The 144,179-nt window shown below is 41.3% G+C and overlaps 12 protein-coding genes across 15 annotated transcripts in view; 6 read left to right on the plus strand and 6 right to left on the minus strand.

The window, feature by feature from the left end:
* The window catches only part of rims2a (regulating synaptic membrane exocytosis 2a), a gene marked incomplete at its 5' end in the record, with an annotated part of 141,406 nt that extends 114,116 nt beyond the window's left edge, over nt 1-27,290 (minus strand). For 2 of the 4 annotated variants that reach the window (XM_080540274.1, XM_080540273.1), the window contains 4 exons: nt 2,191-2,401; nt 7,648-7,734; nt 8,374-8,406; nt 27,121-27,290. In XM_080540274.1, the coding sequence (XP_080396400.1) occupies nt 2,191-2,401; nt 7,648-7,734; nt 8,374-8,406; nt 27,121-27,290 (501 nt within the window). The remainder of the gene's footprint in view (nt 1-2,190; nt 2,402-7,647; nt 7,735-8,373; nt 8,407-27,120) is intronic. The other 2 variants (XM_080540280.1, XM_080540275.1) reach the window with 1 other exon arrangement.
* Nucleotides 27,291-28,869: 1,579 nt separating this feature from the next.
* Nucleotides 28,870-39,286, minus strand: dcaf13 (ddb1 and cul4 associated factor 13). Its single transcript, XM_080540347.1, has 11 exons — nt 39,179-39,286; nt 38,813-39,012; nt 38,563-38,670; nt 38,202-38,291; nt 37,898-38,053; nt 35,561-35,638; nt 35,368-35,450; nt 34,530-34,694; nt 33,791-33,926; nt 30,383-30,546; nt 28,870-29,527 (listed from the first exon to the last, which is right to left on the minus strand). The coding sequence occupies exons 1-11, from the start codon at nt 39,246-39,248 to the stop codon at nt 29,440-29,442; spliced, it is 1,338 nt and encodes a 445-aa protein (XP_080396473.1). The 5' UTR covers nt 39,249-39,286; the 3' UTR covers nt 28,870-29,439.
* Nucleotides 39,287-39,916: 630 nt separating this feature from the next.
* Nucleotides 39,917-43,171, plus strand: LOC308165902 (solute carrier family 25 member 32-like). The gene is made up of 7 exons (XM_080540086.1): nt 39,917-40,268; nt 40,520-40,670; nt 40,928-41,013; nt 41,569-41,723; nt 42,245-42,358; nt 42,572-42,717; nt 43,013-43,171. The coding sequence occupies exons 1-7, from the start codon at nt 40,067-40,069 to the stop codon at nt 43,137-43,139; spliced, it is 981 nt and encodes a 326-aa protein (XP_080396212.1). The 5' UTR covers nt 39,917-40,066; the 3' UTR covers nt 43,140-43,171.
* Nucleotides 43,172-44,548: 1,377 nt separating this feature from the next.
* On the minus strand, nt 44,549-48,858 carry LOC308165904 (collagen triple helix repeat-containing protein 1-like; the record flags this gene model as incomplete). The annotated part of the gene is made up of 4 exons (XM_080540089.1): nt 44,549-44,715; nt 45,383-45,599; nt 45,959-46,177; nt 48,739-48,858. 4 exons carry the CDS (start codon nt 48,856-48,858, stop codon nt 44,573-44,575), a joined length of 699 nt encoding a protein of 232 aa, XP_080396215.1. The 3' UTR covers nt 44,549-44,572.
* Nucleotides 48,859-50,516: 1,658 nt separating this feature from the next.
* fzd6 (frizzled class receptor 6) lies at nt 50,517-59,173 on the minus strand. The gene is made up of 7 exons (XM_080540015.1): nt 59,055-59,173; nt 57,317-57,727; nt 53,548-53,744; nt 52,184-53,186; nt 51,876-52,024; nt 51,233-51,649; nt 50,517-51,083 (listed from the first exon to the last, which is right to left on the minus strand). Exons 2-7 carry the CDS (start codon nt 57,500-57,502, stop codon nt 50,927-50,929), a joined length of 2,109 nt encoding a protein of 702 aa, XP_080396141.1. The 5' UTR covers nt 57,503-57,727; nt 59,055-59,173; the 3' UTR covers nt 50,517-50,926.
* Nucleotides 59,174-64,602: 5,429 nt separating this feature from the next.
* LOC308166711 (telethonin) lies at nt 64,603-65,418 on the plus strand (the record flags this gene model as incomplete). Its single annotated transcript, XM_080541037.1, has 2 exons — nt 64,603-64,736; nt 65,025-65,418. 2 exons carry the CDS (start codon nt 64,603-64,605, stop codon nt 65,416-65,418), a joined length of 528 nt encoding a protein of 175 aa, XP_080397163.1.
* A 1,016-nt stretch (nt 65,419-66,434) lies between these two features.
* ccdc127a (coiled-coil domain containing 127a) lies at nt 66,435-68,823 on the minus strand. The gene is made up of 3 exons (XM_080540647.1): nt 68,730-68,823; nt 68,144-68,276; nt 66,435-67,962 (listed from the first exon to the last, which is right to left on the minus strand). The coding sequence occupies exons 2-3, from the start codon at nt 68,265-68,267 to the stop codon at nt 67,259-67,261; spliced, it is 828 nt and encodes a 275-aa protein (XP_080396773.1). The 5' UTR covers nt 68,268-68,276; nt 68,730-68,823; the 3' UTR covers nt 66,435-67,258.
* A 1,726-nt stretch (nt 68,824-70,549) lies between these two features.
* LOC308166712 (collagen alpha-2(VI) chain-like) lies at nt 70,550-78,031 on the plus strand (the record flags this gene model as incomplete). Its single annotated transcript, XM_080541038.1, has 15 exons — nt 70,550-70,646; nt 70,879-71,477; nt 73,217-73,270; nt 73,386-73,448; nt 74,701-74,763; nt 75,138-75,188; nt 75,283-75,318; nt 75,407-75,469; nt 75,679-75,741; nt 75,986-76,021; nt 76,138-76,183; nt 76,281-76,433; nt 76,633-77,076; nt 77,163-77,201; nt 77,430-78,031. 15 exons carry the CDS (start codon nt 70,550-70,552, stop codon nt 78,029-78,031), a joined length of 2,409 nt encoding a protein of 802 aa, XP_080397164.1.
* A 172-nt stretch (nt 78,032-78,203) lies between these two features.
* mrpl32 (mitochondrial ribosomal protein L32) lies at nt 78,204-81,446 on the minus strand. The gene is made up of 3 exons (XM_080540352.1): nt 81,312-81,446; nt 79,929-80,104; nt 78,204-78,897 (listed from the first exon to the last, which is right to left on the minus strand). Exons 1-3 carry the CDS (start codon nt 81,421-81,423, stop codon nt 78,643-78,645), a joined length of 543 nt encoding a protein of 180 aa, XP_080396478.1. The 5' UTR covers nt 81,424-81,446; the 3' UTR covers nt 78,204-78,642.
* Nucleotides 81,447-81,611: 165 nt separating this feature from the next.
* Nucleotides 81,612-84,765, plus strand: psma2a (proteasome 20S subunit alpha 2a). The gene is made up of 8 exons (XM_080540385.1): nt 81,612-81,657; nt 82,465-82,541; nt 82,854-82,986; nt 83,150-83,272; nt 83,414-83,495; nt 83,663-83,736; nt 84,155-84,212; nt 84,519-84,765. Exons 1-8 carry the CDS (start codon nt 81,614-81,616, stop codon nt 84,633-84,635), a joined length of 708 nt encoding a protein of 235 aa, XP_080396511.1. The 5' UTR covers nt 81,612-81,613; the 3' UTR covers nt 84,636-84,765.
* A 736-nt stretch (nt 84,766-85,501) lies between these two features.
* atad2 (ATPase family AAA domain containing 2) lies at nt 85,502-96,819 on the plus strand (the record flags this gene model as incomplete). The annotated part of the gene is made up of 27 exons (XM_080541039.1): nt 85,502-85,666; nt 86,396-86,550; nt 86,828-86,929; nt 87,041-87,110; nt 87,469-87,547; nt 87,627-87,818; nt 87,982-88,094; nt 88,513-88,637; nt 88,912-89,020; nt 89,127-89,242; nt 89,325-89,499; nt 89,688-89,776; nt 89,946-90,105; nt 90,182-90,272; nt 91,628-91,945; nt 92,038-92,161; nt 92,258-92,444; nt 92,553-92,738; nt 92,913-93,048; nt 93,170-93,357; nt 93,549-93,708; nt 93,812-93,934; nt 94,646-94,792; nt 95,253-95,810; nt 96,064-96,200; nt 96,306-96,434; nt 96,563-96,819. 27 exons carry the CDS (start codon nt 85,502-85,504, stop codon nt 96,593-96,595), a joined length of 4,167 nt encoding a protein of 1,388 aa, XP_080397165.1. The 3' UTR covers nt 96,596-96,819.
* A 731-nt stretch (nt 96,820-97,550) lies between these two features.
* On the plus strand, nt 97,551-100,901 carry zhx1 (zinc fingers and homeoboxes 1; the record flags this gene model as incomplete). Its single annotated transcript, XM_080540364.1, has 3 exons — nt 97,551-97,582; nt 98,169-98,426; nt 98,569-100,901. Exons 2-3 carry the CDS (start codon nt 98,267-98,269, stop codon nt 100,899-100,901), a joined length of 2,493 nt encoding a protein of 830 aa, XP_080396490.1. The 5' UTR covers nt 97,551-97,582; nt 98,169-98,266.
* Nucleotides 100,902-144,179: the final 43,278 nt, after the last annotated feature.

A 144,179-nucleotide genomic window follows, 5' to 3' on the forward strand; every position in this document is an offset into this window, starting at 1 on the left:
CAGCTGAAGGAACGCCATATTCCAGCACCAATTTAAAATAACTGGTGGCTAAAAAATAAATAAAAATAAACAGCCCAGTCAATTCAAATGTCACCATTCTGTCTTCTTATCACACTGACCTCAGTTACAGCAGGATACGAAACCTGAAAGTAGCCATGAAGAGAGGAGCGTTCACACACACTTTGTATCTCTCTCAGTCTATGAAACAGACGTCAAGAGGCTACAAACAGTATCGCTTCTCCTAACGACCTGAAGGATACCAGCTACGTACGCCACTGAAAAAAATAGCAACCGGATGGAGCCCTGAGGAGTGAGATTCCCATCTCAACTCGGCTACATGGACACACATCAACAAACGAGTGAACCAGGAGTCTTTTCATGGCCAAGACCAGGACAGGCCAACAGTGGGCACATCCCAAGGCAGATCTGCCATCACCGCTGCCCTCATCGCAAACCTGCTGCCACCATCGTTACTCAGCACCATCTGTACTCAGAAACTGATCCTGTACCCCATTATCTATCAACAACAATGGCAGGCCTTGGCAGTGGACGACCGGGTGGATTCTCTGCTGGTTCAGCAGCTCTGTCCGGGGAATTATGACAGGATGGCCAAGCCCCTGGTGCACTGGTCATTCTGTCAGTCGTCTCTACCGTTCTGTTTATCACAGGCCCCAAATTACATTCCATGCAGCGCTTCAGGATGAGGAAGTGACAGCCTGGATATGGATCAAAAGCGATACAGAGGTACTGGTGGATCAATGTCGCCCCTGTGTCGTAACCCTAATTACAATTAGCTAATTGCTCATTGTATTCAGATGTTGTGGCATAGTATTTCAGTAAAATCATCATAATAATACAACACAATTAACTCCATTACAATGCAATATCAGCCTTATTTGATTGTGTTCAGATAGATCAATACAAGGTTTGGTACCAGTGACCATCCCTCTAAGCATTTTCACAACCTGACCTGAATATGAATCTGGCAGTGCAATAAAAACTGCATTTACTGTATATGCTCACATGCATGATCAATGTTGATCTGTCCCTAAACATGACATGATTGACTCACAGACATGATTGATCAAAATTATCTGCAGAACTCCCTATACATTTCTGATTGAGCCACTGTATGTGTATATCGTAGTCTGCAAAGCATTTCATGAGCGAGGTGATGCTTGTGTTCAGACACCAAGATACGTCAGAAGTTGGAAAAGGATTTGCTAACCACTTTGTCCTCCTGTTGCAATTCCATGAGAGCAGGAATGCAGCAGAGAGAGGGGGAAAGGGAATGGGAGACAGGGAGGAAAAAGAGGAGGGAGAAAAATTGTTGTGAGTAACATTAGTATACTTAGACACATTCCAATAGTGAGGATTGGGGCGGAAGTACCAAATAGGAACACTCAAGCTCATCATTTAAAGCTTAGCAATCTAAAAGCTGGAGCCTAGGAGGGATTTAACAAGGTTAGTGAGGCAATGGAATACAATACCACAAAGCTACAGTATTAGATTGGTGGCTTTTTGTGACGAGGGGATATAAAAGCTCCCTCTAGTGGGGAAAATGTTGAACTGAAAGTAAAACCCTCTAAACGGAAATCAAGACCCTCACCGATCAATACATCCTCCGGATACCTCACTGAATGTATTACAGACAGAATCAAGGAAAGCCATGCAGAGAGTGTCTCATTCTTATAGACATTGATTGGAGTTGATACAGACAAGCGGAGAGATGTGTTGTTGTGATGAGCTGTTTCACTGGCTTCATGCCCAGTCTCTGATTTCACCCAAATGTTTCATAAACTAGGATTTCAGATAATAATCGAGGGACAATTCAGGCTATTTTGGGATGTCAAGAAACCCCCCAAAACACTTAAAACAGGTGTGCTAAACCGTTTGTCTCCCATAATCTATCAAGAGGACAATCATTACATACACATTTTTAGTAACTCATGCTAACTCATGGGTTTACAAAAGACATCATATGTTTTGAAATCATGTATCTTTCAATGTCGAGAGGCTTATTTACAATATCAGGAACATGCATGATAGATTCAGCATGTCAAGTTGAAAATAGTTTAAATTATAGATTATAATTATGTACCGTATGTGTGTGTGTGTGTGTGTGTGTGTGTGTGTGTGTGTGTGTGTGAGTGCTTGTGCATGCATGCACACATGTATACGTGTCCTTACCTTATTTGACCGCAGAGATACTCGTCCTCCGCACCGTGCACAGAATTTTGTTTGGCAATATGAACAGAGGTGGCCGCAGCCGTCAGCAAACTTGGTTTTGTGGCAGATTCCGCAGGTGGGGGTGTCGCTCTTCTGCTCCTGAGTCTGCGGAGTTTCATCCCCCATCTTCTTCACCTGGTCCTTATAGGACTCAAACTGCTGGTGCAACTTCCTGTGAGGGTCAGAGAGGATAGAAGTTAGGAACAGTAACCTGGACAAGTACAGGACATGCAGGTGGTTTCCTATGGTGCTGCACCAGCCTTATTAGAAGAACTGTGTGATCCCTTTAAAAAAGAAACATATTCTCATACCATAAGAACCATCCAACAATACCTGTATGTTCATTTGTATAATTGTATCAGCGTTGGTTGGTTTTGGTAAAATAAGACAGATCAATGTGACATGTTAGGAGGTATTCCCCTTCCTTTATACTCTTATTAGTATCCATATTAGTATGTTTTTCTCCAAGATAGTCATTTATATTTAGCATGACAAGATACTGTACAAGTTCCTTTTATTGCCACACAACCTAGGTTGGTGGAATTTGTTTTCAGTACAGCATGGTGGGGAACTCACAACACAATAGTCTAATGCTCTGTAAATTGCACTCACATTGTTCAATGTTACGTGGTCATGTTTTCAGTACAGTCACATGCCTTTGTGACAGTATACGGTTATATAAGCTTCAAATATGTGTTCCTGTCTGTAATCATTTCCCTGTGTGATACCCAGCTCACTGCCACAAAGATTAGTGTAATTATCCATACTAGATTGTGTAAAGGTTTCCTGGCCCTGTTATATCAATCACTGTGTAACAAAGAAGAAACATGGTCTGTAAATATTTCCAGATTTCCCGATCATTGGATAGACGTCACTTCTGTGTCAAGTAGGCTAATAATGTGTAGCCATAGTGTTTATTTGTGTGTCTGTTTCACAATGTCTGATCGTGTTACAATTAGAATATGGATAGGCGTAATATGTGACATGGGTCTGGTGAAAAAGTCCTCAAGTAGGGCAAGGTAATTTTTCTGTTTTTTTCCAGATTATGAAAGTGATTACATATTACAGATTACAGATTGTAAACTTTCAAATGGTGTGTCATACATTGAAATCTGAAAATACATAAAGAATATATGCTTATTTGAATGTTGGTACACCTAAAACCAAATAGCGGAGAAACTTGCTCTGAATCAAAACACACGCAAAAACAGCTGCTAATAGCTATCAGCTAAGAAGAAACATCACTATGAACATCTAACTGCATGTTTAGCACATCACAACATGCTGATAGAACATCAGCATGCTAAAAACACAGAACTACACATAATTAGATGATCATAAAATCCTTGCTTTTGAACACGTCCTAAAAAGTTTGTTTACAAGCCATGTATCACTTACCCAGTAGCCTACGGCAGACTATACAATGAATCCAATTTACAAGTATTTAGTGATCGTAAAACTGTTGTTTGTTATATCGAGTGGGCTCTTTCGTAATATGCAAATTTGGGTAATATGCGTATTTGGTCATTTGCGCGACATGGGAATTTCCGACATCCGGGCCTTTTCACCAGACCGTGTCACATATATAAATAAATGATGTGTGTAAACCAGCGAACATACTGTATACCTGCATCAGTATTTCCTCAGCCTTTTGTCTTAAGCAGGGACACAGGAAGCTCTAAATCAGTGCTGGACTGTCACAACAGACCTATTCAATAGAACACTGACCTCCATATTCTTTTATATGCAGCCTGACCTCTGTGGACTTGTATTATCACTCTGAAGAGTATGAATTGGGTTGTTCGAGAGAAGCGGCTTTGAATCCGAAGGAACCTGCCCAGTGGTGGGTACATATTTGAAGTACAGTAGACCAACATACAGTACTATAGTAAGAACCAAAGCTGTGTGTCCCCAGGCAGTGTCCTATCCCCACGCCACGCCCCTGCACATGCTCTTCCCTGTTTTGTTTGGAACGTCAACAATGGATTCTAACAATCCATTCTATCCACAGGCTGGTTTGTTTTCTTTTCAGGGTTGGTTTGTTTAGATGTGTTTTTCTATATTGCATATTGTACCGTCATATCGCAACTCTCTTGACTTTTCAAACACAGCTGGTACCGAAATAGAATACATTGCCTCGAAATACTGGTAAACACAAAATAGATTAGGGGTGACCATCCTCTTCTAAACCAATATGTTCAGTCACTACGAAAGCCTCATCCTGATTGGTTTGTTGATTAAACACCTTTAGTACAGTACATTATGGACGTTTTGGATTAAAAGGATCAACATTATTCCTGCTTGAAAAGCGTTGAGCTGGAAAGCCTCTGCAGCCTAGCTCTTCCTGGGGTATAGCACCCCTCCTTACTCCAAGGAGGTGCGTATCGAGTTTGCTTTGCAAGTTTAAGAGCTTCACTTAATTCCACTTTCTCAGGTTCCCCAGCGTTTAATGAATCATTTGCACCTGTGTTTCTATTTCAGGGCTGGCCGTAAGCTAATACAGCCCTTCAAATCTCTATTCGCACACACAAAGGAAAAATACGTCATATACTGTACACCTCCTCTACCGCTCCTACCATGACACAGCACAGAAATCATTGTTGAATATTGAACATTGATCTCCCACGCCAGAGATCCTATTCAATACTTGGATGATCCTGTCATGTAATGTACGATCATTAGCATTGGATACAACTTCAGACTGGAAGGTAAATATGTGTAGTCATACATGATGATATATTGTATACTATATACTGTAGGACTACTGCTATCCTGCCAGCCCAGCCCAGACAGGCCACACTGGACCCATCAGCAGGAACCAGAGGAGACCAGAAACGCTACCTCAGACCTGCATGGACCGACATGCATTTTGTATGACACATGTCAATCGGGCATATCCTTGGAAACTAAACACTGGCTGACTTCATAATATGGCGATTAGAATTGGTTTCGGCCCACATATCCCCTGCAACATTCATTAGCCTTCTGAATAATTGAGCGGCGCTATCCTTTTACCGCATGCTTTGGTGTTAGTGATAAACGTGCTTCCTTTCGCCCACAAACAGACCTTTAGATCCCAAATGTAATTGTGGCGTGGCCCTGATGATTATCGCTGTGTCGCGCTGCCATCTTAACATCAGATAGAGCGTCGGCTGGCACCTCTCTCCGCGCGCCGCGCACCGTACCCACAGAGGATTAACGGGCTAATTGTGTCACAGCCCTTCACCATTTACTGAACACAGAGATTAAGCACTGGGACTGCCATAGTCTTGTTTAACAGATCACACACCACCATCTCGTCTACTGATGGAGGACTTGATAACTGTGCTACGCGTGACTCAAAAGCAAAGTAAACCAATGGCTTTGATTTCGGGAAAGGAATAAAAAAAAGAGGAGGAAAAATGACAATGTCACATTTTCTATATTAGTCTTCTGATATCTAGGAAGTACAGAGCATGTGGGGTAACAGTGTCAGCTGTTTAGAGGGCAAATGCTCGGTGGAGAGAGGGTCACGAGAGAGCTGCCATCCAAGATGAACTATGAGGCCCCATCACCTCTGCAGTATCAGGCCACTGCTGCCCTGAGCTGTCCTCACATTGTCCTCACCTTGTCCGCACTCTCTCTCTCTCTCTCTCTCTCTCTCTCTCTCTCTCTCTCTCTCTCTCTCTCTCTCTCTCTCTGTGCGCCTGTTTGCCTTGCAGGCCTCGAAAACAATCAGTCTCATAATTTGACCTACTACACTGCACCGAATCCCAGTGAATTCCTCAATCTACGCCATCCAATCCAACTGGGCCTAGTTGTTCTTGTTACCTGTTTAACCAGGTTGAGATGACTAAACTCACTCCTCAAGTTTAGATAACCCCACCCACGCCATCAAATGGTTCGTTTTTTTCCGGAGTTACAGCTGGTTAACATCGGGTTTTTCGCTGAAGGTCACATGTGTTGGCAGTACAGAGAATGCAGGTTCGAGACTTGTGTGAGGTCAGAGTGCGTGACAGCGTGGTAGCGTGATGCCTGTTACACCACAAACACAATTAATTTTTTAATGAACCTCCTCAATGACTGGGATGACACGGGTGATGAAGTATTCATTTGAAGTCGTATATTTGTTTTCTGCATTCTTCAAAAAAGAATTCAGCCTTGTGTCTGAATAAAGGACAGTGTAGCAATCCATTATATCAAGAGTCTACAAAGCTTCCTGGCTTGCATGCTGTTGTGGTTCAACTTGCCATTAATAGGCCAAACAGAAGTCATACCTCATACCTAGCTCCTGGCATCTACATACAAAACAGAACAGGTAATCCAAACTCCACCTGCGCCCGTGAGATAGGACACGGCAGAGTTGGAAGGCCTCCAGCACTCGGGGCCCAGCCGCTAGGCTAGAGAGAGGGGGCAGGGAGGGCGCAGGGAGGGGGGGGGGGGGGGGGGCAGGGTAGGGGGAAGGAATGGAGAAGGGAGAGGGCACGGAGAGGAGGGCAGAGAGAGGGGTGCAGGGAAAGGGGCAGGGAGGGACGAAGGGAGAGGGGCAGGGAGAGGAGAAAGAAGAGGGAAAGGGAGAGGAGAAGGGAGAGGGGGGCATAGAGGGAGGGAGAGCGAGGGGAAGGGAGAGGAGAAGGGAGAGGGGGCAGGGAGGGGCGAAGGGAGAGGGGGGAAGGCAGGGGGGGAGGGAGAGGGGGGCAGGGAGAGGGGGGAATGGAGAGAGTGGGGAAGGGAGAGGCAGGCAGGGAGGAGAGAAGGGAGAGGGGGGCAGGTGCAGTACTAGAAGGGCAGGCAGGCAGCTGGTAAATGGGCCCCATTCCCCAGCAGGCATCTCCTCTCGATCAAACATGGTCAAACATGGGTGACACAGCTGAGATGTAATCATATGCTGCTCTTTGTTCCACGCCTGCATATCTGAGCCCTCTTACCTCAGGCCACACCAGCACATGCACAAGCAGCCAGAAACATGAACCCCTCTACTCCACTCTACGTCTGACAGACTCCTCATACTGTATCAAGACTGATCGACTGAGACCCTGGACGTCTAATGGTGTCTATTGCCTCTTACGTCATGCATCTCCCAGTCAAATGAAAGCAAAAGGTCCTTAAGATGTCACACTTTTCAATTAAGTAATTACATTTAGTACAGGGCATTAGGCAAATATATTTAATCCCTTTGCAATAATAATGTCCTCCATGTACTGTTTTAGCCCTATCCAAATGTAAGAGGCTATCAGTTGTAATCAAAAAACCCTAACAAAAAAGTTGTTACAGCATGGTAATGTATTTTCATGACAAAATAAATCTTTTTTAAAAATCTGACTGCATTCTGGGTACTGTAGTCCCTGACAGGTCAAACATACGTCACGCTCAGCCACTGGTCAGTATGGTATGTTGAAGCCCACTAGGAAGGGTTAGCAGTTGTCACGTCTTACTTACGCGTCAGGCTCCTTCTCATTTTGGGACTTTTGCTGCGGCTGAAGAACGTTATTTACCAGCTCAGTGATCCCGCTAAAGGGAAACCACCTGTTCAAATAAGCAAACAATGTGACCAAAACACCATAGAAAAGAAATAACGCACAAAAACATGGTCGTGAGACCTTAATTCTTCTAAAGGCAAGAGACCCAGCAAGGGTTAGAAAGAGAGTGGAAGCAGCAGGGACATTCACTGTCATCACAGCAAAGAGTGAGAGGAGACACCAGCGGAGAACGGCGATCAGAGGAACATCCACAGAGAACAACGACAACAACAGAGAACAGAGAAAGGAGAGGAGATAAGCGGGAAAGCTACAGCCAATGGAAATGGGAATTGCATCGAATGTTCAGCCGATAGGAGTGTAGTAGGAATGTTAAGTCATCATGTTTACATTTCATGTAGAGATTAGATCAAAAGTCGCCTCTTTCTTTTTTTTTATTGATAGATTTGATCAAAATGCAGGTAGCAGAATAGATGCATCCAGTCCACATGTGGATGAGGTAAGAAGCTGCGTGAAGCTCTCTTACAAGCAAGTCAATCAGAATGCAGATGACACACCGGGGGCAGCCAGATACCAAGGGAGGAGGGGCAAGGCCCGCTGATAGAGAGAAAGCCACATGAAGCACAGGGTACTAACCAACAGGAAGACGTGTCAAAGCCTAGAGCACTCTGGGTAATGTGTTACTTACTGTGCTGGCTGAGGCTTTTGCTCTTCTTTGACCCTAAAAAGATAAGTGTGCACAGCTCAGTGCAAACACAACACAAGGAGATGGAGAAAGCAATCAAAGGAATACAAACAAGACTGATATACAGTAAATGATAATGACGATTAAAAAAATGATTGATTTAGCTATTAGGTAGGTTATCAAGGCATTCATAGTGATGATGATGATGAGGTTGATGATGATGATGATGATGATGATTAAAAACACAACAATCAAAATCATAACATTTAAAATGACAGAACAAAATTAAGAATGGTTCGGAGGAGTTAAATGAAAACGATTGTAGCTTCATGTCAGCAAAATCATTTACCCCCTGGTTCAGGCAAAACTCACTTAACTGACTTATTCAAAGGAGACTCGAGAATCAGCTAAGAGTCTCATCAAACCACCTCGAACAACCATCTATCAATCATTTCTACACACTGCTACAGCAGACACCATGCTACAATGACTCATTTGGGGAGCATTGACCACTAAAAACACCAACTCAAATAAAGACGAGTAGGTATTGAACAAAAGTCAGTATTGTGACAACACCTTCAACACCAAACAAGATAGCCAGATGTGAAAATACACCCTTACAGCAGTAGTCAAGAGTCAAGAGTCAAGAGTCACTTTATTGTCCCATCACTGGGAAATTTGTATTGGGCTTACACCCCACAGCAGCCAACAAAGAGCAACAGACAATACAGGATATTAGCACACAAACAGAAGGCGGACCTGATTAAAACAAGAGTGGGAATAAAATGATAAGCAAGATAAGTTACATTCATCTGGTGCAGTTTAAAAGTTTAACAGAAACGGGAATAAAATAATTTTTAAATCTATTTAATCTAGCGCGGGGGACACACAGGACACCATCAGAACACACAAGCTCAGACAGTCTTCAACCGTTAACATGACTCACTTCCCCCATCATTTCCAGTGCTAAAAGTGATTGCAGCAACCGCAGCTTGGAATGGATGCTCCATCCCTGCCCTTCCTCCGACCACTGCTGTGCTGACAGGCCCCTGTCCATGTGAACACACACTACTTATCTCCCCAGTCTTTTTCCAGTGAGCCAGTCCATATTTATCTCCCCTGCGCTGCCCCCTGTGACCCCCAGCCCTACTCTTTATTGATCTCATCAGCTCTGTCTCTGTGGTTGCATTACAGCCCGTATATTTATCTGATCAAGCCTGGCTGGGACGACTGTGTGTGTGTGTGTGTGTGTGTGTGTGTGTGTGTGTGTGTGTGTGTGTGTGTGTGCGGTGTGTGTGTGTGTGTGTGTGTGTGTGTGCGTGTGTGCTGATGTACTCTTTCCCATGGAGCAGTTAAATGAATGAGTGTTAAATGTCAGAGCTGACGTATTTCTAAAGCTTCGCTGGCGGCCGGCGCAGCCTGGCGGAGTGAGTGACACCGTCTCTGTTTTACATCTCTTTAACCTGCACTTCGCTGAGCCGGGACCCAAACAGAATGAGGCGACAACACCTGATACATCAGGGGCGATCTCTGCTATTTAGAAACAACCTCTGTGTCTGTCTCTGTCGCCACGTCTATTGATTTTGATATCTTGATCTCTCTCGCTCTTTCAGGGCTTTTTTTGTTTTTTCTCTCCGTTTTTGACCCACTCCGTTTCACTTTGAAAATGGTGAGGAGAAATCCAGGTAGTATCACAATCTCGATGTTACACTGCTCTCTAGTGGACAGAAAAGTAGATGTGGACGTCTATGAGGACCGGATAAACACAAGAAATAAGTGATAAGTCATTTCCAGCACAAAGAGGGAAGGGTAGTACCAAGGTTGACTGGGGGGGATCTGATCTGGGATGTCCCTATCGGTAAATAAAAGACAACTCCAGAGAGACAGCCTAGCTGACACATCGGAGGTACGTGCCGGTGTTATGAGTGCTGGGTTCAGTCTCCCTCCTCTTATCCAGTCAGAGCAGCGCCCTGTGACATCAACACAGAAATGGCCCCCTCCTACCTTGCCGACCTCGTCCCCCTCCACACCCCCTCCCGTTGCCTCAGGTCTGACGACCAAACCACCCTCAAGACCACCAGGACCAATCTCCGGACCTGGGCTGATAGGGCCTTTTCAGCCGCAGCCCCGTCCCTCTGGAACGCCCTCCCCAACCACATCAGACAGGCCAACACCCTCCCAACATTTAAACAGGCCCTCAAAACCCACCTCTTCAAGCTCGCCTTCACCAGTTAACCCTCTCCCCCTCCCCTTCCCTATACTTTCTTTTATTTATTTTTTGTGTCTTTTTATTATTACTACTCGATCTTTTCAGCTTGTAAAGCATCTTTGAGTGTCTAGAAAAGCACTAAATAAGTCTAATGTATTATTATTATTATTATTATTATTATTATTATTAAATGATCAGTCAGCCCAGTGCACCCCAGACCAAGTGCTTCAGCATCTTAGGTGGTTTTCAATGGGAAGCATAGGCCCAGCCCTGACCCAAACCAGCTCAAACAGCGGAGAGAGAGAGAGAGAGAGAGAGAGAGAGAGAGAGAGAGAGAGAGAGAGAGAGAGAGAGAGAGAGAGAGAGAGAGGGAGTGTGGCTCTCTGAAACAGAGTGGAGTAGACCCTGCTGCTCCTCCCATGCAGACAGCATGACCATTCCCCCCAAAAACGGCCTGTCAACGGGAGTTCTGGAATGTTAAGAAGAACCGATAGATAAGAATGAATCTGGGCCTTCTCCGCACAGAAGACTGAGCTCTCTCACCTACAGTCTTGTTCCCAGACACTTCAGCACCCCGATGTGTGAACACGCTTCACACAATAGCTGGGGGGGGGGGACAAGGTTACCTCCAGACAGAGACACAAGAAGAGAACTTCCTCCTAATGCAGTGATGTCTGCAAGGACACTATCAGTACCACGACATTGCATATTATCTACCGTATTCCAGGAGAAGTGCTGTACTCGCAGAGTGTGTGTTCACCGTCTACTACCAGCGGTTAGATGACATTCCCCCCCCCGATCTGGGAATGGTCTCCAGGCTCTCTTCAGCTCCATGGCAGGGCGAGGGTTACGTAATGGAAGGACGTACAGTGGGTAAGTGTCTGTGAGCCCCAGGGCTCAGGGCTTCATGCCACAGGATGCTGTGATGACCACCTGTTCCTACTTCACACCTACAGCAGCCATTCAGCTTTATTCATCTTCAGCACGCCTGTCCAAGTCACACTTAGGTGGTGTGATTCAAACTGGCGAGGCCTGATTCTGACCCGTTGTGCCATTGACGGAAATATCAGGAGAGGTGTGTGGCGAGGGAGACAGCAATTTAGCGAAGCGATGATTCGTTCTAACTGTAAATCATGCTTCATCACAACCAGTTTAGTACAGGTGTAGTGAGCGACCACCTGAAGTCATAAGATAACACACATCCCAGCGCAGTAATCTCCTCCGGCTCTCCTCCTCCTCTGCTCCACTAAGGATCTACCCCTCTCTCTCTCTCTCTCTCTCTCTCTCTCTCTCTCTCTCTCTCTCTCTCTCTCTCTCTCTCTCTCTCTCTCTCTCTCTCTCTCTCTCTCTGTGCCTTCTCTAGGGTTAGAGGATGTCCATTTCTATGGTTTCTTATTATCTTTTACTCTCAACCTGCTCTCTCTCTCTCTCTCTCTCTCTCTCTCTGTGCCTTCTCTCGTGTTAGAAGATGTCCATTTCTATGATTTCTTATGATCTTTTCCTTTCTACCTGCTCTCTTTAACCCCCCCCCTCTCTCTCTCTCTCTCTCTCTCTCTCTCTCTCTCTCAGTGCCTACTCCTGAGCTGGGGTAGAGTTGGAGAAACACATCGATGTGACAGCTATACAGTGAGCCCTGAATCATCACATTCTCACATGCGGGGAACAAGGTTTTCGACATGTCATCGGCGCCTCTGCAGGTCCAACAGCAGCCAATACCCACCTAATAGCTTCTGATGGGCAGAATAAATAGAGCCACAGTCTCACTCTCTGTCATTCACAGGGAGAGGTAGTGTACAGTAGAAATACAGAGTGGCTGATTAATGTCAAGTGAAGGCTCCCAAAGAGAGCACTGTCATTCCTTCAGCTTCAAGTGTCTCTGGGACGTCACAAATAGGGCAAACAAAAGCCAAACAAAATGATTTGGATTCTACACTTGGCCTGAATGTGTTTTAGTTTCCCAAGAGAATAAACACAGACTACAGGTATGAAGTGTTGGATAATACCCACACTACCTCTCTGACATCATTCAACTCCATTGAAATAGGTATGGCCGCCGTAGACGCACAGGGATGGATTGAGTACATGTGACCCCATGTAGTCAAGGTGCATGAAGTGAACATCTGTTCACATGCCTCTTCCAGAATAGACGGGATGTCACAACACAAACAGTGAAGCGATAATGTCATCGTGTAGAGGTGGTGACACTGGTGTGTCTTATTTAGGTCTGGGAAACACGATACATTCACTGTCAGTCAAGCCGGACGTTTGATTCTATGGAGCAACATGACACAGTTCACATCCAGGCCCGGGGAGGTGTACTGTACACCGTTGGTCTGAGTACCTCGGTCTTAATCTAAATCGCAAGGAAGAATCATCGTCTGTTGCTGTGATTCTACTCTGTCCAACACTCCAGCTAAAAAGCTACCCACGTTAGATACTCTCTGTCCCTCACGTGCCTCAAATCGAGAGAAAACTGAAAAAGGTCAAAACAAGTAAGTCAGGTCAAACTCTCAAAATCCTTGAGATTTCAGAGAAAGAATACATTTACATTTACATTTTTGGCATTTAGCAGACGCCTTATTCCAAAGCGACTTACAAACGATACATCAGACTAAGCAAGTAAATCATCAATTCACCAGTCGTAGCAGGAAGAGTAATCGAGCTCAGGCCAAGGGCCATTGAGAGTCGTCGTGATAGAAGAAGACAGTACAAGGGAGGGAAGTAGACATTTTAGGAAACACAGTATAGGGGGAAGCAGGTGTCTCAGGAGACACAGTGCTGGGGGGTAGTAGATGTCTCAGGGGGAGCAGTTAAGATGTAACCTGAAGAGATGGGTCTTCAGTCTCCGACGGAAGATTGGGAGTGACTCTGCAGTTCTGACAGCCTCCCCGCTGGTGGAAGCTCATTCCACCAGCGGGGAGAGGTAAACAAACGGTAACAAACCAGACAAAAGATCCCCTAAACTTCATTCACATCCTCTTCATCACATAGTGGGTTGCTACACTGAGTCTTCCCACCAGCGGGCGCCCCACTGCCTGAGCTGACGCAGGCACAGACAGCTTCTCCCTGTTACTGAGCTGCTACCACATGCCACCCAGGGCATCATTACTTCCCAATTACACCTCCTCCCCGGCCCAAAGTGTGCTGGGCCAGCCCAGCCAGTCAATCTAGCATGTCTTAATTCCACCCTTCTTTCTATTCCTCTTTCTCTCTCTCTCTCTCTCTCTGTCTCTCTCTCTCTCTCTCTCTGTCTCTCTCTCTCTCTCTCTGTCTCTCTCTCTCACTCTCTCTCTGTCTCTCTCTCTCTCTCTCTCTCTCTCTCTCTCTCTCTCTCTCTCTCTCTGTCCCCCCCCCCTCTCTCTCTCTCTCTCTCTGTCCCCCCCCCCTCTCTGTCTCTCTCTCATCCTATGTGTGAGAGATCTGCTCAGAAGCACTTATACTTTTCCCTTCCTTTCTCAAGTCCACACAGAGGGTGGTGGCGCAGCAGAGAGGATTGTGGGATACAGTCAGATGCAGCGTCCTCGGGGCGAGTGTGACTTTACACTGGTTATCAACAGTAAATGAAACAGACCTCTCAACATGGGTTCCAAGTTCCAACTTTAACCGTTCACATCGTCATTACAGCGCAAGTCTATATCCATACAGTAGACTGGTTATGTTCCAGCTTTATGTAACACACCCTTCCACATGGAAGTTACAGCTTGTGATGGGACCCTGAAACATTTCTCATTTTGAGCATAATTCACTTATATTAAATCTTTATTTCATTCCATTTATAATAGTAATTGTTTGTCCCACCGCACAGAGCATTGCTTCTGGAATTAGCCTTGAACATTCATTCTGTCACATTCTAAACCCGAGTAAGGCTAGCATCCCACTTCATTGTTTTAGACAGAGACAGATAATGTAGTCTTGGCACCACTACTATGGAGGTGCTCATGACTAGCAGCTCAGGCGCTTCTGATAATTGGATCAAGGGTATAATCAGGATCAACATGTAAATGCCATACATTGATAATGAACTCTAACACACAAGTAGGTATGACTGCCAAGAGCCGAAGTCAATACATACCATCAGCCACTTTACAGGCATCTTCAACCTGGGGTTGGAGTTTGAGTTGAATAACCGACTGACTTGTGTGATAACACTTCATTCACGATAACTTTTAAACACATTATGTTGTACAATATATGTCTAACAAGTAGTGTGTCAACAGCTACTACTGTAGGATGATTTATTTGAGTTATTTACTTTACTTTACTATTATTATTGTGATGTTGTATCTGAATGCTGCAATGCCAAAGTTGAGGAACCAAAGCCAAAGAGTTTTACTCTTGTGTTCTTGTAGAACAAGACGTAATACAAGCGATTCTGGTTCTGATTCTGATCTAATACCAGGGGCTTATGCGTCACACACAGAGTGTAAGTGAGAGAGACTGGTGGCTGAGCTATGGGTCTTAAGGGTCTCAGGTGCCAGTTTACTAGTGGGTGGACAGAACAAACCTTTACGGACCTAGCGACGGCACAGTGAAAGCAACGACAACAAACAACAAAACGTCACCCCAAAACCCTGTGTGGACCCATGCCTCCTTTTCACTCCTCCAACCAGTCCAATCTCTCTCCACTGGAGCCTGCAGAGTGTACACCCAGCTGGAATGAGCGTGACCGGGGCAGTGCTATCTCTCTGGGTAAAAAAAAAGAAATCCCACATGGTACTATGCAGTACCTGGAGAAGTCTGAGAGGAAAGGCTTTCTAAAAATAGAATCTCATTTAAAGACAGCAGATTAAGTCCCGGGACACCTGTTCATTATGGCTTTTTTGTGAGAAGGTTTTTGGGAAGTACTACTTAACACTTCCCCCCCCCCTTAAAGAGGATTATGGGTAGGGGGTAGAGAGAGCTGATAACTTCTCCTGGCACTCTGCACTGGCACATTGTGATGGGTAGCAGAGAGGGGGGGGGGGATGGGGGTGGTGAGTACTTCCTGGTCTATAGGGGGCACAGCATCAGCTGCGCCTTACATTGTTAGTGATAACGCAGCACATTTATCCGAATGAACAATCCATCACTGATTCTACACATCCTGACCGTCGACTCCTAATCATATGTGATTGTCAGACAGAGTTGGCAGAAGGATTTCGTGAGCAGCGGGGGAACTGGCTAATCTGTGGCCAAATATAACTAAAAATCCATCTGTGTGCACAGATTACCTGCCAGGATTCAATTGAGCTGCCCCATATCTCCCCTCCTGAGATATTTCCAAGTGGCAAGGAGTCAGCTAATCAGCTAGCAGGCCCACACATTCACAAGTTCCTATTCACACTGAGCCCCGACATCGCCTCCTCCACCAGACTAGCATGAAGACACAACAGGGCCTACTGTACACAACAGTCTGGAATGAGGAAGTTAGAACACAAGGGAAACACAGTTTCTACAGTACCTTAGTGTTGGAGAGGGTTTGATAAACACTGTGTAGTGTAGGTCAACATCTACTGTATGGGAAGGCTATGTGTGGTCGTGTGTGTGTGTGTGTGTGTGTGTGTGTGTGTGTGTGTGTGTGAGTGTGTGAGTGTGTGTGCGCATGTGTGTGTGTGTGTGTGTGTGTGTGTGTGTGTGTGTGTGTGTGTGTGTGTGTGCGCGCACGTATGTGTGTGTGCGCGCGTGAGCTAGCTGGCCTGCCTGCCTGCCTGCCTGCCTACATTATTCAACCTGACACAGATACATTTCATTGTGGCTGCGATCAGCAATTTCTTGGCAACTGACATTGTCCCATGTTGATGTTACATCTCTGCACACACACACACACACACACACACACACACACACACACACACACACACACACACACACACACACACACACATATAGGCCTACAGCTGAACAGCCCTAGTGGGAATAGCAACCAGGCCCTGAACTCCAGCCCAGGGAAAACATATTTAGGCTGGCTCATTGTTGTTGTGCCTGAGAGGCCACAGGAGCGTCTAGTGCAGGAGGAGGTGGGCAGTGCTGGAGCAGCACTGGAGCGGCTGTGTCTCACAGCAGGTTATAATAATAGCCTGCATGGCTAACAATAGAGGTAATGGATACCCTGGCTCTTGTTGTGCTGGACAATTTCCTGTCCCAATTCATTGCTAGCACGTCACTATGGGCTTGCTTAACTAAATTGCAAACATACACACACCCATACACACACACACACACACACACACACACACACACACACACACAGGGACAGGGCTACCCGATACCTCCCCTCAGGACTTGACCCGCCCTCATCATGGTTCAAAAGTCCTGCTGCACCTACTGTAGCCTATATATAATGCACACAGACAGATGCACGCCACCGGGAGTCCAACTCATAAAAGAACCCGTTGACATTGTATTACTGTACTAGAACAAGATCCCATCTGTCCCGTGGTGTTACGTCCTTATAGGACAAAAGAAATCACGGCATTCCCCTGCATTAGTTGGTCCCTTGCATTAGTCGGCCATTAGTGCCCCCCCCCCCCCCCCCCACACACACACACACACACACACACACACACACACACACACACACACACACACACACACACACACACACACACACACACACACACACACAGAGGGATAACATAACCACATTAAAGTTGCCCTGCCTGGATGTAAACAACACAGCCCTGCAATGCCCAGGACATATACAGAATGCCTTCCATCCCTGATCTCACTGGGTGGAACTAAAACACGTCTATGTTTCACAGGGGACTATTCTAAAATGTAACTCGCTTCATGTTCCCTCTACCAACCCCTCCAGCCCATCTTAGTGTATTCATGGTTAAGGTGGGGCGAGATTAAAAACACACACACACACACACACACACACACACCCTAAGTACTGTAGTACTGTAGTACTGTTTGCACTGTGTACAGTAATGTACTGTATGTTCCAGTGTAGGTTACATAAGGGGCATAAATTCATTAGTAGTTCAGAACATAATAACGATTCTTCTCCATCCTCTCTGTTTCTGTCAATCAGTGTCCATTGTAATCTACCTTAACACCAGCAATCCACTAAATGTGAGGCCTCATCATCCCTAAAGCATCACTGATATCTACCAACATGACCGGACTATAACAACAATAAATGTTGATGAAAATAGGATCGGATACCATAGGATTTATTCAAGGGTTAGGGTTACGAGAAAACCTTCCTGTGCTCATATCGGTGAGCATTTGAAAAGTGTTCAGTAAACGTGATAATATCAGGTCATGGAATTGTGCACAGTATCAAGTGCTAATGGTGCACCATAGACCTAACTTACGGTGTGCTACACATCTCTGTGCCGTGCGATAAGTTCTCTGTTGATATCTGTGTCTTGTTCTGTGCGATCATGAAACAGACATGCAGAGAGCCACAGATTCCCTAACAAGGGTAACGTCGTTTCTAAAGAATGTGATTAGTCATTGCATGAGCACATGTACGTTTTTTCAACGTTACATAACAGCCTCTTTGGTCAGGCCTCTGTACAGCTAATGGCCATTATTTACCAGAGATAGTACTGTATATAGTACGTAGGGTGTGTGTGGTGTGTGTGTGTGTGTGTGTGTGTGTGTGTGTGTGTGTGTGTGTGTGTGTGTGATATGGGAAAGGGAGGGGCACAATTGCTTATTGAAAGCGTTGGGTGTTTTCGTGGGGGCCTGCCACACAAAAGAGTGATAGGAAGCACAAGCAGACAGCACATGTTTTGTTGAGTCACCAGCTAGCACCTGCTCCAACCAGCTGAGTCCTGAATGAGCAGCATGTGCACACAAACACACACACACACACATGGACACACGCGCACGCACACATACACACAGACACACACACCGCAAGGTCGTGCGCAAGAGAAAACATACCCACATCCGTTGTAATCATGTTCTCTCCGTTGTGATTCTGCTTCAGACCTCAACATGCATACAGTGTACTAATAACTGTTCACTCAAGCCGTATCAATGTAAAAAATAAAAAAAGATGGTATGGTATCATGTATTGAGGTCTAATATCAACCTGGTTACGGTTGAACTCAGTGGCTGAAAGTCCCATTCCCCTGGGTCACGTGACCATGCAGAGGCCTGATGAAATTATGACTCAGAAGCTGATTAATCTCCAACAAGCTCAATGTTCAGAGGGCTGTAGTAGTTCATTGACTTTGGCCCGTACCTTTATTCCTCCGTCTATTTGCAGTAGCTAGAGACACGTTTCCATTAGTCTGTTATAATATGAGCCATGTGTTTGCACAGTAGAAAGAAAGACCTGAAGGTAGAGACTGGGACTCGACTCGAACATTTTCTCCGGGATGTCAGTTAGCTCTCTTGACGGCGCAGTGTGGAACGAAAGTCTTGTGTCTGACAGCATTCTGGGCTTCTCAAAGAAACAGGAAGTGTTCTGCGAAGCAGCCCCAGAGTTGGAGGTAGCCCAGCGTATTGTTAAGCAGCCTGTCAGCTCTCCTGCCTGCCACTGGAGAACGCCGAACGTGTCCCGTGCTATTTATAGTCCCAATAACAGCATGAGGGTTCTCACTCTTTGTGTGCAATCAGCTTGAGATGAACTGGTGCCACTAACCACCTTCACTCACACACGTCTATACAGGCTCTAAAAATAGCCCATCTCTCTGGCCACATTCACACACGCACACACACTCACACATGCACACACACTCACGCACACACACACACACACACACACACATGCATGCACGCATGCATGCACGCACGCACACTCACACACGCGCACACACTCACTCACGCACTCACGCACACACACACACACACACACACACACACACACACACACACACACACACACACATACACATACACACACTCAAGACGCCCTTGCTGTATTGTACATAATAGAGAGATGCCTTTTCCCTGACCTTTCAGAGTTCAGAAATCATAAAACAAGCCCTGGGGGAATCTCAACAGTGAAAAAAATGGGAACATAGGAATCTCTGACTCTGGACATCTGCAATGACAAAACTAAATGACTTTTAAATGATGTCACCACCTCCATAGTATCCTTTAAATCACCATAGGACACTGTGGGATCACAATGACACACTCCACACACTACAACACGGCTTTTGGTTTGTATAAAACTAGCATCTTCATTTTGGACGGAAAACTACTACTGCAAAAATGAGCATACTGATGTGATTGACCTTATTGATGGGACATATAGGATTATATACAGTTATTGTATATGGTCCTGGCTACTGGATAGATGCACATGTTCTTCTCAGTGGCTTGGGTTTCACTGGCCCGGTCTGCAGCCATGTTTCTTCTGTTAGTAACTGCTAGTAACTCTACTACTCCGAGGTGATGGAGACTGGGGATAGGCAATAAAAGTGATAAACAGCGTGTCTCTCCCGCTTTCTCCTTCACTCTCACTCTCTCTTTCTCTCACTGTTCCCTCCCTCTCTTTCTCTCTCCATTCTTCCCCCACCCCCACCCCGTCTCTCTCTCTCCCCCACAGCCCCTTCACAGTAGTGCTGACTGCCTGCTCTCCAGCCGCCCAGGCTGCCCTCTCCCAGCATGCTCTCCTCTCAGAGAGAGGCTTATGTAAGAGTGTTACGCCAGGAGCTGCTGTGTGAGCTGTGCTCTGCTTGGGCCCGGGCCTCGCTTGCCTCTGCCTGGTTCTCTGGCTCTGGTTCTGTCAGCCACACGTAGTACATGTGCATACAGCACTCTGGTCCCCACCTCCCACTGAGAGACAGTGTCTGACCCGTCTGACGAAAAAGGCTACATTTGACTTCACCCAAATCTTTCCAGCAGGGGAAAAGGGAGCTTATCACTTAACACTTTTGGGGCGAGATGTGGACTCTTTTTGTCTTGTTTATAGCAGGACTTCCAGGTGTCCATAGAAAAGAATTGTACTCGGGGCACACTCTTGTGTTTCAATATTTGAAAACTGTAACACAAAACCAACCATGTCCATTAAGCGTTATGAGGAGGAGGAGAAACTGTTTACAATAGAACAACAAAGACTCCACGCAGATGCAGTCAAAAAAAACGGTTCAATCCCACATGCATAGTCAACGTTTTTTTCATCGTTCGTCAACAAGGGCAATTGAATTCACAATCGGGACAGGAAAATCCCTTGAAACTTTCCCAGTAGAGAAGAGAACGGAATATATGCATAATGTGGACAATGCTGACTAATGCAGATATGTTGTTAGAACAAAGCGTTGGGAGACAATGGGCTCGTGGGCCTGTTAGCTGGGGCCCAGCGGAGCCTGTGTTGTAGATGACGAGCTGATTTCCCTGTCAATGGGACTCCTGTCTGTCATATTATCAGCAGCAGCAGCCCGGCCTCCAGATAGCATCTCAGACGTCAATGCCTCCCTCTACACACTGACATTCAGCCAGCTCACTAAACGACACAGGCCATGGCCGCTCCAGTGTGGAGCTACATGGGCTTGAATACACCATAGCGGTGATATATATGAATGAAACACCTACAAATAACCAATTAGGGGTTGTCAGGTCAATTCTTACAAAGGTGACATGTACTTAGGAAGTTTGCTTTCAATAGATGAGGACAGAATCTATTTTCACATTAAGACATCCACCCAGTGTAAATCCTCTCGTATTGTCCGTAAAAGAATTTGCTTTCGTTTATAGCGAGTCCATTCAATGACAATTGAATGAGAATTACCTTAAAGCACTAAAGTTAGTGTGGAAGAAAATCGGAGAATATAGTGAAATGGAGAGAGAGCTATAAGGAGAGAGATGAGTAGAAATGCTGCATTATAATGAAGTAAATTATTAGAAATGCTGTATTATAATGAAGTAATGATGACAGACCACACTGCCAGATTTGGTATTCCAGTGCAGCTGAGCCAACCTATCAGCATGCCAACCTTGCCTTAACCAAAACGCATTGTTACTTTAATTAGCATGCTGTATTCATTTGGCGTGCATTCTGCTTTATGGAGTCAAGACAGCATCCTCTCTCTCTCTCTCTCTCTCTCTCTCTCTCTCTCTCTCTCTCTCTCTCTCTCTCTCTCTCTCTCTCTCTCTCTCTCTCTCTCTCCCCCTCTCTCTCTCTCTCTCTCTCTCTCTCGCGCTCTCTCTCCCCCTGGGGGAAAGTGGTGGGGGATGGGGAGTCTCTGGAAGGCTCATGACAGAATCTGCTCATCGCATGGTAAAGCGAACCGAGCGAGCGCATGTCTACATTGTCCAGTGGGAAGCTTTGGAGCGATGCACACGCGCCTTCCTCGCCTCACTAAACAACCATACAGCAGATCTCTTCTTCTTCTGTAGAGGAGGAGCCTCCGCGGCTTCCTGGAGCTGCTGTGAGCTCATGCCCTCTGGGGACTCTCCTACTCCCCTCAACACAGCCCCACTCTCCCCCCTGACCTCAGCTGGTGCTCTGCTCTCACTACTCTCTACTCTCTCTCTACTCTCTACTCTCTACTCTCACTCTACTCTCTACTCTCTACTCTCTACTCTCTACTCTCTACTCTCTACTCTCTACTCTCTACTCTCTACTCTCTACTCTCTACTCTCTCCTCTCTACTCTCTACTCTCTACTCTCTACTCTCTACTCTCTACTACTCTCTACTCTCTACTCTCTACTCTCTACTCTCTACTCTCTACTACTCTCTACTCTCTACTCTCTACTCTCTACTCTCTACTCTCTACTACTCTCTACTCTACTCTCTACTCTCTACTCTCTCTCTCCTCTGTGGCCCTGTGAGATGAATGGCCAGCCGGGACAGAGGTCTGGGAAATCAATGACATTGCTGTACTAAAAATACTGACACAAAAGAAAGCTAATTCTAGGTCAAACCTCTTCATGAGATCACAACCCCACCCCACCCCTCCCCCACCCCCCAACCCCCGGTCCCCAAAATCCACACATCATGAACAGATCACACATCAGGGTTTACAGAAGTAGTGTGTTTTTCTTCACATCGAGTAGCAAAGGCTGACAACCAAACACACACTGTGTTCTGACCAATATCTGAAACAAGGATTTCTCAGGCCCAGGGAGTATAGTATTACTTCACTGTAATGTGTAGGTTGTGAAGACAAGCAGGGGGGATGGGAGTATGGGCTTGGGTTCATGCAGAAGGATCAGTCGACGTAGCCTAGCATTTGACTGCAAATTACAGTCGGCATGCTAACATGAATCATTAACAACTCTGCACAGGAGGGCCTCGCCACGCTGGGTCCTTGGTGGAGGGAGATAGAGAGAGGAGGCACCAGGGGCATCATCAATGGCCCCGCTATCTGGGTAAAGATCGGGCAGGTAGGGGGGTGGGGGAATGGGGGCCCAGTGGTAGACGGCTTAGCCCCAGAATAGCGCTGGCTCGGTGGGAGTCTCTCACATGAGGCAGGCGGTGTAATTAGGGCTGTCAGAGGAGGCCCCGTGCTGGGCCAGGGGACACCTTAATGAGTCACCCCACAAGACGAATGGCAGAGGAGGGGGGCGCAGCCAGGAAGACAGGGGTCTCTGGCACTCATGGATGGAGCGAACAGGAACTCTCTGGGGAACATGGACCCTCTGACGCCCTCTGGATCAAGGTCTGACACCCTCTGCATCAGGGTCTGACACCCTCTGGATCAGGGTCTGACACCTTCTGGATCAGGGTCTGACACCCTCTGCATCAGGGTCTGACACCCTCTGGATCAGGGTCTGATACCCTCTGGATGTGGGATCTGACCATTGGATCTGTCTGTCTGTGGGATACAGAATGTTAGGCTGAGAAGGGGTCCCAGATATGTCATTACTGGAATACTCAGAGGTTCACTGGTGCATGGAAAGCTGACCGACTACCACGGTACATTCTGTTTGAAGTTACAATGCACCTGGAGCGATGGTTAATTGGAGTAGTGTGCACTATAATAATTCCATATTGCATCACTTCGTTTTGGCGGTGTACTTTAATTAGCCTCTCAGTACATTTACGGATATTTCCGTGAACAAAAGAAGCTAGGGAGTTAGTGATTGCTATAATAAGAGCTAATGCCTTTTAGCTGTAATGAATTACATTGCAAACAAATTAAGAATCTAGCTATAAGGAAGTGTACAGTATTGGTCAATGTAGGAAATTAAAGTTACATCAAGTGTGTAAATCACTAAAACCTGACCATTAATGGGCTCTTAATTCAAATGGTACATTGTCTGAAAATATCAATATGCAAGTCCTGTTTCACTAAAAGCCTCCTCTCACCCTTCAAAGTGGGATTGCTCTTTGTCTTAATACAAAAATATATATGTTAAATATATATGTTCTTATTATAGAGGGAAGAAAAGGTGACTCCTGACTCCTGGGACATGGAATCCATCCATGCATTGCAGTGCAATTTAGCAGCATGGAAAGGAAATGACATAGAGGTCTGTTCTATCTACACACTGTTGGGATGTGTAAGACATAGCAGTGATAATATGTAGACAGACAAGGAACAACACACACACACACACACACACACACACACACACACTCAGTCCATAGCCTCAGTAAGAGATGCTCGCAGAAGAAGTGGGGAAGACTGGAAAATGACATGCGAGTCAGCAGTGCTCTCTCCCTTCCTCTGGATTTTCTGCCATTCTCTTTGTAGCACCTCCAGTGAGATGACAGCGAGTTGGCAAGCCCTCCAGCTGGAGGCTTCTCTCCCTTCCATTCTCCCAGGATTCCCTGTATTAGATTACAGCCTCCGACGTGTGCTTTCAAACCCCCTCTTTCCAGAAAAGCATTCCAGCCCCAGGGTGCCATAGTAACAATAAAACTGCAGAGGCTAGGGGGATCGTGTGGTGCGTCCGCCAGTGCTAAAAATCTCATTAGACATCAGTTAAGCAATTAACCCATGTGCTCCTGACCATGGCTGCCCAGACTACGCCTGGTCACAAATAAAACTGCTGAGGACTGTACATCTTGTTCTAGACAGACATTTAGAAGGGCTCAAATTATCGCTATTCAGGTAAAATGACACAGCCATTTTAAGGAATACCGTCAAAATACAGTAGCTTTGTAGCCAACCCTGCAAAATCCACTTCCTATTTTGCTTAGGCTACATATTATCTTAATAATAATAATAATAATAATAATAATAATAATAATAACTTGGATTCGTATAGCGCCTTTCATAAAACCCAAGGACGCTTAGGGACACTTATCTTAATGCATATGACTCCGTTGTTCAGCAATAAGGGGTTCACATTTGATGGTATGCAGTATAAGATCATAATACTCTATTTCATTTTTTGATGTGTTTAAAAAGGTAGTTTGATATCTTCACTCAACATGCTTGGTGACAGCCCTAAAGCGAATAGCTGCTGCATACAGCATCCCATCCTTTGGTACTTCTGAGATAAGATCCTAGGTAACTGAGGCATGCGAAAGAACAAGGCGAAACAGGAAACATGATACACCGATACAAACAGACTACATGTTTCAGCATTAGACACAAAAGATCTGCTTATCACTCCGAAGCATTGCATATTTACTACGTGTGTGTCTGTACATGGTTAACAGTAGACACAGCGACAATGTTCTTATAAGGAGCCATTCCTACTGCACATGCTCAGTCATGCTAGGCTTTGACATCACTGCCAGCCTGCGAGTGACTAAAGCTGACAATCTCTTTACCTCAGAGAGGGAGAAATACAAAAAGCACTCAGCTATGGGAAAAAATAGGCATGATTCACACACGCTACCCAACTGAGGTGGCCATTTCTTCGAGTCCATGAGTCATATTTACCACAGTATTGCTCCACTTCCTTTCCATTAGAAAACCCAACTGCTAATATTTACCTGATGATGGAAAACAACAGCTTTAATGCCCCTAAAAAGCCTCCATGAGTCTCTGGCACATGGCCATGACAGTCTTTCAGTGTATTTTAGACAAGGCTTGCCAGCTGGAGCACCAAAAGGCTCTCTTGATAAACGTGCCTGTTAACACCTGAACCACTGCACAAGGTCCCAAAGGAAACACTTCCTATAAAACAGTGTTTTAGGGAGAGGAAAGGATACTAAATAAGAAGTCTCAACATGCTCCGTTTATTACTTATTGGCAGACATGTAATGTACGAAACTGTCATTCTTGTTTAATTAGAACATTGTCTATGATGCTACGGTCTGACATTGTAGGCCTTAAGGTAATAAGATATGACTTGTAAATCCTTTATCTATAAGTAGTAGACTTAAACAGCGCGTCTCTATCACACTCTCACTTTTGAGGTACAGGATGCTATGCTTAGGTACAGGCTTCCATCAATGGTTATATTAGCAAAACTAAAATGTGTCTGAGAGACCACATGAGCATATCAAGAATATAATTAAGTCAATCAATTAAGTCACTTACTGGATCATCAACTCAGGATGCTACACCTTAGAACAGCGAATCAGGGTTATTACCAGTAATAATAGATAAACTAATTAAAAACAATATCCTCAAAACGTCAACGAACCAGATGAGTCAAGGCTTACTGTTACCTAAATGGTTACTTCTAATTGTATAAATCTATACAATAAATAACTATGCGAAACACGAGGACATGGTTGTAAAGTTTCAGGATGGGGATGCTATATTGTATAAACTAATACGATAATATTTGCTAATACAGGGGAAAGCGTTGTCAAAAGTATGTCAATAATCATACACAAGCATTCGGGTAATAGCAACATTCATTCTACACGCGTGGTCGAAAACTCCGCTCCACCTTAAACCACGGGTGCGTTCGTAAATTCGCTCTGGAAATCTGATTAGCACTCATGGAATGCCTCTCGTCCAATCATATTACTCGGTCGCTCTATGACGTCGTATCCAGTGTGCGCTCCCGCGCTCTCATAGCAAATGTACGAACGCAGCCCACATTGGACAGCGCAGTGGTGCTGAAACGCTCCAAGCGACATCTGCACACAAGTGAGGGAAATGCTACAGCGTAGCCCTAGAAATAACGTTGGATTCATATTCGCCATGTGCAATTATTACACTGAACACATCAAACGATCTCCTGAAACCACGTTCTTCCATCATTGAGGGATACATGTGATAGAAAAAAAGGAGTTGGTATGATTTTTACGCGAAGATGGCGCCCGCGTTGCTAACGTACCCAACCCAAAGCCAACAGAGTGAGCAGGCCGCTTTGCATACTAGGATTTAAATGCATAGCTTATATACTGTCGAAAGACATTAAAGGATGCCCAGCACCAAATCCTATGACAGCTCACCAGAGAGCATCGACCAGGATATCAGTCAACCAAAAGATTTATCACCGTACACTGTGTATATTATCCCTAACATTAATTAATAGAAATCAGACAATTCTTAAACGCTATTAGATTTTAAGGGACAGTGCAGTGGTGACAGTCATAAACATCCTTTCTCAGTGGCCTATTATTACACAATTGAATAGAAATGTAGCCCAGTATTCGCTCGACGTAACCCTGCAATGTGATCATCATCATCAGCTCGCAACAACCAGTTACAACAGGGTTACCCCTGCACAGCTGACAGGTCTGTCCACTCTCTCACGTCCAAAAACATTTGGGCGATTCATAATGGCTTACTTTAGCATTGACTGTTCCTTCTCCTCTTCCTTTTTCTGTCGGTCCATGACGCCGAGGATGATCTTCCTCTCCTCCTCGGTGAGGTGGCTGAGGTCCGGCAGCTCCGGTGGGTCGCCCGCCGCCGCTGGAGGAACGGCAGGGCCGCCCCGGGGCCCGAGTGGAGCAGACATCTTTAGACACAATTGCTAAAAAAAAAAGATCAACAACCAGTGACAGAAATAGACTTAATTTTAAACAGAATAGAGAGCTGCCAAATTGCAAAACATGTTGATTGTTACTTTCTCCGATATTCCATTCTCAATATTCATCATGGATAGGAGTGTTCATCATAACCATAGCCTGCAAGACATTTCCATTGGATTTCTTACACATTATTCTCACGCATGCTGCATGCAGTTATATTAAGACAAAACGTGAATTTGTATATACTTAAAAGCCTGAATGCTTTCCATGTATCTATATAGAAAGCCCTAAGAAATGTTGGTTGGCATTATGATGTACAAATAGAGGCAAATGGAATTGGTGATCATCAGCCACGGGGAAGACAACAAGACATCAGAGAATCGCCTATTACACACACAGGTTTTCAAAAGCTCCCCGATTCCAATATGAAAAATAAACTGGAGATGGTAGATAGAGACCCTTGTTTGAAGAAACAAATACGGTCCTCTGGAGCCAAGTATTCCAAACACAATTATCTCCCTCCATCCATGGATGCACTGTAGTGAAATATAGAATAAGCTCTCTTGCCTTTTATTTTGCAATCATGTTAAATCCTGTCTAACCCATCGCTGTCATCCTCTAGAAATGGGTTACTCGCATATTGAAATAAAGACGTCTGGTCCTCCCTTGTTTGTTTTCTTTCGAGTCCTTCCCCCACACTCTCTTTCTCGCTTTCCTCCAGGTTGTTAATTCTTGGAGATTTCTTAAATGCACAAAAATGGATGCAATGAAAAAATCCCGATAGAAGAGTAGGCGGAGCGATGGAAACACGTAGAACAAAGCTGAGCGGCTCCATAAAAAAGGAACGGGAGAGGGGGCGCCGACGTATGTTCATTGACAACAGGCAGAGAGCACTTTGCAAAACGTGGACTGGAAACCCATCCAGCTGGACCAGATGATGATGATAAGTAGCCTACTATAGGCCTGCACTATAACACATCATATTCCAGTGGATAATGAGTGAGAATATCAAGCATACCATGACCTCCCCTGAAGATGTATTTCTGTCTTATTACTCATTTGACCATGTATTATTTGGGTTTGTCCTTATGCAAACCCAAAGCGTGTCTGCTTTTTAAAACCCCTGTCAAAGACCCATGCCCTCTCACTCCCACCCATAACCCCTTCCAAATTGACACCCCTCCCCTCCCACTCCCTAAGCATTACCTAATACCCCTCCTCTCTCTTCAGTCCCAGCCCTTACCCCTTCCAGACATCCTTCCTCTCCTCTAGTCCCAAACACTAACCTCCTTTAAACACCCCTGCTCTCCTCTCCAGAGCCTAACCCCTCCCAAACATCATTCTCCACTCACTCTCCAACACTATAACCCATCACACACCTCTCCCCTCTCCCTCTCATCAGGATTAACAGTTGATAGGATTGTGAAATAAGGCCTGCGTGTGGATGGCTAAGTCCTGCAGCAATTAAGTGGATAGAAATCATACCTTATTAAGACTAAGTCAATTAGTATCAATATACTGACTATACCCTCTCTCTCTCTCACACACACATACAACCTTGAGACGTCTTTATTTGCAGTTGTTCAATAATAAATACAAAACAGTCCAAAAGCAATCAAAGCCTTTGCATCAAGACAATCTTATATTGTATATACTGAATAAACATAATGTATATAGGTCATGTATGTGGTGTAAAGAGATCCAGATATCTGAAATATATTTTCTCCAAATCTTAAGATAAAAAAAAAGAAAAAAAGATTTATGATGTCAGTAGCGAACATACAAGCAAAGTCCATCTTTTCATAACGATCAAAAACAAACACAATCATACAAATACATTGTTCTGCTGATCTTCTGATCTTTGTATATCACATTTTATGTACTGTCTGAAAGTTAAAAATTCTATTTCAATACAGAAGTATTGACGAAAATAACTAGCTCCATAGCATTCATGGAATCATCATCATTTTCATTGGCAGCAATGACTTAAATAATGTCAACATCAACGATCTTCAAAACATTGTCCCATATTGCTCTTCTGCAAACAGCCTTGGAGAGGAGGAATGAAAGTCCATTCGGGTGTGTAGAGTCAACAGAGTGGCTTACTACGGTACTCATGCCGGTGTCCATTTCCCTCTATTTCACGACGGCCACCACGTGTTTCTCCTTCTCCGTCAGCACTGGGGCTGAGCCTGGCTTGCTGTGCTTGCGTACGTTCCTCTCCCTGGAAAGCACACACAACGAGGACCATGAATAACTCAATACTCAAACTCAAGAGATCGACTCATGAGAATATTCAGGGAGACAAGCATTAGCAGTGTAAACAAAGCAGGTCGTTATGGCCCCCGGACTCACGTCATCGACTGACGTACTCCACGGACGTAAAAAAGAGCATGTATATTGCAATCCACATAAGTGTGCTATTATCTTTTAAAAAAACAACAACAATAAAAAAACAGACTAATCCATTAACCCGTCACATTTGCAGTGATGCAGGCAGAGCTGGAACGATCGCCGTTACACGTTAGCGTAGATAAGCAGCAGCCCAGGCCTAAGTCATAAGGGCACATCACAGCAGTCATATTTTCCATTAGGCGAGTGTGCCTCGGTAGGGCAGCCCTATTCTGGCAGCCGGCCATGGCAGTGTAACCGCTACATGGACACTAGGAGGACCTTCTGCCATAGTTGGAGCGAGGCCAGGACAGGTCCGATCCTCCGGTGTAAACAGAGACCGAGACTTTCCTTTTGCGGTAGCAGCCAAAGACCAGGCCGACCGCCCCCCCCCGGATCACACCTCAACCTACGGAGTGCCAAATAACCTCCAGAGTAACACGATTTTACAAGCCCCCCGGTTGAGCTGATAAACATCTTCGTTGAGGATAGACACGACTCGTTCTGTGGCATTACAGCTACTAAAAAGTCTATCGGAAGTAGTGAATCAGTCTGGTTTTTTAAATGTCCCAGGCCTCGTGTTTGGAGAGTCTTGATTACCGCCCCTAACCCAGAGTGGCTGGTCCTCTACTCGTATGCAGGGAGGGAGGGGAGGGGGAGTGGGGGGAAAGAAAGAAAGAGCACTTACTTCCTGCGGCGTGCCTCCTTCATGACGCGCAGCTCCTTGCTCTGGCTGTAGATGACCTTGGGCAGGTGGCGGTGGCGCGCGATGCGGCGGACCTGCGGGTGGTGCTGGAACTTCTCCTTCAGCTTCTGGCTGTAGTTCAGAGCCGCCTTCTGCCTGGGAGCCAGCTACAGGAGGGCACGGGGGGGGGGGGGGGGGAGAAGAGAGAAGGAAAGAGGAGAGGAGGGCAGGGTGGGGTGGGGTTGGTTAGAGAGGGAATCATACTACAGCTTTTGTTTGAAGCTCAGCGAGGCGTGGCTAAACTGATCAGGTCACATGAACACTCAACCGACTCACGACTCCAACCTCAACATTTCGCCAAATTGCTTCTACCTTTTAAATCCCACCTCAAAACCTACCTGTTCTCCCATGCCTACAGCCTCCCCTACCCCTAGCCATCTCCCCCATCCCGGCCCCCCCGCCCCCCCCCCCCCTTGACACGCATACAACCTCCCCTACCCCTACCCATCTCCCCTAATCCTGCCACCCCCCTGATATGCATACAGCCTCCCCTACCCCTAACCACCTCCGCTGTCCCTACCACCCTCCCCCCCCCTCCCGGTTCGCTGACTCTGTGTTCCATGTTACTTGTTGTTTTTGTGTTTTCCGTATCCCCTATACTGTCAGCGTCTTTGAGCCTCGGAAAAGCGCTATATAAATTCAATGAATTACTATTATTATTATTATTTACCTGTCCAATCCTCTCAGATCTCTAATAGTGTATAGACGCTAGGGGTGGACTCTGACTCCCCACTTCATTACATCATGGCCTGTATGAGATTACACCTCCACTCCTCCCTCCAAAACATGCCCCTCTCCACCGCCTTGCCTCAATGATGGAGCTCCACACCTCCCAAGGTTACTGCAGCAGAGGTAAGTTAGTAGACAAGAAAACTCCTGTGTAGATGTGAAGATGGAATACTAAACAGGAGGGGGAAATTCCCTTCAAAGGGAATCAATCTAGTGAGATTCACACGGACGCCTCGTTCGGATACGCTTATCAACCGGAGCACCGTAATGAGGACATGGAGGACATTTGCCAGAGAGGAAAAAAGAAAAAAAAAGAATCAGAAAATAAAAATGTTATCAATCAGTTAAACACATCAGTGTATCTCTCACAGAATTAAACCGTGGAAAAAGGATGTGTGTTCAGCATGGGATAGACAGATGTATTTTTAACATCGACATCTGCTCACTCAACCACACACGTTCACAAGTACTTCACGTGTCTTTGTGACTTCGATACTTATCCATAACTGAGCATTTTGGTTACTGGTAAGCATTGTGGGCCGCATGTTGGCCCGTATGTACAATAAGCAGTAAATAAAGGTTGAAACCTTCACATTCACGTCGAAATCAATGACGGTGTTAAGAGTAGACGACAGGGCCAACACACCCTTCACTCTCTATCACCCCCCCACCGCCTCCCCCCCATAAAAACCTCGAGACTCTGATTCTCTTAGGCGGAGGCTCTCTAAGTGTGCGTTCTTCAAGGGCTTTTATTCTAATTAAAAGCAATGATTTTTTTCCCCCTCAAATTCAATTTGTTTGGAGAAAAGCGAATAGCTGCTGATCCTGTTGAAGCACACTGCCTCCCTGGGCAGAGCAGACAGGACAGCCTGCTAAACGCTATTTAGGAAATTCTGAACAAGAGTGAGATACAAGGAGGAGCGCCGGGTGGGGCAACACTGATGCTGCATTATCTAACATAACATAACCAACATATTGGGTTTACAATATCCACCATTTCTGGAGGGAATGAGTGTGTCTGGAGATAATTGTGATTGATAATTGAGTCAAATTTTGTGTCATATATGAATTACAGAGTCATTACAGTATAATATGGGAATGGATTTACAACATGCAACAATGTGTTACTGGTGCATAGAAACCTATATGACTCCATCTCCCAGTAGGAGTGTAAATGTTACTCCACGCAATATCATAAAGACTATAGTTGCCTTTCCATCCCTGTGTGTGTGTGTAGTTCATACTTGTGGGGGGGTAAAGGTCATCCTATAGGAAGTCACCAGAAATTAGCAAGATGCTATACTGTAGATAGAAACTCAAAGACTTCGCCAGTCTGAAGACTTTCTCCTCCTGAGATTAGACATATCCTTGATTCAGCATTTCTTTTTAATTAAATACCCTTCCAGTACAACTGGATTGTTAATTCTTCATTATTTCCAGAGTGCCCGCTTTAAGTGATTGGACGATTCAAACTGCTGATAGGAGCAAGGCTCGTCTGATCTGTTTAAGTGCAAAGCTTACGAATAAATCTTGTCTTACATACTGACAGTAAAACAAGTGCCAAAAGTTTGCCAATTCTCCAATGTTAAGCTGCATTAAGGGAATAAGGAAGAGTGAAGCCGATCGGGAACGAAGGGCGGATATTGGAGATGGCACAGCAAAATGCCTTCAATCTCTTTAATTCATCCTTAAATGGACATTTTGGCATCGGGTCAGAGCAGCTGGCCGTTCAGTCTATTTTTCATGAAACCTGAAAAGAAGAGTTGAGTAAATCATAAGACACTGTTTCAGGAAATATCAACTCAAGAACTTGTCACTCTCAATGACGCAAGAACCTCAATAAGTGAATGTTCAGCATTAAAGAGAAGAGCATAACTGATCTCAGATCCAGCCTTTGGAGCTGCATCGTTACTTCCCGCACGGGACAGGCCGTCATTTTTCGAAAAACACATTGCTCCAATCTGCCCCTGGCGTCCCTGTACATTATTGTTATTGAAAGTGATTCTGCTGTAAGTTAGCATCCATCAGAGCACTTGGCAGTGGCGTGGTAGTTGCTCCTGGCACATCTGCCCCACTCTCACCCCACTGAGAGGGTGGGCACCGGGCCATAGCAGGTCATAGAGGAATCCAACAAACTCTCACGCGGTCAAAAAGCAGCTCCACTGAGGGAGGACAGAGCCCTGCAGCAGCCCAAACAAGCATCAGAAGAACATAATGATACTCGGTAAAAAACTAAAGGTGTCATTCACTCCATGTAAGTCGTTGCAAGGCGTGAGCTTAGAATTATAAGGTTCTAAATCTCCGTTTAGGGTTGTTCAGAGATATTGAGCGTCAAAGTTTTTACATTCCATTATGTTTTGTGAGATGGAACCTTTGTATTTTATTAATTACTAACTAAAAAATGTCAACATTTTAAAAAATAACACCACACAGGCATTAAGACATTTTGACCAAAAAACCTTATAATTCTAACGTCACGAAGAGCAAAACAATTGACTGGGAGAAAGCAAACTGCATTCAACAACACTGCATACAGTAGGTGTGGCTGTTGTTTTCAAGATTGTTCTGGCTGCTAAAGAAGTCGGATGCCAAGGTGAAAAAGGAGAGGGGCGGGACTCTTACCATGCCCAGTGCGTCTGCGGCGTTGGCCTTCCACAGACGGATGTTCATCTCGTCTGAGCCACTCAGGACGTACTTGTTGTCCGCCGACCACTTGATGCATATGACGTGCTGCATGCGTTTGGTGTGGTAGACCTCCCTGTTGACGTGGAAACAGACAGACACACACACACCCGCAGTCAGATGATGCCAACTGTAGTTCAATGTCCTCTTGGTCTAAAAGTGTACTTTGAGAATCAAGAGGTGGCTCTCAATTAGTATTTCATTCCATCATGCACCACTAATAAAACCAGGGGGTAAGTCTGCTGTCACATTACTTCTCAAGACCCTTATTTACGCTGATCCACATATCAAAGTGCTTAGCAGACTGCAGAATGTTCAGCTAAATCACAAGCTAGGCCATTTAGATGCTGTATCAAAATCAATAGCAAGCCATGAAACACAGGCAATAGGTTCAATAGCCCCACAAACAAAAATCAATACAGTCCTGCATTAAAGAATTATTCTAATTTGACTTTGTTAGAGATGGTGTAAATCTAAGTGCCATTTTATTGTGCAGCGCTATGAAGTCTACTAAACAACCACTACAGTACACTCCGTTTTGTTTTTAGAAAAGTGTCGGCTACACAAACTTGTTAGAAACACGTCACGAACAATTGATGTGAACAATGAACAGGTATCACGTGGAAGAGAAACAGTTATCCTGGTTATTCCACAGCACGTTACGTTCGCTCACACTGACCTGCTGTGGCCGTTGTCTTTAGGGAAGATTCGGATGGTCTTATCAAAACTAGCAGAGACAAACTCCTTCCCGGTGGGAGAGTAGTCTACGTCCAGCACAGCGGAGACATGGTCCATGTGCACCATGACCGGCTTCTCCAGGTACCTCATGTCGTATGTGTACAGACTGGAAGGTGGAGAGAGAGAGAGGCACATCACCGTGGGTGGACAGGGCTTTAGATCACACCTTAATGGACACACTCTCACTCACAATACATTGTAATACATCTGAAATTCATTGTAATAATTAGAAATAACTACAATACTTACAAAGTAATAACAAATATCTCTCTCTATATATATTCAATCAACAGATCAGGGTTATGGTTAGAGTTAGGGCTGGAAAACATTTCTCTATGAGTTCCTTCTATGCACTACAGCAGGGTTCGACAGTAACGCTGTTTTACTTGCCCGGAGCAAAGCATTCGCCGGGTTTGTTTGTGCGAGCACGACGACGCTGCTAGATCCCGGATAGTTTTACCTGTGTGCAGGAAGAGACGGCGCGAGACTAGACTAGATGATCGTGAGTGAAGATATTACCAAAGTGTACGGGTGATCCGACAGGCGCGTACACTTTGATAATATCTTCACTCACGATCATCTAGTCTAGTCTCGCGCCTGCGCCGTCTGTTGTTCTTCCTGCACACAGGTAAAAATATCCAGGATCTAGCAGCGTCGTCGTGCTCGCGCAAACAAACACGGCGAATGTTTTACTTGCTCCGGGCAAGTAAAACAGCGTTACTGTCGAACCCTGTATACAGGAACACATATTCTACATCATGTGGAATGTTCTAACTCACTTGTAATCCTCGTTTGAGCATGTAAAGTTATACGCTTCCATGGGATTCCAGCACATTGTGTTGCTCCTCATACTCATGATCACCTAGAAGAAATTGAAACACCACCAACTTCAATATACGTATAATAATATATGTACTGTGGACGTCAAAGGAGATGGGAGAGAAGGGCACATGTATGGAGATAGAAGTGTACCTTTTTAAGAGGTGCAGATTCCCTCATGTCATACAACACAATGCTTCTGTCAGAGGCACAGCTTGCAAGAAGGTCAGTCTGAGAACAGAGGGGGGGGGGAAGGTTTTCATTCAGCTTTTGATTCGTTTCCAAAACATAACAGACATCAAACCCACGTTGGCTAACACTCTCCTTAACTGTGTGACATACCAATTAGGGCTGCACGATAAATCGATTTTAAATCGAAATCGCGATTTGAAATGATGCGATTAGCTAATCGCAAAGCCTGCGATTTGCCTGCGTTTTTTTTTTTTTTTTAAACTTTTATTTTACCAGGAAGTCACATTGAGATTAAAACCTCTTTTGGAAATTTGATCAGCACTCATGGAATGCCTCTTGTCCAATCAAATTACTTGGTCTCTTTATGACTTTGAACCCGGCGCTCTCAGAGCGAATTTACGAACGCAGGCATAGGTTGTGTCACGACAGTCAGTCCAATTATTATGAGACTTTGGGCTAACGTAACGGAGACAATTAGACACCACATGGCTTACTGGACGTATGATAAACGTTAGTATGTTATAATTGCGACAGGTAAGTGTACAATTTCACTATACTAACTGTACCAGCCAAGTGCATGTTGGTGCTGTTAGTCCAGCCTTAAACTTAGCTTAGCTAACTTGTAGTCTTTGAGACGGTAGCTTAGCTTAGCTACTCATGCTAACCCGGCGTTAAAGTACAGACACAGAGTTGACAGTCTCAGCAACCTGCGGGTTGGTGTTTATATAGTATAGCAGGCTTATGGATACATGGAAGTTAACTGTTCTGTTGTCAAACATGAATGTGTCCTGTATGCATAACCTCATACCATTCGTTCATACCAGCCGGCTTTAAAGACGCAGAGGTTAGCCTAGCCTAGCCTTGGGCTGAAGTATGTCACAGATTCCTAAGTCAAGGTGACGTGTGTCTGTGCTCCATAGTCAGAGACCACCATTCTATCATTCATCAGTTCGACTGTTGACCGAGTCATCTAGATGTGGTCCTTTCAGTTATAGTCACAGTGTATCCCCAAATGATCATTTTAATAGCTGGATCATCTTAGAAAGTAGCCACCTGTCTAGATGAGATGAGGTTATCATATATACAATTCATATCTTTTAAGTTCTCATCCTTGCATTAGAATTAGAGCAGTTAATAGTTTGATGGTATCATGTGGTAATGCTATCTGAAAATAGGTGATATTCATCCAATCACCTGCCAAGTATTTTTTGAAAGTACCTGCCCTTTTCCAAACAGCTTCCAATTAAGCTTTCCTAGATGGTTGTGTGAAACAAACCACCTGAGTCAGGTTAGTAATGCTCCATCACATGTTTTAATCTGAAGCTTGATTTTAAAGCAACCCAACTTTAAAGCAACCCAATGTAAGTTTAGTTCTTTCACTCGTAGCTCGGGCTGTGGGGGTGCTAGAGGAGGGAGCCTCTAAGTCCCCTGAAGACGTACAAACAAACTGCACGTTGATACGACCTTCCTAGCCGGAGATATGGCCACACTTTACAAAAACTCCCTTTTTTTTTTTTTTGCTATTTAAAAAAAAAAAAAACGCTAATTAATCGCAATCGTACGGAGCCCCCCTGGGGTCACCTAGGAGATTTTTTTTTTAAAAGAGTAAACTGTGCGCACAGTTTAGTAAACTGTGGCCTCAGATTCATAAACTGTGCGCACAGTTTAGTAAACTGTGGCCTCAGATTCATAAACTGTGCGCACAGTTTAGTAAACTGTGGCCTCAGATTCATAAACTGTGCGCACAGTTTAGTAAACTGTGGCCTCAGATTCATAAACTGTGCGCACAGTTTAGTAAACTGTGGCCTCAGATTCATAAACTGTGCGCACAGTTTAGTAAACTGTGGCCTCAGATTCATAAACCGTGCCCTGCCCTCAGTTTCATAATCACTCCGCACTTGCGTAAACCGCGCGGTCTCGCCTTCATTTCCCTGTATTCAACTGCAGCTGATAGCCTGGATCGCAATGGGTAAGCCAACTTCTTTGATAGTGATATAAGTTAGATATTAAGCTTTGTGCTTTTATAATTTCCACATTTTACTGTGCATTGTTTGTGTTTTTCATGCAAAAAAAAACATGTGCGCACAGTTTATGAATCTGAGGCCACAGTTTACTAAACTGTGCGCACAGTTTACTCTTTTTTTTTTCTTTTCTCCTAGGTGACCCCAGGGGGGCTCCGTACAATCGCGATATCTGTCCAAATAATCGCAATTCGATTTTTTCCCCCAAATCGTGCAGCCCTAATACCAATCCACACAAATTATGACTGAGAAACCAATAGAGAGAGAGAGAGTTCACCTCCACAGGGTTGAAGCGGACACAACTGAAGCTGTCCACTCCCCAGGAGAAGGAGCGGATTGGGGTGCTCCTCTGCTCATCCCAGATGTCCACCTGCTGCCCACAGGTCACAAACACACCGTCCTTCTGGTGGTGGTCCATACCGGTGAACACAGACTGGAGGGAATACAAAAACAAAACACCATCATCATCATCATCAAAGTGATGGGGCAACAACACCAAATCTGTCTACATCATCATATGTTCTTGTTCAATTTGACAGTACTTAACAGAGACAACAGCTGAGCAGAAGACACTACAATACCTTTCCGAGAATAGTGAGAAGAGGTTCCTCTTCTTCTCCGTAGCCAGGAGCCTCCATGTTCCACTTTTTGATCGTTTTGTCATCACCAACCTGTTATGTCATAGACGAGAGGGAGAATTATTTTGATGGACATTAAATGCTTTTCGATTTGAGATGCAATCTCACAAGACTGCATTTCAGGTGAAATGTTGACCTCTTTGAGATAATTTGGTATTTGATTTGACCTTTATTTAACCAGATCAAATCAATTGAGAACAAATTCTCATTTTCAATGAGGATCTGGCCAAGAATTAAAACAAACATATAGCAGGGGATGATGAATAAGAAAGAAGACGGGGATGATGAACAGAAAATCAAATACCGTAAAAAAGGAGGTGCCACAGAAACGGACACACATCCCCCGGACAAAGCCTTCATGCGCCTGAAGTGTCCGGACGCACTCTCGTTTGGTCAGGTTCCACACCTTCACCTGAGGATTACAACAGGGTCAGAGAGTTACACGTTTAGAAGAACAATTAGTCAACTATTGAGCCTGTTGCGATGAAGCACTTGTTGCCAGGGACCAACCCATCATGTCTTTATTAGAATGTGTTTAGAAGCTGTTACATTACCTCTCCGTCGCAGGAGCCGGACAGCACCGTGGAGAGGCTCTTGGCGTGCTTGGCCATGCAGTTCACCCCGTCTCTGTGTCCGTCCAGGGAGGCCACGAAGGGCTTGGCGAACACCCGCTCCAGTTTCGTGGCATTCAGAGCCCGTTGGTATTCTCTGGGCACCTCGAACGGGTTGAGGGACGGGTCGTAATTTCTAGGAACTGTACAACAAACAAAATGTAATCAAACGTTAGCACCTAAGTTACTATGCAGATCACGATCAGTAGCCAATAACCAGTATCGGCCAGGCGACACCGACACACAGGGAGGACCAGTCCCACTGATGAAGCCCTCCAGAGGGGTGCGGGTCTAGAGAGCAGGACTCACCACGCTGGATGTCCATCTTCGTCTCGCGGACATAATCGTCCGGATTCCTACAGAGAACTTTCACTTTCATTGCGTGTTGTTCAGAATCCCGTATAATGTTTTCGCAAAGGTTTTTATTTCTCTAGTTTAAAAAAAAAAAAAACTCAACGTGCGGCCATGTGTTTATGTCAGGGTGTACGACGTCACGTGGCGCTTCTTCTTCTTCTTCTTCTTCTTTGACTACAGCTGATACTGGGAGGAGAGGTCGAAGCGTTTGAGTATACACTGCCATCTAGTGGTGATGTGGAATAGTTTACAGTTGAGTATAGGCTGCCATCTAGTGGTGATGTGGAATAGTTTACAGTTGAGTATAGGCTGCCATCTAGTGGTGATGTGGAATAGTTTCAGTTGAGTATAGACTGCCATCTAGTGGTGATGTGGAATAGTTTTCAGTTGAGTATAGACTGCCATCTAGTGGTGATGTGGAATAGTTTACAGTTGAGTATAGACTGCCATCTAGTGGTGATGTGGAATAGTTTTCAGTTGAGTATAGACTGCCATCTAGTGGTGATGTGGAATAGTTTACAGTTGAGTATAGACTGCCATCTAGTGGTGATGTGGAATAGTTTACAGTTGCATTGTGGGACACACAGTCTTCCGAATTGCGTCATACCGGTATTTCCTCAAATGTATTGGGACTGAACTAGTGTCAACTGGAAAGGTCGCGCAGGGCTGGACATGACAAAAACGTGCTGCACTGAAAATGTCTGAACATGAGGAGGTCAAACGTGCCTGTCGGATTACGGAATGACGTTTTAACAGTTAATACCGTCTGAATGCTGTTGTTGGTGTTGAATAAGACCTTTGGTACTGGGTAAACACATTTGACAACAGCCCAGCCAGGTAAACATGAGTCCTGCTCCAGACCAGGGTTCAGACCAGGGACCCCCAGCCCCCTCGGACCCCCGCACACCTGGGGTCTCTATAGCGGGACACATCCAGAAGGTCTTCAGCCATGTCAAATTTGAGAATCTGGCCGCAGGGCTCAGTGGAGGAGTGGTGTCAACATTGGTTTTACACCCTCTTGATCTTGTCAAAATCAGGCTTGCAGGTAGGTGGCTATTTGATCCTGAAATTATAAATATGTAAAGTTTTAAGTTAGCCATTGCAATTTGATGATGATGGTGATGGTGATGCTATGGAGGGCTGATTACACTAAGTAGTTGCTGCTAACCTGTCTTGGAACAGGTGGGACATGTGCTACTACTAGGCACATGGGTTAAAGCACAAGCACATGGTGACAGAGGTGTAATTTGAGGTGACATTATGGTGACTGACAGTGTTCTCCCTTTTTGGTTGCAGTAAGTGATGGACTGGAGTTGAGGCCCAAATACAACGGAATGCTCCATTGTTTGAGAAGCATCTGGCGCCAGGAAGGTGTCCGTGGACTCTACCAAGGAGTGACCCCCAACATCTGGGGCGCAGGAGCATCATGGGGCCTCTATTTCTTCTTGTATGTATATGACATATGACTGCATGTATATGACAGCATGTATAGGACACAGCATGATGCATAAGTTGATTTGGTCTGAAGTCTGTATATCAACCAGAAGCCTGTAGAACCCTTTGGCTACAACTGTCCTTTATTTGCATTCTATAGGTGTTAATGAATGAAGTCATCAGTAACACTCGTACATTATAATATTCCCAATCAGAGCCCTCGTGTGTGTCCTATGACGTGTATAATGTGCTGTTTCATCTCGCCCACAGCTACAATGCAATCAAGGAATACACTAAGGAAGGTCGTGAGACTGAACTAACTGCAACAGAACACCTGTTTTCCGCAGCCGAAGCAGGTTAGTTCTGCCTCTATCCGGAGCTCATGGACACACTGATGGAGGTTGGGCACCTCAAGGACACACTAATGCAATGTCCACAACAACCACTTGGAGAGTCAAAACACTCCTTTCATGAAGTTGGCTCATGATATATTTTCGGACTTTTTCTTTATTGTTATCTTTATACATTCATATGATAAAATATTTGTCTTAAATCATGCTAGAGAGTCCAATGGAAACCTATAAGTCACAACATTGATAAAGAATGGTAAAGGAAATAGGAACACTGACTGCATAATTTACCTCAGCTGACATCAATAAAGCTTAACAAGATAAGGCTCTTGTGACCAACACCAAACTTGTGACCAACACCAAACCCTCCATTTAGTGATGTGAGCGGCTTCTTTGTCAACTGAACTCAAATCTCTCAAGTAGTCCTCCCTTTCACTTTGCAGTAGTGTTTTCAAAGTTATTATCGGTTTAAGTGTTCCCACAATGTTAGCAACAGGCTTAAAGAGATTGTATGTCACACAAATTGCTGCCTCAGTAACGTACCTCTGTTTGTTTCTTAAGGTATATTGACGCTCACCTTAACAAACCCAATCTGGGTTACCAAGACTCAGCTGGTCCTGCAGTACAATGCTGATCCCACCAGGAAGCACTATAAGGGAATGGTGGATGCACTCGTGAAGATCTACCGCTATGAGGGAGTACCAGGGTTATACCGGGTGAGGCTTAGTATACAACAACGTCTGTCATCTGGATGCAGGATAGTTACAGTTTGATGGGAGCTTGGGGCCTCTGCTACCAAGTCACAGCCATATGTCGGTGAATAAACAAAGGCTTGAATCCTGGTTTAATGTTCCAAGTACGCCCACAAACATTGAAGCAATGTAGAAATGCTGTTGTGACATTATTGTTACATTTACTGGCCAATTGTATATCACATACACATGAATAAACATGATAATCTCTCTACCCAATGTGTTTGTGAGGAAAAACCTATAAGGTTCCTCAGGGTCTTAAATGAGTTAATGGTATTAGATTGTATGGTTCTTAATGCATGTTTTGTGGACCACCACTAGGGGGATTCATTTCTCCCTCTCATTGATTTCAGTAAAGCATACTGTGCAAGTAACAAAGATTTCCCTTGGTCGTGTAAACATATTCATGGCCGTACCATTGATATTGGAACTAAATGAAGGCGTTGGTCAGATACACATAAATAACACAGTCCATAATCCTCTAGGGGTTTGTTCCTGGCCTGTTTGGCACGTCTCACGGGGCGCTGCAGTTTATGGCCTATGAGGAGCTCAAGAGGGACTACAACAAATACAAGAAAATGCCTTCAGAAGCGAAACTGGTGAGTGCTGAGTGAAGAAAAATTACCCTCTAATTCGGCGGGAATACTGTAAATGTGTTCCTAGTTTTATTAACTCAAACCATATGCATATCACATCTTAAAACCACTCATAAACACAAGCCACAATTGAGAGTTTGTACTGACAGAGCTACGTCAGACTCGTGAAAAAGTAACTAAATGAATTAACCTCTTCCTCTCTCCCTCTCCCAACAGAACACATTTGAGTACATCACCATGGCAGCTTTATCCAAAACATTTGCCGTGGCTACAACATACCCGTACCAGGTAGTCCGCGCCCGCCTGCAGGACCAGCACAATAAGTACAATGGCGTGGTGGATGTTGTCAGGAGGACATGGAGGTAAACCCATGTTGTTCATTTCCATACAGAGATTCTGAAAATATTTGACCGAAACTTCTTTTGTTAATCATTAACCTAACCCTAACCTTTTATAGTTTATAGTTTACAGCTAAACAACATCACCAGTCATTACTGTTATCTGGAGGTGTTCAGTGGGTCAGCTCAGTTACATAATATTACAAGCCACAAAGATGTTGGCCGTCATTTTCAATTTCTCTTTAGGATTAGGGGAAAGGGGAAGATGACTTCACTCTGTAAAAAGTGACGAGCAGTGTTTCTGTCCACTCTTTCCCAGGAACGAGGGTGTGTTTGGGTTCTACAAAGGCATGGTGCCCAACCTGGTCCGTGTCACCCCGGCCTGCTGCATCACCTTCGTGGTGTACGAGAACGTCTCCCGCTGTCTGCTCGGGCAAAACCAATGAAGGCTGGAGGGACGACCATGGCAGGAGAACAGAGAAGGGAGGTGGGGGACGGTGTGTGTGTGTGGCCCCGAGAGAGCCAACTGTCCCAGGAGAGGAGATCCAACATGACACCTGCACCTCTGGTGCCAGAAGAGACAACAGAACTGGGACTCCAAAAGAACGTAGTGGAAGAAGATGTTACTACCAACGTGTAGGACCGGGAGTCCTCGATACAGTGCTTATGCATTGAGGTTCGGGATTCTCAGTGAGATGTGTTGCTGATGACAGTGTGCAGATCGCTATTGAAAAAGGTATTTCTGTCTCTTTCCTGGATCACGCATCACAGTCGTCTCTGAGGACACAGGATGTGGTGTGAAACATCAAAGCAAAACGGAACAATTCTTGGAGGCTGCTGCTGTGGTTGTAGTCATTCTTAAATGCTGTGATAGGAATACTGACTTGTGGACAACACATCTGTTTCATGTTGACATGAAAAGAGTCAGATATTTATCTGTTTTTGCTTTGACAATCATCTATGAGTTGGCTGACGGCTGTTCTTCCGGTGCAGAATGTTCCCTCTCATGTAATGACTAAGATGCATCAGCATTCATTTTGTTCTCAGGGGGACTGAACATGTGCATGTGTGATGGCTGCAGATTGAGGGTGTTTTAGTTATTTTATTTGTAATTTATTGCTATGGTGCATGTCAACCTTTATGTGGATGAACATGTATGAATTGAGAAGACAAAGGACCGATTGCACTGACTGTTCAACATGCTGTGGCCTTAATTTCAATAGAGAAACTTCAATGCATTGTCAATGTAATTGTCATTGTCTAAGTAATAATATCATTTCACTTCATGTACGCATAATTGTCTGTAAAATAATCTCTTCTGCAACAGTTCTTTTGAATATTTACTTTGTTTTTAACTACCGATTCAAGTTATCTGCTGTACTGTATTTCTGTCATTTCTTCTTCTTCTTATGTCCAACATAGGGTTTTCTTTTTTTTCTTTTATCATGTGACGCAAAAATCTTGTTCTCTGACGAAATGTACAACATAGTGGAGAGAATACGGTTTTACAGTGTGCACAATGAATAACACAATGCTGAATGATATTGTATTTGTACAAAATATTACTTTATTGACAGTAATCCATAAAAAAGGTTATATGCACAGCAAAGTAGAAGTGTGGGCAGAATCTCATTGCATTACTAGAGTTGGACATTATCCACGGCTGGACCAACAGGCAACCCTTCATAGGGCAGAAATACAGTCTATAGAATCTCAGGTTGCCAGAGTACCAATCCTGTACACAGTAGTTTGACCTTTCTGTTTTACAGTACAAACATTAGTCAACATTAATGATACTGTTCTCTGCTTTAGATAGCTATCCTAAGTGATAACCAGAGCCCAGTGTCAGATGTGGGTCCTACCACTTAAAGAGAGGGCTTCATTTAGGCAGCTCTTCTATGATCACCCTGGAGACAGAGTTCCACCCAGTGGAGGCGTCCCCTTTTGGGTAGTCAGCACAGGTCCCCACCCAAATAGCCACGTCCACCAACCCCGCCTTGATCCCTTCACAGAGGCCTTCAACTGGTCCAATAAGAGAGGAGAAAATAGGTCAAAGTTATTTTTAACAACACAGCTCAAAGTGATCACCCACTGCGTGGCAAGGAACAGGCAGTTTATTGCATTGTTTTGTTATACCACGCTGATGAACTGCCCAGATTCAGACAAATATCATTCTCAAATGTTTTTCACCACTGTATATATACGACAATGTCAAGAGTTCAATAATAATAATAATTGTGGGGGATGAAAAGGTTTAATGTTTAAAATCTCTTAATTTCAGCCCAAAACTGTATTATATAAAAGTTATATATAAAACAGTTTATTGTTGCTCAAATTTTGTTTACAAGCAGTGAAGACACCTGTTGTTGTCCATAATGCTTAGTGATAAAATGGAGGATCAAGTTTCAGCTCGGGAAGGGTTCGTTGAACATGCATGCTTTTCAAGTTTCTCTGTGTTAATGCTGCAGTACATTAAACACATTGAAAACCAAGATAGATCATTGGGAAATCATTCTTGTCTTTTTATTCAGAGCAAACACCAACCGCCTACAACAAATGCCAACAGTATGACTAAAAGCAGACTTGGGATTACATAAATCTGACCAATGCTGAAACCAACCCACCAATTACAACAAAGACCACTAGCCAGAGTGTCTTCACTCGGTTACTCTGTCTGTGTTGGGCTTACCAGATGATGTTCTGTGTATGTTAATGGTTGAGTTGAGCTCGGGGCTGCCTTGGTCCAGGTAGATGATAGACTCGACTGGGAGGGGTCCTGTACACTCAGCTCCGTTAAAGGTGAAGTACCAGCGCTGGCAGCAGGCCGTCTTACACTTCAGCCTGAGTGAGCCACTGAACAGCACACGCAGGGCACTGTCAGAACGCAGCTTGGTGAATGTGCAGTCCTATGGTGGAAGACAGGAGAGGGGGGTAAACAACATGGCACTGTGAAGATTATGTGATGCTTCTTTCCAAATCTAACCAGCTACATAGAGTGGTATGGCTTCAATGTAGTTTGTTTGATCGTCTGTGCAAAATTGGTGGTCAGTGGGATTGTTTCAATGTACTGCAATGTACTCCAATAAAGAAAGAACAGCCTGCAACAAAACGGAAAGAAAAGCCCTCACACAGTAATTGCTTTCAAGTGCTTTAATTAATGAACTTCTTCCACTATATTCATTGCATTGCATTACAATGACATTTATTTGAAAGACACTTTCAGTACCTCAGATTGTGTCAGTTGAACAGAATCAGGGTCACTTACAGCGATTTTGCCCAAGTCGATTCCATAGTTCAGGGAGTTCCAGGCACACTGCTTGTAATTCGGTCTCCATGGCTCCTCAAAGATCTCACTCACGCACTCGCCTTTCTCCCCCCTTTGGCCATCGCGTCCCGGGATGCCAGGTGTGCCAGGGATGCCGTTGCTGCCAGGGTTGCCCTCTCTGCCAGGCGTGCCGGCCGGACCCTGTGGGCAGCTGTTGTACTGGAAAACAAGAGACACAGAGTGAGAACGGTCCAACCATACCCACAGGCTCTCCAAAGTGGAAAATTATTCACTTTACATCCTACTTCAGATTCTTCGACAGCTCATTGGAATAATCAGGTCTTATTGGGTTCATTCTGCAGAGAATATTCAGGAGAAATCCACCTTTCACTCAATGATTATTTTGATATGAAATCATGATTCTAACTACCAACTCTCCATCTAACCATGACAGGGACTCGTGCATATACATATCCTCTAAGACAAATAGGTAGTTAGATGTAAAGACTTCCAGTGCTGTGGACTCAATTGACTAGGTGCAAAACCAGATGCTGAGTAAAACACACTGATTTAGAGCGTGTCTAACAGCATGTGACCAGTCAAGTGAGACAGGCCAAGTGAGCATGAACTAATCAGGAATCCACAGTCTAAATGTGTTAAGTCTGTCTCTGTAGTCACACAGCACTCACAGACAGTTCCACATGATTCACTGTCCAACTGTCCAAGTGTCCAACGTTGTTTAAACAGATGCTGCCTCTTACTCAGAGTGACTCAAGCATAGGCTACCATGCCAAAGGAACCATGCCACACACTTAGTAGGAAAAAAATGTTGATCCAAAATAACTACTGACTAGTCAAAAAAATGACTCACTTGACCCTCATGCTTAGATACAGTGTAAGAATGTGCAACTTTATGATAACACTTGCTGCATGTATAGTAGCATGGGGGGCTAATTGTAAGGACATCAATTAATTGTAAAGAATGAGTTTGCTGCACTGTGTATAAACATATCCGTGGCTTACACCAATACATTACTCCCTACATTACTCCCTTGAGATACTCTTTGAAGACACGCTTTTATCTGTATGAGTAATGCAACCTTGTTCTCAGATGAACATTGACTAAAAGGATTCAAAAGTGACAAAATGGCAGCTTTTTGTCAGGCAGACAGCTGTAGTTTATGGCCCATGGCCAAAAGGCAAAGCAGTGAGTCTGCAAGAAATAACAAGAGAGAACGTTTACATTATACTGGCTACTTCAAGTGGGTGTTCTAACTTGAGTGTCTGGGGGAAAAGGAGACATTATAATTATTCCAATCACATCTATTTGAGGGAGTAGTTTTCAGGAATGCAAACATCAAATCTGTTTCGAATACGGGGTTTGGAATTACAGTATTTCAGTCTCAGCTGTCGAGACACAAATGGGATAGTAAGGATGTCATGTGTGTTTTTGTCATTAAGTGACCATGGAGCCACCTGAGGGTCTGGCCTGGGGGGAGTACTGGGGCGGGCTTACATCATAGCTCATCTAGCAAGAGCTGAGGAATCTAAAGCTCATGTTGGCAAATGGATAGGCTGTAACGCTATGACTATATCATAGGTCTAGAGATTTCCTTATTAGGTCATTTTAGTCATGGCCCAAAGTAGGAGTATTGGTAACACAATGGAGAAAAGGCTCTGCAGCTATTTATAGATGTGTACTGTACTTACATTATCGTAATCCAATGCCAGTGTCGGACTAGCAATTCACAAAGATGAGGGAATGTCTGAAATGTTTACAAGGGCTTGATTTTGGTTTTGGAGACGATTCAAAGTAATGAATGGAGCCTCTGTCCTCTCAGCCACAGAGCTGAGTTTTCTATTAACGTCCATGCTAGTTCATAAAGTGCTGAACAAACTGAACACACAGAGACAAAGCAGACCACTTCTGCAACACCAGGGAGACAAGCTGCTATTGTTACTTTAGACTGTGTTGTGATTCAAGCAAGAGTCAGAGCAAGCTAAACTACACTGATAGGCATACACAACGTGCATACAGTCAGTGTGAGGAAAGAGGAAAAAGGCTCTAAGGCTCTGGAAAGGATGAGATATTACCATGTTTAAATAAGAGGATCTTGCATCGTCAGAGTGGTTGGTGCAGTTTGGTTTGTCTGCATCGTTTCCAGTGCACTAGATGGTGACATAAAATGCTGTTCATCAATATAGTTCACAACCACACTGCTAAGTTATTACAAGTCACTGATCAGATCTAAACTATATATTTTTAAACAGACAGCCTCTTTCCTCTTACAGAACAGACAGATCTTGGACAAACAATGAACTTGCCAGACCCCTCATGACTTTCTGACTGTCTGGAAATCTTTTTTCTTTTTTTTAAGTCTGTATGCTGGATCTTGGCCAACTTTCTGTCTGCATCAATTATGCATAACGTGTAAGTTATAATGTCTAACATGTAACCTCGATATATAGAAAAATCCTTTTGAGTGTCACTGATAACTGACATTCAGTCCTTAGAATTCAGATGTTATTAAATAATTTGATTTAATTTAAGTATTAATCACATAAAAAATAAAAAAAATAAAAAACGTTCAGAAGAGATACAAACTAAATGTAAACGTTTTTATCACTATTTAACAATTTACTGTATAGCCTACTGTGGCTCTCAATTTCTTTAAGAAGAAAAAACATACTTAAAATAAAAAAAACGACGCTATTATTGCTTTGTTCTGCTTTGTGACAAATTATTGAGACGTCTTATTCCCGGATTCACTGACTCTCACCTTCTCGAATTCAGCATCTTTCTGGCGAAGTCCTCTGTTTCTCACTTTATCTATCCCATGAAGTGGTAGAATCACGCAGGTGAGGATCAGCATGTGCGCTGGAAGAGGTCCCATGTTCATTCACCTCCTGTGGACCTCCGTCAGACGCACTGCAGACTCCGGACAGTATCTTAAATACAGCAGCTGGGGAAGTGGAAGGCGTGGGGCAGGCTGCCTCAAATGTGTTCTCAAATGGGATTGCGTTGCTGCTTTGCGCTGAAAGTTTCTTTAAAAAAATAGACCACCCATGAAATAGCAATATATCATGTCTACTTCAGACGCAAACAAGGCAACATTGATTGGAAAAGACTAGTAAATGCAGACTAAATGATGCTTAATTCATTAGCCTAATAAAATAAGACACACTGTAATGCAGTTTATTTTATTCAAGAATATTTTATCAAAAAGAAATGGAATCCATATAAAATGTATCAAATACATACATAACACTACAAAAAGTCACAGAATGTTGCCTCTTAGGCATTTTTAAAAGTGTAATTTAAAAATCTACAATGATCCTAAACAAATCCTTAACCATTATGCCATCAGGAATGAGTACAGAACTTGTGTATGTATGAACAGTGGAAGCAAGACAAGCAATTCCCTTTTTCTTTGTCTTGTGACATAATAAAATAATCAGATTTTGGTAAAGGAATGGTTCTGAACAAGGACACAATAATGAGAGGGAGGCACTGAGAAGGCTTAGCAATTAGGCCTACTTACACAAAGTACTGCGCATATGTATGGTTACATGCTCTTTACAAACAGTGTGTTACTCAAAGACATAATCCCAACAAGCATTTTAGAGAGACATTTGCAAGAAAACTGTGTACAATTGAAGGATTAACAAGCATGCTAATTTTAAACCCTGAACAAAGACCCAACCTCTTATTTTGGACCCCCCCAAAAAATCTATTCCCTATTTACTGTAGACACCATGCACACACATTTCCAGCTTTCATTGTGGAGTGCAAGACCTTCTGGTCATGTTCCCCTCACTGAAAGATACATTCCAATATTCAGATTCAAAACACATGCACATCTTTGAATACTCCGAGGCTCTGCTTTCTGTTACAATGTCGCCTTTCAAGAATGAGAAGACTATATTGAGAAGAATATCCAACAAATAGGTCAAGATTCACATACTGTATCAGCTGTCCTCACATCTGGCTGGAGGTACGGAATGACTCTGTCACATATGAAAAGCATCTGTCGGTTCTTTAAAAGAAACGATGAAGTTGATAGAGGCTCGTTCTTTTTATATTAAGATAGTATAAAGCTTATATTTCATCCAGATCTACAAGATATGAAATTGATGACACATTTTGAAAAGATGAAAATCAGCTACATTTTAAAGCTACGTATACACTGTAACTATTTCTAGAAATACTGAAATAAACCATGTAATTGAAATACTATGTAGAAAATAGATGACTATTTCACAGAGTGTGTTGGTAGAGTAAGAATAATTGTTGTCATGGTACTGTATGTACAGCACTATCTTAGGAGGAGCAATGGTTCATGTTGACTTTTTTTCTTCTCCTTTTTTGTACACAAACAAACTCCATAACTGTGAATGACCCTATGAAAGGGCCTATAATAAAGACTATTCTACCAATGCTACTAATTGCGTCATGATAGAATTGTCTAACAAGCACATGAAATGTGAGTTTACCACAGCTACCAACAGCAGCTACCACAGCTAGATTCACTTGTTTGACAATGTTTTACTCAACGCGCTTTAACCCAGTGTAGAGACTAGTCCAGTGATCGATGATTTGAATGTTCACATAAATATAGTGTTAATTGGCCAGTGTACATTCTACACATTTGATATATCAATCAACAAACAGTAGCATATCTTTGTTTGTATACAGGTTTCATGAGACCATATCCCAGAGAACAATTGGTTGTTGTACAGTGAGAATACAACTGTGCTCCTGAAGAGCTGCATGTGTCTGTGCCCTCATTCACCTTTATGCGACCAGTCATTTATGAATGCATGAAGCTGATTGATACTGTGTACACAGTAGCCGCACCTGGGGGATAAGTCTAATGGAGCTTTTCAGGACGTTGGTTGATTGCATACTAGTGTCTTCCCGCCTCTTCAGTGTGGAAGGCTGGAGAATGGACGTCTGCTTGTTGGGGCTCAGCAGCTGCTGCCTTTGTCCCTGTTCTCCTCAATGACCTGGCGAACCAGGTGAGAGGCGGAGCCTTTAGCACTGCCACTGTGGGTGTGGCTTAAACTTGGGTGCTGTCCACTGTGCACTTGCCTCGCCTCTGATAAATCACTTCTCGGCGTCATCCTGAAGAAAAGAAAAAAACAACAGTGAAACCAAAGGTTGGTTACAGCAAACACAACTTTTTGAAAACATTTTTAAAGATAATAGGTAACTAAAAAGGTAACTAAAAAGTCTTTCATTAAAAAAAAAACGTGGGAAAGTTTCCGGCTTACCTTCCTTCTTGGACCCTCTGGAAGCTTTCAGAGCGACTGCTGACCTTGCTGGAGCTGCCCGTTTTACTGCGTCTCTCTGTCCCCTCTCTCACCCCAGACAGTGCCTGTCCGGGGGGCTCCGCGCGCCTGGACCCTCGGCTGGAGGCCGCCCTCTCCAGCTGCTCCCTGCCGGAGACCTCAGAGGAGCCCCGGGCCTCTGAGAGGGAGGCCTGGCCCCGGGCGTCATGGTTGCCCGCTGCAGAGGTGCCGTGGCTGGTGGTGGTGGCAGCGCCCGTGCTGGTGCCCATGGACTTGGAGATGACCTTGAGCTTGTGGGAGCTGGGCTTGTAGTGCTTCTTCTTGTGCTGGACACGGCTGTTGTGTTTGAGGAAGAACTCACACGACTCCTGTAGCACTCTGCGGCTCTCGGTGATGGGGCTGCAGAGCAGAGAACAGGGCCATGACACCTCCACACACACTGAACAACTGACAGAAATGGAACTCCGAGCGGTAACATTTCCTCTCAGATCTTATACTTTTGTGATGACACTGTAATTACTTCAGTAATAATATTTGATCAACTGTATTATGTTTTTATGTAACTCTATTATGTTCTTAAGTTTTATACAATACCGGAACGTGGAGGGGGTGGGGGGTGTCTTACTCTTTCTTTCGAGTCCTGTTGAAGAAGAACGCCCATTCTGAGCACGTCTTCTTGCTGCTGACCCAGAACACAGAGGATATCCCTACCACCAGTGTCATCAGGTACTTAATCAAAAACAGGGACAGGTCTGGGTGACCAGAGTGTGCGGTCTGTAACAAACAAAACGTTAAAGACATTAAAACGCTTGTGTATGATACATGTATACATCACATTACACCGGGTGACTTTCCTCAACATCTGCTGATTATTTCTAACATTTCTCAATATGAAGCACATGGCAGTTCCCCTGCTGAGTGAAGGTACGTGACCTTGTGTGAGCAGGGTATGCTGTACTCCTGACAGCGGTCGTTGATCCAGGTGTTCTCCCAGGTGCTGCGGAGGCTCTGCTCGTACATGTAGCAGCCCAGCAGGGTGACCAGCGGCACCAGGTACAGCCCGCTGAACACGCCGATGCGGATCATGAACTTCTTCAGCTTCTCCTGGTTGCGCTCGTCGTGCTGGATGACCTGTCGCACGTGGTTGAGCGATATGATGCCGGCCAGCAGCAGGGAGAGACCCACGACGACCCCTATGCACAGCGGCAGCAGCACAAAGTAGCGCAGGGCGTTCAGGTCGTACAGGCCCACGAAGCACACCCCGCTGATGTTGTCCCCCTCCACCTTGTTGAGGGCCAGCAGCATGACGGTCAGAGCCCCGGGGATCCCCCAGGCCGCTGAGTGGAACCACACCGCCTTCTTCTCGATGGCTTCGCAGCTCCACTTGGGCCCGGCGGCCAGGAACCAGGTGATGGTGAGGATGACCCACCACACGATGCCCGCCGTGGAGAAGAAGTAGAGCAGCATGAAGAGCAGGGTGCAGCCTTTGCTCTGGGAGCCCAGGACCACTGTGTCCAAGGCGGCCGGGTGCGAGGCCTTGTTGCAGGACGCACTGTTGCCCAGCAGGAAGCCCACGAAGTAGATGAGGGAGACGACGCTGTAGCAGACGGCGTAGAAGATGATGGGCCGCTCGGGGTAGCGGAACCTCTTGACGTCGATGAGGAAGGTGAGGAAGGTGAAGACCGTGGCGCCGAGGCAGACGATGGAGCACACGCCGATGAAGTTCTTGGCAAATTCAACTTCGTGGGGCTTGAAGTACATGTTGGAGCAAGGGGGGGCACAGTCCTGAGCCCCCAGAAAAGATGAGCCCTGCCCTGGCTTGGTCTTCAGCAGCAGTGGGCACCAGAAGCCAAGGTCCCTCTTTGCTGATGGAGATGTCTTGGGAGTGGTGGGCTGGAAGGGAGAGCCATCTGGGGAGCTGTGGCAAGCTTCCAATCTGAAGGGTAAAAAAGATACAAACGATGACTTGACAGCACATTTCTTAGACTTTATTTAACCTTTATCTCTTTTTTAATGAGCCCTGGATACACAGTACAAGTGCTCACTCCATTACCGTTTGTGACAGCAGCTGGTGAAAGCAGGAACAAGTCGGAAACCAATCATAATCTTCGGACCCGCTTTCACCAGCTGCTGTCACATATACATAATGAAAGGCCAACTGGCTGTTTAGGAAACGTGTCTTTTGAAACGTGGCTCGGTACAACACTCAGGGTCTCATTCACTTCAAGGGTTTTGCACCATGGTGATGCCTAGTGAATCAGGGCCAGTGTGAAAAGAATCAACCCCCGCACAGTTACCTGTCACACTGCATCTCCGGGGGCCAGGTGATGCCAAAGGTGCTGATGTCCTTCCTGCAGTCAGACAGCACCGTCTCACACAGGTCACGACAGGGACGCATCACCATGGTCTCCTCTGAGCATGCTGGGACAAAGGCCTGGCACAGGAAGTGATGCACGTCTGGAGAGCATCGCAGGTTGACCAGGGGCATAAATGGCTACAGGGACAGAGGAGAGGATACACCTGGTTAGGCCTGTCATACTCATGTGCAACCATTCACTACATTCAGGACAAGGCAGTACAGGTCTAGAGGGCTCATGTGAAAGCCAATCATAGTGGTGAGGATGGAACAACAACTGTCATGTGGGGGCGGCTGTGGCGCAGGTGGTAGGGATGAGAGCTGGTGGTAGAGAGCTGTCTGATTATCGCAAGGTCGGCAGTCCCGGCTGGCCACATGTCAACGTGTCCTTGGGCAAGACTCTGAACCCCAAATTGCTCCCAATGAGGGGCTGGTGCCTTGCATGCTAGCTTGCTGCCATTGGTGTGTGAATGTGTGTGTGAACGGGTGAATGAGAGACCATTGTAAAGCGCTTTGGAATAAGGCGCTATATAAGTCAGTCCATTATATTAGGCCTAACTCATAATCTATTTTAAACAGTATTCATTTCATCTATACTGTAGAAAATGTAACATACATCCAGAAAATGTAAAAGCCAGTCAACCTGCCATTTGCTGACACACTCACTACTACAGTAGATGAGGGTGACGTAGTGAAGGTCCCTTGCCATGGGCAAAGCCATAAATAGAATATGTATAACATAACTGCATATAATAACTGTTGTTTTGATCTCCAGTGCACATGACCTGGTTGAAATAGAGAAATACTACAGTACAGCACATAAGAGGCTGGAACGCTCTAGTGCCACACAAAGGGAGCCTTTCACAGGCTGGCTCTCATATTCTTCCGTTTCAACAGATTTGAGGAGGAGTGGGGGTGGGAATGGGCATCAGGAAATGACTGCATGACCATTGGAAACATACAACCCAGGAGTCAAGAGGGAGCCTTCCACTGAGCTGTGGGGAGACTGCTCTGAACCCAGAAAATACCATTAGCTGTACAAAATGATGTCTAAGCCTTTATCTAAAAGGATTTGATTCCTTTTTATTTTCCTTTTAGATTTTAATTCCTTGTGTAAACATCTAGATATATAAAACATATTATAAACATGATTGGAAAAGGGTTAAATAGTGTAAAAAGACAATAGACTTTATTGTCATTGCAGAGTACAAGTACCAGACAACGAAATGCAGTATGGTAGTTACTTATGAGCTATGTACTGTTAAGGTAGCTAATATGTACAGTATCGTATACAGATAAAATGTTGGCTATATCAAAGGAGGTACAGTATGTGCAATGTGCAAAACTATGGTATGTGCAAGGTAGTATTTATAAACAGCAGTAAAGGGTAGATATTCCTTACAGTCCACATATCCAAAGCAATACAACTGCTGCAAACCATATAAACGTCATTTCTCTTACATTTCTTTCAATAACACTGAATAATGTTTGTCAAAATAAACTTCTTTCAGTACCGACTGCAAAAGCTCAAGATACCATCAAAAAGTACACAAGCCATTACCAAAACAATGATAGTGTTTCTCTCAACAATTGCATATGTAATCATGTGGACATTTTAATCCAAGGGCCACTTGGTGTAGATAAGATGTAGCTTACTGTTATCAAACGTTCTTGTTTGTCTTACAAATGCAGTAATGCAGAACTATGCCTGCAGTAAATCCTGCTTAGGTTTACACTGTATAAGCTACATTACCAACCCAGCACTCCTACAATCAACACAGGCCCAATCGAACAACCCCACCATTCAATGTTGTCTCTCTCTCTTGCCTCAGCTCCAGTTTGGCAGCTGCCCAAACCTAGATGGGGCTTGGGCAACTCGCTCACTGACTGTAAGCGTCCTTGTTTCACTCCTGTGGAGGTCCAAAGCTCCATCTCAATGAGCTCTTCTTACTCTACAATTTGCCAGTTCTTTTCTTTTTTGTGTGTGGAGCCACTGTAAATATGAACACATATTCTGTACCCGTGGGATCTGAGCACTGGTCCATGTTCTCATTGAAAGACCATTGAACCCTGTGGGGTGAACTGCAACTCAAGGTCCCTAAATATAAGACAGAACACTCAAGTAATAAAATAGTATAACCTGAAAATGCAATGGATGCATTTGAAACAGAAATATGATATATATATATATATATATATACACACACACACACACACACACACACATACATACATACATACGTACATACAGACACGATACACACAGACACAAATACACAGACACAAACACACACACACACACACACACACACACACACACTCACACTCACACTCACACACACACACACACACACACACACACACACACACACACACACACACCGTCATATATGTCTATCAATGTTTCCATACAGTATTTGAAAAGCTGCCAACACTAATGGAATCGAGGCACAGTGTAAGCACAAGGACAAAGCCCATAGAGGAAAAGGATAGTCCACCGGAAAATCGTGTTGAAAAACCCTCAACACAGGACAGCACAAGAGAAGAAGCCTAATTATTGGAAAAGTCAAGTTCATAAAGCCTACAGTAAGTCATAGTAGGCCTAGACTTTCCAAAAGGTGTAAAGTATCACCTGAAGGACAAAACAATGTCAGAGAAGGTTACAACCTTTGAAGTAAACCGTGACATAGATTGAGAGAGGAAGAGAAAGGTAGAGTAAGGTAGAGTGTTTGAGAGAGAGAGAGAGAGAGAGAGAGAGAGAGAGAGAGAGAGAGAGAGAGAGAGAGAGAGAGAGAGAGAGAGAGAGAGAGAGAGTACAGTGTGGAATGCACGCTAGCCTTTGTGTGTGACTGGGTGTGTCACCTCCCCTTCCTCCCTAAATCAAAGGGCCCACACAACAAAGTAGCCAAACCTCCCTGTGGCTGGGGTTGCCCTGAAATAAGAAGCGCACCTCTGCCAGATCGCACACAAAGAGCCTTGCAGCGTATCACTGTTCCACACTTTACTGCATCATGTAACCAAACACTACAGCGAGCGACAGTGGGATGGATGGTAACCCTTTTGGAATGCTAGGGCACGTTACTCTTCACAAGAAACAAAGTTGTTTCTTTTTATTTCATTTAGTCAAATAAATCAAGTGACTGAGAAAATGCTTCAATTCAAAACTCAGTTGTCCGTTCGGGCCGGCTGCTGTCTCTCCAACAAGTATATCATGCTTCTCCTCAGAGACAACATGAGACTGCGTCAGCATAATGGTGTTTCTCTTTGACGTCTTCATCCCACTCTTCTGAGCACCCCATTGGCTCTACTCTTGGAGTCCTGTTGTCTCTGTTGCTGTCTCCTCCTATCATGTCCTCTGACTATCAAAGTCTAATTTAATTGTCTTTATCGAGATATCAGACACTTGTCTAGGCTTGATACCATACCTAATTTTCCAAATTAGTGAGTTTATCTACTGCACATCCTACAGTAGGGAGTACAACTAATATAGTTACAACCGAGTTTGAATAACGTCAACTGGTGTAACACCAAATATGTTCAGCATTAAAATGATATGACAGAGTTTATTTTTGTTGAGATAACACTGTATGCATTATTGATTTATTTTCCCTCATGCTAGCAAACAGAGAGAAATGACTGCAGAAGAAACAGACAACTAAAAGGTTTTGTGCTTAAAAGAAGAGCAGGTTGTTATCGATCCGAGGACCTACCTCCATTCTGCTGGCTGCTATATCCTGGTCGTAGTGCTCCATCATGTTGGGGAAGAAGGTCATGTTGTAGGGCATCCCAAGGCAACGATGGACTTTGATAGGTTCACAGGTGAACAGACTGTGGGCATGGCAGCATCTTGCCCCAATCAGTGCCAAGCACACCCAAACCAGTCCTGGCATCACCATGGTGACAGGTGGGTAGAGGACCAGTCGGTTGCTAATATCTTTGTATGTAACAGCTTTTTGGTTCAGCGTAAATATGCCTAAATGTTGGACGCTGGCTCACATTTCATCCACATTCCTCTTTGTCGGGGGTCATCTCCGTGGAGACGGCAGGGGTAGCAGCAGGTGACACATTCCCGACAGCTTCCACTCAATCAGCATGTGCCTCAAATTCGGAAGTCCCAAGTCCTAGAAATTACATTGTATGTCAATGTGAATCATATCACTGTGTTTCATATGAAGATGACAACTTTAGACTGGGGTATGTTCTATCTAAGGCATAAAAAGGTGAGTGGGTTATTATTACTAGGAAAAGTCAGTCAAAATCAAATCGGATAATCCTCTTCTGCAGAGGTGGGACTCAATGTAAGAGAAACACAGAGGCAAATAGATTTCTATTGAATTGAAGAGTAATTTAATAGTGTGCAACTTCATCTTGTTGATACAGGCTTCGCGTCTCTTGTGAAGTCTGGAATGTAGCCGCAAGAGTGTCTGGTTTAAGCAAGCTCTCTCACGCAGGTAGGCTAGTGTCATTCACTGTCCATGTCATCATGAAACAGGATATTTTGTTCAGTAAACCCAAAATATTTTTTATTTGCTAGAATGTATGTAGTTTGCATTGAATATCGTTTGTTTTAACTGGTCTGAGCAAATAAATGCACCACTTCTCTTGTGGATGTACAGTTGCTATCTATAGTGTTGGTTTCTTAAAAAAAAAAAAAAAATGTCATGCTCTCCATAGGACCTTAAACAAGTTGATCAACAATAGGCTACTGAATTGATGAGAGACCTATCAACAGGCAATCATAATGAGATTGGTTTCATATTATTCACCGACATTTTCACTAATCTACAATAAAGTTAATTAGTAACGGTAATAAGTTATGCATTAAGTATCATTGCTTTATTTATAACACATTAACAACATGGACTGTGCAAGATATCACTAGTTACATTGTAGCATGTACAGTTGTTTACTGCAGGCTATGTTATACGTTGTATCTGTCAACACCAAGGCATGTTTACAACTACATGCATAGCCTATGGCTGTTACAGTGCTGTAACATATTAGTCAACATATTTCATTTGTAGAGGACGATATAACCTTCCCATAGTATGAATAATAGTACATAGTATGTCTATGTGCTATAGCCTAGGAAATCTTCCAATGACTTGATCTGTTTCGGACCACTAGATTTAGCCTACATTGATTATTACTTTCTGGCCTACAGAATAAAAACTTCTTAATAAAACAAGTACCTGTCTAGTTTTTGAGGAATAATCAAAAAGTACACTAAAAATGTACCTATATTCTTAAAAAAAACTAAAGACTAAAAGTTTCCTTGCACATGGTTTGAGACGCCCGTTTGATCCCCGTGTGGTTAGCCCACTCCGGGGAGCGAGGTTAGTCAACCTCCCTGGCTCCGTGGCTGGGACAGGCCGGGCCTGGATGACTGAACTCACATTTATTTAAGTCTTAACGAATACAGAGTTGTAGTGGCCACCGCACACTTACCTTTTAGATGTTTAGTTCTTCTGAAACATTAGACACAATTCCGTAGTAATTCTGCTGGGATTTTTTTTTTCTCTAATGTTTCCTGCTACTCTCCGCAACTCTCCAGATCTCCGCCTTCTCCCTTTCAACTCCACATCCTGTGTTCCGTAGTTACAATGTAACAATCTGCAGCCAACTGTGGTCAAGTGTATCAGCTGAGTAAAGTGATCAAACTAACTCCTAGACCTTTTTGAGTGGGTACCTATTGAAAGATAATAGTACGGATAATTCCTCAATCGCATCCCTTATCTATGGATTCAAATACAACCTATGCTTTTTTAGAGAAATTTTGTTTTTTCCTAAACTGTGGAAATTCTATTTATGTTAAAGAATGTCATTACAGCTGTATGTGTTCCAACTGTCCTTGTATCTCACATTTCATTAGAGAGAGAGGGGAAGAAAAAGCTTGTACTTTGTAAATGAAATGCATATTATTTGGAAGTGGTGATCATTGATAACTCTGTTATGTGATTGACTGAAATGGCCAGTAGATGGCAGAAATGATTTAGCATTACCTTGCTTTGATTAATCTTTTTAGATTTTGATTCCATGTTATCGTGTTATTATCATGTTGTTAACACGTTAAGCAGTAGACCTACACTTTCAGAGTGATTGATTACAGGTTAGGTTACAGGTTCCTCTGAATCATGTGTGAAATATGGTAGATCTATGCAGGGTGGTAATGGATGGAAGATAGGCACCATATATTTTTTGTAGATTCCAGTGAAAAAGGTTTTATAGAGGCAGCCAGTCCTTGACTGTAACTCAAATGGTAAATGGACTGCACTTATATAGCACCATTTTTGCTGCTCCAAAGCACTTTACAACAGCCTCTCATTCACCCATGCATTCACACACCAATGGTGGCAAGCTGCCATGGAAGGCGCTGGCCCGCTCACTGGGAGCAATTTTGGGGTTCAGTGTCTTCCCCAAGGACACTTCGACATGTGGCCAGCCGGGGCTCGAACTGCTGATCTGCCAACCTTGTGATCATTAGACGGCGACTCTACCTCCTGCGCCACAGCCGCCCCACAACCCTAACTCAAACAGTATCAGCTACAAACCACAGTTCAGGAACCACTGTAATCCTATCCCTAGCTCTAACCCTAATCCTAACCCTAGTTCTAACCCTAACCCTTACTCTAACCGTAGCCCCACAGTAGTTGATGTATGCAGGATGGCAGTGGATGGGAGACAGGCTGGATTCAGTTCAGTTAAATGAGTTCAGTTAAATAAGACCATAGAGAGGCAGTTAGTCTTTCATTGTAAGTCAAATGGTATGAGATACACTGTCCTAAACTATTGCTTTTTATTTCATTTAGTCAAATAAATCAAGTGACTGAGAAAATGCTTCAATTCAAAACTCAGTTGTCCGTTCGGGCCGGCTGCTGTCTCTCCAGCTGCTGTCTCTCCAACAAGTATATCATGCTTCTCCTCAGAGACAACATGAGACTGCGTCAGCATAATGGTGTTTCTCTTTGACGTCTTCATCCCACTCTTCTGAGCACCCCATTGGCTCTACTCTTGGAGTCCTGTTGTCTCTGTTGCTGTCTCCTCCTATCATGTCCTCTGACGATCAAAGTCTAATTTAATTGTCTTTATCGAGATATCAGACACTTGGCTTGATAATTTTCAAAATTAGTGAGTTATAAATAGCTGTATCCAAGGAGATACATTTGTAGTTACTCAAATACATTTCACTAGCGAATCACTATTTTAATAATTTTCTTATGAGCCTTAATGAAATAAATACAGTTCATTAGAACATACTGCTCTTGTTGGGATGAACCCAATATGTCTTTCATTGCCTAATAATACCAACTGACTCAGCTAGTCTAGATAGGTTACTGGCAGAACCCATGACACAGCCTGCCACTGATGTACGTATGTCCACTGACAAGTATGGCCACTGACACTGACGTATGGCCACTGACTTGACATATCCGTTTTCAATGTAGTTGAGTTCGGTATAATTTGAGATTAAATAAACATTGCCATATTGGTGGTTCTGTGAAACGACGCACTGGGAAATCTTCACCTGTTGCTGGCAATAACAACAAGTTCTGATATAACTTTGACTGCCCTATTTCTTTCCCTGACATCCTAATATGTATCTTGAGTGGTTTAAAAACAAAAAGCAGTTGAATTAAGGGGCAAGCTAGAATGACGTTTTTAACACTATTAATGATCAAATTAGTAGGAGCTGGTAAAGACGCGTCTACTCTCTACCCATGCTGCCACACGCCTCCGACTTCTCTATTTCTGAATTTCTGAGTTCAGATACAGTATTTAAATATGTTATTTTAGATACACATTTCATATTATGTCAGATTCAAAGCACAGGGACCGTTTGAATAATTATCATCTAAATGTACTGAACATTCTTTACCCATCAAGGTTCCATACTTGGTCCCACTCTGTTCTCTATCAACAATATCCCCCTGGCTGCTGGAAATTCACTCATTCACTTATATGCTGACCACACTATTCTCTATGCCACTGGTCCCTCCCCTGACTCTGTACTAACAACTCTCCAGGATAGCTTCCTCCAGATCCAACAGGCCTTCACCCACCTCAAACTGTCCCTTAACACTTCCAAGACCAAGTTCATGTGGTTCAACCGTAAAGGCACCACACCCCCCCCAGCCCCCATCATTACCACCTGTGAGGGAGCTATCCTGGAGCAGGTCACGGTGTATAAATACCTGGGAATTTGGTTAGACAGCTCACTATCTTTCTCAGACCACATCTCAAAACTACAGACCAAGATTAAGGCCAAACTTGGCTTTCTCTATAGAAACCGTCACTCCTTCACTTCATCCGCTAAACGCACCCTCATTCAAATGACCATTCTCCCCATGCTCGACTACGGCGACACAATCTACAGGTCTGCATGCAAAGCTACACTCTCCACGCTCGACACACTGTATCACTCCGCCATCCGGTTCGCCACTAACGCCCCCTACAGTACCCACCACTGCACTCTTTACTCCCTGGTCAACTGGCCCTCCCTTCACACCCGCCGTCACATGCACTGGCTCACCCTCATCTATAAAACCCTCCTCCACCTATCACCCCCCTATTAGTGTCTCCTGCTTCACCCTCTGCCTGTCACTCGCAACACCCGATCCTCACTCCACATCCAACTAAACATTCCCAAATCCACCACTTCCCTTGGCCGTGCATCATTCCAGTTTGCTGCCCCCTCTGACTGGAATGCTCTGCAAAAAACCCTCAAACTGGATAAACTCATCTCCCTCTCTGCCTTCAGACTCACTATTTCAGACACCCTCACTGATTCCTGCACATGCTTCTCTTCTCTGTAGGGCAGCACTTGTATTCATTCCCTTTACACACCCCTTCCACCTGCACTTGTTTTTATGCCCCCATACGCTCATGTCTGCTCATTCTCTGCTTTTAAGCTTTTCTGTGTTAATGTTAATACTGTTTTCTAATGTTTGTTGGCCTGTTTCGTAAGTGCTTATTGCTGTTGTTGTATTTGGTGGCTGTGTCTCAGTGGTTATTGTTGTACCGTATTTATGTTTGCTTGACTGTGTCTCAGTGTGTATCGTTGTATTGGTTTGTTTACTGGCTGTCTTAGTGTCCATGTTGTATCGCTGTGTTGATTGGTTGTGTCCCAGCGCTTATTGTTGGATTATTGTCTTTCCTGACTGTGTATCAGTGCTTACTGCTGTATTGTTGTGTTTGCTTGGCTGTGTCCCAGTGCGTTTTGTTGTATTGTATTGTCTTGTGTTGCCTGTCTGCTTTTTGGCTGTGTCCCAGTGCGTTTTGTTGTATTGTATTGTCTTGTGTTGCCTGTCTGCTTTTTGTGCTTACTGTTGTATTCCATTCTTGATGTCCGTTAGTGCTTTTGTTGTATTGTTTGTGTTACATGCATGTGTTTAATGCTTATTGTGCTTTGTTTTTAACATGTTTTATCTTTCAGCCCCCCTCCCCTTTCCCCTTATTGCAGGCCGGCATTGTAAATAAGAATTGTGTTCTTAATTGTCTCGCCTGGTAAAATAAAGGTTAAATAAAAAAATAAAAAAATCTCATGTTGCTTCAAAGAATTGTAGTATATAGATTTAGGTGGTGGAGAATTTAATAGTATGAGACTTTAAGAGTGATGTTTAGTCCATTGTTCTGTTGTGTCAAATGTCAAAGTTGTCACCAGTGCTTGTTTAAAGCGATAGATCGTTGAGGTACACAGGGGTCCTTTTACTCTAGTCTTCAACACAGCCTTCCTGTCACCCAAAGACATATGTGATGATGTAAAGTATGTAGTCTAGAGGTTTGGCAATGAATGGGCCTGTCCACACGACGTTAACATGTGTCCCCATTGTCCTCTACAATACTGCTTTTGACATTGACAGGAATCTCACTACAGAGAGTTGAGAAAAACCCTATAGAGCTTCTCAACATATGTATCTTATGTAACTTGTCAATCAAGACCATTCCGAATTTTCCAAATACATGTATGCCTACTGATAACAAGTCATCAGTTTGGACAACTAACGATTTAGGCCAAATTTGTCTAACTTGGTAAGGTATAGCCCTGCAAGAAAATGGTTCTGTATGATATTTCCTTTCTGTTAAGACGTTTGATCTTTGTTTAACACAATTGTAATAACATGGTGGAGACTCTACATTTAGAGATGTGGTATATGTTTTAATCAAAGTTTGAGGGATCACCCAAAAGGAGTTATGCACTGATAATAATGCAAAAGACAGTGATTGTCTCTTTAAGATTGTGAAACGTTGAACACCGACAGGGGGATTCTTTGGGGTCATTCTGTACATGGTTCAGAGTCTGATTTCAATGTCAGGGCCAAATGGACACAGCCTCAGAAACATACACCCTGTCACCACTGCAGTTATGTGTCAACCACATTTTCCTGAAATAGGACACTATGACAGTTAATATGATGTCTTGGGTGCTAGGCAATGATGGAAGCAGCAATGCATCACTCGTTGTCTCTGTAAATGAGGGGAACCTCAGTGGACTTTCGAGTTTAAATAAAGGTTGAATTGAATGGAAGATGACTCAGAGAACAATAATTCTACTCAACAATGTGGGTGAATACTTCAAATGTTCCCCACTTACTAGTTTGTATTCCTTAAAGAACTCATTGAATGATTAAACCACAGGCAATGTCACTGCTAGTTTAACTAGACATATATAACCTTCATATGTAGCTATTATAGTAGGTGCTACACTTAATCACCAATGGTCTTCCTGCCTTTGGCAATATATATTCTTAAGAATGTATAAGCTATGACCAAGAGGTGGGGCAATCTTAATAACATTAATATGAGATTAGTCACCCTCCCACCTTATCACAGCTGTAAATCAACCTGCGAGCCAGTACTGTGACATCATGATGATGGAGTAAAAATAGAGGCTCAACATTATTTAAGGCGTTCAGGACCATGACACCGACCATTCATCTCCAACGAGCAGCAAAACTGTTAGCAAATCCAACTGCGAATCCCTCTCCCTCTACACAAGATGCATTGTCTAAACAGAGGGAACCATCACTTGGTGAATGCCCACTGCAAGGTGAAGGAGAACAATGAGTGGAAAAAGGAGACCTATAAGGCCACTTGGCTGGACTTGGTGATGGAAACAAGATCAGAGGAGAAGTACGTATGTTGGCATAGCTTCACCACATTTTGCTTCTTCCCAAGCAAAACATGAGCATTTTCTCATTTTAAATGCTTGTCACAAATTCAGTGATTCAGTATCATCATTAATGTACTATGAATATTTTACTTCTTACAAACCAATATGCTAGTTTAAAAACACAAATATTTCTGACAAAAGATATAAGATTGCTCTCTATGGTTGTGCTTCATTAAGTCCCGTGTAGCCCATATCTGTGGAAATAAATAACGGGACAGATATGTAATGTTTCGGTCTAATACTTTCAGGACAACATTGTCTGAAAATGACAGCTCACGCAAGGAGAGCTATGAGCAGAAACAGGTGGTACATTTCTGGGTACAGAGAAACCCCAACCAGAAGATCCGAATGGGCAAACAGGGTAAGATGATGGCTGAGTACCAACTGCCCTACAAGAAAGTCTTCCAAGTTCCTGTCTTCACGCCCAGCAAGGCTGCTTCTCCCAGTGAGTTATACAGAGGACCCTCTCCATCATGGTACAAATCTATCATGGACTTTGAACCAACAGATGGAGTATGCACAGACAAACAAGAAATCTCCAATATCACAAAGGACTTACCTAAAGTCAAACCTATCCGTGCAAGCTTCAGAGCTTCCTGTCTCATTTCTCCATCACATCACTCACACTCCTTTGACAGATGAGTGAATAATTAATGGTGCACTAAGGGAGTAAATATGCTGATATCAACAATGTTTAACTGAGTGGAAGGGAATGTTGATGCGTTTACTCTTTAGAAAGAGTAGTACTGTAGAACCGCTATTTGGTGAGTGTAACTAGAGAGAATCTGTCGTTAGATCTGCCAATGTCATGAGATTGAGCATTATGCTTAGTTCTTGATATTTGTAAAGTCTAGCCAATGAAAATGATAATACTCAAGGAAGTGGGAAAGTATGTATTGTACATGAATGCAATGAAGGTATTTAAAAAATGGTAAGAAATGAATGAACTCAGAACTCAGATATGTTGACTGGATATGTGGAAAATGTTTGAATATATGGAACAGCTGAAGTTGTGTTGAGAGGGTCATGTGGGAAGGGAATGGGGAAGTTATCGTGGGGTAGGCCCACTTGCTGATTGTAGGAGTTCTTCTCATTTATAGAGGGTCACACAGCCTAGCTGTTTAAAGTGTACCATTGTTTTCATCACTTTCCATACTGAATAGGTTTTCTTTTGAAGAGTACAATAAGTTGTTAAAACTTTTTCTTTTATTTCATTTGAATTTTATTATTATTATAATTTGTTAGATTTATTTTGATTTATTTTTTGATTTATTTATTTTTCTTAGGGTGGGGATTATTTGATATCCATGTTTAGGAAGAAAAAAGAAAAAAAAGAGTCATTTGTGATATATATGTGATATGTGTATATGTATACACTGTGTATAATTTTGTATATGTACTCTTTGAATAAAAAATAATAATAATATATGGAACAGGACTTGCTGAGAATTGCTACATTGTAAACAAATAATATCACCATCACTAATATCACCATCTAGTGGTGAAACACAATACCTAAACAAAGGTGAAAGTTCATCAATTCATGTGACTTTTTCCATTTGTTGCATCATGTAATATACCAATAATGACAAACTCATACAGCAAAATGTATCCAATAAAGGATTTATTTTTTGAGATTGCACTGTACAGAATGGTCTCTCAATGTGTCGGTTCAGTTATGTTTATGGCATTTCATTCACCAAAGACCTCACTTCAGTGGACATATTACTGGCAAAAAGTGTTGTGCAAACCACTGTGATTCATTTCCATAATGAAATCCAATGACTTATTCAAACCATACTACAGGAAATAAGTTATGTTATCTAGCAGCAGAAGTGTAGATTTTTTTTTTTTTAAGTGTCCTGTTGCCCCACAGTGTCAGATTAAACATGATTCGGTGGTTCACCTATGAAGGCATGAATTCAAGTTCAGATACACTGCGGTCTCACCTTCTGCATACTACATTTTCTAGCCTGTCACACATTTATGATGCACCCATATGCATGCATAACCTACAGCAAACAAAGGACTATGATAACAGCTGAAGATAGCCGACTTACAATTATGAGACATTATACAAACAGTTCTCTTGGTCAGTTAACATGCTCAACTGGCAATAGATCAGACTTAATGGAGGCAGTCACGGTCAGCATTGATTGTCAAGTACCTCAGCCATTATTTAGATTAAATAAACCACAGAATAGGTCTATATGTCAGTACTGTATGGCACACCCAGAAGTAAGTGCTTTCAAAATATACTAATGATATTTAGTGAGTGACCAAATAACTATGATAGGGATATCCAATGTGGATATGCATCTTTTACAAAAAAATACATTGTTTGTTATAGGCCTACCATCCTTAACATACTACTTTTGTTTCCATCTTGACAAAATAAAGAGTTTGCAGTTCTAAGGAGCCATGAAGGCTATAACATAGTCATTTAGTTATTCATTTTACATGCTCAAAACGGATACATTTTTCATCCCTTATTAAGGTCACTTGAGTCTTTCGGTTGAACTCCCAATATTGCGTCCTCAGCACGCTTGTGCTTCTGCATAGTAACCTGCAGCTGCCAATACCTGAGGTAAAGCCACATCAAGCTGCCATTTTTTCGCTTGTCCATGTTGAGGATGTCTGCACAGTGGCGGTCATTTTTAAAGATGTCCTTGACGTCGGTCTCGAGGTCAACATCAGCTGCCAAGGGTTCCTTCACCACCTTTATCAGCAGGTTCCTCTCCATCTCCAGTCGGCGTTCCTTGGGTAGGAGCAAGCTGCAGTAGGCGTTCTGCCTCTCCACCAGATCCCCCTCCAGATCCTTTAGCATGGCCATAGCTCTTTGGTGCCGCCCATTCTCCCTATCCAGTGCATGGCGGAGGACGGCCCCAGCAGCGCCCGACTCCAGGTGTTTCCTCGTCTCCTGCTCCAGAGCCTCGCGCTCCTGCCGGAGCTGCTTGCGCTCCTCTGTGACCTGCTGGCTCTGAGACACCAGCGCCTGGCGGAAGCCCTTCACGCGCTGGCGCTCCTTCTCCAGCTCCAGCTCCAGCAGGGCGGCTGCCCTCCGGTTCTCTGTCAGGGTGTCCCTGTATTTCATCTCCAGGTCACTGGTCACCACTGACATGTCTCTGTCATACTTCGCCTTCACGTTCTGGATCTCCCGCTGAGACTCTCTAGTCCAGATCCAGCCTGGAGAGAAAAAGAAAAGAAATGTTATGAAATGACACGTACTGTAAATAATAATGTCATCTTTCATCATCTGAAGTGGAGTAATAATTAGTTTCCATTCAAAAAAATAAAGTGTTTCTTTTTGTCCTAAAATTAGAGACAATGTCATGAATATCCAGTTGTGCTTGTGTATAATACTTACGAAAGGCAGCCAGTCCGAGCATTGGAACGAGGAGGGCATAATTCCATTGGCTGCCGTCAGGAGCAGCATCGCCACGGGGGTCTGGCCTTATGTTCCATCTAGGGGGGTCATTCAGGTTGTTCATGGAGGTATCCTGATAGGACGGAGCAGTGCAAAGTTTCGTCAACAGACATATCTTCATCACATACAAAGTTTAATTAGGTGTTCATGACTTGGCAAGCTGGTCTTGAGATTTCAATCAGCCAAACAGTCCCCAGTACATTCTGCCTGGTCAGGTAGACATGGTGGCATTGCTGCCTTTGCCTTCGAGCAATCAGAAAAAGACTGCTTCCAATGCCAAAAACAAGCGACATGCGTTTAATAGCCAACTACATTGCGGCATGAATGACATTCAGCTAACAACACTAGCTAGTGACATGGCCCAGACAGACAGGCCAGGGTGGCAGTCATGGCTAGCTTGGTGCTAGCTTGTTCGCTAGCTCTGACACAGGCTCACCTAACTGCCCCTGCACCATCACATCACAACACAGCATCACAAGGTCATACAAAAGATGATGTTTGGGCAAACTAGGGTGTAGTTGCTCACCTTGAGATAGATTTGCTAGGTCAATGACACATTTGTCCCCGCACCTATGGAAAGGACCTATAAAACACAATGTTTTCACGCAAGTTTCAATATCAGACAACAGATAACAGACCATCCGCGATGTGGGGGGTGTACGAGACTGAGGTATATGCTGTGTAACATAGATACATATGCACACAACTCTTGCAGTTTCAAAATAGAATATTATTTCATAATCTACATTAACATTGTCAATGTAAATTGCTTGTATAAACAGAATTACAGTTTAAATTGCTGTCAAAACGTATGCATCTCCCCCTGTATTGGAAATAGTTTCTTCCAGTAGGTGGGCCCTCGTCCATTACTTAAAGATGCGATCCACACTTTGTCCTGTAGGTGTCGCCCGAGTACTAGTAGCGTCCAGCCCAGAGGACAGACTTGGTGCGTGTCTAGCAGTACTTGCTGGTGTTTTTAATTTTATAATAATTTTAAGTTTTAGTTTTACTCTAATAGCTACATATTTTGCTCTTCACATGCACTACACCTAACTGTACTTGTCATTGTTCTCTCATTAGACAGTAAATGGGATGGAGGTAAATGCCATGTTTGTGTTTAGCAATAGTGAACATTTAATTAGTTTTGTTCATGATGATGTGTTAATAAACATATACATTGAATCAACTTGTCAACTTTCTGCGTCTATATGGCTTTTAATCATTCATCTCAACTACCTAGAAATCTGCTCTTTTCCCCCCCCAGGGGTCTTAAACTGGCAATAATGGTTGTGATATTTTCCATGCATCATTGAGTTAGTTAGCTAATCCCTGCAGAAAGCCCAGCAGGAGTGTTTTTTGAGGTGAGATACATGGCAGGTCTCAACAAGCAAGGAAAACATACCTTCTTCTGATGCATGGAATGACTGAATCTACAGCTACAGGATTCAGCAGGGGCTCACAATCTTGTAGCAGCACACCTGAAGCTCTCCCATTGCAGGTCAGTAAAAATGATAACCACTTGAATATCAGAAATAATTTAAATAGATAGGATACCCTGTGGGGAATGGAATTAGTTACTGTAACTAGCTATCATCCAGCATGTTTCACTTATGTGATAATCTTTGATCAATGCATAGTATCCTTATTATGTGGTCTTATTTATGCATAAAGACAAATTATACAAGTTTGGTAACCTTGGATACAATACAATTGTTCACACACGTGAGTCATCTGTAGTCATCTGGAAAATCTGCTCTAGATTGCATGAAATGTATCTCTTTGGATTCACATGAGTGTTCCAGTTAGAGGGTATTAACAGTAAATAGATTTGATCAGATGATTGCAACACACTATAGGGAGCAGAGCTTTGCCTTAAACATTGTTCTTATCGCCCTTGGAGGGTGTTTCTGGAGGGTCTTTCACACAAGAATCTGAAGATACAATGACGGCGGCGTCAGCAAAGCATGTCACTGTTGTTAGAGTCAAACACAAACTCTCTCTGTAAATCTCGTGTGAATCCAAAGAAATAGAATAACATAATGCACAGGTATGAGTTCATCAGCGACCTGTTCATAACATACTGTTGGTTTATCACAATGGTTTTATTCTTCCTATCACACTTTCACAATGGCGGCAAATGGAACAAAGGATCAGTTGAAAATACCACAAACACACTAACTATCCTCAATATATTGTAATTGACTGTATATACTGTACATCACTTGTAATGTGACCTGTAATGTGTTTTTTTACTGCTTCAATAGAGCTTTCCCATTGTGTTGTCCCTTCTCTGTATAGACTGTGATAGTGACTAGTGAGATTGGACCCCTGTAGACACAACACATAATGCTGCTGAGGCTTGTCCTTCTGCTGTGGGTACTCCAGGTCTCTGCCCAGGACGCAGAATACGAGAACCTTCTTGTGAGGCCCAGGAATATCAATGGTAAGGTGGAGCCAAAGTTTATACTGTTGTTGTGTTCTAAACATGCTACGGGTCCTAACATGCTAGAGCAGCTGTTAGGGACCTGATTGAACTTACATGACTGATGACAATTAAGAATCAACATGGTCTTACAATAGTGTGGTAATTCCACATATTGCACACAGAACTTCAACGTGTATGTGAACTGTAAAAAAAAAAAAATGTCCTGTGCATTTCCTCACTTTTTGGTCAGTGGAGAATGACGACTGCCCGATCAACGTGTACTTCACCATCGACACCTCTGAGAGCGTGGCTCTGACAGAGTTCCCTTGGGGCGGCCTGGTCGAGGAGTTGAAGGTCTTCCTCAAGATGTTTGTGGAGAAGCTGGAGACCACCACCACAATGAGAGCCAAGAGGGTTCAGTGGGCTTATGGTGGGCTGCACTTCTCGGATCGTGTGGAGGTCTTCAGCCAGGTGGTCACTGACGCCTCACTCTTCCTGGCCAGGGCCCAGACCATCAGGTACATAGGCAGGGGGACGTTCATCGACTGTGCACTGAGGAACATGACGGAGCAGGTCAGGCTCGGCAGTCGAGCGAAGCCGCGGCTCCAGTACGCTGTGATCTTCACTGACGGCCACATCACAGGGAGCCCGTGTGGAGGGGTCCAGCAGGCCGCAGAGGCTGCCAAGGCCGCAGGCATGAAGATCTTTGTGGTGGCCACCCACGAAGACACTATGGAGCAAGAGCTCAGGCACATTGCTAGTTCTCCTGTGGAGCTGTACAGGAAGGACTACCTGGCCTCCCCACGGGCCAGTCGCCAGTCTGCAGTCACCAGGATAGTCGACAGCATCGTAAGTCCACAGTGAGGAGGAGGCAACATTTCATGAGCAGAACAGGGGTACAACAGGGGTACAACAGGGGTATTTATGTGCAGTTTTAGATGGTACAAAGTTGATTGATGCTATCATGTAGAGGTGTCCACAGAGTTGAATCATAACCTTAATTATATCGCAGTTATTGAATCAGAATCAGAATCAGAATCAGAAGACTTTATTTGCCATGACATGTAAACATGTTAGGAATTTGGTTTGGTACAGTGGAGTACGGTTTACAGCAGGACAGGTGCAAGACAGGACAAGACAGTGCAAACCAACATCATAGTGCAAGAGTCATAATAATATAAATATAAAGTGCAGAGATCAAGTGTTCAAGTGTTCATATCCAGACAGTCCAAAGCTCTCTGGGTGGGGGTGGAGGGAGGGTAGATAGATAGGGGTCAGGTCAGGGGGGGGGGGGGGGGCAGCAGCATTTAGGAGCCGGATGGCTGTGGGGAAAAAGCTGTGTGCGTGTCGGGCCTTCACAGTTTTTAGAGACCGCACCCTCCTGCCTGAGGGGAGCGGGGCAAAGAGACCGTGTCCTGGGTGTGCGGGGTCAGCCATGATCTTCCTGGCCCTCCCCAAAGCCCTACTTTTAAACAGGGCCTCAAGGGGGGGCAAAGGGCAGAATCTGAAAACAGTATGTGTGTATTTCTAATCAATGGAATTATTGTGTATTTCTAATCAATGGAATTTATGATTATGTTCCATCCTATTTTGTGATTGACAATCTGCAATTTGTTGTCTTTGCAGGTGAAAGAGGCAGAATTTGAGGTTAGTGATATGATACAGCTCTAAATTAAGGTCCAGGAAAACATTAATATTTAGATTTAAAAAAATATCTGTTGTGATTTTCCCTCAGTGTAAAGCACCAATGTGCATCTCAACAGAAGGGATTACTGGGCCAAAAGGACATCAGGGAACGAAAGTAAGCACCTGTGTATTTTCCTAAACACCAGGTATGTATCAATTACAACCTACCTCTTTTTAATGTTTTTTTTTGTCGAATAGGGTGCAAAGGGAACTGGTGGTGCAATTGGAAATCCTGGAATCATGGGGCCACCGGTATGATCAAGTTTATGAATTAAACATTATATCATGTCAACCAAAACAGTACGCTAAAGCCAATTAAATAATACATTATTTATAAATTAATGTTTCATTCATGTTGGCTTTTATAGGGAGACCTTGGTATTGAGGGCCCGTTGGGTATGCCCGGCACAAAGGTGAGTGGGACTTTATATTCTGCTGTAGCCAACTATTATCTTCCTTTATGCCACGGTGTTATTTGATATTTCACACATGCTTTATGTTATATCCGTTTACAGGGACGTCCAGGCCTTAAAGGAGAGAAGGTAAGATTTTAGAGAATGTTCCAACATTTTCTACATCTAATGTGTTATACATTTTATTGCAATACTATATTACTATCTGTATTTGATGTTATGTTTTGCCTGTGTTTACAGGGTGATTTTGGAGGAAATGGTTTGAAGGTATGCATTTTTCTCCTGTCATAAATGTCATTTTGTTTGATTGATGTTATCTACAGTATCTTACCGATGAACTCAATTGGATCTTTTCAGGGTCAAAGTGGCACTACTGGGTATAATGGCATTGATGGTGAAATAGTAGGTCAATTTACTTACTTACCTAAATTGTAACATAGTGTATGTTCTGCCGTGCCAAGCTACTGACGCTGCCTACTTTGTTTTCAGGGGAGGGCTGGCACCATTGGCACACCTGGATGTAAAGGAGAGCCTGGCATGCTGGTGAGATATGCAATTTGAAAGTGTTATGCATGAATGATGAAACGTAATAGAGGCATTAGGCTTTTGAATGTTATCAATCCTTCCTCAAACCTTCTCCCTCTTTGTGCTCCTGCAGGGTGACCCAGGTCCGCCAGGTGACTTTGGCAGGAGGGGTGAAGCGGGAGAATCAGGGGAAAAGGTCTGTAGGGGAGCCACCCCTCCTAAATTTCGTTGTTTGGTACCTGTACTGTAGCAATGACAATAAAGTCCATTCATTCATTCATTCATTCATAGATTCCTAAACTTTGATTTGTTTTGTGCCTGTATGTTACATGAAATTAGGCTGTAATTAGGCTGTACTTTCTAAAATACGAGTCATGCAAATAATCCATCTGTTACTTTGTGGTGTGCAGGGTGTTTCTGGGCATGGTGGTCGGCCAGGGCCACAGGGGCCTCAGGGAACTGCGGCAGGGAAGGTCTGGATTTCCATCTGAGAAAAACATTATTTGAGACACAATGAACTTGTTATTAATGAGTAATGAGTGACTCTGTTATAGGGGGTTGTCGGCTACATTGGAAACCCTGGCCTGCCTGGAACAAAAGGAAGCAAGGTACCTCTCAGAGAACATACAGTCATGTTTTAATATCATCACAAGAATGACTATCAACGATGATCTGTAACCACATTTCTGTTCATTAGGGAAACCATGGACTTGGTGGCGATGCTGGAGACACCGTACGTCTCATATGACGTCTAGTAGATGATTTCTTCTATGAAATAACAGTACACAGTCATCACACTACAAACACACAACAAAGGGACTCACAACAAAGACATAACGTTTTTTTTATTTTGGAAAAAATGTATGTCTTAGTTAAATTGAGAATATATTTTCTAGGGCAGCAGAGGAGGCCGTGGAAGAGGTGGTTCACAGGGGAATGCTGGCGTTAAAGGAGACAAGGTATCATAGTGAAGGAAAAAACATCAGTTTTCTTTACAGCCTATTCTGGTTTCATTGACTGTATTGTGCGTCACAGGGAGAACTAGGTCCTGTGGGCGAAAGAGGAGCTCATGGAATGAATGGCACAAAAGGAGTGGCAGTTGAGTAAACTTTAAATCAATCAAATTGAATCCATGTATTGTCTTTTAATTCACATGAATCAATTAAATGAATTCTTCTTATAATTCCAACCTATTACAGGGAATACCAGGTTTCCCAGGAGTCCGTGCTCCACCAGGTCAGCCAGGGCAATCAGGAACTCAGGTGAATCATAGATCCTCATGTTTTGCTCCACTGACCTGTCTGACTGAGGTCTTCTGCCCACTCACTCAGAGCCAAAGTCAAGGTTGTTTGCTTCCTGTTTGCTCAAAAACAAAAGAAGTTTATGTATATTGTGAAAAAGCCTTGCTACAAAATGTCATTTTTTTTGTTCTATGTGTGTTCCTCCAGGGTTCACGGGGACAGGCAGGGGACTTTGGCCCTATAGGAGTCACTGGAAAGCCAGGAGTCAAGGTGAGTTGATTTGCTGGGCCCACTTTACCAAAAAGCCCGGCCTGGTCTGCACGTTGCAACAGGCCTCTATATGTTTGCATACCTTGATCTGACAATGGAAGGACATTCTGTTGAGGTGATGGTAATTTGACTCCATCTAGTGTGACCGTGACCCCCAAAACAAATATAGCCCTTGGCTTGAAGGAAAAAGAAGTCTGTGTTGACAGTTACTGTCTATGGTGATGACAAATCTTCCCTCTAATAATGGGGAGGATGGTATTGGGCGTGTTTGTTGCACTCTTTCTCAGGAAGCTAAGGCAAATTGGAACGATTGAGTATGGGAACAGTGCTACTGCTAAATGTTTATTTTTAAAAAATGTTCATTTACAATCTAGGGAGATCGAGGAAAAGATGGTTACAACTATCCAGGCACCAGAGGTGAACAGGTATTTGACTGAACGATGAAAGTTAGTTTGGATCAATGAATCCTATTTCCATTGTGTCATGATCTAAGTGCTCCGGAACCTTGTTTTCCCTCAGGGTGACAGAGGAGTCCATGGTTTTCCTGGATTGCAGGTAAGCTTATGTACCTACTCTTAGAATAAAAAATCTAACTTAGTAAAATAGCCTTGTATTCATTCATTCATGTTTTTGTCATTCTCAGGGTGCGAGGGGATATTATGGAGAGAAAGGAGCATATGGAACAAAAGCAGCTAAAGGAGAGGCAGTACGTGTTAGAATACAGTTCAGTGAATCATAAACCAAAATGTATCATATGATAATAATAATAATAATAATAATATAATATATTCTTACTGAAAATCAGCCTATAGATCTTTTGCTAAAAATAGAGCTGCTTTATGATACTTTATGCAAACTAAAGGGTAGAATATAGAAACAGTGCTGAGATCTCCATGTGTTCTTACCTTTCTACAGGGAGATCCAGGCCTTGAGGGGGAGCCGGGGGACAGAGGGACGAGGGGCCCACCTGGACCACCAGTGGGTCTCATTTCACACACACACACACACACACACACACACACACACACACACTCACACACACACACACACACACACACACACACACACACACACACATACACACACACACAGACACGCACACACACACAAACATCATAGACTGTTTACATCAAATTGCTGACACCATTCACTTGCCTTTATCAAACAGTTATCATATGGGCATCTTTCTGATTTGGATGCATTCTATTGATCTTGTCTATAGGGATCACCTGGATCCCGCGGAGCATCTGGTCTGTCTGTAAGTACTGTAACAGTCATTGAGAACAATGGAAATGGTTTGTACATTTCCTGGATACTTGTATTTTCATGCCCTATTTCTCTGAGAGAATGTTATGAATATTCTTTTATTTTCAGGAGTGTGAAATCATGGGATTTATAAGAGAAACATGCGGCTGCTGTGGTAACAGTCATTTCCATTAACAATGACAATACAATTCAATTATGTCAATGGAAAATGTTGTTTACAACAAGTCTGATAATTCATTTAATCTCCACAGATTGTGATAAGAGTTGCCCCCCACTTGACCTGGTGTTTGTGATTGACAGCTCAGAAAGTATCGGAAAAACTAACTTCAGTCTTGCTAAAAACTTCGTAATCAGTGTTGCAACCAGACTCGGGAGAATGGCCAAAAATATATCTGATATCGCAGGTAGGTTTACTATACTACTGCCATGTTATAGTATAATGTATTACCATTTGTACTTTAGTGCATTTAAATTGAAGTAGATATATAGACAGTCAAGCCTTGAATTTATGCCCCACATACAAGATACTCTGGTTATCAACAATCTAAGTAGATTATTAATTTAATGTAGATTAATTTCTGCTCCTCTTTTTTGGGCTCTCAGGGTCCCGTTTGGGTGTAGTCCAGTACAGTCATGAAGGAGCTGTGCAGGCCATCCGTATGGATGACAGGAGCATCACCACAGTGACATCCTTCAAAGCCAAGGTCAAAGCCATGGAGTGGATAGCTGGGGGCACGTGGACTCCATCTGCTCTGAAATACACCCACGATCAGCTGCTGCCCGGGCGCAGGCCGGGGACCAAAGTAGTGGCCATTGTCATCACAGACGGTCGCTACGACCCAAAGGACCGGGACAACTTGGGGGCCCTGTGCGGCGGAGTAGACGTGTATGCCATTGCCATCGGGGACATGTTTGACACCTCAGCAGAAAAGCAGGTTCTGGAGAAGATTGCCTGCAATATGCATGACCGGGTGAAAACCCTGAGTATGTATGCAGATCTTACTGCTGAAGAATTTCTAGAGGAAATAGAGCAAATCCTCTGCCCAGGCAAGTCTACATATTGTCAACAGCTCATTGCTTTTTTCTCATAAAAGAGTCATAACAGATGATTAACTAACTTCCCCCTCCTACAGAACCTGAAAATATCTGCCCAGAATTGAAGTGTGCCTCGGGTGAGAAAGCATTTTTATTTGAACATTTGCACGCTTATCTGGTTGATTTCACCAGCAAACGTTCCTTGTCCTGACACCTGAATGTCTGTCCAGTGATTTTCATATTGTACAGATGTTGCACCAACATAGAGGCTAATATGTAGTATGGGAGACAGTAGTATCATCAATGGAGAAACACTGTACACACAAGACAATCTGGTTGCTGACTCTTTTATGTTGTTGTCATAGGTTTAAACCTGGCTCCATTGATCCAGCGCCCAGTTGATATTCTGTTCTTCGTCGATGGCTCTGAGAGAACAGGGTATCGGAACTTTGTAAACGTCCTGCACTTCATTGAGAAACTGTCCTATGAAATCCCTCTATCAAGGGCCAAAGACAAAGGGGCACGCTTTGCTGTGCTGCAGTTTGGAGGAGAGCAAGATCCTGAGGTTCTTCTGGATTTCTCCAACAACCACAGAAGCATCAGCTCCCTTGTCTCACGAGCAGTATACAGAGATTCATCCTCCACACTCGGGAGTGCTGTTCTCTATGCAGCTAATAACCTTGTCAGAGGAGGTAGAGGACGATTCAGTGGTGTGCGCCCAGATGCAGAGCTCTCCTTTGTGTTTATAACAGATGGAGTGACATCAGACAAGAACTTTGCAGAGGGTATTACAGCCATGAGAGGAGCCAATGCAGTGGGTGTGGCTATCACAGTGGGCACTGACATTGATAAGGAGCGATTGATGCAACTCGTTCTCGGGGACAGATCTCTTATCTTTAACCTTAAGAGTTTCAAGGACATGGCCCTCTCTGGAGTTGTTAAACATGTTGCTCGTTGTCTAGGTTAAACCACATTTAGTACTACATTTGATTTTATTCAAGCTGAATATACTGTATTTGATAACATCACTAAGCTTACAGTACTGCATAATGTATTATTTAGTGCATGTACTGTATATCACAGTTTAAAAATATTTACACAAATGATTGGTGATTGCAAATCTTTCTCAAATGAGGATTTATTGACACCAATAACAGTAGTACTGTAAATTCCTTTCAAAGTGTAAAGAATGTTTGCATTGTGGCCTTTTTTATGATATTTTTTTCTGAGTGGGGCAGTCCCATTTTCATTTTATGGATAGAGATAGTGAACATAGACAGGAAAGTAAGGAGAAGAGGGCCGGATTCTAACCCATGACGACATGGGCATATGTGTGCACTGTAGACCACGGTGCTAGACCACTGGACCACCCCAGGTCACGTGGCCATGTTTTAAATAATTAAACAATGATGAAGTCACCAATTGGAAGACTGTATACCGTGTGTTGAATAAAAATACAAAAGAACATTATGACATTGATTCTTTAGTTTGATTTGTCTTGAGTCTGTGAATTCAAATTTATTTTCAACATACAAAATATGACAATAGGCTAATTGCTTTGTGGAATGAAACGCCCAATCAGTAGAGGCTGAACCAGTTGGGACGTTTCCTGTTTCTCTCCACTATTCTCTTGTTTTTGTCTGCTTCCCCTGGACTCTCGCTTTCATACAGGACCACCGTCTCCAGAGCAGGTGCGTTCAAAGGCTTGCCCTCTATAGCCTTGATCTGACCCCTGATCAGAGCTGTCTCCTTTCTGATCTTCTCATAGCAGAACCCACAGAGGATGTGCTTCTGCCTCAGGTGGCCACACTCTAGACAGGGTTCGATGTTTGTCTGAGAGGGAGAGAGAGAAAGAGAGAGACAGCTAATTTCAACTGGAATGACAATTTCAACTGATGTGTCATCCAGTCATTTCATACACAAAATGGGCCCTATTATGCACTTCATAAGTTTGAAGCAATAAGACGAGGCGGTAGATCTAAATTTAAGACGTGGAGGCGTGGTCAAGGCCACTTTGCTATTATGCGTGCGGTAGTGGGCGCCTAAAACCCGGCGCTAAGCAAAGAAATTAGTCATGGGTGTGTTTTGGGCGTCTTCTCAATCAACCCAATCAGCGTGCCAGGTGCCATTCCCTTTAAGAACCGGCTGCATTGAGTCATTAGCGCTATGCTATTATGGAAGTCCTAAGAAGGAGGTCAGCGCGCTTCTCTGCAGAAGAAAGTAACAAGCTCGTGCATGATTATTTTCTGAATAAACACGGCAATACCTCCGCTTGTGAGTTGAGAAGTATTACAGAGGGGTCGCTGGAAGACTGCAGGAATGACAGATGTTGATGTCATTATATTACGCACGGCATGCTCGTACTGTATGTGCACAGTATGCGGAGGCAACATACTGTACAGCGCTGGCCTCTGCCTTCTGAAATAAAGCATTTATACTGTGACCGTAATTGACGTCTTGCCGTGGAGCCACGTGCGTGTTCATGTGTGCCCACATGCATGCGCAAACCGCGGAGGCGCGCTCGTGTTTCAAAACGTGCATGAAGTCTAAACTTAAGAACTTTTCAAACCACTTCTTAGCGCTAGGAGCAAAGTCAGATCGCATAATAGCAGGGGCGCCTAGTGCACTTCATTAACATATGAACACTCCCACAATGAGCAATATATGCACGGGAGTTTTACGTCTTATGTGTGGGCGCCTATCGACACCTGCATAATAGCAGTAGCGCGTATGAAGCGCATAATAAGGGTGGCGGTAGGTCTTAACCTAGCGGTGCGTCTTAATTAAGACTTAAGACGGCAAGTTAAGAAGTGCATAATAGGGCCCCAAGTCTCTTAATGATTGCACTTAAACAAAAGGCCTACTTTAACTTCGATGAGGTTGCTTGGATCTCGTCTTCTAGTCCGGTTTATTTCAATTGTGCGTCTTTTCTTGGGGGCTGCCATCCAGAAAACATTATCCAGGAAACTGGGTTCTGTGCTCTCTGTGTCATGCTGGGGCTGCTGGAGGATGCTGGGGCCCTGAACAGCTAGGGCTGGGGCTGAACACACAACAAGACAGACACATCCAAATTGACATTCACAATCTACCAAGAGTAGACAGCAACGCCATGATGAGGCGCTAGCTATAGACTTAAAGTGTTTCACAATAACATCAATCCAACACTCACAGATCAGTTATCTAAGGATGTAAGACAGACAGACAGACAGACAGACAGACAGACAGACAGACAGGTTGGCATTCGGAGAAGAGGTGTAGTTTAATTTCATATGAATTTCTCGTGATCAATCATAATACTAAGTACTAAAGTACAATACTTGCTGGTACAACCTGGGGAGCCTCCGCTAAGACGCTAAGAATATCCACCCAAGCCCTGGTCTTCTCTGCAGCAGAATACTGCGCCCCAGTCTGGAGCAGAAGCCCTCATGCGAGAAAGGTCGACGTGGCTATCAATACCTCCCTCCGAATAATAACTGGATGCTTGAAGCCTACCCCTGTGTCCCTCTTGCCAGTCCTCGCGGGAATAGCACCGGCCGGCCTCCGACGGGAGGCTGCCACCCTCGCCCTGGCCAGGAAGGCACAAAAGCATGATTGGCACATCCTGCACAACACCACCATAACACCAGCACCTCCAAGCCGACTCAAGACCCGCCACCCTTACAACAAGGCAGCACAAGCCATGCTCAACTCCACCTCTGAGGACATCTCCAGAGATGCATGGCTGGCAGCAGCTTGGAAGCAGGAGTGGGAGTCAACCGGGCCCTCCCGAATCCACCGCTACATCTGGGACCCAGGAGATGGCGCCATTGGAGGAGACGACCTACCACGCCGGCAATGGACCACACTGAACCGTCTACGAACTGGTGTCGGTCGCTTTAAAACATCAATGAAGGCGTGGGGCCTGGCGGACAGTGCGGCATGCGAGTGCGGTGACCCAGAGCAGACCGCCGACCACATAATCACCATCTGCCCCTTATATAGACCACCCTCAGAAGCCAGCCTCTTCGACCTAGAACCAGAGATGCGGGCATGGCTACGCGACACCGAGTTGGACCTCTGACGTTACACGAAAGAAGATAATACTAAAGTAAATGCCTTAGTGTGCACACTCATACAGCTGTAAGAAACAGAGCAAATATTATGTCCAGCATTAAATAAAGGCATGCAAATCTAAAAAGGTACTATGATGATCTAGCTAGTTAGCCAAGTAAACACAAGAGAATACAACTGTAGAGGCTCCAACTCACCCAACTGGTTGTCAAATCCCGCAGCCTGTATGATTCTACTTTCCAACTGTAACAATGACCGTCTAAGGAAACAGACGAAACCAGACAAATTGACCATTTTGGAGATTTGCATGCTGGCGTTCCACTACACACACATGACACCCAGCTCACGGTCATTGGAGGTTTCAACACGACACTGAAATGCGACAACAAAGGAAGTTATGGGAATTGTAGTCCTGGCATAAACCCATACATGACGTACACACGTCAACGTAAACTTCCACCAATCGCATTTGACGTTTAATCCCCGCTAATGAGCAAAGATGGCAGAAAGGGGTTCTTACAGTTTCTCACTCACCACATTCAGGTAACTTTATTTTATTAACTCATGTGTCAAAATAGTCATGTTTTTTTTTGGGGGTCGTATGCAAACATTGAAGTAGAATGGGACTGATGTCGTGAGAGTTGTTCGGAACTATGAAACAGACACATGGTCTTGTTTGATGCACAGTCATTGTGGGTCTCTAGTCTAAGCTAACTAGCTAGAGCAGGGTGCCTTCAGTTCACTGGTGCTTCTTTGACTGTAACATTAGCATATGTTAGGACAGTCAGTCAACTTAGATGAAAGCTGGATGCAGTGATTATTATGTTTTTAATGTTTAAAAAAAATGATAAAATACACTGAAGCGTCTGACTACTGTGTTAGCCTGTTTAGCTGCATGACAACTTTCGCTTTCAGTTTGTTGATCAGTAAGTAAGTGAGGAATTAATGATGTCACACATTTATTTGAATGTAGTAAGATTTTCAACAACCACAACAATCAACAATGTTTAAAATAAATCTTAATCTAAATCTTTTAGCTATATTCTATCACACCAGAGTCCTGTCATCCATCATGAATGTTTATAATAAATAGGACAATTAATTAATAGCCTTTTCTCAATTGTTAGGAACACGACTCATCCCCTCTGTCCTGTTTTGTGTGTTGTGCGGAATGTTCCTCCCCGTACCAGTGCTTTTTGAGGCTGAAGCAAGTGGAGGAGGAGAGGAGTGGAGAGGATGGAGGAGGAGTCTTTTTCCTAGAAAGGAGAGAATGGCTAATGGCTCTATAAAGTCCTACATGTGCACACATGTACATGCTGTGTAATAAACACATGTCATTTTTCATTGCAGCCCTTCAGGCAAACTGGTACAGATAGAGTATGCACTTGCAGCGGTAGCAGCAGGGGCTCCTTCTGTGGGAATCAAAGGTAAAGACTCCGATATGTACCTGTAACAACATATACAGCAGAATGCATGCTAACAGCACAACCACTAGCCAGTGCATTTTGACGCACTAGTCGCCTCTACAGGCGTTTGTATATCTGACATTTGTATCCCTTTAGAAATGTCAGATATACTGTACTGTGCCTGTAGAGGCAACTTTGGCTAAATAGTAATATGCGTAAGTGTGTCCATGCCATGGTACCTTTATTGCAATAATCAAAGTACAGTTTTGAACAGTCAGACATTGACAGAAGACACTGATGTTTTGACTCTTTCATTCTTCTCATCTCTTTCAGCCTCAAATGGAGTTGTTTTGGCAACAGAGAAGAAACAGAAATCGATACTGTACGATGAACAAAGTGTTCACAAGGTTGAACCAATAACCAAACACATTGGCATTGTTTACAGTGGTATGGGGCCAGACTACAGGTACATACAGTAGTAATACAGATAATAGTGGGTATGTGAGTGTGCTTGTCATTGAGTTTGTAAACCTTCCGTGGTAGAGAAACAAAGATGGGCATGTCGAGACTGAATGCGTGAAACATGCCTCCAGGGGATCCAATACAAAACATTTCCATATCCTTTGCAGGGTGCTGGTAAGAAGAGCACGGAAATTGGCTCAGCAATACTTCCTGGTGTACCAGGAGCCCATTCCCACAGCCCAGCTGGTGCAAAGGGTTGCCTCTGTCATGCAGGAGTACACACAGTCAGGGTATGTTATATGTGTTTCCCCATGCTATAGATTATCACTGCTATGGTTGATGGTTAAACATGCTAGGTGTTCATACACATTGTTGTCATGCTGTCTCTGTCAGCTGACTTTCTAGATGGTAATATCCTGTCTGTTCTTCAGGGGGGTGAGACCCTTTGGCGTGTCTCTGCTGATCGCTGGATGGGATGAAGACCGACCTTACCTCTTCCAGTCAGATCCTTCAGTCAGTCATTCCTATTTGCTTAATAATCCAGATCTTGATATGTTTAGCAATGCAACATGTTGCCACTTTCTCTCTGATTGGTTCACCCATATGTTGTTATCTTATTTGCATGTGGACAAATCATCTTTTCCTGCAGTAAATCTGAATCCTCTGGTTGTTTTTTACAGGGTGCTTATTTTGCGTGGAAAGCAACAGCGATGGGAAAGAACTATGTCAACGGGAAAACCTTTCTTGAAAAGAGGTACTGGGATAAATGCTAACACTTTTTACGGGGTTGTTATAATTGGTAATAAACAGTTATAACCGGTTTATCAAAAGGGTGTGATCATCACCGTAATACTGGGAGTCCCAAAAGATGGCTTGCTCTAATCCTCTGTGCATTAAATTAAATGTAGTGCACAGAGGATTTTGACTAGAGCAAGAGGCCTTTTGGTACAGTACCAAATTGATCTTATTCTTCACATTTAACAAATGGGTTATAACTGTTTAACTGTTTCAAAGACTACCTATTAACTCAAAAGTAACCGTCTACTAAGTCATTATACAAATGTTTCAAATAAATATGTTTGAAATGGACTTGAGAATAATAATAATAATAGAAACATTATTTTTCAATATTTACTGCTAATGTATTTGGTTTACCTAATTTCCCACTCTAGGTACAATGAAGATCTGGAACTTGAAGATGCGATCCACACAGCAATTTTGACATTGAAGGTATATCTTACTTTCTATGTTGTATGGTCAGCCTCCCTATCCTGCCATTCATTTCCTCTCAGAATTTCACTGCACCCCACTTCACTTTTCCTGAAGTGTGGATGTGTTTGCTGCCATGGAATTAAAAGGAATGGACCGGTGTAAGAGGTGTAGGGGAAACCACTTCAAGCCCATGCTCACGCCAAGCCTATCCTTTTAAATCTATTTTAATTGGAGTGCACATTGCACAAGTGCTTACAGTACTCGAGGAAAAGGGTAAGATGGAATTGAGATTCAGAAGTTGACATTGTGTTCTCTGTGTTAAAGGAGAGTTTTGAAGGTCAGATGACTGAGGACAACATTGAAGTGGGGATCTGCAATGAGGCGGGTTTCAGACGACTCACCTCAGCAGAGGTCAAAGATTACCTGGCAGCAATAGCATAAAATGCACCCCCCATGGAGTCTCTTGGCATGGATGGCTTTAGTTGTGTACTTTTCAAACACATACCTACTGTTTTTGCAGTTTACCAGCATTTCTATCATTTGTATTTTCTCCCTTTTTACCTGTTCACTAACAACCAAATAAATAATGATTATGTAATAATCCTTGTAAAGTATTCTTGTGTTTCTTAGTTTTATTCATTGTTTTATGTTGAGTAAATGGCTGTTTCTTTACATTTCAAAATGTTATAGTTTTCTATCCTCATTAGTAGCTTTTGCAATGTTATATGATATTACATCATCATCAATATTGGGAGCAACGTCTCACGTAGGCCTCTTTCAAATAATAATTTAGAAAATCTCTTATCACAGGAAAAATCCTCCTCCTGTACTGAGCCTTTGGGGTTTCCATAGTGCGCAGTTACAGCGCGAAAAAGTAACCGGACCATCTTTCCTATATTATCCCCAAATCCCTCAGTATCCCTCCACTCATCTGAGGTAAGTAAACAAGTAACTCTTGGCTCCTGCCCGAAATCTTGCGTCATGCATCATCAATAAGCCCTTTTAAGTGCTGATTTGTTTTGACATACATCGGACTTAAAACAGTCGGCCACGGAACGATGTACAGACTAGTTCAGTGAGGACTGTTTTTCCATGCGGCAGCACACTAGATTCTGTCACTTCTCTCGCGGTGACGTTTGTGGCGCCAGAAATCAAGGGATTGTGTGATGTGATGGGTGTGTGTGTTCGCGCTCGAGCTACGCTTCTAACCTCGGGAGTGAAAGCAAGGACTATTTAACGGTCTAAACTAAGTACTGGTATATAGTCACTAGTTTATGTTTGAGTGAAACTATCAGTCGTCAGTCAGGATGGTGATGCTTCGCAACAGCAGAGGGGCTAACCCTGGGACGAGTACAGCTGACCTGGACCAGAGCTCCGAGTTCCTGTCGCTGCTCCCCTCGCAGAGGAAGTCTCCTCGCCTGACCCGGGGCCTCGACGACAGCTGCAGCAGCAACGAAAACAACACGCCAAATGTAAGCTACGTGTTTACTAACTGTTCATACACTTATACATAATAATGTAATGGTATATCCCAGCTGTTGATCACTGTATACTACTAGCCAGGCTAAGCTAAGCTAAGCTACTAACTTTAGCCTTTAGCTGAGCTATGGCTCCTGACAGCTGAGCTGCTGGTGGTGGTGGGGGTGGTGGTGGTGATGAACGTGTCTGTTGTGTTAGTAGTCTCGTGAAACTGACAGACATTTTTATTTATTTATTTTTATTTAACCTTTATTTATACAGGTAAGAAACACATTGAGCCCCAAGGGCTCATTTTCAAGTGTGACCTGTTCACAGGCATACAACAACATCCACCACAAACAAATACAATACAAAACCTGGCCTACATAGTCTAAAAACTAAACTAAAAACTACATTGTTTAAAACTAAAACTAGTCTAAAATAGTCTAAGATAAACTAAACTTTCCGTCAGTATAGACTAAAACTAAACTAAAACTACACAGTCTAAAACAAAAACTAGTCTAAAACAGTCTAAGATAATCTAAAACTAAGCAAAAACCTAAAACTAGACAGCTAAAGATCTAGGGACAGGGAGGGGTCAGTAATGGGCAAAGGGGAGGGTCAACTTAATAGCAAGAACATTGAGTTGTTCATAACTCAACATACATAACTTAGCTACATGCACTTGTGTTAGTACGGTCATCAAAGTTATTGTTTCTGTTACTTGTTGTGTCCATTCATAGGGGCATGATGTAGTGGAGAAGGATGAAGAAGTCAGCGCAAGTGGAAGAACAAGAAGACAAGTGCAGAAAGTCAAACATGAAGTGTCCTTTGCTGAAATGAATGGCAAAACCAGATCCCCCCAATCAGACGACAAAACTGGCCAACACTGCACTAGGTAAATCTCCTCACCTGTCATGCATCATTAATATTCATTGTATGTGGACCAGATTCCACCTCAGTCTCAACAATATAGTGTGTAGTCAATCAATTATGTGCAAACATGGCGTCCTGCTGCAATCCAGGTTGTCATGTTAACGTTTCAACCTGACTTCTCCCCACAGAAAATCTCCAAGATTGCAGGGAGATGGTTGCAGGGAGATGGTTTTGTTTAACGTTGCAGATGAAGATGATACAACGTCTACTTCCACAAAGAGATGCTTTTCTTTGCGCAGCAAGAAGGTGGACCTCTCAGTGCGACGCAGTTCTAGAATCACCAGATATAAGCTCAACTCCAGGATGAACCAGTCTGTCCTCTATGACCGCCTCATCACCAAGTAAGCAGGAAGTTTATATCCTCTGTCAGATGTAGTTGCGTAATGTCAAGTGTGTTAATAGCTGATGTGTTCAGTAGACTAAGTATTATACTTTTCGACCATCCTTTAAAGCACGGCTACGGCTGTTCTGCAGAAGATGGATGACATGCAGAAAATGCGCCGCCGGGACACTCAAGAAGAGGTAAGGTTTAGAACTGTACTAGGAACTGTACTAAGAACTGTACTAGGAACTGTACTAGGAACTGTACTAAGAACTACTGTACTAGGAACTGTACCTTGTTGTCTAAGAGGAGGGACACTCAAGAAGAGATTTATAATTAGCCTTTTGTGAGTGCCAATACAGAAATGAGCTTTTAGTTGAACACCCAGTTTCAACATACCGGTACTCATGTGTGTGGAGATGATGTACTCCAGTGTTACCTGTACACAGGCCTCCTCTGCTGCAGTGGTTCATAGGTTCTGTAACCAGCCATTTTGTTCCCAATTAGCCTGATTTAGTTTTTGTTCTGATCTGTTCTGTTCTGATTCCTTTATTGTAGCCTGTTGGAATTTATGGAGCGGCTAAGAGGAGAAGAACAGATGAAGAAAGTGAAGTCGTTCAAGAGAAGGAGAATGAAGGTTAGATCTGTTTAGTTTCTCCAGTTGCTGCAACTTCAACATTTGATTGTTTTGCTTGGAGCTGACACTGTTTTGACAGACTTTAGTGAGGAGGAGGATGACATCGAAGAAAGGGAGGAAAACAATGAGGCTGATGAAGAAGATGGTGATGGTGATCATGAAGATGATGATGATGATGATGAAGAGGGTGAAGACGAAGAGGAAGACAACCAGAAATGCTATGACCTCAGGCAGAGAAAAGCAGCTGTTCGCTACCAGGCACCTCAAGATGGTTTGTTCATTTTGCTCTATTTAGACTTGACTTCAGATTACATTTTTGATTGATTGATTAATTGATTTGGTTTTTGGCAAATGTCAGTGTACTCTACCCAGCGGTACAAATGAAGATCCCCTTTTGTTGTTTACCATTTTAATTTCCCTTACTATATCCACAGAGCCAAGGAAGCAACGCACATTTTTCAAAACGCACTCCTCTCCATCCAGACGGAGGTATAGCTTTAGCTCTACTGCCCCAAGGAGCCCTTACACAAGGAGGGGCAGCAGGTCAGTCTTCTACGGCGCCACCCATTTCTCCCATAGACTTCTGATTATTTATACAAATTAGATGCTAAATGTGAAATACCTTGCTAAGATGCAAAAGTATATCCTGCATTATATGCATTCCAATATTCTCCCTATTCATGCTTCTTGTTCACCGATGCGTCCGCAGGAGTGGGTCTGATAGGTAAGATTCATTGTCGGTTGTAGGTGTGTGGTTTTGTCAGGTCCTTGTGGGTACTGTAATTGGTGGCACCTTGGTTGTTCGGCTGCATGGATAAGGTTTTTGCTTTAATGAATTAGTACATAGTTCTAAAAGTGTTTATTTGTTGGCTGTAGTTTTTTGTGATTGTGATGCTTGTTTGAGACCAGTGAAATCTGTATGTGACTGGTTGATGTTTGGCTGCCATGCTCCTCTTACTGATGTGATGTCCTGCAGAAGGAGACATGCCATCCACAGCAGCGACTCCACCTCCTCCTCCTCTTCATCATCTTCTGATGACGAGAAGTTTCAAAGGCGGAGAAGTAAGAGCCGGAACATGCCAATTAACAGGTAATTGTCATTGTGAATAATTATAATGTTTTTACTGATGGGCATTCTGGAAACACACATGCAAAATGAACTGAATGAGTCAGTAAGGGGAGTAGTCTACAATTTCATCATTATTTCCCTCTGAGTGCATCATTGGTTATAGGTCATATTGACTATACATTGAACTATTGAACAGCCTACTGTTCATCAAAAAATCTCCCTATGGGGACAATAAAGTCAGTCAAATTCAGAGAGGTTTCACTATATTGTGTGTTTGCTCTGGGATTACACACAGATGCCTTCCCATGAATCTACTCAAAGAGGATTTGTTGGGAATCCAGAAGGACAGAATGAAGATCGGAGCAAGTCTAGCAGATGTTGATCCCATGCAGATTGACCAATCAGTAAGTCAACCAACATTGAGGGAGGACACCTTTATCGAGCCATGGGAGATGGCCAGATGGGGTTCTGTAAGTAATGTACCAACATAAACAATGTTGTGTTTTCTAGGTGCGTTTTGACAGCATTGGTGGACTGACCAGACACATTTCTGCCCTGAAAGAGATGGTAGTCTTCCCCCTGCTCTACCCTGAGGTTTTTGAGAGGTTCAAGATCCAACCCCCAAGGTAACGGAAGGAATAGGATGTGATGTCATTTTGGATTCTTCTCTGGTTGATGTTTCCTAACCCGTCCTGTGTGTGTTCGCAGGGGCTGTCTGTTCTACGGCCCCCCTGGCACTGGGAAGACTCTGGTGGCCCGGGCGTTGGCCAACGAGTGTGGCCAGGGTGAGAGGAAGGTGTCCTTCTTCATGAGGAAGGGAGCAGACTGCCTGAGCAAGTGGGTGGGAGAGTCTGAGCGCCAGCTGCGCCTGCTGTTTGACCAGGTAACCAGTAACAACTTACACATGACTAGAGGTGGTAACACATGACACATGACTAGAGGTGGTGGTGGAGTTGGACTGTACAGTAGTACGCTGTAGTACTCTTTTTTTTCTCTTTCTAAATGTGTGTTAAAAAAATTAAGTGAATGCAGGAATACTAAATATCATTCTCGTCATGTGAAATCTTTTAGGCATATCAGATGCGGCCATCGATTATTTTCTTTGATGAAATTGATGGTTTGGCTCCAGTTCGATCAAGCAGACAGGACCAAATACACAGGTAAGCCAGAAGGACTTTGACCATTATAAATTATGGAGTGGTCTTTTCATTAAACTTAAATTTACTACATGTACTAGTAAGACTAACAAGGCGCACATTTACATGATGGGTTTTACTGTTGTCATTTGCTGTGATTAGATTTTCTGTATTTGTTCTAATCTTTTAACAGCTCCATAGTATCCACTCTGCTTGCCCTGATGGATGGTCTGGACAGCCGTGGGGAGGTTGTGGTGATCGGGGCCACAAACCGCCTGGACTCCATTGATCCAGCGCTGAGACGACCTGGGCGTTTTGACAGGGAGTTCCTGTTCGGTCTCCCTGACAGAGAGGTAAGAGACGAGACACTCTGCTGTATAATGGCATAAAAAAAAATGTTTTTTACATGAACTTCTTTGTTCGCTGTAGGCTCGGAAAGACATTCTAATTATACACACGAGAGAATGGAATCCCAAGCCATCTGACACCTTCCTGGAAGAACTGGCAGATAAGTGTGTTGGTATGTATAGCTTTAACAAACCCAAAAAAGACACATTTGGATTTTCAAATACCGTATTTTCCGGACTATAAGTCGCGGTTTTTTTCATACTTTGGCTGGTCCTGCGACTTATAGTCAGGTGCGACTTATATATCAATAATTCATAATCTCTGACTGACATGAACTGACATACGGTAATCTCTGACTGACATGAACCAAGGAGTAACTTCCGCTAGCGCCTCATACACGATAGAATAGCCATTATACTTGACAATGTGGACATTAAACACGACAATGTGGACATTAAACATGATGTTATGGACCTTATACACAATGTTATGGACGTTAGAAACGATATTAAAGTCATTTATACCTTCCAGAGGCTATTTAACGTTGCAATGTTGCACCCGCGAGTAGCATTTTGCTACTTTCGGTAGCGCTTCATACGCGATAGAATAGCCATTATACTCGACAATGTGGACATTAAACACGACAATGTGGACATTAAACATGATGTTATGGACCTTATACACAATGTTATGGACGTTAGAAACGATATTAAAGTCATTTATACCTTCCAGAGGCTATTTAACGTTGCAATGTTGCACCCGCGAGTAGCATTTTGCTACTTCCGGTAGCGCTTCATACGCGATAGAATAGCCATTATACTCGACAATGTGGACATTAAACACGACAATGTGGACATTAAGCACTATATTATGGACCTTATACACGATATTATGAACGTTTATACACGACATTAGTCATTTATTACCTTTTAGAGGCTGTTCAATGTTACATTGTTTGTAGCATCCTGCCTACTTCCGTTTTTCACCAAGCTATCTTTTCCCATGGCCTCATACACGATAAATAGTCGTTACACTCGACAATGTGGACATTAAGCACTATATTATCAACGTTATACACGCTATTATGAACGTTACACACGATGTTAAAGTCATTTATTACCTTTTAGAGGCTGTTCAAAGTTTCATTTTTCCTCCGCGACGCCATGTTGTTAGCCCCGCGCTAGCTAGCGGACTTTACACTCGATAATACAAGTATTCCTTAACCTTTCAGAAGAAGTTTCAACGTGAATTATGTCCTTCCTGGGCTTACAAATCCTCTCATGTCTCTTCACAGTGCCAGACTAGAGTCAAGCTCAACAGGGTCTTCTTTCCCCGCTGATTCCGCCAAGCCCGTTCCCTTGAACCATGCGACTTATAGTCCAGTGCGACTTATATGTGGTTTTTTCCTCTTCATGACCCATTTTTGGTCTGCTGCGACTTATACTCGGGTGCGACTTATAGTCCGGAAAATACGGTACATATGTTCAAATTGTTTCCCCAGAATTAAAGTCATGCTCCATTTCCTAGGTTACTGCGGCGCTGACATCAAGGCGGTGTGTGCCGAGGCAGCTCTGTGTGCCCTGCGGCGGCGCTACCCCCAGATCTACTCCACCTCCCAGAAGCTGGTGCTGGACGTGGCCTCCATCACCATCGGCAGCAGGGACTTCCTGGCCGCCATGAGGAAGACCGTGCCGGCCTCCCAGAGGGCCGTGTCCTCCCCGGCCAAGGCCCTGTCGCCCGTCGTTCAGCCCCTGCTCTGCGCCCCTCTGCAGAGCGTGCTGGACACCCTGAGCAAGCTCTTCCCCCACGCTGAGGTGGGACTCAAGAAGAAGAAGAAGGACAACGGTGGGTCAACGGAGCCGAGAAACCATTTCGTATCGTTTTTTAATGTCATGGCCGTATCATAAGACACATCTTTTACCTCATGTGTTTCTTAGATGTTCCTGGTAATGATATGGAAGATGATCTTATGTACAGTGAAGATGAGGACTCGTCTGTTTGTGCCAACGGACTCCATCACAAGCAGGCCAAGGCTGCTAATGGCTTCTTACACTTCAACAGGTGTGTAACCCGCTGTCCATTTTTAAACCAGAAACCCAAGGTCCTGTACAGTATGGTATGGCTGTTATATCTTTCTCCTTTTCTCCTGCCTGACAGGAGTGTAGTGAGCCACCCCACCTCCTACCGCCCCAGGCTGCTGCTAGCAGGGCGTCCAGGCTCCGGGCAGAGCACCCACTTGGCCCCTGCCATGCTCCACGCTCTGGAGAAGTTCACTGTTTACACCCTGGACATGGCCATGCTGTTTGGTGTCAGTACCACCGCCCCCGAGGAGGCCTGTGCACAGGTAACATTGGAGTACATCATAATCTCCATACATACTTATAGGTATGTTGAAACTGGGTGTTAAAACTTCAAATCGCTGAAGGTACAGTTCTAAACGTTGTTCTTGTAGATCTTCTGTGAGGCCAAGAGGACGTCTCCCAGCATCCTGTACATCCCCCACATCCAGCAGTGGTGGGACACCGTGGGCTCCGCTCTGAAAGCCACCTTCCTCAGCCTGCTCCGAGACATCCCCTCCTTCTCCCCCATCCTGCTGCTGGCCACCAGCAATGTGCCCCACAGCAGCCTCTACCAGGAGGTACGCCACCCTGAACGCTCCCCGTTCCCTTCGTTATGTGACCTAACCTAGTCTGTACAGATCTGCAGGGCATCAGGCAGCATCTGTACCTTATCGCATGCGTCACCACGTGTCTCACTTCAAGGTTACAGTGACAAAGTTACTCATTATTTGAAATGGTCTCGTGTCCTAAAGGTCCAGGATCTGTTCTGTATGGAGTACGGGGAAGTGTATCATGTCCAGGTCCCGACACAACAGGAGAGGAGGAAGTTCTTTGAAGACCTCGTCCTCAACCAAGCTGCCAAAGCTCCGTTATCCAAGAAAAAAGCAGGTAAGATGGGATTTAAGATAAATCTGTCTCTTCAATCGAGTGTGTGTTTGTGTCTGTGCCTGTGAACTGACTGTGTCTGTGGGTGTTTGTGACTTGTGGCATCCGTGTCCTTCTGCTCCAGTGCTGGAGGTGCTGCCCCTGGCGCTCCCTCCTCCTCCCCGGCAGCTGACGGAGAAGGAGCAGCAGCAGCTGGAGGAGCAGGAGGAGGACACCCTGAGGGAGCTCCGTCTCTTCCTGCGCGACGTCACCAACCGCCTCGCCCAGGACAAGCGTTTCAAGGCCTTCACCAAGCCGGTCGACAAAGAGGAGGTGAGGGGACAACAGAGAACTGGCACTCACTTTATCTCTAGAATAATAGAACAGAATCCAGAAGAACATCTCTATATAAATTGTACATACGTTAGATTACGTTCACAAGAACAAAGGGTGCAGTCGGTTGAATATTGTCAATTTGTAAAATTCCTTTGCTCGTGTTTTTTTCCTGTTTTTCCTCTGTCTAGGTGTCTGATTATGAAGCAGTTATAAAGCAGCCGATGGACTTGTCCACTGTCATCGCCAAGATTGACCTACATAAGTATGTTACGGTGAAGGAGTATCTCTACGATGTAGATCTCATCTGGCAGAACTGTTTGGAATACAACCCTGACAAGGATCCTTCAGGTGTAGCATTTTACTTATCTCACATATCTGTGGAGAATGTTCATTATGTGAATACTTCATAATCATACTGTGTAGTGTAGCTCATGTTTACTGTGGTTCCCAGGTCGACAGATTCGTCATCGTGCCTGTGCACTGAAGGACACCATCCATGCCATAATCAGAGATGAACTTGACGAAGACTTTGAGAAGATTTGTGAGGATATCACAGAGTCCCGCAGCAAAAGAGGTGAAATGTGTTTCTATATTAGTTTTTTTTGGTTTTCATTTATACAGTAAAAGGTGTTGATACTTACCAGTTTAATCTGTTGAATTATTCTACAGCTCTGTCCTTTGGATGAAAGCAAGTATTCCCCATTGATTATGACCTCTCTCTTATGCGGGGTACACACATAAGGATTTTCGGATGTCTGAAAACGACAGAAAACTCCCGGTTATCAGATGGATCTTAACATTTTCCTATAACAGAATCCTGGGGTGTGAGGTGTGTTAAGAGTCAATTCTCTTCAATTGTGCAATCAACTCTCCCGGCAACCTGCTCGGAAAATGGGCGTGGCCGGCAATCGTAAATGTGAAATGCGTTCAATACTTCCGACCAGAAACCATAGGGTTGCCAGATTGTTTGGTGAAATTAGCGGTTTTAGAGAGAAATCTCGCGTGAACCCATCGTTTTTAATATTGCCTTTATGGATATGATTTTGTTTGTGGTTTATTTTCTCTTATTGACATGGCTTGGGGAACGAGACTAGAGAGTTTGGAGTCTGTCGTAACGAAAATCTTTATGTCTGTGGGGAGCTGAAATGGGGAAATTCGCGCACACCACACACAACACGATCAAGGCTGTTCAAATCCAAGATTTTGTTTCTTCATGTGTGGGGTCTGTCTCAGATAAGATTTCTGTTAAGATTTTGAAATTCCTTATGTGTGTACCCCGCTTTAGGTTGTTCAACTTCAAGGTTTGCTCCATCCTACTATCATGTTCAGCCAAAGCAGCCAAAAGCAGTGGCTGGACAGAACAATGATGAGCGCCCCTCCAAAGAGCCTACAGCCTCTGCTCCCTCGGCTGTAAGCACACCACGCCACACAGGTTAGTTTTTCAGTTCTGCACAGTAGGGTTGGACAGTATCACATTTTTGACACTGTTAAACTGTCCCCAAATTTTCCCGTGATATACATATTACCGCAGGATTAAAGAAAATCACATTGTGATGAATTTGAGACAGCGGCTGGTGAAAGGTGGACTAAAGCCCTACCTCCAGCATTTCTGCTCACCTGCTCAAACACCTTCTGCGAGCAGTGCTGAAAAATGCAGAGGAAAAAAAAAAGAATGAAAGAAAACCAGATAAAAATACTTTCGGTTTGTAATGAGACTAAGCGGGACAAATTGTGTGTATTGGAGCAAAACATCAGTAAGAAGCCGATACATATAGGAACAGCTAAGCATTAGTTTGTTGCTTTAGCCATACAGTATTGGTGATGAGTAGATGATACTCATAAAACTGAGGTCCTTCTGATCTCCTTACTCACACTAATGTGTCTACCTGCAGGGTCCTCTAAGAAAAAGCGCAGAAGCAAAAGCCGGTGGTCCAATGGGCTCATCACTGCAAGGAAACGGTCATCGCCGCACGCCTCCAAAGACAACTCGAATGTAGCAGAATCTGGAGGGGAAGAGGAGGAGGAGGAGGAGGAGGAAGACCACGATGGGAAAGGTGTTGAGAGTGAGGATTGTGATGAACCAAGCCAGGATCCAGAGTCGGGTGTGGAGGAACTGGAGGAGATGGAACTGGGCAGCCAGCCTACGGCGGAGGAGCAGGGCAGCCAGCCGGCCATGGAGGCTGGAGACCCTGGCACCACCCAGAAGGACCCTGGCACCACCCAGAAGGACCATGGCACCACCCAGAAGGACCAGGGCACCACCCAGAAGGACCATGGCACCACCCAGAAGGACCAGGGCACCACCCAGAAGGATCTTGTGGAGGAAGCCGTACAGAACACTCTCATCTCAACTGGTGGAGGAGACCAGGGGCAGGGGCAGGCCTCCACCACCACTGAGAACACTGCTCCTGCTGAGAGAGTAGATCCTGAGGTTGAGGCTGATAATGCAGGTCTGTATGCTTCACATCAGTGGAACAAAGTCTTCTGTAGGGCTACAGGTTACTGTGGTAGCCAAGAGCTTCAGCTCCCAACATGTTCTGTTTTTTTTATTTAATTTTTAATATTTAATTAATAATACAGTGTGCATCATTGACACCAATGTACATTATGTAAGTAATATAACAAGTAGTGTTAGCGTTATGTGCTTTCTGTATCACATGTTATGTACGCACTCCTTGGTCTCATGTGTCTTCTCTCTGTTAGAGAAGGGAATAAGGCGCAGTACCCGCGGCGGCCTGAAGAACCAGGTTCTACAGCAACAGATAACTCATGTTGACAAAGCCATGGAGATTGTGGAGCAGAAACCCCCACCGCTGGTGGTGGATCATGGGAAACTAAAGGTAGGCCAACCTGTCTGCTGCAGGGTAGGCCAGACACACACAGGCTTAGGTGTGCTTTATGGTTATTTAATTGAAAATGATGTTTCTTCTTTTCCCTTGTTTTAGGAATTGCTGCAAAGAGTGGTCTCAAAGACTGAAGGGTGTGAGGTGTATCAACTTGAGAAGCTTTATGCATTGCTGTGTCAGAGCATCTATAGACACCGGAAAAATTATGACAAGGCTGCACTATTGGAGGTTTGCCACTTTCTACATTTACATTTTATATTTAGTTTCTCTGCGTTACAAAACCAGAAAATGTAGTAAATCTTTCCCCATTGTCTTCATGCTATTTTGTAATGTTGGCTTTTCGCTTCTCTTCCCAGGAAATTGAAACTGAAATTGAAGATTTTTCATAAGGACTTTTATACAGCAAATATAATGTAACGTGTTATGGATTCCAATGTTAATTTTAATGTTAATGTTAATTTTATTTATAATGCGCCCCCCATCCAACTTTTACATCGGCCCGGGGCGCAGCATAGAATGTTATGGACTTAGTGTTATGGATCAATGTTATGGATTCCTCTGTTGTGTTCATGTATAAAAACTATTTTCAAATCCTATTTGTGTATTTCCTATACTTGCATACCATTGCTTTTATTTAATTAAAGTTTTCCCACATTTCCGTATTCAGGCCTTTTACCTTTAAATATGCATGTCCTGTCAAAATACCTGTATACCCTATTGTACCGTTTGTAATTTGGGTAGGTTGTTATACTGTAAATATACTGTGATGAATACCCATGTTACAGATTATGATATCTAGTATGATATCTAGCCAGGTGGCATCTCTCTTCACTTGCTCTGTCAAAGAAATTAGAAATACGGCAGAGCACATACACTTCCCCAGTGCTTTTACATGTAGTTCAGTCTCCACTGGCTCTCACCATACTTCTGAACGAGGCTGTTACATGTTTACACACAGCAGATTCAAGCATGAGCGGCTGTACAAAGTCGCTTCGGAATGACGTCAAGACGTATCGTTGACAGTGGGGTGACGTCGTTTGATCATTACAAACTGCCATTATAAAGAACACAAAGTAAATTTTATTTTAAGGACAAATCGCCAACTTGAAGTGACTTCTTTTTAACGTGGCCTGCGATTGAGTCACTCTGAGAAGATAATATATTTAGCGGAAACAACTTGCAGCGAAATGTTAAATGTTTCGTGCATCAGCAGACAGCGGTAGGCTCGCCTAGCCTCCTCTGGTCCACTCCGCCTCGGGAGACCCGCCAGCCCAGCTAGACCCAGACCAGCCCGGGTGAGCCGCCAGCAGACCAGACGAGGACGGAGAAGAGCGAAGCCTGGTTCTCTGTGCAGCTGTGACCCGCTGTCTGTCCTGGTAAGATGGTTAGCTAGCTACTTAACTTACAACCTTGTCTGGATAATGAAATCGTCCCTACCAGCCGTGGTCTCCAGTAGTCTGGCATCCTGATCCAGGTGACCACATCTGTCTGTCTGGCAGCAGAGGAGAGGAGGGAGCTACAGTTAGCTGTGTGACATCCAGACTGACCACCACCGTCTGGTTCAACACACTAGCCAGCAGTATGTTTGTCTATTCTATGCTAGCTCTCTTTTTCTGTATCTAAAACAGCTAGATAGTTTATGTCATGAAGAGTTTGAGCCAAATCACTAACAGTAGCGTTGAACTATAGACAGTAAACAAGTTGAGCAAACGCACGATGGATTTACAACTACATAACATAATCCGTCTGTGTCTGTGTAGGAGGCTGCACATCACTCCGAATTATATTCCCATTCCATTGATGTGGAGGAATTATTTCTAGTGGATTATGAATGTGTAGCCTAATTAATATTTAAAAAATGATAGTGATTTATTACTAAAGACTATCAACAGTTGCAGGTCATGCATGTTTTATATAATGGAATATGTACAGTACTTAAACATATTTTTTTCTGTGTTTCAGGTTACAATTAAACGTTTGAGATTTTAGTATGTGAATCAAGCCGTCTCTTGAGGAAGATCAAGAGTGTCCTTACACAAGGTTATCCTGGGGCCTACACAATGGCAAGCAGAAGAAAATCAACCACTCCTTGTATGGTCCTGCCCTCTGATGTCATGGAGCAAGATCAAGAAATGGACGTGACGAAGGCAAAGGATGGAGCTGAGAGTGGAGCTGAGGGGCCTGCAGAAGCTGCAGTGGTAGCCGTTGAACCTGAGTCAGGTGAGTGTGTTTATTGATTCAACAGAATCATATGTTAACACACACACACACACACACACACACACACACCAGTTTTCACTTGAAATGTAATCACTTTGTCTTCTCATGTGAAACTAGCATAGCTGTTCAACATACTTTTCAGAGCATGATGGTTGCCAGCCTAGTGGAGAAGACGGGGTCACCAGTGCAGCAGGGAAACGCAGTAATAACCCACTGGAGCAGACAGTAGATGACCTGACCTTGGATGGGGGATTTGTGCAGCATGAGATGGAGGAAAGTGAAGACCCTGCCACGGCTGGAATTTCACTCAGCAAAACTCCCATTATGAAAATGAAGAGCAAATCTGAACCCAAGAGAATTGCCGTTTCATTCAAAGCAGCAGATGAGAGTGATGGAATGGGAGAAAGTGATGAAGAGCAGGAGCCTATAGAAGCACCCCTGGGCGCTCTGACACCTGTGGAGATGATGAGCCCACTTCACACAGAGTCATTGAAGCCCAGTGTGCTCATTAACATTCCCAACACAGTAGAGCAGAAGAAATCGATCTTCAACTCTGCCACGATCCTCCCTGCTGGACTGGCCCAGGTCCTCTCCGCCCTGCAGGCCCAGCAGAGTGCCCAAGCTCAGCTTCTGATCCCAGTCAGTAGTATTCCAACATACAACGCAGCAATGGATTCCAACGCTGTTCTGGTCAACACCTATAAAAAGTTCCCATACCCTTCAGTGTCAGAAATAATGGGGTTGGCTGCCCAGACAAAGTTCACTGAGGAGCAGATCAAGATCTGGTTCTCCGCTCAGCGTCTGAAGCACGGCGTGAGCTGGACTCCTGAGGAAGTGGAGGAGGCCAGGAGGAAGCAGTTCAACGGCACAGTGCACACAGTGCCTCAGACCTTTACTGTGATCCCAGCCCACCATCTCTCTGCTGCTGCTAATGGCCTACAGTCTATTCTCCAGACCTGCCAGATCGTGGGACAGCCTGGCCTGGTCTTCACGCAGGTGGGCACGGCCAACAGCCTACCTGTCACCACACCCATTACATTGACAGTAGCTGGGGTTCCCCATCAATCTCAGGCACCCAGGACAAGCTCCAATCAGACCGTCACAGCTGTTAGTGAAATGAAGAGGGCTACCACTGTCCAGCCCCCCTCCCTGACCCCACAGGAGAACTCTGCTCTCAGTGCAGACCACTTTGGGTTGCGGCCAAAGAAGTCCAAGGAGCAACTTGCAGAACTGAAAGCCAGTTACCTGAAGAATCACTTTGCCAGTGATGCAGAGATTGCACGGCTGATGAAACTGACAGGCCTAACCAAAGGGGAGATAAAGAAGTGGTTTAGTGACACACGATACAACCAGCGCAACTCAAAGAATAGTCATGTCATCGTTTTCCATGACAATGTCAGGGGCAGCAGCAACGCCACCATAGTAATTGATTCCAGTGATGAAACCCCTCAGTCTCCCCCACCTGCGCCTGTCAAAGAGAAGGAGACGCGGCCCAAGACCTGGAACCCTTTTCCAGACTTCACGCTGCAAAAGTTCAAGGAGAAGACGCCAGAGCAGCTGGTGGTTTTAGAGGAGAGTTACCAGAAGTGCAACACTCCCACAGACGACGAGCTCACCAAGCTGAGGACGGAGACCAAGCTCACCAGGAGGGAGGTTGACGCCTGGTTCACAGAGAAGAGGAAGACCCCAGTAGCAGAGTCCCCTGAGCGGATGGAGAGCGAGGCCGGTACTTCTCCTTCCTCCTCTAAAAGAGGGAGCCAGACTCCACCCGGTGGCCGGCGGCCAAGCAGGGACAAGATTGGAAAGAAAACCCCGGAGCAGCTCCACGTCCTGAAGAGTGCCTTTGTGCGCACCCAGTGGCCCTCCACCGAGGAGTACGACAAGCTGGCAGAGGAGAGTGGGCTGCCTCGGCCGTACATAGTCAACTGGTTTGGGGACACGCGATATGCTTGGAAGAATGGCAACCTAAAGTGGTTCTTCTACTACCAAAGTGGAAATGTCGAGGGCATGAATGGCAACAAGAACAGGAAGAGGAGGATACGAAACCGTGGCTGGGGAAGGTCCCGGAGTAGGAAGGCCAAGAGGTCCACAAGCTCAGAGAAGTCACCTCCCATAATAAAGTTCAAGTCTGGAAAAGACAATCTGAAGGAGTATTATCTGAAGCACAAATTCCTGAATGAGCAAGACTTGGATGAGCTTGTGGCGAAGTCCAATATGGGGTATGAGCAGGTTAGGGAGTGGTTTGCAGAGATTCACAGGAGGGAGGACATGGGCACTGACCTGTTTGAGGATGCTGCAGTGAATGAGGACCAGGAGGATGAAGAGGAAGAGTCACTGGGTGAGAATGAGATGGCACAAGAAGAGCAGAGTAACACAGTGGTGGGTGAAGACGACGACGATGATGACACTGATGATAGTGAAGCTTGGGAGCCTTCTCGGAGTGTCAGAAAATCATTGTCAGGGTCAGAAGACTAGTGATGGATAACTGGTTTTGGTCTTACAGTAGACACAAATTGAGTACTCTCTATTTCTCTGTGTGTTTAAGGGGTACCATTTGACTGCAAGACATAAAAAATTAAATGCCACCAATACAAACACACCTAACGTGCACCTTATACACTTTTAGTGTAGATCCATTTGTTAATTGTTAGGAATCATGTAATCGATATTGGCTATCGATATACTTATGTGAAATGAAATGATCAGACTTGAATTGATATTGAAATTCATTTGATAAAACAACGTATTTGTGCAATGTGCAATTAGTAGTAAGTACCTTAAGCGGAATGAATGAAATTACTTCATGTTATTGGGTTCTCTGAAATGCTAAGTGGAACTGCGGTGCCAAAGTAAACTAATGAATGTGATAGTTTCCTGTGCTATGAAGGTGTTGGTCAAATCACAGGCACAGTACATGTTGTGTCCTATATGGAAGAACTGACATCGTAGCACATAGCCAGCCACGCACTTTGTCCACCTCTGTATTAACATGTGGTGGAAAAAAAAGTCTTGATTAGACACCTTAATCTCTTATACCATGAAATGGCTTTAAGAGACCAAATCATTTTTATAACTAGTATTTAGCCTTTTTCTGTCCTTTGAAACTATTGCTTTTTCAAGAGGATTAACCTTTATTGACTGCCCCTCTAGTAGTGTCGATCAAAAGTTGGATATCGATACGTCACAAAAGAACCTTATGAACTATGGCCTACTGCTTTCAGTAACTACGGTAACTGGCACAATATGGGTCCTATTTAAAAATGTTGTGAAACTGCTCTGTGCATGAGTTTCCCTTATAGAACATGTATTTTTTTCAGTCAACACAACCTGTATTGAGCAGTGGAGTTGACACAGGGCTGTTTTCAAAACAATTGTTTTATAACTTATGTCCAGATGCATGTGTTTACTGTTACACTTTTGTTTTGCTGTGTAGTACTCTTATATAGGGCTTTCCCCCCAACTGTCATTCATCTAAATGCCAAGCTTTGCACTTCACAAGACATTTTTCCTGACCTGTACGCCACCTCCTGTTAGCCTGGGTGACAGCCTATTGGAAGAAGTCTGCTAGTGAATACAGTGATAAGACAAAGACCTGATAGGCTGAAGCTCAGTATCCTGTGCAGACAAAAAGTGGCACAGTAGTGGGGGGGGGGGAGTATCTATTGCGTTGAGTTACCAAATACAAAAATAAGTATTGTAACCAAGTTTTAAATAAGTTATCAAGGCTTTGTATGAACTGTAACATCAAAAACATTTTACAGATGGATGGATGGATTCATAACTTTTGAAGAGACAAACCTTTGTGCCTGTATGGCTCATGTGTTTTCATCAGAAAGTCATTTCAAGACGTGGAGATTGAGAATGAGAAGATCATGAATGCCTCATGTTCATTAACATTTTGAAATTGTGCAGCATGTATGCTGTGAATTGCATGTTAGTACCATAGTTAAAAGACACCTATACATTTGAAGTCCTCAATCCAGTACTGCATGCAATAATCATCAAGGAAAAGACAGGAAAATCCTTGTTTTGTACAAATCTTTTATGCCCTTGTATTAGACGAGCAGTTTTTAATGGTTTTATATGTTTCTATTTATGATCAATATGTATCCTGTCTTGACTTCTATGAATTGCTTGTATGGTGTTGATTAACATGTACAATAGTCTTTTGAGATGGATTGAGTGCTAGAGATGCCTTCTTCTGATCATTACTGCAATGTTGCCCCGGTCGTTTTTTTGCTTTTGGATACTGTTTCCTTCATTCTGCAACACTCATGTATCCCAAGTAACTCTTGTACAGTAGGTGTAACAGTGTGACCATTAGTAATTACTGTCTTATCTCATGTCCTCTTTGCTATTTCTCAATATGTAGAGGGAGCTTGTTTAGTAGTAGCCTTAACCTGACAGTTGAATACAAAAAATCCTTAGCATTTGTCCTTTTTGGATTGTTCTGCACAGAATCTGTTTATACTTTTTTGCTTATTACTGCTCTAATAACCCACATTGGATAATGGTATTCTTTTACCTACTGTATTTATTAATGGTAATAGTTCTATGAGAAGAACCTTTTGGCTAAAATCGTGGTCCACATGTGTTGAGGAAAAAGTGAAAGTTGTTTCAAACTTTGAATGATAAACCAAGGAAATGTGTCATGTCGAGTAGCCTTGGAGCTGAAGAAGTCAGTCGGCCTCTGCAAACTCAAAATCAGCTGAATGAGCTTTAGTTCCCTGAGCCATAGACTGTGCAATGCTATTAATTTAAATCAAATTGTATTTTAGGCTGTGGCTTGATTTAGACAAAATATATATTTTATACTTTGTTTGTTTTGAACAAAATACAATAAATTTGGATGAAAAAGTGTTTTTGGTTGTCTTCTTAGACCATCTCCCTTCCCCTTTGTTGGGTGTTGATTTTAGTTTGTTACAGAGCTCCTATTATAGGAGCATCTAATCCTAACTTTAAAAAAGAATGAAATGCTTTATTGTAAACAACTCACATTCAGTATTCAATTCAGAAAAAAAGCTTCAAAAAAGCTTTACGGTTCGTACAGAATTTCATCTTCATATTGGATCAATGCTTTCTTACTTGGTTTGGTTTTTTAATATACCATTTGTATGAATGTGATGATTTGCTAACAACAAGAGAAGGTTAACAACATACAATGCATTGGTATCTGAAAGATCATTTCTGTGTATTCCAAATAATTATTAGTAATTTGTCTGTATAAAGTTTTTAAGGTCAGTCCATAATACTTTGCTATAAGTACAATCCCCAAATATGAGTTCTTGTTTCATCATCAATATTACAAAAGGTGCAATGTGTGAATAACCTTATTAATCAAAAGACATGTCCTAGGTAATACCCAAGTATTGTTCCAATCTATGTCGTTGTATAAATTGTTCCAAAAAAAACAGAGGGCTTGGAGACAATGTCTCTCTGAATGATGTTTCTAATGCACAGGGTTTTGTCCCCTGCAGTAGTCAGAGAGCACTCATTGTCAGTGTACATTTTCTCAGGTTTAGTGATGGGACAATACAATTACTGCCTTTGGGAGCTGATGTTAATAACATTCTTGCACCATTTGGGACTGCATCAAATACTACAGCCGCATAGACTCTGGGAGTGACTGGAAAAACATTCAGATAGGAATTCAACAGTTGACCTTAAGTATATTAATACTCATCTTAGAATCTTCTCAGCCATGTCATCTCTGTATTGAAAACCATGAACAAAGTAATCCTTCTGTATGGAGGAAGGATCGCAACTTATTACTATTAGTACAGGCAAACGTATTACCTGTATTAGTACAGGCAAATTACCTCTTCCTAATTATATTTGCGTGCGCGCATGATTAGAAGTAGGCTATTCCTTTTGGATACTTCTGGAATTTACATGTTTTGTGAGTCATGTTAATTCCATGTAAGAGGGGAAGCTATTGCCTACTGTTTAGTGAAAGTATCAACTTAAAACAAATCTAGGATCTATCACCTTGTTTGATGAGATTGAGGAGATGCCTGTTGTGGCTCTTTGAGTATTAGAATTGAATTAGAGGTGAATGACGTCAGAGGACAGACGGCCAAGAAAATCTCCTGGCCCTTTATTGGTGAACTTGTGTCGTATTGTATGGTGTGTGTTTGCAGGGGGCTGGTGTCACATGTCCTGGGTGAGGTCATCTTTCTGTGGTGCTGTAATCTCTTGCCACACTTCATTAACACCTAAGCTGTGGATGATAATGTAAGTCCAGTACAGACTTTAGGATAAAATGAAGCTGCAAAAATGTTAACTCAAAATGTTAACTCAAAACCCACGGTGAGAATCTAGAACACTTGCTCTGGATCAGAACTTGTAGCAGCATGTCTGCCATAAGATGGGTACTGTATAGGTATTGTTCTTTTTGTATTTGTGAGTACACAAAGTGATATATAATCGGTTGGCAGTGCAGGACTTCTAGGTTTTAGTCAAAGGCAGAAACACTGTATAGTTAAGGGTTTATTTAACAATTAGTTATTTTGACAGATGTGTACTATGCATGGACAATCTGTTCAAGAGAGGCACAATGATGTCACGGTCCAGCGCTGTTGACCCGTCTGAGGAGGGTTAAGTGGTTGTCACCTGGCAGCTCAACACTGGTACAAGATCTAATGGCTCAGGGCATAATGCCCCAGAGCCAGGGGTGATAGAAGAGAACATGAAAAGAAGATACATCACAGAAAACCAATGTGATGAACCTCCAGCAGATTAAACATATGGCAGAATTAGATTAGCCTGATGGAACCAGCATCTTATTGAGTATCTTTTAAAATGTAGTACAGTATACATGTTTTAAGAAGCGACACCACAATGCATACGTCTCATAACAGACCAGATTTCTGGTATTTTAACACTACTCTTATCAACTGGAGGTCCATTGGACACAATGTGACAGAACAATAAAATGACTCTGTCATTGTGAAACCCATATCCCCCGCTTTCCCTGACTAGTGAAAAATCCAATACAAACAAAATAACCTCAAAGCATTTTCATGACTACCACAACTTCTTTTGATAGCCAAGTCAAGTCCTGAGGTGTGATTAACACCCGCTTTCTTTTCCTTTTCCTGTACTTACAGCAGTGTCACAATTAGTAATACCAGTATATGTTACACTGCACCTACATGTAATAATGGGGTAGATCAACACCTCACCTGAATACTTACAACAGTGTAACAATGAGTAATAATACTATTGTCATTACTCCTGTACTTACAGCAGTGTAGCAACAAGTAATAACAGTATTTGTTACACTGTACTTACATGTAATAATGTGGTGAATAAACACATGTCAAACCAAACTGCTGTTTTCTAACTGAATGGGGTACTTCCTGATGATTTAGAAAAATCTGGAAAAAAATGAATCTAAATGTCGTTCCAGTTCATTCCATAGCCATCACAATATTCCTTGGATATTAGCTCAATGACAGTTGACAGGGTGGGTAATATAGTCCCCACACTTCATGTTGCTTGATGAGGCCAAATAAAATGACCTGGTCATTGTTATACTGCAACATACGGTATGCTAATTTTCAACTCTGTTCCTATTCTAATTCATATTCAGCCCTGTTTTTCATCCTGGTGTCTTCCCTCCATAGCTCCCTCTGAAAGAGGGTAAACTATTTTATGTTTAGCTGACCCTCTTATAGAATGTTTTGAGCAATTTATGATTGAATATTCCTAAAATAGGATGGTTGACGCTTCTAAAGGAGCCCAATTCTGATTTCCCACCTTACCGTTACATTTCACTGTCTTTGTATTGAATTGGAACTCTGACTTTTTTCAGATACGTGTTACTTGTAAATGAATTATAGCACAAGATTAAACCATAAACTAGATAAAGAGAAAGCAACATTGGATAAAAATGTACTATGCCAAGTTCAACAATGAGTTCCAGAGCAATCTTTGAGTCATGCATTTCATTTCAGTGTCCTCCCTCCATCGCTTCTGCACAAAGAAAGGTAAAGAAAAATCCTGGTTAGTTAACCATGTATTGTGTAGTCATATTATAACTTGGACAACTGAATAAACATTATAGTCAGTAAGTATTTGCTGTAAAGAAAGTTATGGTTTCGAAATGAACCCATTTTTGGTTTCCAACCTTATCTACACAAGTCACTTCATCTGTACTATATATACAGTATGTACTATATATACTTACTTTGTTTAAACCTTTTAACTTTTAATTTGTACTCATCGTTGTCATGGTATGCTGAATTTCCACTCTGTTCCTATTCTAATTCTAATGCAGTCCTGGTTTTCATCCTGGTGTCTTCCCTCCATAGCTCCCTATGAAAGAGGGTAAACAATCTTATGTTTAGCTGACCCTCTTATACAATGTTTTGAGCAATTTATGATTGAATATTCCTAAAATAGGATGGTTGACGTTTCGAAAGGAGCCCAATTCTGATTTCCCACCTTACCGTTACATTTCACTGTCTTTGTATTGTATTGGAACTCTGACTTTTTTCAGATACGTGTGTACCTGTAAATGAATTATAGCACAAGATTAAACTGTACCGGTACTAATGTACCGGTACTATGCCAAGTTCAACAATGAGTTCCAGAGCAATCTTTGAGTCCTGCATTTCATTTCAGTGTCCTCCCTCCATTGCATCTGCACAAAGAAAGGTAAAGAAAATCCTGGTTAGTTAACCATGTATTGTGTAGTCATATTATAACTTGGACAACGGAATAAACATTATAGCCAGTAAGTATTTGCTGTAAGTCACTTCATATGTACTGTACTTTGTTTAAACCTTTCACATAGGGTCTTGCTCTTGTTCTTGGTCTTGAGGGCAAACTTGAAGAGGTTTGACACAAATCAACATTTTGTTTCCACTCACATAATAGCCTTCTCACAATATGCTTTTGATGCAGATGGGTTGGCTGTCAAGCAATGATTCTTTGGTTCAATAATGGGTTTCAGAGCAAACTTTGAGTCCTGCATTTCATTTGTGTCTTCCCTCCATCGCTTCTGCACAAAGAAAGATAGAGAAAATCCTGTTTAGTTAACCATGTATTGTGTAGTCATATTATAACTTGGACAACAGCATAAACATTATAGTCAGTAAGTATTTGCTGTAAAGAAAGTTACAGTTTCAAAATAAACCCATTTTGGGTTTCCCACCTCATATAAGTCACTTCATATGTACTGTACTTTGTTTAAACCTTTTAACTTTTAATTTGTACTTATCCTTGTCTGTAAATACAGTTGTAAAATGTCATTAAAAATATTCTAGCTGAATAATTTTATCCCAATTAGGAAGCTAGCTAGCTCGATAATATATATATTTAGAGTAAATATCTAACTATAGAATAACATAAAATCTATTTTAGAGCTCTGAACATGTACTTTTTTAGTTTTAGATTATCTCCTTATTACTTACCCAATTATAAGATGTTACAATCGTCCAAATAAGATGGCAAGGGGGAAATGCTGATCTTCAGAATAGTTGAAATGTTGAATTGACACAAGAGTCTTCTCCAAATATTCCTTGAGGGTTGACTTGGTTGTTCCTCTTGATTTAAAAAATATATTTCTTGTTGTTTCTTGTTCCTTTTAATTAGCTTGGTGATCATTTCTTCTTTTTGAAGATGCTGTAGTTCTCTGGTTGAGACCCCACTTCCAATATCAATGAATGATCACATAGGGTCTTGCTCTTGTTCTTGGTCTTGAGGGCAAACTTGAAGAGGTTTGACACGAATCAACATTTTGTTTCCACTCACATAATAGCCTTCTCACAATATGCTTTTGATGCAGATGGGTTGGCTGTCAAGCAATGATTCTTTGGTATTACACATGGTTATTTCTCCATTGTGTCAACAGTCCAGATGGAAAGGCATAGTTGTGGCGCCATTAATTGTACTCTTTATCTTAGACAGTTCCAAAAAGGTTTTGTAGGTCTGCACATCCAGTTGTCCTGGTCAGTCACTGTCTTTGTATTGTATTGGAACTCTGACTTTTTTCAGATACGTGTGTACCTGTAAATGAATTATAGCACAAGATTAAACCATGAACTAGATAAAGAGAAAGCAACATTGGATTAAAATGTATTAGATGCTAAGTTCAATAATGGGTTTCAGAGCAAACTTTGAGTCCTGCATTTCATTTGTGTCTTCCCTCCATCGCTTCTGCACAAAGAAAGATAGAGAAGATCCTGTTTAGTTAACCATGTATTGTGTAGTCATATTATAACTTGGACAACAGCATAAACATTATAGCCAGTAAGTATTTGCTGTAAAGAAAGTTACAGTTTCAAAATAAACCCATTTTGGGTTTCCCACCTATGTACTGTACTTTGTTTAAACCTTTTAACTTTTAATTTGTACTTATCCTTGTCTGTAAATACAGTTGTAAAATATCATTACAAATATTCTAGCTGAATAATTGTATCCCAATTAGGAAGCTAGCTAGCTCAATAATATATATATATTTAGAGTAAATATCTAACTATAGAATAACATAAAATCTATTCTAGAGCTCTGAACATGTACTTTTTTAGTTTTAGATTATCTCCTTATTACTTACCCAATTATAAGATGTTACAATCGTCCAAATAAGATGGCAAGGGGGAAATGCTGATCTTCAGAAGAGTTGAAATGTTGAATTGACACAAGAGTCTTCTCCAAATATTCCTTGAGGGTTGACTTGGTTGTTCCTCTTGATTTAAAAAATATATTTCTTGTTGTTTCTTGTTCCTTTTAATTAGCTTGGTGATTATTTCTTCTTTTTGAAGATGCTGTAGTTCTCTGGTTGAGACCCCACTTCCAATATCAATGAATGATCACATAGGGTCTTGCTCTTGTTCTTGGTCTTGAGGGCAAACTTGAAGAGGTTTGACACAAATCAACATTTTGTTTCCACTCACATAATAGCCTTCTCACAATATGCTTTTGATGCAGATGGGTTGGCTGTCAAGCAATGATTCTTTGGTATTACACATGGTTATTTCTCCATTGTGTCAACAGTCCAGATGGAAAGGCATAGTTGTGGCGCCATTAATTGTACTCTTTATCTTAGACAGTTCCAAAAAGGTTTTGTAGGTCTGCACATCCAGTTGTCCTGGTCAGTCACTGTCTTTGTATTGTATTGGAACTCTGACTTTTTTCAAATACGTGTGTACCTGTAAATGAATTATAGCACAAGATTAAACCATGAACTAGATAAAGAGAAAGCAACATTGGATTAAAATGTATTAGATGCTAAGTTCAATAATGGGTTTCAGAGCAAACTTTGAGTCCTGCATTTCATTTGTGTCTTCCCTCCATCGCTTCTGCACAAAGAAAGATAGAGAAAATCCTGTTTAGTTAACCATGTATTGTGTAGTCATATTATAACTTGGACAACAGCATAAACATTATAGTCAGTAAGTATTTGCTGTAAAGAAAGTTACAGTTTCAAAATAAACCCATTTTGGGTTTACCACCTCATATAAGTCACTTCATATGTACTGTACTTTGTTTAAACCTTTTAACTTTTAATTTGTACTTATCCTTGTCTGTAAATACAGTTGTAAAATGTCATTTAAAAATATTCTAGCTGAATAACTACTTTTATCCCAATTAGGAAGCTAGCTAGCTCGATAATATATATATTTAGAGTAAATATCTAACTATAGAATAACATAAAATCTATTCTAGAGCTCTGAACATGTACTTTTTTAGTTTTAGATTATCTCCTTATTACCCACCCAATTATAAGATGTTTTACAATCGTCCAAATAAGATGGCAAGGGGGAAATGCTGATCTTCAGAAGAGTTGAAATGTTGAATTGACACAAGAGTCTTCTCAAAATATTCCTTGAGGGTTGACTTGGTTGTTCCTCTTGATTGAAAAAATATATTTCTTGTTGTTTCTTGTTCCTTTTAATTAGCTTGGTGATTATTTCTTCTTTTTGAAGATGCTGTAGTTCTCTGGTTGAGACCCCACTTCCAATATCAATGAATGATCACATAGGGTCTTGCTCTTGTTCTTGGTCTTGAGGGCAAACTTGAAGAGGTTTGACACAAATCAACATTTTGTTTCCGCTCACATAATAGCCTTCTCACAATATGCTTTTGATGCAGATGGGTTGGCTGTCAAGCAATGATTCTTTGGTATTACACATGGTTATTTCTCCATTGTGTCAACAGTCCAGATGGAAAGGCATAGTTGTGGCGCCATTAATTGTACTCTTTATCTTAGACAGTTCCAAAAAGGTTTTGTAGGTCTGCACATCCAGTTGTCCTGGTCTTCAACATGAGATGGTTCAGTAGTGACTTTGACATAGTCTAAAAAGATCCAACAGCTTAGTGAGATCCAGACGGAAAACAAAATGGTTCAGACGTCTTTTCCTCCGACATGACTATGACCTTTCTAACTATGGTTAAACACTATATTAACGTGTTTGACTGTTTTATTACGGTTGTAAGTACAATGTAAAACATATTGTCATTACTCCTTTGCCACATTGTAATTACAGCAGTGTAACAACAAGTAATAACAGTATTTGTTACACTGTACTTAGATGTTATAACGTGGTAAATAAACACATGTCAAAACAAACTGTTGTTTTTGAACTAAATCCCAAAGTCAGAATTTGAACCGTGACCTTTGGGTAACACTATATTACAGAGTTTGAATGACTGTGTAATAACTATTGTAAGTGCAATGTAACATGTTATCATTACTCTTTACACTATACTTACAACGGTGTAACCATGAGTAATAATACTATTGTCATTACTCCTTTGCTACACTGTACTTACAGCAGTGTAACAACAAGTAATAACGGTAGTTGTTACACTGTACTTAGATGTTATAACGCAGTAAATAAACACATGTCAAACCAAACTGCTGTTTTTGAACTAAATCCCAAAGTCAGAATTTGATTCGTGACCTTTCTAAGTTGGGGTAACACTATATTACAGTGGTTGAGTGACCGTGTACTGTAATAACTATTGTAAGTGCAATGTAACACGTTATCATTACTCTTTTACTACACTATACTTACAACAGTGTAACAATGAGTAATAACAGTTACAGTTTTACAGTTACAGCCAGTGAGTTTACAGTTACAGCCAGTGAGTTTACAGTTACAGTGTTACAGTTACAGCCAGTGAGTTTACAGTTACATTGTTACAGTTACAGCCAGTGAGTTTACAGTTACAGTGTTACAGTTACAGTCAGTGAGTTTTCAGTTACCGTGTTACAGTACTTTTTTAGTTTTAGATTATCTCCTTATTACTTACCCAATTATAAGATGTTACAATCGTCCAAATAAGATGGCAAGGGGGAAATGCTGATCTTCAGAAGAGTTGAAATGTTGAATTGACACAAGAGTCTTCTCCAAATATTCCTTGAGGGTTGACTTGGTTGTTCCTCTTGATTTAAAAAATATATTTCTTGTTGTTTCTTGTTCCTTTTAATTAGCTTGGTGATTATTTCTTCTTTTTGAAGATGCTGTAGTTCTCTGGTTGAGACCCCACTTCCAATATCAATGAATGATCACATAGGGTCTTGCTCTTGTTCTTGGTCTTGAGGGCAAACTTGAAGAGGTTTGACACAAATCAACATTTTGTTTCCACTCACATAATAGCCTTCTCACAATATGCTTTTGATGCAGATGGGTTGGCTATCAAGCAATGATTCTTTGGTATTACACATGGTTATTTCTCCATTGTGTCAACAGTCCAGATGGAAAGGCATAGTTGTGGCGCCATTAATTGTACTCTTTATCTTAGACAGTTCCAAAAAGGTTTTGTAGGTCTGCACATCCAGTTGTCCTGGTCTTCAACATGAGATGGTTCAGTAGTGACTTTGACATAGTCTAAAAAGATCCAACAGCTTAGTGAGATCCAGACGGAAAACCAAATGGTTCAGACCTCTTTTCCTCCGACATGACTATGACCTTTCTAACTATGGTTAAACACTATATTAACGTGTTTGACTGTTTTATTACGGTTGTAAGTACAATGTAAAACATATTGTCATTACTCCTTTGCCACATTGTAATTACAGCAGTGTAACAACAAGTAATAACTGTATTTGTTACACTGTACTTAGATGTTATAACGTGGTAAATAAACACATGTCAAAACAAACTGTTGTTTTTGAACTAAATCCCAAAGTCAGAATTTGAACCGTGACCTTTGGGTAACACTATATTACAGAGTTTGAATGACTGTGTAATAACTATTGTAAGTGCAATTTAACATGTTATCATTACTCTTTACACTATACTTACAACGGTGTAACCATGAGTAATAATACTATTGTCATTACTCCTTTGCTACACTGTACTTACAGCAGTGTAGCAACAAGTAATAACGGTAGTTGTTACACTGTACTTAGATGTTATAACGCAGTAAATAAACACATGTCAAACCAAACTGCTGTTTTTGAACTAAATCCCAAAGTCAGAATTTGATTCGTGACCTTTCTAAGTTGGGGTAACACTATATTACAGTGGTTGAGTGACCGTGTACTGTAATAACTATTGTAAGTGCAATGTAACACGTTATCATTACTCTTTTACTACACTATACTTACAACAGTGTAACAATGAGTAATAACAGTCACAGTGTTACAGTTACAGCCAGGGATTTACAGTTACATTGTTACAGTTGCAGAAAGTGAGTTTACAGTTACAGTGTTACAGTTACAGCCAGTGAGTTTACAGTTACATTGTTACAGTTACAGCCAGTGAGGTTACAGTTACATTGTTACAGTCACAGTCAGTGAGTTTTCAGTTACCGTGTTACAGTACTTTTTTAGTTTTAGATTATCTCCTTATTATTTACCCAATTATAAGATGTTACAATCGTCCAAATAAGATGGCAAGGGGGAAATGCTGATCTTCAGAAGAGTTGAAATGTTGAATTGTCTTCTCCAAATATTCCTTGAGGGTTGACTTGGTTGTTCCTCTTGATTTAAAAAATATATTTCTTGTTGTTTCTTGTTCCTTTTAATTAGCTTGGTGATTATTTCTTCTTTTTGAAGATGCTGTAGTTCTCTGGTTGAGACCCCACTTCCAATATCAATGAATGATCACATAGGGTCTTGCTCTTGTTCTTGGTCTTGAGGGCAAACTTGAAGAGGTTTGACACAAATCAACATTTTGTTTCCACTCACATAATAGCCTTCTCACAATATGCTTTTGATGCAGATGGGTTGGCTGTCAAGCAATGACTCTTTGGTATTACACATGGTTATTTCTCCATTGTGTCAACAGTCCAGATGGAAAGGCATAGTTGTGGCGCCATTAATTGTAGTCTTTATCTTAGACAGTTCCAAAAAGGTTTTGTAGGTCTGCACATCCAGTTGTCCTGGTCTTCAACATGAGATGGTTCAGTAGTGACTTTGACATAGTCTAAAAAGATCCAACAGCTTAGTGAGATCCAGACGGAAAACCAAATGGTTCAGACCTCTTTTCCTCCGACATGACTATGACCTTTCTAACTATGGTTAAACACTATATTAACGTGTTTGACTGTATTATTACGGTTGTAAGTACAATGTAAAACATATTGTCATTACTCCTTTGCCACATTGTAATTACAGCAGTGTAACAACAAGTAATAACAGTATTTGTTACACTGTACTTAGATGTTATAACGTGGTAAATAAACACATGTCAAAACAAACTGTTGTTTTTGAACTAAATCCCAAAGTCAGAATTTGAACCGTGACCTTTGGGTAACACTATATTACAGAGTTTGAATGACTGTGTAATAACTATTGTAAGTGCAATGTAACATGTTATCATTACTCTTTACACTATACTTACAACGGTGTAACCATGAGTAATAATACTATTGTCATTACTCCTTTGCTACACTGTACTTACAGCAGTGTAACAACAAGTAATAACGGTAGTTGTTACACTGTACTTAGATGTTATAACGCAGTAAATAAACACATGTCAAACCAAACTGCTGTTTTTGAACTAAATCCCAAAGTCAGAATTTGATTCGTGACCTTTCTAAGTTGGGGTAACACTATATTACAGTGGTTGAGTGACCGTGTACTGTAATAACTATTGTAAGTGCAATGTAACACGTTATCATTACTCTTTTACTACACTATACTTACAACAGTGTAACAATGAGTAATAACAGTTACAGTTTTACAGTTACAGCCAGTGAGTTTACAGTTACAGCCAGTGAGTTTACAGTTACAGTGTTACAGTTACAGCCAGTGAGTTTACAGTTACATTGTTACAGTTACAGCCAGTGAGTTTACAGTTACAGTGTTACAGTTACAGTCAGTGAGTTTTCAGTTACCGTGTTACAGTACTTTTTTAGTTTTAGATTATCTCCTTATTATTTACCCAATTATAAGATGTTACAATCGTCCAAATAAGATGGCAAGGGGGAAATGCTGATCTTCAGAAGAGTTGAAATGTTGAATTGACACAAGAGTCTTCTCCAAATATTCCTTGAGGGTTGACTTGGTTGTTCCTCTTGATTTAAAAAATATATTTCTTGTTGTTTCTTGTTCCTTTTAATTAGCTTGGTGATTATTTCTTCTTTTTGAAGATGCTGTAGTTCTCTGGTTGAGACCCCACTTCCAATATCAATGAATGATCACATAGGGTCTTGCTCTTGTTCTTGGTCTTGAGGGCAAACTTGAAGAGGTTTGACACAAATCAACATTTTGTTTCCACTCACATAATAGCCTTCTCACAATATGCTTTTGATGCAGATGGGTTGGCTGTCAAGCAATGATTCTTTGGTATTACACATGGTTATTTCTCCATTGTGTCAACAGTCCAGATGGAAAGGCATAGTTTTGGCGCCATTAATTGTACTCTTTATCTTAGACAGTTCCAAAAAGGTTTTGTAGGTCAGCACATCCAGTTGTCCTGGTCAGTCACTGTCTTTGTATTGTATTGGAACTCTGACTTTTTTCAAATACGTGTGTACCTGTAAATGAATTATAGCACAAGATTAAACCATGAACTAGATAAAGAGAAAGCAACATTGGATTAAAATGTATTAGATGCTAAGTTCAATAATGGGTTTCAGAGCAAACTTTGAGTCCTGCATTTCATTTGTGTCTTCCCTCCATCGCTTCTGCACAAAGAAAGATAGAGAAAATCCTGTTTAGTTAACCATGTATTGTGTAGTCATATTATAACTTGGACAACAGCATAAACATTATAGTCAGTAAGTATTTGCTGTAAAGAAAGTTACAGTTTCAAAATAAACCCATTTTGGGTTTCCCACCTCATATAAGTCACTTCATATGTACTGTACTTTGTTTAAACCTTTTAACTTTTAATTTGTACTTATCCTTGTCTGTAAATACAGTTGTAAAATGTCATTTAAAAATATTCTAGCTGAATAACTACTTTTATCCCAATTAGGAAGCTAGCTAGCTCGATAATATATATATTTAGAGTAAATATCTAACTATAGAATAACATAAAATCTATTCTAGAGCTCTGAACATGTACTTTTTTAGTTTTAGATTATCTCCTTATTACTTACCCAATTATAAGATGTTACAATCGTCCAAATAAGATGGCAAGGGGGAAATGCTGATCTTCAGAAGAGTTGAAATGTTGAATTGACACAAGAGTCTTCTCCAAATATTCCTTGAGGGTTGACTTGGTTGTTCCTCTTGATTTAAAAAATATATTTCTTGTTGTTTCTTGTTCCTTTTAATTAGCTTGGTGATTATTTCATCTTTTTGAAGATGCTGTAGTTCTCTGGTTGAGACCCCACTTCCAATATCAATGAATGATCACATAGGGTCTTGCTCTTGTTCTTGGTCTTGAGGGCAAACTTGAAGAGGTTTGACACAAATCAACATTTTGTTTCCACTCACATAATAGCCTTCTCACAATATGCTTTTGATGCAGATGGGTTGGCTGTCAAGCAATGATTCTTTGGTATTACACATGGTTATTTCTCCATTGTGTCAACAGTCCAGATGGAAAGGCATAGTTTTGGCGCCATTAATTGTACTCTTTATCTTAGACAGTTCCAAAAAGGTTTTGTAGGTCAGCACATCCAGTTGTCCTGGTCAGTCACTGTCTTTGTATTGTATTGGAACTCTGACTTTTTTCAAATACGTGTGTACCTGTAAATGAATTATAGCACAAGATTAAACCATGAACTAGATAAAGAGAAAGCAACATTGGATTAAAATGTATTAGATGCTAAGTTCAATAATGGGTTTCAGAGCAAACTTTGAGTCCTGCATTTCATTTGTGTCTTCCCTCCATCGCTTCTGCACAAAGAAAGATAGAGAAAATCCTGTTTAGTTAACCATGTATTGTGTAGTCATATTATAACTTGGACAACAGCATAAACATTATGGTCAGTAAGTATTTGCTGTAAAGAAAGTTACAGTTTCAAAATAAACCCATTTTGGGTTTCCCACCTCATATAAGTCACTTCATATGTACTGTACTTTGTTTAAACCTTTTAACTTTTAATTTGTACTTATCCTTGTCTGTAAATACAGTTGTAAAATGTCATTTAAAAATATTCTAGCTGAATAACTACTTTTATCCCAATTAGGAAGCTAGCTAGCTCGATAATATATATATTTAGAGTAAATATCTAACTATAGAATAACATAAAATCTATTCTAGAGCTCTGAACATGTACTTTTTTAGTTTTAGATTATCTCCTTATTACTTACCCAATTATAAGATGTTACAATCGTCCAAATAAGATGGCAAGGGGGAAATGCTGATCTTCAGAAGAGTTGAAATGTTGAATTGACACAAGAGTCTTCTCCAAATATTCCTTGAGGGTTGACTTGGTTGTTCCTCTTGATTTAAAAAATATATTTCTTGTTGTTTCTTGTTCCTTTTAATTAGCTTGGTGATTATTTCTTCTTTTTGAAGATGTTGTAGTTCTCTGGTTGAGACCCCACTTCCAATATCAATGAATTATCACATAGGGTCTTGCTCTTGTTCTTGGTCTTGAGGGCAAACTTGAAGAGGTTTGACACAAATCAACATTTTGTTTCCGCTCACATAATAGCCTTCTCACAATATGCTTTTGATGCAGATGGGTTGGCTGTCAAGCAATGATTCTTTGGTATTACACATGGTTATTTCTCCATTGTGTCAACAGTCCAGATGGAAAGGCATAGTTGTGGCGCCATTAATTGTACTCTTTATCTAAGACAGTTCCAAAAAGGTTTTGTAGGTCTGCACATCCAGTTGTCCTGGTCTTCAACATGAGATGGTTCAGTAGTGACTTTGACATAGTCTAAAAAGATCCAACAGCTTAGTGAGATCCAGACGGAAAACCAAATGGTTCAGACCTCTTTTCCTCCGACATGACTATGACCTTTCTAACTATGGTTAAACACTATATTAACGTGTTTGACTGTTTTATTACGGTTGTAAGTACAATGTAAAACATATTGTCATTACTCCTTTGCCACATTGTAATTACAGCAGTGTAACAACAAGTAATAACAGTATTTGTTACACTGTACTTAGATGTTATAACGTGGTAAATAAACACATGTCAAAACAAACTGTTGTTTTTGAACTAAATCCCAAAGTCAGAATTTGAACCGTGACCTTTGGGTAACACTATATTACAGAGTTTGAATGACTGTGTAATAACTATTGTAAGTGCAATGTAACATGTTATCATTACTCTTTACACTATACTTACAACGGTGTAACCATGAGTAATAATACTATTGTCATTACTCCTTTGCTACACTGTACTTACAGCAGTGTAGCAACAAGTAATAACGGTAGTTGTTACACTGTACTTAGATGTTATAACGCAGTAAATAAACACATGTCAAACCAAACTGCTGTTTTTGAACTAAATCCCAAAGTCAGAATTTGATTCGTGACCTTTCTAAGTTGGGGTAACACTATATTACAGTGGTTGAGTGACCGTGTACTGTAATAACTATTGTAAGTGCAATGTAACACGTTATCATTACTCTTTTACTACACTATACTTACAACAGTGTAACAATGAGTAATAACAGTTACAGTTTTACAGTTACAGCCAGTGAGTTTACAGTTACAGCCAGTGAGTTTACAGTTACAGTGTTACAGTTACAGCCAGTGAGTTTACAGTTACATTGTTACAGCCAGTGAGTTTACAGTTACAGTGTTACAGTTACAGTCAGTGAGTTTTCAGTTACCGTGTTACAGTACTTTTTTAGTTTTAGATTATCTCCTTATTACTTACCCAATTATAAGATGTTACAATCGTCCAAATAAGATGGCAAGGGGGAAATGCTGATCTTCAGAAGAGTTGAAATGTTGAATTGACACAAGAGTCTTCTCCAAATATTCCTTGAGGGTTGACTTGGTTGTTCCTCTTGATTTAAAAAATATATTTCTTGTTGTTTCTTGTTCCTTTTAATTAGCTTGGTGATTATTTCTTCTTTTTGAAGATGCTGTAGTTCTCTGGTTGAGACCCCACTTCCAATATCAATGAATGATCACATAGGGTCTTGCTCTTGTTCTTGGTCTTGAGGGCAAACTTGAAGAGGTTTGACACAAATCAACATTTTGTTTCCACTCACATAATAGCCTTCTCACAATATGCTTTTGATGCAGATGGGTTGGCTGTCAAGCAATGATTCTTTGGTATTACACATGGTTATTTCTCCATTGTGTCAACAGTCCAGATGGAAAGGCATAGTTGTGGCGCCATTAATTGTACTCTTTATCTTAGACAGTTCCAAAAAGGTTTTGTAGGTCAGCACATCCAGTTGTCCTGGTCAGTCACTGTCTTTGTATTGTATTGGAACTCTGACTTTTTTCAAATACGTGTGTACCTGTAAATGAATTATAGCACAAGATTAAACCATGAACTAGATAAAGAGAAAGCAACATTGGATTAAAATGTATTAGATGCTAAGTTCAATAATGGGTTTCAGAGCAAACTTTGAGTCCTGCATTTCATTTGTGTCTTCCCTCCATCGCTTCTGCACAAAGAAAGATAGAGAAAATCCTGTTTAGTTAACCATGTATTGTGTAGTCATATTATAACTTGGACAACAGCATAAACATTATAGTCAGTAAGTATTTGCTGTAAAGAAAGTTACAGTTTCAAAATAAACCCATTTTGGGTTTCCCACCTCATATAAGTCACTTCATATGTACTGTACTTTGTTTAAACCTTTTAACTTTTAATTTGTACTTATCCTTGTCTGTAAATACAGTTGTAAAATGTCATTTAAAAATATTCTAGCTGAATAACTACTTTTATCCCAATTAGGAAGCTAGCTAGCTCGATAATATATATATTTAGAGTAAATATCTAACTATAGAATAACATAAAATCTATTCTAGAGCTCTGAACATGTACTTTTTTAGTTTTAGATTATCTCCTTATTACTTACCCAATTATAAGATGTTACAATCGTCCAAATAAGATGGCAAGGGGGAAATGCTGATCTTCAGAAGAGTTGAAATGTTGAATTGACACAAGAGTCTTCTCCAAATATTCCTTGAGGGTTGACTTGGTTGTTCCTCTTGATTTAAAAAATATATTTCTTGTTGTTTCTTGTTCCTTTTAATTAGCTTGGTGATTATTTCATCTTTTTGAAGATGCTGTAGTTCTCTGGTTGAGACCCCACTTCCAATATCAATGAATGATCACATAGGGTCTTGCTCTTGTTCTTGGTCTTGAGGGCAAACTTGAAGAGGTTTGACACAAATCAACATTTTGTTTCCACTCACATAATAGCCTTCTCACAATATGCTTTTGATGCAGATGGGTTGGCTGTCAAGCAATGATTCTTTGGTATTACACATGGTTATTTCTCCATTGTGTCAACAGTCCAGATGGAAAGGCATAGTTTTGGCGCCATTAATTGTACTCTTTATCTTAGACAGTTCCAAAAAGGTTTTGTAGGTCAGCACATCCAGTTGTCCTGGTCAGTCACTGTCTTTGTATTGTATTGGAACTCTGACTTTTTTCAAATACATGTGTACCTGTAAATGAATTATAGCACAAGATTAAACCATGAACTAGATAAAGAGAAAGCAACATTGGATTAAAATGTATTAGATGCTAAGTTCAATAATGGGTTTCAGAGCAAACTTTGAGTCCTGCATTTCATTTGTGTCTTCCCTCCATCGCTTCTGCACAAAGAAAGATAGAGAAAATCCTGTTTAGTTAACCATGTATTGTGTAGTCATATTATAACTTGGACAACAGCATAAACATTATGGTCAGTAAGTATTTGCTGTAAAGAAAGTTACAGTTTCAAAATAAACCCATTTTGGGTTTCCCACCTCATATAAGTCACTTCATATGTACTGTACTTTGTTTAAACCTTTTAACTTTTAATTTGTACTTATCCTTGTCTGTAAATACAGTTGTAAAATGTCATTTAAAAATATTCTAGCTGAATAACTACTTTTATCCCAATTAGGAAGCTAGCTAGCTCGATAATATATATATTTAGAGTAAATATCTAACTATAGAATAACATAAAATCTATTCTAGAGCTCTGAACATGTACTTTTTTAGTTTTAGATTATCTCCTTATTACTTACCCAATTATAAGATGTTACAATCGTCCAAATAAGATGGCAAGGGGGAAATGCTGATCTTCAGAAGAGTTGAAATGTTGAATTGACACAAGAGTCTTCTCCAAATATTCCTTGAGGGTTGACTTGGTTGTTCCTCTTGATTTAAAAAATATATTTCTTGTTGTTTCTTGTTCCTTTTAATTAGCTTGGTGATTATTTCTTCTTTTTGAAGATGTTGTAGTTCTCTGGTTGAGACCCCACTTCCAATATCAATGAATTATCACATAGGGTCTTGCTCTTGTTCTTGGTCTTGAGGGCAAACTTGAAGAGGTTTGACACAAATCAACATTTTGTTTCCGCTCACATAATAGCCTTCTCACAATATGCTTTTGATGCAGATGGGTTGGCTGTCAAGCAATGATTCTTTGGTATTACACATGGTTATTTCTCCATTGTGTCAACAGTCCAGATGGAAAGGCATAGTTGTGGCGCCATTAATTGTACTCTTTATCTAAGACAGTTCCAAAAAGGTTTTGTAGGTCTGCACATCCAGTTGTCCTGGTCTTCAACATGAGATGGTTCAGTAGTGACTTTGACATAGTCTAAAAAGATCCAACAGCTTAGTGAGATCCAGACGGAAAACCAAATGGTTCAGACCTCTTTTCCTCCGACATGACTATGACCTTTCTAACTATGGTTAAACACTATATTAACGTGTTTGACTGTTTTATTACGGTTGTAAGTACAATGTAAAACATATTGTCATTACTCCTTTGCCACATTGTAATTACAGCAGTGTAACAACAAGTAATAACAGTATTTGTTACACTGTACTTAGATGTTATAACGTGGTAAATAAACACATGTCAAAACAAACTGTTGTTTTTGAACTAAATCCCAAAGTCAGAATTTGAACCGTGACCTTTGGGTAACACTATATTACAGAGTTTGAATGACTGTGTAATAACTATTGTAAGTGCAATGTAACATGTTATCATTACTCTTTACACTATACTTACAACGGTGTAACCATGAGTAATAATACTATTGTCATTACTCCTTTGCTACACTGTACTTACAGCAGTGTAGCAACAAGTAATAACGGTAGTTGTTACACTGTACTTAGATGTTATAACGCAGTAAATAAACACATGTCAAACCAAACTGCTGTTTTTGAACTAAATCCCAAAGTCAGAATTTGATTCGTGACCTTTCTAAGTTGGGGTAACACTATATTACAGTGGTTGAGTGACCGTGTACTGTAATAACTATTGTAAGTGCAATGTAACACGTTATCATTACTCTTTTACTACACTATACTTACAACAGTGTAACAATGAGTAATAACAGTTACAGTTTTACAGTTACAGCCAGTGAGTTTACAGTTACAGCCAGTGAGTTTACAGTTACAGTGTTACAGTTACAGCCAGTGAGTTTACAGTTACATTGTTACAGCCAGTGAGTTTACAGTTACATTGTTACAGTTACAGACAGTGAGGTTACAGTTACAGTGTTACAGTTACAGTCAGTGAGTTTTCAGTTACCGTGTTACAGTACTTTTTTAGTTTTAGATTATCTCCTTATTACTTACCCAATTATAAGATGTTACAATCGTCCAAATAAGATGGCAAGGGGGAAATGCTGATCTTCAGAAGAGTTGAAATGTTGAATTGACACAAGAGTCTTCTCCAAATATTCCTTGAGGGTTGACTTGGTTGTTCCTCTTGATTTAAAAAATATATTTCTTGTTGTTTCTTGTTCCTTTTAATTAGCTTGGTGATTATTTCTTCTTTTTGAAGATGCTGTAGTTCTCTGGTTGAGACCCCACTTCCAATATCAATGAATGATCACATAGGGTCTTGCTCTTGAGGGCAAACTTGAAGAGGTTTGACACAAATCAACATTTTGTTTCCACTCACATAATAGCCTTCTCACAATATGCTTTTGATGCAGATGGGTTGGCTATCAAGCAATGATTCTTTGGTATTACACATGGTTATTTCTCCATTGTGTCAACAGTCCAGATGGAAAGGCATAGTTGTGGCGCCATTAATTGTACTCTTTATCTTAGACAGTTCCAAAAAGGTTTTGTAGGTCTGCACATCCAGTTGTCCTGGTCTTCAACATGAGATGGTTCAGTAGTGACTTTGACATAGTCTAAAAAGATCCAACAGCTTAGTGAGATCCAGACGGAAAACCAAATGGTTCAGACCTCTTTTCCTCCGACATGACTATGACCTTTCTAACTATGGTTAAACACCATATTAACGTGTTTGACTGTTTTATTACGGTTGTAAGTACAATGTAAAACATATTGTCATTACTCCTTTGCCACATTGTAATTACAGCAGTGTAACAACAAGTAATAACAGTATTTGTTACACTGTACTTAGATGTTATAACGTGGTAAATAAACACATGTCAAAACAACTGTTGTTTTTGAACTAAATCCCAAAGTCAGAATTTGAACCGTGACCTTTGGGTAACACTATATTACAGAGTTTGAATGACTGTGTAATAACTATTGTAAGTGCAATGTAACATGTTATCATTACTCTTTACACTATACTTACAACGGTGTAACCATGAGTAATAATACTATTGTCATTACTCCTTTGCTACACTGTACTTACAGCAGTGTAGCAACAAGTAATAACGGTAGTTGTTACACTGTACTTAGATGTTATAACGCAGTAAATAAACACATGTCAAACCAAACTGCTGTTTTTGAACTAAATCCCAAAGTCAGAATTTGATTCGTGACCTTTCTTAGTTGGGGTAACACTATATTACAGTGGTTGAGTGACCGTGTACTGTAATAACTATTGTAAGTGCAATGTAACACGTTATCATTACTCTTTTACTACACTATACTTACAACAGTGTAACAATGAGTAATAACAGTCACAGTGTTACAGTTACAGCCAGGGATTTACAGTTACATTGTTACAGTTGCAGAAAGTGAGTTTACAGTTACAGTGTTACAGTTACAGCCAGTGAGTTTACAGTTACATTGTTACAGTTACAGCCAGTGAGGTTACAGTTACATTGTTACAGTCACAGTCAGTGAGTTTTCAGTTACTGTGTTACAGTACTTTTTTAGTTTTAGATTATCTCCTTATTACTTACCCAATTATAAGATGTTACAATCGTCCAAATAAGATGGCAAGGGGGAAATGCTGATCTTCAGAAGAGTTGAAATGTTGAATTGACACAAGAGTCTTCTCCAAATATTCCTTGAGGGTTGACTTGGTTGTTCCTCTTGATTTAAAAAATATATTTCTTGTTGTTTCTTGTTCCTTTTAATTAGCTTGGTGATTATTTCTTCTTTTTGAAGATGCTGTAGTTCTCTGGTTGAGACCCCACTTCCAATATCAATGAATGATCACATAGGGTCTTGCTCTTGTTCTTGGTCTTGAGGGCAAACTTGAAGAGGTTTGACACAAATCAACATTTTGTTTCCACTCACATAATAGCCTTCTCACAATATGCTTTTGATGCAGATGGGTTGGCTGTCAAGCAATGATTCTTTGGTATTACACATGGTTATTTCTCCATTGTGTCAACAGTCCAGATGGAAAGGCATAGTTGTGGTGCCATTAATTGTACTCTTTATCTTAGACAGTTCCAAAAAGGTTTTGTAGGTCAGCACATCCAGTTGTCCTGGTCAGTCACTGTCTTTGTATTGTATTGGAACTCTGACTTTTTTCAAATACGTGTGTACCTGTAAATGAATTATAGCACACGATTAAACCATGAACTAGATAAAGAGAAAGCAACATTGGATTAAAATGTATTAGATGCTAAGTTCAATAATGGGTTTCAGAGCAAACTTTGAGTCCTGCATTTCATTTGTGTCTTCCCTCCATCGCTTCTGCACAAAGAAAGATAGAGAAAATCCTGTTTAGTTAACCATGTATTGTGTAGTCATATTATAACTTGGACAACAGCATAAACATTATAGTCAGTAAGTATTTGCTGTAAAGAAAGTTACAGTTTCAAAATAAACCCATTTTGGGTTTCCCACCTCATATAAGTCACTTCATATGTACTGTACTTTGTTTAAACCTTTTAACTTTTAATTTGTACTTATCCTTGTCTGTAAATACAGTTGTAAAATGTCATTTAAAAATATTCTAGCTGAATAACTACTTTTATCCCAATTAGGAAGCTAGCTAGCTCGATAATATATATATTTAGAGTAAATATCTAACTATAGAATAACATAACATCTATTCTAGAGCTCTGAACATGTACTTTTTTAGTTTTAGATTATCTCCTTATTACTTACCCAATTATAAGATGTTACAATCGTCCAAATAAGATGGCAAGGGGGAAATGCTGATCTTCAGAAGAGTTGAAATGTTGAATTGACACAAGAGTCTTCTCCAAATATTCCTTGAGGGTTGACTTGGTTGTTCCTCTTGATTTAAAAAATATATTTCTTGTCGTTTCTTGTTCCTTTTAATTAGCTTGGTGATTATTTCTTCTTTTTGAAGATGCTGTAGTTCTCTGGTTGAGACCCCACTTCCAATATCAATGAATGATCACATAGGGTCTTGCTCTTGTTCTTGGTCTTGAGGGCAAACTTGAAGAGGTTTGACACAAATCAACATTTTGTTTCCACTCACATAATAGCCTTCTCACAATATGCTTTTGATGCAGATGGGTTGGCTGTCAAGCAATGATTCTTTGGTATTACACATGGTTATTTCTCCATTGTGTCAACAGTCCAGATGGAAAGGCATAGTTGTGGTGCCATTAATTGTACTCTTTATCTTAGACAGTTCCAAAAAGGTTTTGTAGGTCAGCACATCCAGTTGTCCTGGTCAGTCACTGTCTTTGTATTGTATTGGAACTCTGACTTTTTTCAAATACGTGTGTACCTGTAAATGAATTATAGCACAAGATTAAACCATGAACTAGATAAAGAGAAAGCAACATTGGATTAAAATGTATTAGATGCTAAGTTCAATAATGGGTTTCAGAGCAAACTTTGAGTCCTGCATTTCATTTGTGTCTTCCCTCCATCGCTTCTGCACAAAGAAAGATAGAGAAAATCCTGTTTAGTTAACCATGTATTGTGTAGTCATATTATAACTTGGACAACAGCATAAACATTATAGTCAGTAAGTATTTGCTGTAAAGAAAGTTACAGTTTCAAAATAAACCCATTTTGGGTTTCCCACCTCATATAAGTCACTTCATATGTACTGTACTTTGTTTAAACCTTTTAACTTTTAATTTGTACTTATCCTTGTCTGTAAATACAGTTGTAAAATGTCATTTAAAAATATTCTAGCTGAATAACTACTTTTATCCCAATTAGGAAGCTAGCTAGCTCGATAATATATATATTTAGAGTAAATATCTAACTATAGAATAACATAAAATCTATTCTAGAGCTCTGAACATGTACTTTTTAAGTTTTAGATTATCTCCTTATTACTTACCCAATTATAAGATGTTACAATCGTCCAAATAAGATGGCAAGGGGGAAATGCTGATCTTCAGAAGAGTTGAAATGTTGAATTGACACAAGAGTCTTCTCCAAATATTCCTTGAGGGTTGACTTGGTTGTTCCTCTTGATTTAAAAAATATATTTCTTGTTGTTTCTTGTTCCTTTTAATTAGCTTGGTGATTATTTCTTCTTTTTGAAGATGCTGTAGTTCTCTGGTTGAGACCCCACTTCCAATATCAATGAATGATCACATAGGGTCTTGCTCTTGTTCTTGGTCTTGAGGGCAAACTTGAAGAGGTTTGACACAAATCAACATTTTGTTTCCGCTCACATAATAGCCTTCTCACAATATGCTTTTGATGCAGATGGGTTGGCTGTCAAGCAATGATTCTTTGGTATTACACATGGTTATTTCTCCATTGTGTCAACAGTCCAGATGGAAAGGCATAGTTGTGGCGCCATTAATTGTACTCTTTATCTTAGACAGTTCCAAAAAGGTTTTGTAGGTCTGCACATCCAGTTGTCCTGGTCTTCAACATGAGATGGTTCAGTAGTGACTTTGACATAGTCTAAAAAGATCCAACAGCTTAGTGAGATCCAGACGGAAAACCAAATGGTTCAGACCTCTTTTCCTCCGACATGACTATGACCTTTCTAACTATGGTTAAACACTATATTAACGTGTTTGACTGTTTTATTACGGTTGTAAGTACAATGTAAAACATATTGTCATTACTCCTTTGCCACATTGTAATTACAGCAGTGTAACAACAAGTAATAACAGTATTTGTTACACTGTACTTAGATGTTATAACGTGGTAAATAAACACATGTCAAACCAAACTGCTGTTTTTGAACTAAATCCCAAAGTCAGAATTTGAACCGTGACCTTTGGGTAACACTATATTACAGAGTTTGAATGACTGTGTAATAACTATTGTAAGTGCAATGTAACATGTTATCATTACTCTTTACACTATACTTACAACGGTGTAACCATGAGTAATAATACTATTGTCATTACTCCTTTGCTACACTGTACTTACAGCAGTGTAGCAACAAGTAATAACGGTAGTTGTTACACTGTACTTAGATGTTATAACGCAGTAAATAAACACATGTCAAACCAAACTGCTGTTTTTTGAACTAAATCCCAAAGTCAGAATTTGACTCGTGACCTTTCTAAGTTGGGGTAACACTATATTACAGTGGTTGAGTGACCGTGTACTGTAATAACTATTGTAAGTGCAATGTAACACGTTATCATTACTCTTTTACTACACTATACTTACAACAGTGTAACAATGAGTAATAACAGTTACAGTTTTACAGTTACAGCCAGTGAGTTTACAGTTACAGCCAGTGAGTTTACAGTTACAGTGTTACAGTTACAGCCAGTGAGTTTGCAGTTACAGCCAGTGGGTTTACAGTAGCAGAAGGTGAGTTTACAGTTACAGTGTTACAGTTACAGCCAGTGAGTTTACAGTTACATTGTTACAGTTACAGCCAGTGAGGTTACAGTTACAGTGTTACAGTCACAGTCAGTGAGTTTTCAGTTACCGTGTTACAGTCACAGTGTTACAGTTACAGCCAGTGAGTTTACAGTTACAGTGTTACAGTCATAATGTTACAAAAAAGATCCAACAGCTTAGTGAGATCCAGACGGAAAACCAAATGGTTCAGACCTCTTTTCCTCCGACATGACTATGACCTTTCTAACTATGGTTAACACTATATTAACGTGTTTGACTGTTTTATTATGGTTGTAAGTACAATGTAACACATATTGTCATTACTCACAGTATTTGTTTAATTGTACTTACATGTAAATTAACACATGTCAAACTCTGTTTTTGACCTATTATACTTAAAATGCTCTACTGAATTTTGAATCAAGACAATGGCATAAACATATTCAAAATACACATCTCCTTCTTACACACACACACACACACACACACACACACACACACACACACACACACACACACACACACACACACACACACTTACACACACACACACACACACACACACACACACACACACACACACACACACACACACACACACACACACACACACACACAGTAGTATATACATTTCAAGTCTTCCAGGAGTTTTATGAATTGCCCTTCACAATTGTTGACTTCACTTATGGCTCACTATAGCAATAACCAATTAGTATTATTCATATTTGAATTTGTCTTCTTGTTGTCTGTAAAGAGAACGCTTCTCCAGGATTTATGAATACACCATTTTAGTAAGTATATCTTTTCAAATGTAGTAAAGTGGTTGATCCACTTAACCATGTTGTTGGAATGACATATTTGCAATTCGCCCGAAGGAACAGTAAAATTGCCAAAATGATGATTCTTCCAAAAAGGTTTTGTACGTTTGCACATCTATCCTAGCCTTAGATTGTTCAGCAAACTCACAAACTGGTAAAACACTTCTTAGAACTCCTCAACAATAAACAATTAACAGAAAAACACACCACATATACCCAACATGCTATTTGACCATGAGTACAGTATGCTACCTAACCATCCTCATTATGGACAGTATCATTTTCTGTTCACCAGACTGGCATTTATATTACGTTTAATTGGTACTTACTGTACTGTACTTAGTACTTACCAAGTTCTTCTTACCTGATCACATGTGATCGGCTAAATCAGTGCAGTGTTCTATACCTCTACCTCAATCAGTTCAGTTGAGAAGATCAGTGAAGATCCTCCTTTCTTATTCATTCAGCAGATTACTGTCTCTGCTTCTCCGACTAAAAACATGTGGAAGGAATTATTAAATACCATTCTGGTGCAGACCAGTGAGGAATAATGCCCTTTCATACAGTGCTCCATAGCTCAAAAATGTAACTTTACAGGATAAAAATAATATAATAATAGAAAAACAAATAGATAAATAAACATTCAAACCAATATAATAATGACAACACTGATTAGGATATGTGGTAAAAAAGGATTTCAGTTGAAAATGTACCACATTGAAGTTTAGCCTAATTAACATTTTTAATACACAGAAGAATGAAGAGGAAATCGCTTTGTGGTTTTGTTGAATCTACGATATGAGTCTTACATTATTAGAGTTTGGCTACAAATGATTTCAACTTGACGGCGTCGCCAGCCTATCTATGTATAACTTACCGAATGAAGACGACTCTGCGAAGCAGGTGTCAGTCTTTCATCTTGACGATTTCAGAACCACAAATAGACTGCCACTGTCCAGCAATTACTTGATATCACAGGGGACTTTCACCAAATCTCACTGTTCAGATTTAGATGACCGTCTTAACCAGGCGGTCTTACCGCTTTCCAGCAGTAAAGTAACTGAGGATTTGTACAATTCTATTGTTGTTTTAACGTTCTGTCAAACAACGTCATAATGTCCGTTGTCCGGGTTTCAGAGCAAACTTTGAGTCCTGCATTTCATTTGTGTCTTCCCTCCATCGCTTCTGCACAAAGAAAGATCCTGTTTAGTTAACCATGTATTGTGTAGTCATATTATAACTTGGACAACAGCATAAACATTATAGTCAGTAAGTATTTGCTGTAAAGAAAGTTACAGTTTCAAAATAAACCCATTTTGGGTTTCCCACCTCATATAAGTCACTTCATATGTACTGTACTTTGTTTAAACCTTTTAACTTTTAATTTGTACTTATCCTTGTCTGTAAATACAGTTGTAAAATGTCATAAAAAATATTCTAGCTGAATAATTTTATCCCAATTAGGAAGCTAGCTAGCTCGATAATATATATATTTAGTGTAAATATCTAACTATAGAATAACATAAAATCTATTCTAGAGCTCTGAACATGTACTTTTTTAGTTTTAGATTATCTCCTTATTACTTACCCAATTATAAGATGTTACAATCGTCCAAATAAGATGGCAAGGGGGAAATGCTGATCTTCAGAAGAGTTGAAATGTTGAATTGACACAAGAGTCTTCTCAAAATATTCCTTGAGGGTTGACTTGGTTGTTCCTCTTGATTTAAAAAATATATTTCTTGTTGTTTCTTGTTCCTTTTAATTAGCTTGGTGATTATTTCTTCTTTTTGAAGATGCTGTAGTTCTCTGGTTGAGACCCCACTTCCAATATCAATGAATGATCACATAGGGTCTTGCTCTTGTTCTTGGTCTTGAGGGCAAACTTGAAGAGGTTTGACACAAATCAACGTTTTGTTTCCACTCACATAATAGCCTTCTCACAATATGCTTTTGATGCAGATGGGTTGGCTGTCAAGCAATGATTCTTTGGTATTACACATGGTTATTTCTCCATTGTGTCAACAGTCCAGATGGAAAGGCATAGTTGTGGCGCCATTAATTGTACTCTTTATCTTAGACAGTTCCAAAAAGGTTTTGTAGGTCTGCACATCCAGTTGTCCTGGTCAGTCACTGTCTTTGTATTGTATTGGAACTCTGACTTTTTTCAGATACGTGTGTACCTGTAAATGAATTATAGCACAAGATTAAACCATGAACTAGATAAAGAGAAAGCAACATTGGATTAAAATGTATTAGATGCTAAGTTCAATAATGGGTTTCAGAGCAAACTTTGAGCCCTGCATTTCATTTGTGTCTTCCCTCCATCGCTTCTACACAAAGAAAGATAGAGAAAATCCTGTTTAGTTAACCATGTATTGTGTAGTCATATTATAACTTGGACAACAGCATAAACATTATAGCCAGTAAGTATTTGCTGTAAAGAAAGTTACAGTTTCAAAATAAACCCATTTTGGGTTTCCCACCTCATATAAGTCACTTCATATGTACTGTACTTTGTTTAAACCTTTTAACTTTTAATTTGTACTTATCCTTGTCTGTAAATACAGTTGTAAAATGTCATAAAAAATATTCTAGCTGAATAATTTTATCCCAATTAGGAAGCTAGCTAGCTCGATAATATATATATTTAGTGTAAATATCTAACTATAGAATAACATAAAATCTATTCTAGAGCTCTGAACATGTACTTTTTTAGTTTTAGATTATCTCCTTATTACTTACCCAATTATAAGATGTTACAATCGTCCAAATAAGATGGCAAGGGGGAAATGCTGATCTTCAGAAGAGTTGAAATGTTGAATTGACACAAGAGTCTTCTCCAAATATTCCTTGAGGGTTGACTTGGTTGTTCCTCTTGATTTAAAAAATATATTTCTTGTTGTTTCTTGTTCCTTTTAATTAGCTTGGTGATTATTTCTTCTTTTTGAAGATGCTGTAGTTCTCTGGTTGAGACCCCACTTCCAATATCAATGAATGATCACATAGGGTCTTGCTCTTGTTCTTGGTCTTGAGGGCAAACTTGAAGAGGTTTGACACAAATCAACGTTTTGTTTCCACTCACATAATAGCCTTCTCACAATATGCTTTTGATGCAGATGGGTTGGCTGTCAAGCAATGATTCTTTGGTATTACACATGGTTATTTCTCCATTGTGTCAACAGTCCAGATGGAAAGGCATAGTTGTGGCGCCATTAATTGTACTCTTTATCTTAGACAGTTCCAAAAAGGTTTTGTAGGTCTGCACATCCAGTTGTCCTGGTCAGTCACTGTCTTTGTATTGTATTGGAACTCTGACTTTTTTCAGATACGTGTGTACCTGTAAATGAATTATAGCACAAGATTAAACCATAAACTAGATAAAGAGAAAGCAACATTGGATTAAAATGTATTAGATGCTAAGTTCAATAATGGTTTTCAGAGCAAACTTTGAGTCCTGCATTTCATTTGTGTCTTCCCTCCATCGCTTCTGCACAAAGAAAGATAGAGAAAATCCTGTTTAGTTAACCATGTATTGTGTAGTCATATTATAACTTGGACAACAGCATAAACATTATAGTCAGTAAGTATTTGCTGTAAAGAAAGTTACAGTTTCAAAATAAACCCATTTTGGGTTTCCCACCTCATATAAGTCACTTCATATGTACTGTACTTTGTTTAAACCTTTTAACTTTTAATTTGTACTTATCCTTGTCTGTAAATACAGTTGTAAAATGTCATTAAAAATATTCTAGCTGAATAATTTTATCCCAATTAGGAAGCTAGCTAGCTCGATAATATATATATTTAGAGTAAATATCTAACTATAGAATAACATAAAATTTATTCTAGAGCTCTGAACATGTACTTTTTTAGTTTTAGATTATCTCCTTATTACTTACCCAATTATAAGATGTTACAATCGTCCAAATAAGATGGCAAGGGGGAAATGCTGATCTTCAGAAGAGTTGAAATGTTGAATTGTCACAAGAGTCTTCTCCAAATATTCCTTGAGGGTTGACTTGGTTGTTCCTCTTGATTTAAAAAATATATTTCTTGTTGTTTCTTGTTCCTTTTAATTAGCTTGGTGATTATTTCTTCTTTTTGAAGATGCTGTAGTTCTCTGGTTGAGACCCCACTTCCAATATCAATGAATGATCACATAGGGTCTTGCTCTTGTTCTTGGTCTTGAGGGCAAACTTGAAGAGGTTTGACACAAATCAACGTTTTGTTTCCACTCACATAATAGCCTTCTCACAATATGCTTTTGATGCAGATGGGTTGGCTGTCAAGCAATGATTCTTTGGTATTACACATGGTTATTTCTCCATTGTGTCAACAGTCCAGATGGAAAGGCATAGTTGTGGCGCCATTAATTGTACTCTTTATCTTAGACAGTTCCAAAAAGGTTTTGTAGGTCTGCACATCCAGTTGTCCTGGTCAGTCACTGTCTTTGTATTGTATTGGAACTCTGACTTTTTTCAGATAGGTGTGTACCTGTAAATGAATTATAGCACAAGATTAAACCATGAACTAGATCAAGAGAAAGCAACATTGGATTAAAATGTATTAGATGCTAAGTTCAATAATGGGTTTCAGAGCAAACTTTGAGTCCTGCATTTCATTTGTGTCTTCCCTCCATCGCTTCTGCACAAAGAAAGATAGAGAAAATCCTGTTTAGTTAACCATGTATTGTGTAGTCATATTATAACTTGGACAACAGCATAAACATTATAGTCCGTAAGTATTTGCTGTAAAGAAAGTTACAGTTTCAAAATAAACCCATTTTGGGTTTCCCACCTCATATAAGTCACTTCATATGTACTGTACTTTGTTTAAACCTTTTAACTTTTAATTTGTACTTATCCTTGTCTGTAAATACAGTTGTAAAATGTCATTTAAAAATATTCTAGCTGAATAACTACTTTTATCCCAATTAGGAAGCTAGCTAGCTCGATAATATATATATTTAGAGTAAATATCTAACTATAGAATAACATAAAATCTATTCTAGAGCTCTGAACATGTACTTTTTTAGTTTTAGATTATCTCCTTATTACTTACCAATTATAAGATGTTACAATCGTCCAAATAAGATGGCAAGGGGGAAATGCTGATCTTCAGAAGAGTTGAAATGTTGAATTGACACAAGAGTCTTCTCCAAATATTCCTTGAGGGTTGACTTGGTTGTTCCTCTTGATTTAAAAAATATATTTCTTGTTGTTTCTTGTTCCTTTTAATTAGCTTGGTGATCATTTCTTCTTTTTGAAGATGCTGTAGTTCTCTGGTTGAGACCCCACTTCCAATATCAATGAATGATCACATAGGGTCTTGCTCTTGTTCTTGGTCTTGAGGGCAAACTTGAAGAGGTTTGACACAAATCAACATTTTGTTTCCACTCACATAATAGCCTTCTCACAATATGCTTTTGATGCAGATGGGTTGGCTGTCAAGCAATGATTCTTTGGTATTACACATGGTTATTTCTCCATTGTGTCAACAGTCCAGATGGAAAGGCATAGTTGTGGCGCCATTAATTGTACTCTTTATCTTAGACAGTTCCAAAAAGGTTTTGTAGGTCTGCACATCCAGTTGTCCTGGTCAGTCACTGTCTTTGTATTGTATTGGAACTCTGACTTTTTTCAGATACGTGTGTACCTGTAAATGAATTATAGCACAAGATTAAACCATGAACTAGATAAAGAGAAAGCAACATTGGATTAAAATGTATTAGATGCTAAGTTCAATAATGGGTTTCAGAGCAAACTTTGAGTCCTGCATTTCATTTGTGTCTTCCCTCCATCGCTTCTGCACAAAGAAAGATAGAGAAAATCCTGTTTAGTTAACCATGTATTGTGTAGTCATATTATAACTTGGACAACAGCATAAACATTATAGTCAGTAAGTATTTGCTGTAAAGAAAGTTACAGTTTCAAAATAAACCCATTTTGGGTTTCCCACCTCATATAAGTCACTTCATGTCTACTGTACTTTGTTTAAACCTTTTAACTTTTAATTTGTACTTATCCTTGTCTGTAAATACAGTTGTAAAATGTCATTAAAAATATTCTAGCTGAATCATTTTATCCCAATTAGGAAGCTAGCTAGCTCGATAATATATATATTTAGAGTAAATATCTAACTATAGAATAACATAAAATCTATTCTAGAGCTCTGAACATGTACTTTTTTAGTTTTAGATTATCTCCTTATTACTTACCCAATTATAAGATGTTACAATCGTCCAAATAAGATGGCAAGGGGGAAATGCTGATCTTCAGAAGAGTTGAAATGTTGAATTGACACAAGAGTCTTCTCCAAATATTCCTTGAGGGTTGACTTGGTTGTTCCTCTTGATTTAAAAAATATATTTCTTGTTGTTTCTTGTTCCTTTTAATTAGCTTGGTGATTATTTCTTCTTTTTGAAGATGCTGTAGTTCTCTGGTTGAGACCCCACTTCCAATATCAATGAATGATCACATAGGGTCTTGCTCTTGTTCTTGGTCTTGAGGGCAAACTTGAAGAGGTTTGACACAAATCAACATTTTGTTTCCACTCACATAATAGCCTTCTCACAATATGCTTTTGATGCAGATGGGTTGGCTGTCAAGCAATGATTCTTTGGTATTACACATGGTTATTTCTCCATTGTGTCAACAGTCCAGATGGAAAGGCATAGTTGTGGCGCCATTAATTGTACTCTTTATCTTAGACAGTTCCAAAAAGGTTTTGTAGGTCTGCACATCCAGTTGTCCTGGTCAGTCACTGTCTTTGTATTGTATTGGAACTCTGACTTTTTTCAGATACGTGTGTACCTGTAAATGAATTATAGCACAAGATTAAACCATGAACTAGATAAAGAGAAAGCAACATTGGATTAAAATGTATTAGATGCTAAGTTCAATAATGGGTTTCAGAGCAAACTTTGAGTCCTGCATTTCATTTGTGTCTTCCCTCCATCGCTTCTGCACAAAGAAAGATAGAGAAAATCCTGTTAAGTTAACCATGTATTGTGTAGTCATATTATAACTTGGACAACAGCATAAACATTATAGCCAGTAAGTATTTGCTGTAAAGAAAGTTACAGTTTCAAAATAAACCCATTTTGGGTTTCCCACCTCATATAAGTCACTTCATATGTACTGTACTTTGTTTAAACCTTTTAACTTTTAATTTGTACTTATCCTTGTCTGTAAATACAGTTGGAAAATGTCATTAAAAATATTCTAGCAGAATAATTTTATCCCAATTAGGAAGCTAGCTAGCTCGATAATATATATATTTAGAGTAAAAATCTAACTATAGAATAACATAAAATCTATTCTAGAGCTCTGAACATGTACTTTTTTAGTTTTAGATTATCTCCTTATTACTTACCCAATTATAAGATGTTACAATCGTCCAAATAAGATGGCAAGGAGGAAATGCTGATCTTCAGAAGAGTTGAAATGTTGAATTGACACAAGTCTTCTCCAAATATTCCTTGAGGGTTTACTTGGTTGTTCCTCTTGATTTAAAAAATATATTTCTTGTTGTTTCTTGTTCCTTTTAATTAGCTTGGTGATTATTTCTTCTTTTTGAAGATGCTGTAGTTGTCTGGTTGAGACCCCACTTCCAATATCAATGAATGATCACATAGGGTCTTGCTCTTGTTCTTGGTCTTGAGGGCAAACTTGAAGAGGTTTGACGCAAATCAACATTTTGTTTCCACTCACATAATAGCCTTCTCACAATATGCTTTTGATGCAGATGGGTTGGCTGTCAAGCAATGATTCTTTGGTATTACACATGGTTATTTCTCCATTGTGTCAACAGTCCAGATGGAAAGGCATAGTTGTGGCGCCATTAATTGTACTCTTTATCTTAGACAGTTCCAAAAAGGTTTTGTAGGTCTGCACATCCAGTTGTCCTGGTCAGTCACTGTCTTTGTATTGTATTGGAACTCTGACTTTTTTCAGATACGTGTGTACCTGTAAATGAATTATAGCACAAGATTAAACCATGAACTAGATAAAGAGAAAGCAACATTGGATTAAAATGTATTAGATGCTAAGTTCAATAATGGGTTTCAGAGCAAACTTTGAGTCCTGCATTTCATTTGTGTCTTCCCTCCATCGCTTCTGCACAAAGAAAGATAGAGAAATTCCTGTTTAGTTAACCATGTATTGTGTAGTCATATTATAACTTGGACAACAGCATAAACATTATAGTCAGTAAGTATTTGCTGTAAAGAAAGTTACAGTTTCAAAATAAACCCATTTTGGGTTTCCCACCTCATATAAGTCACTTCATATGTACTGTACTTTGTTTAAACCTTTTAACTTTTAATTTGTACTTATCCTTGTCTGTAAATACAGTTGTAAAATGTCATTAAAAATATTCTAGCTGAATCATTTTATCCCAATTAGGAAGCTAGCTAGCTCGATAATATATATATTTAGAGTAAATATCTAACTATAGAATAACATAAAATCTATTCTAGAGCTCTGAACATGTACTTTTTTAGTTTTAGATTATCTCCTTATTACTTACCCAATTATAAGATGTTACAATCGTCCAAATAAGATGGCAAGGTGGAAATGCTGATCTTCAGAAGAGTTGAAATGTTGAATTGACACAAGAGTCTTCTCCAAATATTCCTTGAGGGTTGACTTGGTTGTTCCTCTTGATTTAAAATATATATTTCTTGTTGTTTCTTGTTCCTTTTAATTAGCTTGGTGATTATTTCTTCTTTTTGAAGATGCTGTAGTTGTCTGGTTGAGACCCCACTTCCAATATCAATGAATGATCACATAGGGTCTAGCTCTTGTTCTTGGTCTTGAGGGCAAACTTGAAGAGGTTTGACACAAATCAACATTTTGTTTCCACTCACATAATAGCCTTCTCACAATATGCTTTTGATGCAGATGGGTTGGCTGTCAAGCAATGATTCTTTGGTATTACACATGGTTATTTCTCCATTGTGTCAACAGTCCAGATGGAAAGGCATAGTTGTGGCGCCATTAATTGTACTCTTTATCTTAGACAGTTCCAAAAAGGTTTTGTAGGTCTGCACATCCAGTTGTCCTGGTCAGTCACTGTCTTTGTATTGTATTGGAACTCTGACTTTTTTCAGATACGTGTGTACCTGTAAATGAATTATAGCACAAGATTAAACCATGAACTATATAAAGAGAAAGCAACATGGGATTAAAATGTATTAGATGCTAAGTTCAATAATGGGTTTCAGAGCAAACTTTGAGTCCTGCATTTCATTTGTGTCTTCCCTCCATCGCTTCTGCACAAAGAAAGATAGAGAAAATCCTGTTTAGTTAACCATGTATTGTGTAGTCATATTATAACTTGGACAACAGCATAAACATTATAGCCAGTAAGTATTTGCTGTAAAGAAAGTTACAGTTTCAAAATAAACCCATTTTGGGTTTCCCACCTCATATAAGTCACTTCATATGTACTGTACTTTGTTTAAACCTTTTAACTTTTAATTTGTACTTATCCTTGTCTGTAAATACAGTTGTAAAATGTCATTAAAAATATTCTAGCTGAATCATTTTATCCCAATTAGGAAGCTAGCTAGCTCGATAATATATATATATTTAGAGTAAATATCTAACTATAGAATAACATAAAATCTATTCTAGAGCTCTGAACATGTACTTTTTTAGTTTTAGATTATCTCCTTATTACTTACCCAATTATAAGATGTTACAATCGTCCAAATAAGATGGCAAGGGGGAAATGCTGATCTTCAGAAGAGTTGAAATGTTGAATTGACACAAGAGTCTTCTCCAAATATTCCTTGAGGGTTGACTTGGTTGTTCCTCTTGATTTAAAAAATATATTTCTTGTTGTTTCTTGTTCCTTTTAATTAGCTTGGTGATTATTTCTTCTTTTTGAAGATGCTGTAGTTCTCTGGTTGAGACCCCACTTCCAATATCAATGAATGATCACATAGGGTCTTGCTCTTGTTCTTGGTCTTGAGGGCAAACTTGAAGAGGTTTGACACAAATCAACATTTTGATTCCACTCACATAATAGCCTTCTCACAATATGCTTTTGATGCAGATGGGTTGGCTGTCAAGCAATGATTCTTTGGTATTACACATGGTTATTTCTCCATTGTGTCAACAGTCCAGATGGAAAGGCATAGTTGTGGCGCCATTAATTGTACTCTTTATCTTAGACAGTTCCAAAAAGGTTTTGTAGGTCTGCACATCCAGTTGTCCTGGTCAGTCACTGTCTTTGTATTGTATTGGAACTCTGACTTTTTTCAGATACGTGTGTACCTGTAAATGAATTATAGCACAAGATTAAACCATGAACTATATAAAGAGAAAGCAACATGGGATTAAAATGTATTAGATGCTAAGTTCAATAATGGGTTTCAGAGCAAACTTTGAGTCCTGCATTTCATTTGTGTCTTCCCTCCATCGCTTCTGCACAAAGAAAGATAGAGAAAATCCTGTTCAGTTAACCATGTATTGTGTAGTCATATTATAACTTGGACAACAGCATAAACATTATAGCCAGTAAGTATTTGCTGTAAAGAAAGTTACAGTTTCAAAATAAACCCATTTTGGGTTTCCCACCTCATATAAGTCACTTCATATGTACTGTACTTTGTTTAAACCTTTTAACTTTTAATTTGTACTTATCCTTGTCTGTAAATACAGTTGTAAAATTTCATTAAAAATATTCTAGCTGAATCATTTTATCCCAATTAGGAAGCTAGCTAGCTCGATAATATATATATTTAGAGTAAATATCTAACTATAGAATAACATAAAATCTATTCTAGAGCTCTGAACATGTACTTTTTTAGTTTTAGATTATCTCCTTATTACTTACCCAATTATAAGATGTTACAATCGTCCAAATAAGATGGCAAGGGGGAAATGCTGATCTTCAGAAGAGTTGAAATGTTGAATTGACACAAGAGTCTTCTCCAAATATTCCTTGAGGGTTGACTTGGTTGTTCCTCTTGATTTAAAAAATATATTTCTTGTTGTTTCTTGTTCCTTTTAATTAGCTTGGTGATTATTTCTTCTTTTTGAAGATGCTGTAGTTCTCTGGTTGAGACCCCACTTCCAATATCAATGAATGATCACATAGGGTCTTGCTCTTGTTCTTGGTCTTGAGGGCAAACTTGAAGAGGTTTGACACAAGTCAACATTTTGTTTCCACTCACATAATAGCCTTCTCACAATATGCTTTTGATGCAGATGGGTTGGCTGTCAAGCAATGATTCTTTGGTATTACACATGGTTATTTCTCCATTGTGTCAACAGTCCAGATGGAAAGGCGTAGTTGTGGCGCCATTAATTGTACTCTTTATCTTAGACAGTTCCAAAAAGGTTTTGTAGGTCTGCACATCCAGTTGTCCTGGTCAGTCACTGTCTTTGTATTGTATTGGAACTCTGACTTTTTTCAGATACGTGTGTACCTGTAAATGAATTATAGCACAAGATTAAACCATGAACTAGATAAAGAGAAAGCAACATTGGATTAAAATGTATTAGATGCTAAGTTCAATAATGGGTTTCAGAGCAAACTTTGAGTCCTGCATTTCATTTGTGTCTTCCCTCCATCGCTTCTGCACAAAGAAAGATAGAGAAAATCCTGTTTAGTTAACCATGTATTGTGTAGTCATATTATAACTTGGACAACAGCATAAACATTATAGTCTGTAAGTATTTAATGTAATGAAAGTTACAGTTTCAAAATAAACCCATTTTGGGTTTCCCACCTCATATAAGTCACTTCATATGTACTGTACTTTGTTTAAACCTTTTAACTTTTAATTTGTACTTATCCTTGTCTGTAAATACAGTTGTAAAATGTCATTAAAAATATTCTAGCTGAATAACTACTTTTATCCCAATTAGGAAGCTAGCTAGCTCGATAATATATATATTTAGAGTAAATATCTAACTATAGAATAACATAAAATCTATTCTAGAGCTCTGAACATGTACTTTTTTAGTTTTAGATTATCTCCTTATTACTTACCCAATTATAAGATGTTACAATCGTCCAAATAAGATGGCAAGGGGGAAATGCTGATCTTCAGAAGAGTTGAAATGTTGAATTGACACAAGAGTCTTCTCCAAATATTCCTTGAGGGTTGACTTGGTTGTTCCTCTTGATTTAAAAAATATATTTCTTGTTGTTTCTTGTTCCTTTTAATTAGCTTGGTGATTATTTCTTCTTTTTGAAGATGCTGTAGTTCTCTGGTTGAGACCCCACTTCCAATATCAATGAATGATCACATAGGGTCTTGCTCTTGTTCTTGGTCTTGAGGGCAAACTTGAAGAGGTTTGACACAAGTCAACATTTTGTTTCCACTCACATAATAGCCTTCTCACAATATGCTTTTGATGCAGATGGGTTGGCTGTCAAGCAATGATTCTTTGGTATTACACATGGTTATTTCTCCATTGTGTCAACAGTCCAGATGGAAAGGCGTAGTTGTGGCGCCATTAATTGTACTCTTTATCTTAGACAGTTCCAAAAAGGTTTTGTAGGTCTGCACATCCAGTTGTCCTGGTCAGTCACTGTCTTTGTATTGTATTGGAACTCTGACTTTTTTCAGATACGTGTGTACCTGTAAATGAATTATAGCACAAGATTAAACCATGAACTAGATAAAGAGAAAGCAACATTGGATTAAAATGTATTAGATGCTAAGTTCAATAATGGGTTTCAGAGCAAACTTTGAGTCCTGCATTTCATTTGTGTCTTCCCTCCATCGCTTCTGCACAAAGAAAGATAGAGAAAATCCTGTTTAGTTAACCATGTATTGTGTAGTCATATTATAACTTGGACAACAGCATAAACATTATAGTCAGTAAGTATTTAATGTAGTGAAAGTTACAGTTTCAAAATAAACCCATTTTGGGTTTCCCACCTCATATAAGTCACTTCATATGTACTGTACTTTGTTTAAACCTTTTAACTTTTAATTTGTACTTATCCTTGTCTGTAAATACAGTTGTAAAATGTCATTAAAAATATTCTAGCTGAATAACTACTTTTATCCCAATTAGGAAGCTAGCTAGCTCGATAATATATATATTTAGAGTAAATATCTAACTATAGAATAACATAAAATCTATTCTAGAGCTCTGAACATGTACTTTTTTAGTTTTAGATTATCTCCTTATTACTTACCCAATTATAAGATGTTACAATCGTCCAAATAAGATGGCAAGGGGGAAATGCTGATCTTCAGAAGAGTTGAAATGTTGAATTGACACAAGAGTCTTCTCCAAATATTCCTTGAGGGTTGACTTGGTTGTTCCTCTTGATTTAAAAAATATATTTCTTGTTGTTTCTTGTTCCTTTTAATTAGCTTGGTGATTATTTCTTCTTTTTGAAGATGCTGTAGTTCTCTGGTTGAGACCCCACTTCCAATATCAATGAATGATCACATAGGGTCTTGCTCTTGTTCTTGGTCTTGAGGGCAAACTTGAAGAGGTTTGACACAAGTCAACATTTTGTTTCCACTCACATAATAGCCTTCTCACAATATGCTTTTGATGCAGATGGGTTGGCTGTCAAGCAATGATTCTTTGGTATTACACATGGTTATTTCTCCATTGTGTCAACAGTCCAGATGGAAAGGCGTAGTTGTGGCGCCATTAATTGTACTCTTTATCTTAGACAGTTCCAAAAAGGTTTTGTAGGTCTGCACATCCAGTTGTCCTGGTCAGTCACTGTCTTTGTATTGTATTGGAACTCTGACTTTTTTCAGATACGTGTGTACCTGTAAATGAATTATAGCACAAGATTAAACCATGAACTAGATAAAGAGAAAGCAACATTGGATTAAAATGTATTAGATGCTAAGTTCAATAATGGGTTTCAGAGCAAACTTTGAGTCCTGCATTTCATTTGTGTCTTCCCTCCATCGCTTCTGCACAAAGAAAGATAGAGAAAATCCTGTTTAGTTAACCATGTATTGTGTAGTCATATTATAACTTGGACAACAGCATAAACATTATAGTCAGTAAGTATTTAATGTAATGAAAGTTACAGTTTCAAAATAAACCCATTTTGGGTTTCCCACCTCATATAAGTCACTTCATATGTACTGTACTTTGTTTAAACCTTTTAACTTTTAATTTGTACTTATCCTTGTCTGTAAATACAGTTGTAAAATGTCATTAAAAATATTCTAGCTGAATAACTACTTTTATCCCAATTAGGAAGCTAGCTAGCTCGATAATATATATATTTAGAGTAAATATCTAACTATAGAATAACATAAAATCTATTCTAGAGCTCTGAACATGTACTTTTTTAGTTTTAGATTATCTCCTTATTACTTACCCAATTATAAGATGTTACAATCGTCCAAATAAGATGGCAAGGGGGAAATGCTGATCTTCAGAAGAGTTGAAATGTTGAATTGACACAAGAGTCTTCTCCAAATATTCCTTGAGGGTTGACTTGGTTGTTCCTCTTGATTTAAAAAATATATTTCTTGTTGTTTCTTGTTCCTTTTAATTAGCTTGGTGATTATTTCTTCTTTTTGAAGATGCTGTAGTTCTCTGGTTGAGACCCCACTTCCAATATCAATGAATGATCACATAGGGTCTTGCTCTTGTTCTTGGTCTTGAGGGCAAACTTGAAGAGGTTTGACACAAGTCAACATTTTGTTTCCACTCACATAATAGCCTTCTCACAATATGCTTTTGATGCAGATGGGTTGGCTGTCAAGCAATGATTCTTTGGTATAACACATGGTTATTTCTCCATTGTGTCAACAGTCCAGATGGAAAGGCGTAGTTGTGGCGCCATTAATTGTACTCTTTATCTTAGACAGTTCCAAAAAGGTTTTGTAGGTCTGCACATCCAGTTGTCCTGGTCAGTCACTGTCTTTGTATTGTATTGGAACTCTGACTTTTTTCAGATACGTGTGTACCTGTAAATGAATTATAGCACAAGATTAAACCATGAACTAGATAAAGAGAAAGCAACATTGGATTAAAATGTATTAGATGCTAAGTTCAATAATGGGTTTCAGAGCAAACTTTGAGTCCTGCATTTCATTTGTGTCTTCCCTCCATCGCTTCTGCACAAAGAAAGATAGAGAAAATCCTGTTTAGTTAACCATGTATTGTGTAGTCATATTATAACTTGGACAACAGCATAAACATTATAGTCAGTAAGTATTTAATGTAATGAAAGTTACAGTTTCAAAATAAACCCATTTTGGGTTTCCCACCTCATATAAGTCACTTCATATGTACTGTACTTTGTTTAAACCTTTTAACTTTTAATTTGTACTTATCCTTGTCTGTAAATACAGTTGTAAAATGTCATTAAAAATATTCTAGCTGAATAACTACTTTTATCCCAATTAGGAAGCTAGCTAGCTCGATAATATATATATTTAGAGTAAATATCTAACTATAGAATAACATAAAATCTATTCTAGAGCTCTGAACATGTACTTTTTTAGTTTTAGATTATCTCCTTATTACTTACCCAATTATAA

This window comes from Nansenia antarctica (assembly GCF_963989245.1).
Source record: "Nansenia antarctica genome assembly, chromosome: 10".
In the NCBI taxonomy this organism is placed as follows: Eukaryota; Metazoa; Chordata; class Actinopteri; order Argentiniformes; family Microstomatidae; genus Nansenia; species Nansenia antarctica.

Excerpts from the sequence above, each read along its gene's own strand:
- ccdc127a (XM_080540647.1), bottom strand. The coding sequence starts at position 68,267 with ATGAACAACCTGAATGACCCCCCTAGATGGAACATAAGGCCAGACCCC. Across the intron at positions 67,963-68,143 it reads GCTCGGACTGGCTGCCTTTC|GCTGGATCTGGACTAGAGAG; the intron begins GTAAGTATTATA and ends TTTTCTCTCCAG.
- psma2a (XM_080540385.1), top strand. The coding sequence starts at position 81,614 with ATGGCAGAAAGGGGTTCTTACAGTTTCTCACTCACCACATTCAG. Across the intron at positions 82,987-83,149 it reads GGTATGGGGCCAGACTACAG|GGTGCTGGTAAGAAGAGCAC; the intron begins GTACATACAGTA and ends TATCCTTTGCAG. Across the intron at positions 83,273-83,413 it reads CAGGAGTACACACAGTCAGG|GGGGGTGAGACCCTTTGGCG; the intron begins GTATGTTATATG and ends TCTGTTCTTCAG.
- fzd6 (XM_080540015.1), bottom strand. The coding sequence starts at position 57,502 with ATGGTGATGCCAGGACTGGTTTGGGTGTGCTTGGCACTGATTGGGGCA. Across the intron at positions 52,025-52,183 it reads GCATACCCTGCTCACACAAG|ACCGCACACTCTGGTCACCC; the intron begins GTCACGTACCTT and ends TGTTTGTTACAG. Across the intron at positions 51,650-51,875 it reads AACAGGACTCGAAAGAAAGA|CCCCATCACCGAGAGCCGCA; the intron begins GTAAGACACCCC and ends TCTGCTCTGCAG.
- mrpl32 (XM_080540352.1), bottom strand. The coding sequence starts at position 81,423 with ATGCAAATCTCCAAAATGGTCAATTTGTCTGGTTTCGTCTGTTTCCTT. Across the intron at positions 80,105-81,311 it reads GGGATTTGACAACCAGTTGG|CCCCAGCCCTAGCTGTTCAG; the intron begins GTGAGTTGGAGC and ends TTGTGTGTTCAG. Across the intron at positions 78,898-79,928 it reads GCAACCTCATCGAAGTTAAA|ACAAACATCGAACCCTGTCT; the intron begins GTAGGCCTTTTG and ends TCTCCCTCTCAG.
- LOC308165902 (XM_080540086.1), top strand. The coding sequence starts at position 40,067 with ATGAGTCCTGCTCCAGACCAGGGTTCAGACCAGGGACCCCCAGCCCCC. Across the intron at positions 40,671-40,927 it reads TGGGGCCTCTATTTCTTCTT|CTACAATGCAATCAAGGAAT; the intron begins GTATGTATATGA and ends TCTCGCCCACAG. Across the intron at positions 42,718-43,012 it reads GTTGTCAGGAGGACATGGAG|GAACGAGGGTGTGTTTGGGT; the intron begins GTAAACCCATGT and ends ACTCTTTCCCAG.
- dcaf13 (XM_080540347.1), bottom strand. The coding sequence starts at position 39,248 with ATGAAAGTGAAAGTTCTCTGTAGGAATCCGGACGATTATGTCCGCGAG. Across the intron at positions 34,695-35,367 it reads TGCTCAAACGAGGATTACAA|TCTGTACACATACGACATGA; the intron begins GTGAGTTAGAAC and ends TCCACCTTCCAG. Across the intron at positions 33,927-34,529 it reads AAAGACAACGGCCACAGCAG|GGAGGTCTACCACACCAAAC; the intron begins GTCAGTGTGAGC and ends CCACGTCAACAG.